Here is a 127,971-nt window from a genome sequence, read left to right on the forward strand (position 1 = left end):
TCAAACCAAGATTATTCAGCAGCCAGACCGTGGCAATGGACACACGTGGACCATACTGCAGGTTCCTTAAAATCAAATGCAAAATGCAGAACTCCAGCTGAATTTAATGTACAAATGTTTGAAAAACACAACTAAACATGGAATACCTGTAGAGGTACAGAGACCTTATTGCTGAAGCAATGTTGTCTGAAGCAACCAAAGTGTGTGGAGGAGACAGTCAGGCATAGCTCAAAAGTGCACAAGGAAAGGATGGGAAGGGATGGGCACTCAGTTTGGAACATGGGAAATTCCAAAGGGATAAAAGGAAAGGCAAAATTACCATGAAGTTAGTCAGCACAGGGACACAGATGCAGGTAGATTGTGGAATTTTCATTTCTTGGAGTTAGTCAAAACTCAACTGTAGGAGTGTACCTCCTCAGGGGAGCTACAAACAGAGCAGAAATGAAAGTTCTTGAAATGAAAATTCTCATGTTCCTGTTAGGACAAGCTGATGTATTGTGTGTGTTCAATTGTGAGTGAATGGAGAGTGCTGACAGCACTGAGGTACAGAATGTTCCTATAGGACTCTCTGTCCCTATTACATTGGCAGGTTTGGAGACAGAGACCACAGTACTCTTAGAAATCCATATGACAAAAGCTCTTTTTATTGTTACTGTTCTGTGGGTTTGAATGTCCTGGATATACAACAGGTGACTGGTTGGGGTCTTAACACACCCATTTCCCTGGCCAACAATACATCTTCACTTAGGGTTCAATGAATTGGCAGGGATACTTTGGATATGTTCAAATCCATCCTAACATCACTCACCTTGTTTACTTCTAGGCTGGCTGGGTTTGGGCTGCAGTTTCAGACTAGCCTCAATGGGACATGTCCCCTGAAGAAATAAACTCTCAATCTGCCCCTGCATGTGCTTCCTGGGAGAAGCATGCTAAATGAAGCACACCAGAGAGTTTTTCATTTACCACTAAGCTTTTGGACTCCTTCACAAGTGCTCTAGCATCTACCTCATAAATGAGCAGAATTAATTGAGAATTGCTCTCAGCACGCAGAGCCTGACACTGGGGGAGCATTGTCTCTGTGTTACAGTGATTTGATTGGGGCTGCTGTCACATGTTATATATGTTATGTTCAGCTCAGCTCTGGAAAACAGCCTTTGCCATTTGCCCTGTTCTCACAGACAGGGAAGCTCCAACCATTGTTCCTGGTTTGTTTTCAGTTGTTGCAGTCTTCTTGCTGATAATTTAGCAGCCTATAACTTAGATGGGGATAAAAAGAATATATCTTTGAAGTAATACAATGCAAAGGCACATGAAAGGATAATTAATTCTGGTTTCCCAGTGCTGTGTGTACCCTGACTTATCCTTTGCCACAGCCATTTACTCTGCAAAGTTCAGTAGTAATTTTGCAGTACATATGGGCTTGCTCCATTGCCCCATAAATTAAAGATATCTTTTTGGGCTTCAGAGGACCTTGGATGCAGTTTTAGCACACTTCTCATTTCAGGATCTCAGAGTGTTTTGTAATTATACCTAAATAAATCTTCACCTCCTGTAAGGTGAAGATTCTCCAGAGGGGAGGGTAGAATTTGGAGATGGAGAATCAGAAAGGAAGGCAAAGCTGACTGTAGTCTTCTATGGTGGGTGCATGTGCTAAATCTCATTTGTGTTTGTTTTGCTTTTGTTCTCAGACTGAGGAGGAGGAGGGATATTCCAGACATCTGAAATTCACTTTTCTCACCTCCATCAAGCAACAGAAATACACCCCCCAAGTTTCAAGTGCCAGGAAAAAATCAGTCACAAATCTGCAACATTTTCTTCAGATCCCAGAAATCTGCAACACTGTGGCTTTACAAATCTTTGAAATATGCTCCTGTTAGATCAGGTAGGCTACCAATGCCTGCTGTGAACATTCCTGGCATGTGTCACTGTCTTATAGTTGGGAATCTGAAAGCTCTTCAGTCATCCCAGGGAATTCTCCAGATTATCTCTTTTGTTATTTCCAGTAACTCTTAGTTTATTTATTTTACTTGGGGATTAACTCAATTCCTTCTCTTCCTTCTTATAGCTCAGAAATAGCTGCATTATGAGTATGTTCCCAGTCCTTAGCTCGTTCATTCTGGGGTTAACTCATCCCTGTCATTCTGTGAGAGTTCAGTCCTCCTCAGTTTTCCCTTTGTCTCCATCCAGCTGCACCAGCCACAAGCATCGCCTGATCGAGAGCATTCAACCCCCTTTTTTAAATTCAACAGCAGTCTGGCTGCTCTTTGGAGTGGTGAATTCTGCTGGCTGACACCACTCCAGAGGAAGAAGAAATTCTTCTCTTGGCCAAGTACTGGCTTATTCTTTTAGCATAGGCTCATGTAAAGAGGAATGACTGACATTATTTTTGCTGGTTTTGCCTGATTTGGTAGGACACAGAGACTTTTCTCAGCACAGAGCCCTGGCTGTGCTAGGCACTGGATACCTATATATGTCTGAGGACAAGCCCTAGCCTGGGAAATCTCACCCTTATTAAAACTGAATCCAGAAGAAAATGTGGGAAAATGTTTCTGTAAACAAACAGGGTGACTCTCATTGTGTGCAAGCTCAATTTCTTCCTTCAGCTCATTGAAAAGCACCCCTGGCAGGGGTCAGGAGGGGAGGGCAGCTCAGGTTTCTCCAGTTTTCCGTGGTGCTTGGGTGCAGAGTGATGGAGCAGGATGCAGGAGATGCTTTGTGGGACCCTTTCTGCTGATCTGCCTGGAGCCTGCAGTGTGCATGGTGGCTTTTCTCCACCTGTGCCCCTTCCCCTCATCACCCCCTTGTGTCTGGGGTCGTGGAGGGAAGGAGAGGTGCTGCTGCTCCTTGGATTCATGGGGGAGAAGAGGGGAGCTGAGCTCTGTGAGTCTCACATGCACAGTGTGCCAGTGATGGGCATATCGAGGCCAGGGGCTGTGTCTTTCAGAGCACACCTCTGATTTTTGGGCTTCTGGCAGAGAGGGGAAAAATGGCTGGCATCCTCCTGCCCCTAGAGAGGACAAAAATTATTTGGGCCCATCACTGTGTCAGTGAGTGCACTTATAAAGGAGTGGGAAAAGTTTAGGGGCATCACAATATAAAGGGAAGGAAGAACATGAAGCATTGATGGAGAGAGTTTTATGTGCAAAATCTTGTTATTGTAGAAGGAGGAACACACAAGCCAAGTTTTTTTTTTTTAGTCTAATTAAAATCTTAACGTTTACTAATATACAACACAGAGTTAATTAGTTGTAGTACAGTGACAGTACACAAATATTCACACTCCAAATTGTCTAATTAATATAAAATAAGCTCTGCCTGGCTCCTTTACTGGGTGATTGGTTTATCACCCTGAAATCTTTAGTATCATCCTGTGCCTGTACTTCACTGGATTGCATTTCATGTTCCCACCCTGGAGGTTACTGCTGTCCTCCTGCATCATTACACCAGGGTTATAAATATGACAGAATACACAGAGTATCAGCTTGTTGCTGCTGTCTGTATAAAAATTACTATGCCATATGGCTGTAACATATGATTCTGCCATGGGGCTTTGCTCAGCTCTAGAATTAAGGGAAAATTAAGTCCAGCTAAACAAGCTGATGGTAGGATAGCCCTTAAAGCATAGTGCTCTCAAAGACCTCTCAATTATCCAGCTCTGGTAAAAGGCAGTGACTCCAGACAGGAGTTTTCCCTGGGTTTTTTCCATTTCTGTTCAAGAAAGCAGAAGGTGTGCTGTTGTAGGCAACTTCTTCCCTCAGAATTTCTGAGCTAATAGTTGTGATTGCCTCAGTATGAAAACCATCACTGGCTAACTAATGATCATAGCATCCATAGAGTTTAATCTCCCTTTTGATTATTGCTGGCTGTTTCTTACTTGTAACAAGCTCAGGGAAGGCCCTCTTTGATTTGCTAAGTATTTGTGTTTCAAATGCTGATATTATCACTGGGACTGGGCTGCCTTAAGGCAAAGTCAGGCAATGCAGCTGTAGACCTGCCACATCTGTCACAGACTGAAGCAATGATGAACTTGGACATTGCATATTTTTATCTGAAAACTGGATGGAAATTAATCTATCTCATGGGCACCTTCTGTAGGAAAGAAGCAGCTTGTTGAGTATGATTGAGTTTGTGAGGCAGTTCTGAGGTCTGTGGCAAGAACTATGTAGCCAAAAAATTGATAGTAGCATTATTAATTAGCTCCCTCAGCTAATGAAATAATTATTCAATCAGAACTAAGTATGTGCAAGTGAATGCAGAATTTCAGGACCAGCACATTCTCTTATCAGTTTGGAGAGCTGAACAAGGCCCTTCTGTCTTTAAAAATGAAAACCAGGATGTCTGTTTTAAAAATAAACATTCAGCACAATTAACAATTTAAAAAAAAACCAGTTTGCTAAGTAATTCTTTTCCATCTAATGATTTTTTTATTGTGGTAATAATATTGGATATGTTTCTCAGAAGCTTAACCTCATCTTGTGAATGCCTCAGATCCTTGTCATTTGTTACAAGAAGAAAGCCTCTCCCTCTAAGATTTCTGCTAGGAAACATGAAATCTATAAACCCCAAATCCAAGTAAAAATGGCAGTATCTTTTTTCATCAACACCTCTTGACTATTAAAGAAATGTATTGATCTTAAATGCTTGACTAAAGAACTCTGAAGGCTTTGAGATGAGCCACATGGTTGAGGCTGTTCCCTCTCCAACACAGAAGTAGAGTTCAAAACCCTAGAAGAGAAATGAAAAACCAAAAAACTTCTATGAATTCTGGCAAAACAAATGGTTTTGTTTCTAGTAGTTACATACAAATTTTTGTGCCCACTCTCCTTCTTTTCTTATGAATATGAGACACAAGGAAAAAGAAATATCTGAGGTTTAATGCTCTCTCTATCAATAAACATCCAATTGTAATAAAACACACCTGTCATGCTTCCCTATAAAAGCAGAGTGTGGATATAAAATGACTGATTTCTATGTCTTGTTTCTTTTTTGTCTCTGTAAGACAGGAACATGGAAGCATCAAAATGTGTAAGAATGTTTCAGTTTGCTCTGTAACCTCTGATTTATCTGCTTGAATTAAATTAGAGTCTCATTCATCAAACACAGTGCAGCTCTTGAGCAGTGACAGATCAAACTCTAGCAATCACAAACGTGCTGAGCTTTGCCCAAATCATGGCAAAGGTTTCTTGCACCTCAGGTTTCTCTCAGGAGAGTCTTTGAGCTCCAAATCCAAGTGTCAGCCAACCAGCTCTCAGTACAGAGATTAAGTAATGCACAAATTAAGGGTTTGGAGCTGATTCTGTTCCTTCTGAAATAAATGGCAGCACTCCCCATGGCTCCAGAGGGAGAAAGATTCCCTGCAATACTTCACTGGCTGATTGCAATCCACCCAGGATGGTGCAGAGAGAGCTGCCAGATAATTCATAACGTCACAGAGCCCTTGTCTTACTGCAAGGCTTTTTATCATCTCACATTCAGCTTCAGCCCCAGCCATAAATTACATGGTTTGTAATTGATGCATTGGTAGTCAGAACAGCTGGATGGCAAGTTTTTAGCTCATCAGTGGAGGCAGCTTCAGGCTGGAGAGTTTTGTGCTCAGGATGAAGAGTTGGTTCATTTATCTCAGTCAGCTCAGTCCAATAATCTCTCTCATGGCTGTAACAATAATTAGGAACAAGGAATACAAAATCTGTCAACCCCTAGCAGCTAGACTGAGGGACAAATAGGGAAAGTGCACATTTACTGATGCAAGCTCCAAGTAACTTAAAACAGAGAGCAGAACACCCTGACTTGGGCATGCAGGCACCATAAGGACCATGAGCAAACAGCTGGGTGTTTTCTTTATTAACAGCACCAAACTTTTCTGCTGTACAGAGAGGTCCCCTCATTATAACTTGGGCAAAGTGACTCAGGACATCACTCTGAGACAGGTTTATCTGTCACAGTCACTGGGAGCCTCCGTGGAGTTCCATGCCATGTCTGCACTGACAGACACCTCACTCACCTGATACATTCTCTGCTAAACCTCTGAGCCCTTCCAACACTCATTTTTTGCATGGAAATGAGATTTCTGGGAATTCTTTGTGCTGCTTTGGCTCTGTACCTGGGATAGAGTGTATGAGTCAGCCAGGAGCAGTCCAGACATTTTCCCTCTAGTTCAGAGCTGAGTCTGGAGTTGAGCTTCTGTGAGGATTTCAGACACACTGAGTTCCTCCTTTTTCACATTTGGATTGTGGGTAACTCTCTGGTCTGTTTTACTTTGTTTGCCTAAAACAACCTTCCTTAGAAAGGTGGTTCAATACAGGAATCAACTAATGAGGAGAGAGGAATTCTTTTAATGATCTTTCTATACTCCTTCCTTTTTTCTTCTGGGCAGGGGAATCCAACCCAAACATATCAGAAGGCTTGTCCAAAGGTTATTTTTAGGGTAGAAGACCCCAGCTTCTTAATTAATATCGATTAATTAATTAATTATAATCTTAATAATGTAGAAGTGTGTAGAATTCCTGAACGTGTTTAGACCTCACAAATTTTGATGTCATTATGTTTTTCTTGGATTTGCTGCTCAAATAGTAAATCTGAATTTAGAACAACTCATCACATTCACTTAGTGTCTTCTAAAAATGGTCTAAATATATGTACACATATATTTATGACACAAAGGATGACATAATTAAGCAGAATACTTTAAAACCAGACACACCCAAAAGAATCTTCAAGTAAAAATAAAAATGACTTTGGGACTAGAAGAACCTCTATGGCTGTTCTTCAAATCCTCTTACCTGCATAGTTTTATAGATAGTACCATGTTTAGCACTTGCAATCTTTATTTTGTTTTGTTTTTCATAGCATAAAGAATGGAGTAGCAGGACTAAAAGCCAGTCTTTTGTTTCTCTCACTTGCTGTGGATTCCTCTGGGTTTATCTTGCATTTTTATGACCTAAATCAGGAACAATTCTGTTTCTCACTGAGCTGCACGTGCCTTAAAATCAATAGACGACTCAGGCTCGCTTTGTATATTTTTCTTCTGAAAACTCTATGGATACAGCAGTGTCTGTTTTCAATGAGAGTGGAAATTCCAGTATCAGCAGCTCCTCTTGAATCTCGGGGCTTGCTGCAGCTAATGCTCTGCAAACTGAGCCCTTGCCCGTGTGTTTCCAGCAGGGGCTGAACAGAGGAGCTCCTCAGGAAGCTGCAGGTCTGTTCCCCACTGCCTTCCATGGTGTGTGCACCTGCACAGGAGATTTTGGCAGGCTGGGGCCACAGCATGGCTGCATTCCAGGCAGGAAAGGGGGCTCTGATGGATCTGCCAGACCCCTGGCTGAGTTCTTTGTGGTGTGTAAACCAACTGCAGGTCCCCAGCCCAGAAAGTCTCTTCAGGCTGATCTCCAACAGAAGAGAATTATTGGGTGTATTTAGTCTTTTCCCCAAGCAGAGAAAGATTGGTAAAATGCCTTCTTTGTCCCCTGTGCTACAGTGTTCTGGCTTCTTTTCTGCAGCAATATTAACTTCATGCTCATGTAAAACAATTCTATCCATGTCCACACCTACTGTACATATCTGGAAGAAAAGACATAGAGAACAATAATAGAATTTATTCTTCCCCAAATCTTTCTCCCATTTATCCTTCTGGTTACCCTTCTCTGATTCTCACATCCCACTTTCTCTCCTTTTTATTGTGTCTGTTCCTTTAAAATGTGTTTTTTGGTTGGTTTTTTTTTCCCCCAAGTGAAACCAAACAAAATGATCAGCCCACAGTGGTCTTCTGCATTTGTGTTGTCCTTTGTTAAGAGGAATTAGAGCAGGGGGTGGGCTCGGGCTTCTATCCAGGAAAAAGGGGGAAGAGAGGCACTGTTTACTGCTGCCAAGGACTGGAGCAGTCCCCAGCCTTTTCTATAAGAGAATCTCTCGTATTTCTTTCTACCTCTCATGGGGTAAGCGCTTTTAAGTGTCAATTACTGTTATTATTTACCTAGGGAGTGTGTGTATGGCATCTGGCATAGTTTGGAAATGTCAGTGTTCCTGTAAGTTTCATTCACAGGAATTGCCTAGGCAGCCTCTCCATAATCTGATCCCTCAAGATTTGAAAGTTTGTTGGAAACAAACTGGGGAAATGTAGGTATCTGCACATTTCAATGCTTGTTTGGGTACATACATTTAATTCACTTTTTTTTTTTTTTGAGCTTTCCTGTTTTGTGGAGGACAAAAGACAGAACTCATAGAAGATGCAGCACAACAAGGGGGCTCTGCAAGCTCCGAGCCAGGAAGGGGAAGTTGGATGAACTGCTTTTCTTTCTCTCTCTCTCCCTCTTTTTTTTTTTTTTTTTTTTTTTTTTTTTTTTTTTTTTTTTTTTTTTTTTCCCTCCTAAGCAGGGTTAAGGTGAACTCCTAAGCAATTGTGGAGTGAGGCCCCACCTCTCCCAGCCTCAGCTGCAGGCTCGGGTTACTCTCTCCTGCCTGGTTCTCAGGAGTCCACAGTGAGTTTCACGCCTGCCTGCTGCTCCTGCCTGCGGCCAGAACCTGGCAAAATACCTGGCAAAATTCCCTTTGTAGAATTCAGACTTTATTTTAGGAAGATTCGCTGGCAAACACCAGGTCAAGGATGGAATAACACCGCTTGAGAAGAGTTTCATCAACCAAACTGCTGCAAACAGTAGCTGAGCAATATCATCCTGTTAATTTTATTTATTTTATTTTATTTTTTTTTTTCCAAAATCGGGAAGATCCGTGTCCTTCCTGGTGAAGCCGTCAGGGGCAGGACTCTGGCAGTGATGGCTCTGACTTCACCTGCTTCTGCGAATGAGTCACGGAGTGTTATAAAAAGCAAGGACCTGCCAAGTCTCGTTTCTTGGAACTGAGTGGAAATTTCAGCGAGCAGCTGCTCTTTCGTTAGTTTATACTTTTCCTCCGCAGGTTTCTTGGAGAGGGAATCGCAGAAACTTTGTACCACAGAGGACCTGTTGCTCCGTGTGGATAACCGCGGCTCGGTGGAAATAGCTGCCTGCTCCAGATATGATTCTGCTCTTCCTAAGGGATCTTGGTCAAGCCTGGAAGGAGCCTCGGGAAGCTAATTAAGCAGGTGTGTAAATTTTTTTAGATTGGCAATTGAATCCTATCGAAAATCAGTAGTAGAACCTCAAAAAATCAGACTAGCTCTCCTATACATACCCCGAATAGAGGTTCTTTTCATATGCCAAAAAGATTTGTGCTTTCTAGCTGTCCTCTGGAGCCACATAAGGCAAAAACTTATTTGAAAGAGAGATCAGTGAAAACAGATTCTGGTGGAACAGCCCTGTTTAGGGGGTGGGAAGTGTCTCATTATAGCAATCGCAGCTGTGCTAGCAGTGCGGGGTGAGGACTTTGGCTACCTGCGAGCTCCATAGGGACCATTCCCCTGCGCCCAGCCAAAGCCACCTGTGACTTGTCAGAGCGGGGGGAACGCGGTGCCAGATGGAAACAACACCAAACAGCTGGGAGATTTCACCCGGCCTTTCAAGCAGAGACGGGAGACTTTTGTTCCCGTAGACCAGTCATTCCAAAGGTGGTTTAGCTACACCTACTTCTTCGGGGGAAGGATGTTCCTTTGGAGTCGTGGTAGGTTTTTCTGTGTGGCCTTGTATTTTTTTATTATAATTATTATTATTTTGGCAAGCGTTTGCGTTGACTTTAAACTCCCACGTTTCAGCCACCTTTGCACGGTGAGGGAGCGGGAGGAGGGATGGAGGGATGGAGGCGGCTCCGCGGTGCGCAGAGCCCCGGGGCGCCGGGCGGGAGCTCCGCGGGCTGGGGCTGCTGGAGCTGGGGCTGGGGCTCCTAGAGCTGGGGCTGGGGCTGGGGTTCCTTGAGCTGGAGCCGGGAGGGTGCCCGGCAGAGGGAGCTCGGCCCCGCTCCGCTCCGCTCGCCGCTCCGCCGCCCGCCCCGCTCCCGCACTTTGTTGGCGGCGCGGAGCGGAGCGGAGCCCCCGCGCCCGCCCCGAGCCCCGCGGGCCGGGAGGAGGGAGGACCCGGGCCAAGGTAAGGGGCTGCTGGGCTGGGATGGGATGGGGTTTCCCCCTGGCGTCGAACCCCCGTCTTGTTCCGCCACCCCAAAACCCGCCAGGGCGGATTGCGGGGCGCTGCCCCCGCTCCATCCCCGCCGCCCTGCGCTCGGACAGGCGGGTCAGAACTCCCTCCGGGGCTTCCCCGGGCACGGTGGTGGCTGCTGCAGCTTTCCCCGGCTGGCTGTACCCCCGGGAAGCCCTGGGTGTGTGTGAATATCGTGTCGGTGTCCGTGTAGGTGTGCGTGTGCTCGCCACACCTGCTCGCACCTTGCCCGCCGGGCTGGGCATCCCTGGAGCCCGCGGGGGCACCGTCCGTGCGGCTGCCTTCCTCCTCCTCCTTCTCCTCCTCCTGCTGCTGCTGCTGCCTCACCTTCCACCAGGTGACTCGTCTTCCAGTCCTTAGCTGGGAGTATTTTTCCCTCCTGGTTCATCCGGCTTGTCCATCTCTGTCGCTGGTAGCGGGCAAAGAGCAGCTTTGGGGTGGGATAATCCTGTTGAATGCGGGTTGGTTTGGTGCTGTCTTTGGTCTCCCCCCGCTGTTCAGCCCTTTCATTCTCTCCGGTAACTTTCCCTGTCGTCTTTGCTCATTCTGCCCCTCTCATCGCCATGGCTCCCTTACTCATTGCCGCTGTGCGAGCGACCTGGGCACGCCTTGGAAAACAGGTTTTCTTGGCATTTTGAGGAATAATTTAAAGTGGTCCTTGTCGCCGTGACCTCAGTATCCCCGAATAGCGAGATGTTGCAGCTTCCACTAAAGCATAGCTTCAAGCCAGGCAGTAGAAGAAAAGGTGTAACAGGTTTTTCTCAAGGATATTGTTTGAGAACAAATCCTCCCACTCAGAAATTGTGTTTTGCCTTGGCTGGTGAATCTTGTACCCTCCAGAGTGGCGTGACCTTTTGTGGAGTCTGCTTTGTTTACTTGAGGTGAAGTACTGAAGGTAAAAGTCTTGCTCCTCTGCATTGTGCCTGCTGAAATATTAACCAAATGATGGCTCTCGCATGCCTTGGCAGCATAGATCATGTTTAAATTACTCGTCTCCTTCATCATAAAACGAGGTCCTCCTCCCTTCCTATTGACTGTCTTTCTTCTCGTTTGTCATTGTGCAACGTCTATATGCGAGCTACAAAAGTTGCTTACATGGGAGAACATAAAAAGGACCATTTTTGTTGTTAGCAACTGGAAATACTTGCTCAGCATTGCGTGGCCGTTCTCCTTTCCCTGGAATACCCCTGGAAACGCTGCCCTCCGAGGAGATTAAACCTGTCCTGGGTCAGGCTTGCAGGGAGTTTTGGTGGTTTCCTCTCAGCCAGTGGGTGGTTGGGACAGCAAAGAGCTTGCAGAGTTTCCAAGGTGTGAGGAGACGCCCCACATCTCTCCTGATTCACAGTTCCTAGGGAGTGCAGCATTATTAGTGTCCAGGTAACCAGATATTGTGCTCTAGGCTCCACGGGATCAGCCTGGGGCTGCTGCTTGTACTGGAGAGCCCAAGGAAATGCAAGTGGCTTTGGGCTTGAGTTTCCAGCTGGCTTGTGCTGTCACACACTCTTGGAGGCTGTGGTGTTGAGTTGTGCCTTCTCAGAGCTCTGAGTGCATGCACTGAGTGATTCTGTAATTTTGAAAGGAGGCAAAGTGTCCCATTAGGTTTATCTGGAAGGAGGTGACACCCCACGAGCAGCAACACCCAGTTATGATTAGGTGCTAGTTATATACAGCAGTAATAGAGAGGGTGAGATGAATCTGGAGTTACTTCTGCTGTGAAATGGACAGATGGAAAAAAGTACTGAAGTTTTCCACTTGGTGACAACTAAATTCTTGAAATATGGTTCATTTTTTTTTTTTCCTGTCTATAGTCCAGCTGTAAATGGCAAATCAGTCACATAACTACTGCATTTTTTCCCTGTGGGTGACAGCTTATTAAAATCTAACATCTGAAGTCAAATAATTGAAGCCCCAAAAGTCAAAATAGATTAAATATATAAGAACTCTTCTGTTACTGTGGGGATATAAGAGAAGACTTGGAGTCCACATGACAAAGATTGCACTAATAAAGCCCTTGCTAACTTTGGTTTCAGTGTCGACCACTTGTTGCTCATATATTCCTGGTTACAATTCCTTCATCTCTTTTCATGCAGTGAATCAGTGCACAGGATTTTTTCAAAGACAGCTTTTGGCTATGCCAGACAGAAAAAGGAAGCCCTTTGGGTGTGACCTCTCCAGACTCCCCTCTCTGCTGTGGGGCTGATGGCCAGAAAGAAAAATTTAACACCTTGGATCTGGGTTGCTTACAGTGCAGAATGCATGACCTGATCCTTGTATCTCCATTCAAAGTATACTTTTCAGTGTGAAAATTTGGTGTATAAGAGGCTGATTTGTTTTCAGTGCTAGTTCTCTAGTTTTTCTATTAAATGCTTCAAAATAGATGAAACTATGTTTCCTGCTTTTTGGGAGGGGCTGTAACTGGTGCCATTTTATCTTAACTCCTGAGTTGGACTCTGATTCATCCTCTAATTTATTCATCCAAAACAATGACATTCTGCTTTGTGCAGATTTTGATTTAACTCTGATGCTCTGGAATTTCACTTTTCTACCCTGAATTCCGAGTTAGATGATGGCTGCCATCTGAACTTTGTTTTGCCATGAACTTCAGCTGTTAGTGCAGTCCTGAGCAGCCACAGCAGCTCTCCCTGTTGTGCTATAGAGGAATTTAGTCACTGAAAGTTTCACCTAAGTCAGTGGCACTGTTTTGGGTGTATGTAGAAAACATCTGCAAAGCTGTTTATAAAACAGAATGCTCTGCAGTCACTCAACCTGAATTTTAAGACGAGGTGTCTTTTACAGCTATTGACACTGGACAGTCACATCCTTCTTGGAAAGACCATCATGGTGTGGGAAGAACAACCTCCACATCTGTTCTGTTTTCTTCTTTCTTTTTTTTAACCCCTCCTAATTTTGTGTCATTGGCACTGGGGGATAAAAAATGAATCAGAAATGGAAATGTTGCTAGCATTAGCTTGTTAATATCTGTTTCACTTTGGGCTGTGGCAAACACTAACACATGCCTTGGATTGTAATGTCATTTTAGCAACATTTTGAAATACTAGCCAGCTCAGGGCCTTGAATTGCTACTAGCTGGATGCTTGCAGCCCTTTCTTCCCTTCCCTCTCCATGCCACTGTCTGGTAATTAAACTTAGGCATGCTGTGAATCTCCACAGGGTTAAGATCAGACATGGAAGTAGCAAATTACAAATTACTTGCTTTGCATTTATTGCCTTTGTCTTTTGATGAATGGACTTCAGCCACCTTGTGCATCCTGAATAGACAAAGTCTCTAGCCTCAAAGGTGTAGAGTTAGTATTTTCCATGGATTTATCCATTTCTGTGAGATTTTCTGCTGTGTAGTTTTCTGATGCATGGCAGGCGTCTTCATTACTGTGGTGATGTGACAGAGAATTCTTTTTGCCTTTGTTCTTAGAGCCTCACTCATGTTCCAACCATGGAAATTGTCAGGTTCTCTATAAAGCTACAGAGGAAAAAAACAATAGCAAAAAACCCATAACTAACACAAAAATGTTTAAACTATTCTCCTCTCCTGGAATATTGTGAAAATGTTGAGTATTTCAACAGAATATTTAGTAAAAATGAATAATTTTGAGAACAGGATTTGTTGAGTGAAGGCAGGTATTATCAATGTCCAGTAACTTAAAAAAATGTTTCATACAGATCAAGGGGTTTTTTGGCCTTTTTGCTGTTCTGTTTCATTATCAATTTCATTTTGTTTTGGGTTTTTTGTTTGTTTTTCTTTTAAATAATGCATTGCTTTAAATGAGAGAGAGAGAGGACGTGTCTTTTAATAATCCAAAATGTTACAGTTGATGGATTTTCTGGATTTTAGAGATGACCCCTGCAGGTAAGGGAACACCTGATTCCTTTCAAGCTCTCCATGAGTGCAGGGGAGTTGTATTCAGCTGAGTTAATTGTGCAACTGCCAGAGATGGTTCTTGGGGCTGGAGTTTGCTGTAGCTGCTGGGAACTTCTGACTAAAGACAATAAGAGTTTCTCTTATTGTCTGTAGCTCAGGAATGTTTGTAACTGGAAAATAAAGAAGGAACTCCTGGTGGATTTGTATTTATTACTTTGATTTCTGCTCCTGCATGTAAAAGCATTTTTCAAATTTGACCAAGTAGAAAATCAGGCACTAGGATTGCTGTTTCTCCCATCAGTGCTCCCTTCTCCTCACCCTCCAGAAATTGTCTCAAGTGCAGAGAGGAGCTGGAAGTGAGTTGTTAGCAGCACCTGCTTGTTGTCCATTAGATAAGCCCACACCCTTTAGGAAATGGTTTTTAACACCCCCTCCTCAAAACAGCTGCATCAAACCTGTTCTAAAATACATGAGAAATACAGGAGCTCACACAAGTTCATTTGCTCCTCAGTACTTGCAGATACCTGGTGAGGTACAAGATTATCCCAATGTTGTCCATGTTTTGCCTTTAGGTAGACTTGGATGTTGCTGTGTCTTGTTCTGCTAAAGGTCATAGTGAACTGTCTTTCACCTGAAATGTGAACTTTGGTTAATGGGCATGTTCTTTCATTGTGGGGCGTTGAGAGGGATTAATTCATCCTTCTGAATGCTCCTTTCATGAAAACTGAGCACTTTGCTCTTCCTTCCAATGTGTTCTTCCTTCTTCCGAGGCCACTGATCTTTTTATTTGTTTCCACAGTATGTCTGAGGTGTTGTCTTCTCTATTTCCTGAGACAAAGATCTCTTTGTTTCCAGTGTAAAATATAATTTGAAGTAATTGGGCTGAAGAAAACTTTTTTTTTTTTTTTTCCCCTGCTCCATAAGAGATTAGAAAGACACTTGGTGTTTTCTGGATCTTAGATATCTGGTTAATGCAGGGATTTGCTTAAATGTTCAAAGCCTGTGAGCATCCCAGTGTATATCATAAAAATATTTTTGAATGAGCTGTTCTGTTACTCAGCATGTAAATGTGAGACCTTTATCCATTTGTCTTGTACATTGTCTTATGCACTCAGACACATGGAGAGCTCAATGATCTGGCAAGGATAATGCAAGGAAATGGAGTTGCATCATGAGGAGTTTGTGATATCATGTGGCAATAAAATTTTGCTTGATGATCTTGTGTGCCATTTAAAAAGTGACGTGGAAAAGTCAACCTTTTATACTTGTGCCTCTCAAGTAATCTTCAGCTTTGCACAACATGTCTTGAGAAGGCACTGAGTGCACTGTAGTGCCTTCAGATGGAGATGAAAGTTTACATCTGTGTTTCACATTCAGAATTGGGTGGAGGGTTGTATATTAAATACATGTGTTTTTTTTTCTTTCCCTTCAATCTTAGACTTGCTTTTCCCAAGGTGGAATTATTTATTCTATGCTCCACTTCCAGCATTATTTATTGCTTTGCAATTCCTCCTGTGCTCTCACAGCCCTTAGTGTGATGTTTTCTCTTTCTGTTTCCTTCTCTTCCTGTGTTCAGGGGTAAAGTCTTGTCCAGGGCAGAGAGCTGGGAGGCAGAGGATGGGATCTGTTGGTTTTAGCAGCAAACTTGGTTAAGGCTAATAAATCTGGGCTAACCTGTAATTGTCCTGTTGGTGCTATCTCACACGGAGAGGGCAGGACAGCAGGAGCAATCTGGACTTTGTTACCTCCGTGTCTCTTGGGTAAGCCACCCCTGGGTGACAAGCACCCTGCCTCTGCCAGGAACCAGGCACAACTAATCCAGTGCAGGCACTGCAGTGCTTGCCCTCAGCTTTGGGCTCACCTCTCCCTGCTCAGACTGGCCCTGGGGCAGCTCTTGAGGTTTCCCTTCCCTCTCTTGCTGCCTCAGCCATTTCTCCACCATCTTCCATACTCTGGCCCATCCTACTGTTGGTATAACTTTAGTCTCTTGTTGTTTTTATTTTTTTTTCCCTCTTCTGTTTCTTTATTTAACTGTCCTTTTTGTTTTACATCACTGTTTAATTGCACATAGTGCTCCATGTTCAGCTTCATGGCACTTCTTGTAGTAAAGCTATTGCATACTCAAACTTCTGTTCTTTTTCTCCTTTTCTGTCCTTTATTGCAATGACTTCTCTAAAGCATTTCAGATCCACCATTCTCAGTGGGAAATCTTGTGTGTGAAATTATATGGACAGTCACATTTTTGTGTGTTAAGTCATGTCTTCCCTATAATGCTGTGACAAGGCAATAATTTTAATCTCTCATCATGCAGCTCCAGACCTCACTGGGAGGTGTTAGAGTGTGTGTAGGTATTTATTTTCCCTGTGTGAGGGAGGTGTCTAACACACATTAAAAAGTCTCTTCAATAAATAGTCTTACTGAATATGAATGTTAAATATTCTCAGAAGTGCCTTATGTACATGGTGGAACAAGTATTTTCTACTTAGAATTTACATTTTCCCTCAGTTTTATATGAAAGCTGAATGCTGACATGCAAGTGGCCCAGGGCAGCTGGGAGCTGTGTCTTCCCAGGCCCAGCACTCTTTGTTTTTGGGTTTTGTTTTTTTTTTTTTGGAGGTGGATGTTTAGAGCATGACAGTTTATGTCCCATTGGGTTCTTTGAGTATTTTAAGCTGTCCTTTAATAACTCTGAAAGTCCAGACATCTCCATTCCCCTTTTTAAAAATAATCTAAAAAACTCAATTTTGGGAACAGCTGTTTTGTCTCCGTCTCAGTTTGCCTATTTATAAACAAAGAAACTCTCAGGAGTTTTGTGAGGCTTAATTAACAAATATTTATACAGGCTTTTGAAGATATAAAGCAGCATATAAATGCTAAGTAGTGTTATTATTACTGCCAGCTGCTTTGTTGTAATTGAAGTAATAAAAGTTTCAGTGCCAGTGGTTGTGTTGCTGTTGTCTAAATACAGTTTTTGTCAACTCAGAAGACACTGAGGATGGTGGCAAAGTGATGTGTAGACCACACTGAAATATAGTGTGTGGGATGCTATGAAATCTTTGGGAAGGGCTTAAAAATGAATTATAATAATAATATATATAATAAAATATTAAGTTATATATAATAAAATTATAATGAAAAAGTCAAAGTTCATAACTGGAAAAGAATAAACCTTCCTCTGCAGTGTGCCAGTGTTCAGAGGTCCCAGGACTAACAGGGGTTTGTCTGTGCTGTGCAGTGTCTCCCTGATCAGAAATGAGCTGGCAGCATTTCATTCATGACTCTGGCATACAAAAGGAGGGATCTTTTAGAGATGATTGATAATTTGTAGTATAAGAAAAGTAACATGGTATAAATCACAATTCACCTTTACAATTTTTTTTTTTTTTAAGATCTACTTTTGTAAAATGTTGATGCCTTAAAGCTGAGCTATTTTTATTAATGCTCTTGTGCTTATCTCACAAAACCAGCTTGTTAAAAGAGGATATGAACACTTTTTAAGCCTCTGGCTTATAAATTGTGAGAGAGAGAAAAGAAGATTGATTCCAACAGGCTTGAAGGTAGATTCATTTCTCTTCCAGTTGGCAAAATGAGAGGGAGGAAGAATTAAACTGCAGACTTAGTGAGCCAATCAGTTTCAGCCAGGTTGAAAATCATTAGATTTAGCTCTAATGTACAATTTAATTGCAAAAGTATAACTTAAAGGAAAATAAATTCAGGGGAATTCTGTTTTGGTAAATTGATGATAGTATCTCCAAGTTATTTCTGCCTGAAGTAATAAGAGTGTGGAAAAAAAAGTAATGACAAAAGAGCAGGGAGGAGAAAGTTGTTTTGCAATATTGTGCTGCTTGAATGTTGGAGAGGATTGATAAAAACTGTGGTTTGAAGAAAACATCTCTGTTCTTTTTACTGTAAACATTTGAGATAAGATGGAAAAGTTTGGAAGAATGCAGCATCTTCTGTGTGTCCTCTCAGCATTCTTAATTGTTCGTTATGAGATTTTGTTTTGAACATTGGCAGATATTTCTGGTGGGTTTTAAGGGGTTCTAATTTATTAGGTTGGACTGTCAAACTATATATAGCAAGTAATCTGTCTCTGATCACATTTTCATATTTATTAAAATGCTGGTTTTGGTTGTAAGGGATGTTTCCTTACAGCTTCTGGGTCAGTTGTACTTATGAAGACTTGTGTTAATTAAGACATTAGAGAGATCACACAGATCTGCATCTTGGGTGTCATGATTTCATAGTGGCTGTATTGCAAGGACTTTGAGAACATAGAGGATGCAAAGCAGGGAACTGACTCAGTCCTTTTTTATTACAAATAAGCAAATTTTCAGACAACTTCATTAAACATCAAGAAGAAATTCCCCAGCCTTTTTTTTTTCCAATTTTAGGCAAATCTTACTTTAAAAACTGCCATTAAATGAACAACCACAAAGTTTTTCTGCATAGAAATAGAAGCACTTTAAACACACAGAGGCAAGCAATATAGCCCTGAGGCACATATGGAGGCAGCCCAAATGCTGAATGGCAGGTTCAGAAAAGGTTACTGCTCAAAATATTTTCAGTAGCCAAGTGGAAGACAATTCACAGCATTATATTAGAGCTGTTTTCCCTTTGTGTGATACTGGTGGCACCTCACTGTGAATAAAACTCTGGGGGTTTTTGACAGCTGTGGGAAAGAGCAACTGTTTTATGCTCCCTGTATACAGTGGTAGAGCAATTAGATGGGAATTTGTTTTTCTGTTATCCCAGGCTGCAACACAGAGTAAGCAGTATGATAACTATCTTTTGAAGTACCAAACAATCTGCCTTGGGGGCTATCATTTTAAAGCATCATATGAAATGCTGATTTAATAAGGCTTGCTCCTGGCTCATTTTAAGTGCAAGGAAATGTGTGTGTTGAGACCTTGCTAATCCTTCATTTGCACAAAATCTTTGGCTTTTCCTGAACTGTCAAGGAATTAATGGTGTGCTTCAACAAGATCCTGCATTACTAGGCTGTAATTATTTTCACAGGAGATTCTGCACTGCATTTGCTGGTGCTTTATGAATTATCATAATAAATAGAATGAAATTGCTGTTGTCAAAACATATGAGCAGAGTAATCTGATTCCCATTGTTCGTGTACTCGGTGGCTCATGGAATTAAGTGATACCCAGTGGATTTCCAGGCAGTTCATGTAAGTCAGTGAGGTTTGCTCAGTTGGGTTGTGCTTGTGGCAAGTTCAACAGGGGTGTAGCTGGCAAGGAGCAACTCCCCTGAGCCAGAAACAGGCTCCAGTTTCATGGGACACCATGGATTTTGTGCCTCTTGGCTGAGCATGGAGCTCCTTGCTGCTGTGGCATTTCCCAAACCTGGGAATGGTTCTGCCCTAGACACAGCCTGCATCCATGCTTTGATGGAAATGTGCAGCTAGCTAAAGCAGCTCTACAGAAGAGAGCATATATCACTTGCTTTTCAGGTGGAGAGAGTCAGTAGAATGCAATTGTGGAATATCTACCCAGGATTTCCCCTTTGGTTTATTACAAATCTTTGTATGGTCATAGTCCCTCCAGATCTTAGCCAGTGACTGGAGCCTTGTTGTACCAGGCACTCAATTTTAGGAGAATATTATTATTTAAACATTTTGTCTATTTTTAAGTCAGATAATTTATAAAACCAGTTTAAAACCACAAGAGATCATTACATCATCTAGTTTGACCTCCAGAGTGTTCAAAGGAGGAGAGTTTCTGGTAGAAAAATATTAATCAAGTTTCCTTGACTTTCTTCTCAGAGGAAGATAGAAATAGTAATTTAAACTACCTGCCCCTGGCAAACACTGGCATTTTTCCCATTAGTGAGTTTTTAGTGGTTCTTTGTGTGTGAATCATGTGGATACCAGAACGTGGTGCAATCCTCTAGTTGCTGTTGTTTGTGTGTGTGTGTGTATGTATATGTATGTATATGTATATATATATAAATATTTATGTATACACTGGCACACAGCAGATGCAATCCACGTTTCTTTCTCTAGATACACAACATTCCCCCAAAAGCTTCATAGGCTAAAAGCAGGTGATCCTGGAGTTTCTATTTCTGTCCTTCATGCTTCACTGGATAAATTGTGTAAACTCACATCACTTTCTGCACTGTGTACTTGTCTGTGTAATCATTTTTTGCTCACATGGCAGAGCGAGGCACTTGTGTGCAAAGCAGTTTTTAAGAGTTAAAGGACATGTTACCTTGTGTGGGGAATCCATGGGAGTGTTGGAGTATAGGTTCTTTGATTTTTGAAGGATTTGTGTCCTTCCTGCCTCCTAGAGCATGGAATTGGTGTTGTACATGCTCTGGCATGTCCAGATGCATGCTGTGAGTGTTTCCAGTAATGCCAGCAGTAACATTTTTTTCAATATTGTCACGTCTTCCTTATGACTTCTATCAGACAAGATGTACAGATGTCACTACAGGCAATTTAGTAAATTAAGTCCAAGAATTGGGTTTCTGTGGAAATGTGTCACTAGCTATGTAAGTCCTGCTTGGCTTTAAAACCTTCCTCATGGAGTTTTAGTACAGGACTTCTTTAGGGTGTAAAGAAAAATCCGTGGTGATTTTACAGATGACCTTGCACTTTATGCTGTCTCTCCCTGCATGGGACTCTTGCTTCCAGTAATGAGGAAATGTTCTGAGGCAGTGTTCTTGCCACAGTGACATAAAATAACAGAGACTTCCAGTCATTCCCTTGTTCTTGCCCTGTAATAGACACATGCCTTCAGGGACCAGCTGACCTTAAAAATGATGCATATCTGGAGCTTGGGGTCATTTCTGTTTTACAGATTTATTTTTTTTTTTTTAATAGGCCTTGGGATGGTGATAGTGCACTCAGTGATTAGAGCTCTATGTGATGAATATTCTTGATCCAAGTGTGCACTCTCCACTCTGGACACACATTTCCCCTAGAGCTCCTAGAAATGCACTCAGTTGTTGCTCTGACAGAAAGAAAAAAGCAGGAAAACTAACCATCAATTGCCTAAAATTTACCTTTATGAGTTTGAAGGCATTTTTCAGCCCAGGGGTGAAGATTGGTAGTGATGGTCATGAGTTGTTCAGCTGTGGGTGAGAGGGTTTCTGCAGCATCAGAACCTTGATCTCTAAGTATTTGTTCCCCTGATATTTATAGAACAAATTGTCTGTCTGCCTGTTTAATGATTTTGAGGTTGAAGCTCAAAAAATCTCAAATTAAAAAAAACATCAACCCACGACAAAAAAACCTCCAAAACAAACCCAAAGCAAACCTCAATATAATGTGTGCTCATTTTGTTAAAGGAAATGTAGATTATTTGGGAACAATTTAAAATAATTTATCACCATTCTTGTTTTTTTTTTTTTTTCTGTCTTCATCTTACTATGAGACACATCTTTTATTTGAAGTGTGTACTATTTTAAACAGTCATTATGTTTTCATGAAAACTCTGCTGGGCAATGTCTTACTCCAGACATAAAAGCAAATAAACTAAGAAAAATCTTCTGTTTATATGAGATGAGAAGACTTTTTTTTTAAGGAAAGGAGAGAGAGGATCTAAACCAGCTTAATGGTCTCTTTTGTCTCTTTATGTTCCTTTATGTTTTTCTGCAGTCCTCAGGAATTGCATAATTTCATTGGTATGTCACTGGGGCAGTACTACAAAGAAATCTCAAAATGCTGCTGTCTTTGGCCTGTACAGTGAAGGGAGGCAGAGAGTGCTGCAATGCACTGTTTGATCTAGGCTGATTCTGATTTTACTCTGCTTGCAGGTTTCAGATGAGAGGGAGAAATTCAGAATTAATGTGAGTGTGTAATGATGGATAACATCTTTTGGATGCTTCCTGCACCTCAGGGAAGCAAACCTGAGGACTTACATCTTTCTTTTGGGGCTGTTCATTTTACATATAGCTGAGATCTCTTGTGTGCAAGGTTGGCTGTTTGGTATTTCTAATTAATTAAATTTGACAGCTCATCCTCAGTTTTACTACTTGGTATTGCCTCAAACAAAGCTGAGCAAGCTCAGTGTAAACTTGCCCGAGCTCTTCTCTAGTGAAATGTGTCACAATTTCCTGTCACTTGCCAGGCTGTTGAGCGAGCTGTCACACAGCTGAGTGCTGGAATTGTAGAGGTGGGTGTATCAGCAGGGCTGGGGGAAGTGGAGATGGAGAAGTGGGGGCTGCTGACTGGGAAATGAGCAGGGTGGTGTTGTGGGGAGCTCACTTCATCTCCACTCAAATCTTCAGGATGTGTCTGTTGAGAGCTGGGGTGGTTTCCAGGGCTCCTGGCCACGAGGCTCTTTGGTTTGTTTGCACTCAATTCTTCAGCAACTTATGCCTAAAAAATTAAATCAATATCTTTAATTTTCTTCCTTATGACCACTGTGTTTTTCAGAGCATCCACTGTGTGGATGGAGGACTTTCCACAGTTTTTTACAGTCTCTAGATCTTTTTACAGACCTCACTGCCAGGTGCTAGACAGTGAAAGCCACAACTGCTGATAATAACCCTGATAATTCAATCCCCAGTGATGATACCTGGTGAGCCTATGACAGTGGTTCCAAACTAAAGGTCTGGAGTGGGGAATATCAGTGCTGCCACTCAGGAAATCAGAGCCTGCAGCTTTTATCCCCCTTTTGCAAAGCCCTGGGATTCTTCTTTTATCTTGGTTCAGTCTGCTAAGTCTTGTGAAAACAATAAACTGGCTCACCTCCAGTACTGTGATTTCTATCTTGAATTAATAACAAGTTGTCTTTTCTCACAAGGATAAGTACTTTTCTTTGAAACAAAAATTGCTTTATCTTCTTGAGGATTCTACCATGTTAGCTAACACATTAAATATGGTAGGTTGTTTTTCTTTTTTTTCTAATAATCCTTGTGCTATCAGGACCTTTGGTTTGCCTTGGATTTTAATGAGTCATTTAAAAGCAGAGGTCTATTTGGGCAATTTGACTGCAATATTCCCTCTCAAATCAGTTAGCATTTTGAGAATGACATCTGAGTCTGCCTATGTTTCTGCATGACTGGAAGCTGTCACTACTCATTGAAACTTATTAGTGCTGGAAATGGATATGCTGGTTCATCTGCTGGGGATGAAACATGAGGCACCAGCATCTGAATTTCAATGTTGTTCCCATGAGGAAAGGAGGAGGTGACTGAAGCAAGGACAGCTTGGACAGTGAGAGCCTGAAGCTTTGGGAACTTTGCCTACAGGTTGCTAAAAGCAGATTTGTGGCATTTTCTGATGATTCAAGAAAATACTGTGCTTTAAGGTCAAAGTTTAATGGGAGTATACAGTGCTTTAGCTGAAGATTATGCTGTGGAAGACACTTTAAGAGGAACCAAGTTGGAAATCCTTTTGGGGAGGGGGAACACTTGAAAAATTAGACTTTTAAGAGGTCAGGTGTGAAGTTTGACTCCAAGCCAAGCTTCTGTGATGGCTCTTGAGAGTCCATAGGAACACCAGAGATATGCAAAATAAATCTTAAAAATACAGACCTGGGAATGAAGGCCATGATCTTCCATGTATCTTTAAAGGACCTGAAGCCTTGAGGATACCTGAGCACTGCTGACACCTTGTCACTTTTCTCATCTGCAAGGGCTGTGAGCCAAAAGAGCAGAAAGACAATGATGTGTGGCCCCCAACTCATCACTGATGCTGCTTGTTTTACAAGGCTGTAGAGGGTGATCCTGTATTGAGAGTGCTTAAGTTTTGTTTGTTGTTTTTTTTTTTTTTTTTTTTAATCTTTACTAGAGGCAGGATTGAATACTCAAGGGATGGATTTCTTGTTTGGATTTGGTTGTTTATTAAATTTAAAGTGCAGAGAGTTTTTCAGTACTTGTAGCTCTTGAGCCAAAAGTGAGAAGATGGAGGTGAATTTAGTCAGAAGATCTTATAAAGCTTAACTATTTAATTAAGATCTAAGATTTATGTTGATGATACTTTTGAGCTAATGACTAAACACTTGTGACCCACACTGTGGTACTATTTAATCTAAAAACTACTACTTGAAGTTATGAAAAAGGAACAAGAAGGAAGAAAGAGACAATGCCTAAGAACTTTCATTTTATCCCATACTTATTAATATTCTAAAACTTCAGATTCAAAACCCTTTACTAAGTGCAATTACACTTTTATTCTAACTACACACCAGTGATTCTAACTCTTAAATAAATTAAATTTGGAAGCTTTCTTCAAGGCCTCAAGTCAAAAGCAGTGCTCTTTTGAGGTCAGAGTCAGAAAGCAGAGCAAGTTTAAAACTTCTAGGCTTCAGGGTTCCAACACTGAATACTGTAATTTCTTCATTGTTTTTTCACTTCATTATATCTAAGTATTCCCAGTACAGAGATTATTTTTCCCTACCTCTTCTCCCCCTCCCATGCCCAAAGACAAGCCCAGAGCTTGCTTATGATAGGAGTGTTTGACTGACAGTGCCTTCACCATTTGAGACTAGTGGTGTTCTAAAATGTACAACTGCCATCTCAGAAACTGTAAAACTGACCTGACAACGTGTGATTCTCAATTTTTTTCTCCTTTTTTTTCAACTTTCTCTTTCTCTCAGGAAATTGTAGATGTGCCTTCGTTCTGATCTGTCACATGTCACTGGTTAAGATTTCTGCAACCTGTAGAGAACTGTAGAACACTGAAATTGTTACACTCTGAAATTCGTAAATATAAGTGAAACAGCATGATTACAAATTAATCTTGATTAAGCTTTTTTCTTTTTACTTAGAGTTCAGTCTGCAGCAGAAATTCAGCTGTCTGAAGCTGACAGAGTGCAGAGATGGGAATGGTTAGGACATGGACTAATCCATTGACTAATGGATTTGTGACTTCCATACTGCCTCTCAATAACTCATTTTTTTTTTGAAGCAAACTAAGGGTTGTTGCTCTTTGCCTAAAGGCAAGCATTTTTAAAGCAAACTTACAGTTCTCTCAACCTCCCATGCAGCAGCTTGGAGCCTTTTCCTTGACAGATAATAATATTGTGAGGAAAAGGAAGTTTTGCAACCCTTTAACTTCCTGAAGAAAAAAGTGCTGCTAAGATTTCTTGAAAAAAAAAATTAAAAGCACAACGAAATATTCAATGAGTCATAATTTACAGGAACATCAGTTTTCTGTGAGGATAACAAGATACAATTTTTTCCATTTATCCCAAAGGAAGGCAAATTTTGCCAGCTTTTTTGTTGGTCTTACATTTCAGTATAGCAATCATTTTTAAAGTAGCATCCAATTTCATGCAGCAGCAAAATGAGGATGCTTCTGAATTATTAATAGAAACTTCACATCAGGTTTGAACATTGAATAAAAGGAAATGAGGAATCAGTTGAATAAAAGAATGCGAAATTTCTAAAAGACATGGCCTAAACAATGAAATTGGACATTTGCAGAAATGCTTGTAAGGGAAAGCCATTCCCATTGTAACAATTAGTCTGCAGTTTGTGTTGGTGCAAGAGAATGCTGCTTCAATTAACAGAACTGATTTCACAGCACAGTGGTGAGGCTGGCTCAGGCTGAAACTGAAACATTCTCTTATTAAAGTACTAAAGCTAGTTAGTGAATGACAGATCTCTTCCAAGTTTCCTGTATGAACTAATGACCCAATTTCAAAGAAGGTTCTTACCCAATCAACCTTTGAGGTGTTGCACTAGGTATTACAGTTTTACAACCCTTATGTTAAATAGGATGTGCTTTGATATAATGAAGCTGTGCTAAATGTCCAGTTTTAAGCTCATGGGGACTTTTTCTCCTTGATGACTTTTTTCCCCCTCGCATCTCATTGTGTTCTTGCTTCTGAATGTCTGTTGTGCACAAGGTTTTCTTCTTGACCTTCTAGAGAAAAATATTGGGTTTATGATCCCAAGTGAAATATTTATGCTTATTTTTTGGGGGTATTTAAAATAGCAATGTATCAATAGTGGTCTTTGTCCATGTTGTTCTCTTTTCTAAAAGCACCAAGCATCTCTTTTCATTGCCCCCTTCCTAAGATTATAGCAGGAGTTTCATATGGACTTAAAGGAAAGAAGGAAGTCTTCATGGGGATGAAATGTAAGGAACCACTGTGTAATTTTTTTTTTTACATTTCATAGTGAGAATTTATACCCTCCTCTTTGATTTTTAGGTGGGTTTTTTTGGGGTTTTTTGGGTTTTTTTTGGTTTTTTTGGTTTTTTAAATTTTTTTTTCCAAACTCTAATCTAAAGACATTTTTTAGGAAGCCAGCATCTCTCACATGCAAGAATGTGATGCCTCCTCTTTTTCTGCTTCTGTGTAAGACATTCTCTCTTATTTTGGGTGATATTTTACCACTCATTCTGTGGTAGGAGCCTGAGCCCACCCTGCTGGTGCCCCCACACATTCAGTGGAGCAGAGCACAGGCAGAGTGCAGCTGGATTGGATTATGTTTGGGTTTCTTTTCAATCTTTGGCAGCATCTGGGAGCTGTTTGTAGAGCAGCAGGCCTCATGTACATTTGGGTGGGAGAGAAGAGGGGCAGGGAGGGGTGGCACCCCTGGTTTTGGTGTACTTTGTGTGCATGTGTGGTTGAGAGGTGCCTGCACTGACTGCCAAAAAAATCTTCAAAGGATTTTTCTCACCATGGTCAAATCCTGCTAGCTTGCTGCACTCAACTTGTGTAGGCTTTTTGGTACTTTTGGCACCTGTATTTTTAATTTTTTATTTGCTGCTTTTGCAGTTCCAGCCATTGGCTTCCTGTTCCTTCTCATCATCAGCTGGTTTGTGGCATTGAGTGATGGCTCTGCTGCCTTTGGGGTACAAAAGAGAGACCTGATGGTTCTTTCTTTGTTCTCTGATCATGATGGTGTTTCCTGGACTAAGTAGAAATCCATTTTTCTGATTCAGGAGGTAGAAAATTCCATTATCTTCCATTTGCCAGGGTATTGTCAGGTGGGGATTCTCCCTCCCTCCCAGAGAATCTAGTTCTCAAAAAATCCTGCCAATTCTTTTTTGCCCTCAGAGAAAAACCTATAGATTTTGTGTTTTGTGGGTTATTTTTGGTTTGTTTTGTTGTGGATTTGGTGGGGGTTTTTTGAGCCAGTTTTGATAAACAAGTTGAACTTGCTCAAGGCAAGAGATACAAAGAAATTTCGGGTGGTGACCTGAACCCTTGTGCTGAGACATTTTTGCAGATGAGCTCTGTTATCAGCCTGCAAGTTGTAGGTAATTTGTTTCCTCTGTAAATCTCCCTGAAGAGGAGGCAAATGTGAAATATCTAAAAAAACCCCAAAGGTTGTAGTCAACTTTCTGCCTTTGCTGAAGGTGGAGGAAAGAGCTATTATGCATGACAACAGTTTGTTTTTTTTTTTCTTTCATGATGTTTGATACTTGGGAGTGGGGTGATATTTTGCATAGTTATAATTAGAAAACTGTTGTTGATGCTTTGCATCCCAGTCCTGGCTGGAATGCAAATACCCATCCAGTTTGGTAGAACAGGTATATTTTATACCCCCAGGACACTGGCTGAGGATAACTCTGCAAAGTCACAGATATTTGCCTTCCCTCCTGCAAATATAGAGGGAAAACATTTGCCCAAACTCCTTCCTTGTCCTGCTCTTTTGATTAAGCTGGAACATACTGCAGTGAAACTCGTGGAAAAATAAGTGCAGAAACTTTAATATCTTTTCTTTGTTTTTGGGCACAAGTTAAACAGAGAGCTCCTGCATCTGCTGCTGTGTCCCAGTGCTCAGCTGGAGCAAAAAGTTCTCCCTTAGGTTGTGATACAGGAATATAATTTTCAGCACTGGTTTTTCCTAGGAAATTCAGTGTGAAAATAGTACTGGAAGTTGTCAAAATGCAAAGGATTTGCAGATATCTGAAAAAAACCCCAGAAAACAGAAACAATATGCCAAGCTGAAGTTAGGGTTTTAGGACCTGTCTAAGCATTGGTATATGTGGAAATAATTATTTCCTTGGCTGGCTAGAGGACTGCCAGCTTTCATGCTGTCAAGAAGAATGCACATGAAACCTGAATAAGACATAATCATGTCTCACTGGAACCTAAAGATATGATTTACAGGACTGACAGGCTCTTTGTTGGATCAGCTTTGAGTGGTTGCAGTGCAAAGAAAAATGCACTTCAGGTACCTAGAAAGTATTGAGACTGAAAAATACATCATGTTTTTAGTTCTGTGAATTGTTATGTCTCTGAGTAAGCCTTGTATGCAAAACATTTTTACTTCTCTCAGGACCATTAAACATAATATTCTCATTTTCCTGTTACTGCAGCATTTTTGCTGTTTAGTATTAGTTTTTTTTTTTTTTTTCTAATCCATCTGTGCCCACTGTGTTTGGTTTTGCCCACTGCATGCAGCCTTCATTTCTGGCAGTTTCATGAAAATCTGCAGCATTCTGGGGATAAAGCTTTGCCCCTGTATTGCAGCTCACTGCAGGAGGAGGTATTTAAATTCCAGTTTCATGTTGACAGCCCTGTGGTGACAACTTTCTTTCTTGGTCCCTTCTGCAGCCATCCCATGATTACCAGTATCAGTGTAAATAATGAGTGGCTAAAAAAAACCCCAAAAAAACAAACCAAAAAACTTTAACTCCCCTTTCTATAAATACAGCATCTTCCTGCCTAATTTTCCCAGGGGAATTTGTTCCTATGTTGTTTGTTCTACAGTCTGGGGAGTCTCATCTCCTGCTTTCACAAGGGTGTTTCAGGGGGCTCTTGTGAAGTCACTGGCCCAGCATCACTAATAAGCAAATATTAACGAGTTAATTTATAGATGCTATAGGTGATAAAAGTTAGAGCTGCTGCAGACAAGTTTTTCCATTGTAAGTGGGATTTTTCCTCTCTCAGGGGAGGGCTCAGCCTCCAGCAGAAGGTGACAGGGACAAACTGAATTCTTTACCTTCGTTCAGCAGCTGTACTCAAAGTCATCCTGCATCTACATTAATTTCCTACAAGGAAAGGTTCAGAACTCTGAGATCCTGTGTCAATTCAATAAACTGGCACAGAGCCCTTGCCATGTCACGGTTCATTGAGGTCCTGGGGCAATATTTAGTGTCACAGAATAAGCAGTGCTCCAGTTAACACAGCCATCTCTTATGCAGGGAGATGCATTTATGCCTCTCAAGACAAAGAACCTTTTCACTATATGTCCAACTATTATTCTGTTGGTTCTTTGTGGGGAATTACCACATCTTTGTTTTCCTTTGTGCAGGGAAAGAATTTTGCATGTTCTCATTGAAAAGCCCAGTGTTTGAAGACACAACACTTACATGAGGATTAACTTTTTAAAAGACTTGAGAGTCCCCGTGGAGTTGGCTGAGTCCATGAATAAAAGTTTGAATTTTCAGCCTAATGTATTAATTATGTTTGTCCAATTCCTAGAGGACCAGTAGATCAAATTAATCTTAATTAAATTTAAGCCTATGATAGGAGGGAAAAATAAGAAAAGGTAATATTGTAGAGTTTAAAGCTTAAAGGAGTCATTAGACAAGCAGACTGTTACTTTTTCTGGTTAAAATGTAAATAAATTTTAAATTTAGGTTCCTGTTAATACATTTTAACTTACTCATTTTTAGCCTGGAGTCAGACATCCAATAATATGGTGACTACTGTGCTTTTGTTTACATGGAGACTTTTTTTTTTCAGACCAATACATTGAAAGCTCTTTTGATAAAGCCCATCTTGTCATGCTAAGCCTGTAAATTATTTTGATGAAATTTGCAACTCTAATAGGAATATTAAAACTAGAAACAATTTTTTTTATGGTGGATGTTTCCATATACTTGAAAGAGAAAAAGCTTAAAGTGAAAAAGATGGAAGCCACTTATATTTATGTTCTCAAGTTGATTTAAATCTTCCATTCAAATCCTGTTTAGGAGTCCTTAGATGTGTGATACCATGCAGAATTACTTAGTCTCCCAGGGATCTCTGCATTTTAATACAACAGATGTCAGTTTTGCATCTTGAGGTCTATTTCTTATTTCTGAGGAAATTTTTTTTTTTATTTTATCTAAATCTAACAGAAAGGTTTTTTTTTTTTAAATACTTGTCTTTATCAGGCTAATATCACCTTCTTGTAAGCAACAAAACACCTCTCCATTTCTTATTCTCAGGAGTGTATTTAGTGCTCTTTCTCATCTCTTCTCTCATAACAGAATTTGTGCACAAATGCCATCAGGAGGATTTTTTTTTTCCCCATTATATTTGTTTTAGGGCTGTGAAAGAATGGAAACATTCTTGTTAAGAGGCCTGGTTTTACATCCACCTTGTTTTACAGCAATTCCTAGAAGCTTGCAGGAAGTTTAGCACAGGATGTTCTTGGTGTAATCCACTTACATAATTGGTATATTTTATATGTTTATGTCCTAGGTGAGCAACATGAAGTGTCTGGTTTATGTTTGGGGGTGTTATTAGCAAGGCAAGACACTCACAGCAGTGTTTGGAGCCTCCTGGGAAGTGAAAATATTTCAATATTTCCTCTGGAGTATGATTTTGATGCATCAAAATTTTTCTCTCCTCTTTTTCCTATGTGTCTGTCATGTGTGTCCTTCCTTTATTTTAGCAGCCTTTATCTCACCCTAGCAAGCAGAGGGGAAACTGTAGATTTATTATTAAACTCTAATGAGGGTGCACAAATTGTTCTGAAGTTCAGGACAAATGACACTGCTTGGGCAATGTAAATAATGCAGGGAGTGACCTGGCAGACTGGAGGCACTTCTAGAGTTTCTCACCTCATCACATCTCCTGCAAACAATTGGAAAAAGTCAGCTTCCAGTTAGGCTGGGAACTGTTGCTTTCTTCATTAGTCTTGAAAATATTGTCCCCAGTTTCTTCTTTCTCCTTTTTCTCCTAAGCATCACAATACACACGCATAAGATGTATTTTGCTTTTCCATTATAATTTTGTATTTTATGTTTTGTGATTTGACCCCATTTTATTCCTCCATAGCCTCTTTCAGCTTGCAAGGAACAGTGTTTTATTCACATTTTTCTTGAATTTGTTTACCAATTTGAGGTTTTTATCTTTTCATTCATCACGATGAATGGATATTTTATGGCCAGAATTGCAAGTCTGAAAGTAGCTTTGAGTGCATAAAATAACAATGTAATTAATGTTGTTTTAAATGGTTAGAGCAGATTTCTGATTTTATTTACTTTCCCCAGAAAAATTCTGGTGGCATGATTAAAATGATGAAACATTGGATTAGGAATTGTTTGCTCAGCAGGGTTTTATGTTTGAGTGTGTTCAGTATTGGTAATGACTCTGTGCAGTGAACAAAATCAAACACAATTTAAATACTTTGTTGACAGTAGCAAGGCATAATTATAGACATTCTTGGGAAACTTCAAGGCTTTTGCTTTTTTTTTTTCCTTCTGGATGGGATACACAAAAGTCCCTTTTTGTCACAAAGATTTTGAATGTCCTCACTTTGTTGTCCAGCAATTCTCATTTAGAGTTACTCTGTTTTGATCATAATTGCCAGGCAAAAATAGTCTGGAAATATGAGAGAGATGCAGAGCCAAGAAAAATTTTCTGTACAACTATGGTGGGGTTTTTGTTTTGATTTTTTTTTTTTTTTTTTTCTAGTTTGCAGGGAGGTTGAGCATTTTGTGTTTGTTTTTTTGTATGATCTGTTAGCTCAGGATTAGGCTCTTTTGTTTGTGATATAAATCCTGTTTTGGCCTACAAAAAATATTAATTAACTTCTGTACTCCTGTGTGCCATGTTGTAGAATCAACTCGTTATTATTAAGGCAAATAAAAGCATAAATGAGATGATACAAGGAAGTCCAAGAGAATCTGGGTTCAGATCAAGGGCAAACACCCTTGTTCCAAAATTATAAAACAAAGGAAAAGAGATAATTAGAGAAGTTGGAAGGTATTTAAGCATGAGGATTTCCTTTTAATACACCCTTAACCTTTAGAAGGGCATTACTGTGAGACATTATTGAAATCATTACTTTTTAATAGGCTTCAATAAAAGAAACATTAGCAAGTCAACTTTTATAGAGGTAAGTGGTGGTTTTTGTCATTCTGGGGTTTTTAAAGAAGTGGAACCTTTTTAGAAAGCTGATTCCTAGCTCAGGTTGATGAAATTATTATTATTTGGTAGTTGACCTTTGCAGGGCTCCTGGTGAGTGCTTGGCCATCACTGGAACCTTTCACCACTTAGAGGAAACTGAGGGAGGGACCTTGTCCTTCAGCAGAGGAGCTGTCATGTTTGATATGTTTGTTATCTTCATGCAGGATCTGAGGAGAATATCTAGAAATCATTGCCTTTCACTGTCCTGAGCTCTGTCCTGGCCCACTTTTTAAAGCCCAATCAACCAAAGGGAAAAAACAACCAAAAAAGCCCAAGCCTCCCTGCTAAAACCCCACATTTAAACAATAAACCCCATTTTTATAGTTCTTATCACTGCCACTTTTAATATGATTTATTCCCATTGCAATAGGAATTAGAGGTTGTGCTTTGTTTGGGAGAATTGAAGATTTTTTAGAAGGAACAAAGCAGCTCTATGGAAACTGACACCTTGTCCTTGCTGTAAACTATTAGATTCTTGGTTCATCTTTTGAAAATAATGTTCCATTTTTTTTTTGTTAGACCTTCTAGTTGGCCTGAAAACAGGTTTGTTCTTTTTCTTCTTTTTTTCCCCACATGCATTACTAGACCATTTAAGGCTATTACAAACATTGCTTCTCATAGCTGCATTGATTTTTTTTCTTTTTTAGGTAGATTTAACTTGGCATGTGATTTAATGTGCCTCATTGTCTTGTAATAAACCATTAATTTGTGCAGTAGATGTCAACAATGAGGGGTTCAAGGGCTGTGCTCAGTACCAGTGATGGAGGAGAAGAAAAAAGGTCAGAGTGGCTGAATTGTGAGAGGTTGAGTCAGAGTTTCTGATTTTGGTGGGCAATATCAGAAGATAAAACATCACCAGGAGTGCAGTGCTTTGATCCCAGTGGATTAGATCAGCTAGTCAGTGATTCTAACTGGGGATGGGTGTAAAGGTAAAGGTAAGAAATGACATTTGGGAAAATCAGGAGATGGACTGAAAATTCTGGCATCCAGATATCCCCACATTGTGATTCCTTTGTGATTCCCAGGTAAAAGATAGCATGAACTGCTGAAAACTATCTGGTTTTATAATTATAAACAATGGGATTTGATGTGCATGAGTATAGGAAAGCTTTATATAGAAGCTTTAGGTGTTTCTGAGGCCATGTCCATGGTGTGCTCTGTCTTGGGATAAAAATTGAATTAATTCAAATTTTGATACAGCTTCAAAGTAACTTCTAGTTGCACCATGATGGGGAAACTTGCCCCTCCTCCTCAGCTACAAAGAGAAAATTATTGGCACAAAAACTAATTTATGACTACAGATAGTGCTTAAAATAACTTTTATGAGCACATGGTAATGTGGTGGATGTCTGTAGGTGTATTGATGTGAAAACCCCTCTGCTGTCCTTTGAGGAAGTGATTTCAAAGGGCTGCCTGAATTTGTGCTTTCCTTAATAAACAGAAAATATTCAAGCTCTTCCTGATGATACAGTTCTCAGTGCTAGGAAGGGCCAGGTTCCTAAGCTGTGCACTAATAAGTGCACAATATTAAATTTATACCAGTCTGAACCAAATGTTCTGTCATTCACCTCTTGGCCCTGAATTTTTCTTAACTATGGAGTTACTGATTGTTCCTTTGTGCTGCCTCCTCATCCTTCTTCTCAAGGGATTTCTGTTTTCTGGCTTCTTTCTTCCAAAACTTGAGAAGTCATGTACAATGAATGAACTATAATAAATTTACATAAGGCAATATTAACATATTTTTTTTTAAACAAGCTTCTTGATTTGTTAAATTTTTACATTAATGCTGGGAACTTTTTTTATGGTGTGCTTTGCCCTCTTGAAAAAGTAAGAGAGCCTGACTTTTCAGGCTGCAGCAGGACAGTTGCCTGGATTATTTCAGCTCTCATTTTACAACAGGGCCAGCAAAGGAAGCACTTGATAGCAGGCAGCTGGGAAATGAAGTTACTTTGCTACTGAGCACAGTGGACATTTTGGTAATCTCTAGTGCTGAGATATGCCAAGAATGGATGTTTTACTCTGTCCATGTTCTCTGTTCTGCTGTTTCTGTGGAATATCACATGTTTTTTGTTGATTTTTTTCCCCCCCTCCTTTGCTGAACAGGAAAATTAAACCAAAAAGAACAACTAACATGGTTACTTTTCACAGCTTAGTTTGTACTGCTCTGAGCACCTGTGGCCAAAAAACCTCCCCTTCCAAGCCAGTGGTAGGATGGAAAAAAACCCTTTGAAATAAATGCAGTGTCTTTGGGTGGTGCAGAGGGAGTGCAAAGGGTGAACAGGGATATGATGGGTGTTTTTGCCATAAGAAAATTGGTATTTAGAATGTTCCTCAAGTCCCACCAAATGTGCCAAGCCTGAGAATCAAGGGCTGAGCATTTCTGCTCACATTTCAGAGTGACTAGTAAGAAACCAACCCCTTCTTGCACTTCGTGCTCCTTTCCAAAACCCAAATTATTTTTTTTTGCTGCTTTTTCTGAAACCACACGTGATGCTTCCCACACATCTCTTGAGCTACACCAGTCCCTGTCAAAGCCATGGGAATGATGTGGTTTTCAAGAGCATTCCCAATCTGATGATGTCCCTGTGTGGGAGAGGGTGGTGAATTTAATCACACCCTGTCTGTTTCCCATTGCAATGCTCTCCATGCTCATCCTTTCAATCTGTAGAGCTGTTTGAATGCAATAATCTAATCTTCCTAAATAATAATCCTGTTCTCAGTTTTGTCTGCTTTATCCCATGTGAGTATCTAAAGAGACAGGTTTGTGTTTTGCAGTGCTAGCAGGAAATCCCAGGTCTGTGAAATGCAAGGCCAACTGTGTATTGACTTCAGGAAAGCAGAAACTTAGCCTCTGGAGGATTTTTTTATTATTAATCTCTCTTTTCTTCAATTGGAAAAATAATAATTGTGGAGTTTCTTCCAAGATGTGCCTCTAGCAGGTAGAATAAGGGTTTACATATTAATATATTTGACTGTGTAAATTTAATGAGTTTCAGAAGTGGATCCAAGCTGAATATATGAAAGGAATTTTTATACTGCCTGAAACTAATATAATTTGTCTCCTATTTCAAGATGAAAATAGTCCTGATTGACTTATTAAACCTGATCCTTGCAGAGTTTGAAAACCAAACATTATGGCAGAAGGAATCTAAAAGTAAGAACAGGTTTCACTGTCTACCCTGTAAGAAGCTGAAAAAAAAAGATAAGTAAACAAGGAAACAGCTTGTGACAATAGCCACTGAAATCTAATATCTGGCTGTGAATAAACCAAGTCTGACATTGATGTACAGAACCCAGGAAAGTATAAACACTCAAAAGGTTGCAATAATAATAAATATCTATAATAATTTGCAACTCCTGTGGCAATGGAGGTGGACAACTTTTAGACATCAGAGTGGATTTACAAAGCTTTGCATCAGCATAAATAACATGAAATACATTTTGCAGTTCTATTGTCTTCCCCTCAGATTTCTGTCTCTCTTGATATCCATCCCACTCTTGGGAGGTATTCTATTAATCATTTCAGGATAACTATTCTATAGTGGAATTATAGGGCAGCATTTTGAAGTTATGTTGTAGAATATAATCTTTTAAGTGTCTGGCTTATACAAGAGTGGTGTGGAGGATTCCTTTTCTTTTGGCATCTGACAAAATGATGCAGCATCTTTGCCCATCAGAGAGAAGAGATGGGAATTTGTGTGGCAAATGTGACAAATGTGTGGTACATTGGGAAAAACTACTTGTAGAGAGGTTGGAAGTAGTCTTGCATTGTGTATCTGGTGAAATAAGCATTTTTGTTAGTCAAGAAACTTTCCCAAATGTAGATGTGAACAGACCTGCTGCACAGCTAGACATTGATATGGTTTTTGGGGTTCTCAGTATCTCCCTGTAGGGTAGAGGGTGTGTACTATGTCTTTTAAATTCATTAATACTTCTAAAACAGGGATTAAAAATGCATCACACTAAAGTTGTGTTGTCTCTTTTGACCTTGCCAGTAATGCTTTTATCTTTGCCTTGCAAAGAGGCTTTTCCCTGTGCACTTACCTGTCAGCTCCTGAAAGGCCAAAAGATGTAAAAGCTGAACTTGGAGGAGGTTTTTTGTTGGCTCTTTAATTTTGAGGTTTTTGGGTTTTTTTTTTTTTTTTAGATTACATATATGACTGATTTAGGAGCAAGATATTATGTTAAATAAACTGGTGTGTGATAATTTCAAGTGCTTTTTCCTGTGTGCTGCATTGCTATCTCAACACACTGCCTCTCTATTTTCCACACCCTCAAACTCTGCTGGTGTGCATCAAGAGACTGTCATTAAAAACAAAACAGAAGAGAGTTAATTACAGCTGCTTATAATGCTGTGGAAGAAATGTTTTTTAAAATAGTCCAAAATTCCCTTCCCCACCACTATTACTAATTTCAGAGAAGCAGTGGTTCTAGATCTGTTCAGGTGACCACTTCCACTCACTTGTACTTTTTCAAGACAAGGTTATTCCAAGCTAATTAATTTTTTTCCCCCCCTTCTTATTAAATAAGTTTGGCTGGGCCACATTTACTTGGATTAAATACAAGTGAAAAGAAAACTCACTTTGGTTCAGGAAGTTTGTTTTGTGGCTTTTTGGAAAAGAACATTCTGTCCACTCTCTGCAAAACCAACACAAACTGTCTCTTGGCACAGACTCTATTCTTTGTAGATACCTCACTTTAGTTTATCTCTGTTATTTTGCAGGATTAGGTATCACAGTCCATGTTTCCTGGATAAATCCTGCCTTGTGTAATTGTGCTTTTGCTTTGTAAGTCACATCTGCAGTGGTAGTGATGATTAAATCTTCTAAACTCTATTTGAGATCTGCTGATGAAAGATAGTGAATGATGGAAATAGTGATTATTCATTTTAGGATAGTAAATGTGGTTTATGTAATATGCTTTTTTAGAAGTGGTTATATTTCATTGTAGAAATGATGGTGTCAATATGATGTTAAGGAAAAAGAGCTGTAGAGGCACAGAGTGAAACTGCAACAGTTTTTATGTATTTTGTAATTGAGGAATTGTGTGTGAGTTTCGTGGTGAAATCATTTCTCTTTTAGCTTTTTAAAGGGTATAATTAAGCTACTCTGTGCTACTAAATGGGATAATGCATTTCATGTGCTTGTGGCAGGCATTTCTCACATGTGAGGATCTGGCAGGAGCTGCTGGAATTGGGAATAACAGCAGAGAAGGAAATGTACACTGGCAACCATCAAACAGGGAGCAATCTCTGGTGCCCTCTTTTGATAATATATTCAGTGGAGCAAGTTAGGGGAGGATCTTAAGGGATATTAATGAGTTATTGGACTGATTCTTTAAGTCTATAACTTACATTGGCTTGGGCTCTTACTAGAAAAGAAAACAAAAATATCTTGCACCTTGTAGGAGGCAGTCCTATATGCAGTCAGCAATAATCCCATGGAGTAATAAAAGCAAATCAGATCTGTCCTGTAACAGCTTTGAATTGAGCTGAAGGTTTGCACACACATTTGGGATGTAAATTTTGAGGGCTTTGTTTTTTAGCATAAAAGGAAAACACAATGAAGAGCCCCAACCTTCTGAACTTTCTATTTCCATACATTTAAATCCAAAGACTAAAGCATTTTGAATGTCATGCCCACCTTATCTTTCCAGCAAAGCCTTTTCCTATAATTAAAAGGGCACCAATTTTTCTAATTGTTGCCAAATCCAATCCAAGCCTCCCACACAATCATTTCACCCTTCCCTCCCCCTCCCATCATTGTCTGATATTTTGTTTGCACAGTCACTATTCATTAACTGTGTTCAGGTCCAGGGCAGCAAACAGAGGAATCACATTAGCAAGGAGGAGCTCAGAAACTCACCAGTGAAATCTGGTTTCTTTCCTTTTCTGTTTTACATTTGCTTTCAGATGAGAATCCCAAAACCTGTAACAAATTTCAGAGATAAGGAGCCTGGAAACAAGGAGTGTGTTACTGTTTGCTACTTCCTTTTCTTAGCAGAATTCTTTAATCTTCCATTCTACTGAGAAGAACTAATTCTGTTTTCAACAGAAATAGGTGATTGACAGATAAACCACCAGTAGAATCTGGTCATATTAGTAAGCAGATTGATAAGGTTTGATACAAAAATTAGCTCACTGTATTGCTTTTTACATTATTGTACAACCATTGGATCAATTCAGTTTGACTGAATTGACCTATTGCCACTTGCCCTATCAATGTGTTCACTTGCTTCTTCCTAGTTCTGTTGTTCTATCAAATTGATCTGTATGTTTTAATTAATTTTAATTGGATTTATTGTAAATGGCCCTGTGAGGGACAGGAAATGGAACCTCTCATAGGAGTCTCAGATCGGAATAATGCCAAAATCAAAGCCTAAAGAGAGTAAATCATAAGAAAAATTCTGCTATAAATTGGTCAGATTTGATAAAATTTGAAGAACTGTTCAGTGCCTGGAACAGGGCAGCTGTGAAGCTGGAAGTGGCTTGTATTAAAAGTTTCAATCAAGTGCTGGATATGAATAAATAAATGAAATAGAAAAGGATTAAATCTTGAATGTCAGATTCAAAATTTGAAGGGTTTTAGGGTGGAGGCTGTTCAGTTGTCTGGACCATGAGGTTCCTGTTAGCTGTAGAGAGGAGTTGTTCTTGGTATTACTGCTATTTAGGAAATCCACTCTGACAGTAGTGGATGAACTCTAACCAGAACTGTGTTTCTGCCTGTCATGCACTGAGGGAAATCACATTTTAAGAAGTCAGGGATTAGCAAGTTGAACCCATTGTATAATGTGCAGTGGAATTGCAAAGCTGAACTTGTTTTTTTTTTTCTGTTTTTCAGTGATTTGTCCTGTTGGGCAGCTGCCTTCTGAGTGCCTCTGGAGAGATGCCAGCCAGCTGAACTAAGCAGGAGCAGGGACAGCATCTACCAGGGCTGAAGTTTTAATCCCAGGCACGTGACATTTGCACAAGTGATCTCTGGTGAGTTGGACATAAGCACAGCTTCTCTCTTTTCTCTCTAACAATTGGCAAATGTTGCAAACTCTGAGTTTCTGGAGGCACAGATTGGCCTGCCTTGCTTGTTTTTCCCAGAGTGTGACTGATGGGTTTAGAGAAAATGAAAGTGATCCAGGTTACCAGCCCATCTTAGGAAATCCTTACTATTTGTGTATATGTTTATGGATTATTTTCCCCTCTCCCTCCACTGAATGAGTAATGTCCTGGTGAGGCCAAACTCCAGTTCTGTAGCATTGGTGTGTTATGCTAGATGATATCACTGTGTTTTTTTGTAACCAGAGGAGATTTTATACCCTCTTCCTTAGTGCTTCATAGCCTGGAAATCCAAGCTGTGGGATTCTGATAACAGGAGTGACTGGCTGCTGTCAGCACAGGGGTGATTAAAAATGTGTGTGTGCATGCTGCTTCACTCCCTTTCCAGCTGAATAGAAAATGAAACTACCCAAAGCCTTTTATGTAAGTGCATGGATTTGGGTTTTTTTCCTCTTTCAATCTCTATGTGGCTGTGTGCAGGCAAACTTCATCCCCTGCTTCCTCTTGAAGATGCTGTGTAAAGAAAAGAGTGAGCTTGTTTTGACCTCTGAGGTGTGATCCTCTTTCCAGTTCAATACCAGACATAACCTCTCTACAAAAGGCAATATCTAACAATGTTTTTAGGGGAAGGTGGTTTCTAGTCAGTTTTTCCAATCTGTGGTTTTCCTTGATAAAACAATGGCAATCTGCTTCTTCCAGAAGCTGAAATGCTGTGATTGTTTGACAGCAAATGTGTGGAGAGCTGCCTTACACCTTGTAACACCCTGCTTCATTTGAGACTCTGTCATGCTGGGCTGACTGCTGTTTTCCTGGGAAGTGTGGCACCAAAGAATTATTGATGACATGGAGCCTGGTCTGCAAAACACACATTTGCTATCAAAAACAGCATATGTGTCCCTAGCTATGGCTAACCATCTAAAAATCTCTGGAATTTGGGGGAGGTAACCCCTCAATACATGGAAAGGATCCCATTAAAGCATGAGCATGACTCAGCTCAACATCAGGTGCTGAATTATCCTATGAATTCCTGTTGATAGGAATGTTGATATCAATCCTATTGATATTGAGCAGGGGCTTTGTGCTTTAGGCAGAACTGCCTGGAGGTCTCTTCTGGAGCAGGTAGGAGGAGAGCCCTGTCAGGGTGGGTGCAGGAAGGGCAAAAGGCACCCAGGGCACTTGTCTGGCTCTTTCAGGCTCTTGCCATATTGTTAAAAAGGCTGGTTGGAACACACTGAAGGTCAGTGCTGTCCTGAGCTACACCTTGTTAGCAACAGAGTTGGAAGATTATCCTGGGCTGAAAAATTATGAGGGTAATTCTGGTGGAAGCAAAGGCAGAGCAAGGAATGCAAGTACATTATTTCAAAGTCCTGTAGCCTTTTAAGCCAGACTAAAGTAAGTAGGCTTTAATTAATGGAAAGTTTAGGAAAACAAACTTGGTGCTATTGTCACATAACCAATGCAAGTTGGAGCACACCTGTCCTTAAGTTCCTTTCCTTTTTATTGCTGCTGCTCTTCCTGCTTCAGTTCAAGCATAACAGCTGCTGTCTGGGGAGCCACTGAAGGTAGATGCAATTCCTTTCTGCTTCTGGAGAACTCTGAACCCCAGCACTTAAATAATACAGCAACTTTAGTGCTAACAGCAGCAGCTTTGGAGGAAAAAGGCTTTCAGATGTTGCAATTGATTTTCAGGATGTGTAGAAATAGAGAAAGCAAGGTAGTTATTGAAGCAGTGGTTTTTTATTTAAAATCACTGTCACTTGGGTAGATGCACTTTTTTTCACCTGGAAATCCTTTCAATCATTAAAATTTGGAGACCACAGATTTTTTCTAGAAGTCAGATAATTACAGTGGAAGCACATCTGTGCCTTGATCAGGGAGGACACCAGTTTAGGACAAATGTCTGTGGTGTCTGAATCCTGAATGCCATCAAGAAGGAAGAAACCTTTGCTCCCTTGTAACTTGAGTGGGAAACCAGCTCCTTGAGAAGATCATCAGGAAGGGACATTGAAAATCCAGTGCACAAATAAAGAGTGAGTCAAGGCAGTGCCTCCCTGGCAGGTCAGGAGCTGATTGTGCTGTGACATAAATCACTGTGTGCTCTGGGTACATCCAGTCTCAAGGGTTTGCCTATGGCTGCACTTAAGAAATGCGTGTGAACTCACAGGCAGGTTTTTAGTTTGCTGGTTTTTTGTTTTTTGTTGTACTCCCCCTTATTTCTGAGAGCACTATAGAGCACAGAACTTCAAGTGCAGGGTATCTGGGGAGTGTCCTGCCCTTGGGCTTGAGTGGTGTTTTGCACTTTGCTTACAATTCCACTCAGTTGCTCTTGTCTACACTGAACTTGCAGGTAGCATTTTGAAACTACAGTTTAACCCTTCATTTGGAAGCTGGATTTTCTTACACTTTTAAAAAAATGTTTTAAAATTTTCTAGTTGTTCTTAATTATAGCATCAGAACAATATTATCACAGAATCATAAAGTATTTGACATTGGGGGGGATCTTTAAGGACCATCTAGTAGAACTCCCCTGCAATGGGAAGGGACATGTTCAATTAGAGCAGATTTCTCAGAGCCCCATCCAAACTGACCATCAATGTTTCCTGGGATGGTGCACCCACCACCCCTCTGGGAAACCTCTTTTACCACCTTCATCGTAAAACAATCTTTATATCCATTCTAATTCAACCTCCTTTAACTATAAAATCATAATCTCTTGTCCTATTGCTGTGGGCCCTGATAAAAAGTCTGTCCTCATCTTTCCTTGAAGTACCAAATCACTGAAGTGATTGGCTAATAGAAATATTGCAGAATCAGGTAAAGGAACCTCCTGCCTCAGGTGGAAATTTACATTGACAGACATTGTAAGCCATCATAAGCCTGCAAAAGATTATTGGTTAGCTACCAATGACTCTTTTGAAAATCAAGAAAAATGATGGCTTAAGCCATTGGTATAAAACAAACCACCCTCTTCTTGACATAAATTTTGCTAAGATGCAAAACCACTGAAGCTGGATGGGTATTTCTGATGATTTTACTACAGCAAAATTTAACTTATTTATTGACAGGAGTAAAAATTTCTAGGAACCATTTTTGTTGTTTTAAAAATCCTGTAATTCAAAACAAATGTATCTTTTAAATCCTGAGACCTGGCTGCTCAGGTGGGGGATGTGCTTTAGGCCAGCTAGGGAAGTCTGGCCATTTCCAGGGTTGTCATTGCATGTGGTGCTGGCTGCTGGTGCCCACGTGCCCTGCTCTGCAGGGGAAAGCTCAGTGTCACAAATGCTGCTCACCAAGTGTTGACAGCTTGTCATGACAGACAGTGTCCTGGCTGGTACTTGAAAAGGTTTGGAAATGATCATAATCTCTTTCCTGAGGGACTCTGGAAGCACTGGGGTTTGTTCTTTCCAGGTTTAGGTAATAAAAAGACGTTCTGCCTTTCATTTGTGCTGAGTTCACAATTATTTTATTGTCTCGGTTGGGTTTTCACAGCAAATCCAAAATCATTAATCTCCCGTGGAGTGAGAGGATGTGAAGAAAAGTGTTGAAGGGAGAGGAGGGACAGAATGGCAGCTGAACAGACTGGGGTTTTCTGTGGTGTTTGGTTTACAGCAGCTATTCCTGTACCTAGGGGAGCCCGTGGGGTGACAGTGGTGTGTCCTGGAACATGGCACTCACCCACCATGTGGCAAGAAGGAATTGTGTATCTTCTCTCTCCTTTTACCTGGGGCTGTAGAATAATTTTATTGTTTATTGCATCCATGTGTCCATTCTCTGCTGAGGTGCTAAAGTGGAATTGTGAGATCCAATGACATAAACACAAACTCAGGTAATTAAGTCCCTGTAGGGTGCAAGCAGAGAGCACCTTTGCTCTGTCATCAGAGGCACAGGGCTGGGTGAAGCCAGCTGCTTTGACTTGGCTCCCACCTTTGTTTGGGGGTTGCTGTGGTGATGAATAACCTTTGCAGAGGGTGTGTGAGCCCATAGGTGAGGGCAGGTAGAGCAAGAGACTGGCAAAGGAACTTTGTAGGAAAGAGGGAAATATTATTATCCAGAAGGGCTGTCTTTTTTCTTTTTTTCTTTCTTTCCCCATCATTGCAAAGATTACATCTTCTATAATGAGGAAGCTTTTGTTTCTTTTTGCTCCCCCTTTATCCATAAGTGTTACAACAAATTATTGTTAAATTATCTGCAGATCAAAATAGAAGCGTGTTTTTCATAGTGAGATGCAAAAAAACTGATTTAACAACTGCATGGTGATACAAAAGTGTGTGAAATTTGGAATTATACACAAGCATTGCATGCTTTCCTCATAAATTCATACAAGTACAAGGATACAGGTCTGAAGATGATATAAATATAACTTCTCGATAAGAATTGCCCTCAAAAAGGTCATGGAAACTTGTTTTCCCCCCTCCTAGAAAACCTTAGCAGGAATTGGCAAGAATGAAGGAGAATTCTCATGGAGAATTTTCCTGCCTGCATGCCACCCTTCTTCTCAACATCTGTGAAGCTGCCCTGTGCACAACTCACAGGAAGAGCTGTGTGAAAAATTGAGTCACTCAGAGATGATCCAGTTGGCCATGACAAGCACTGATGCTTAGAATGTCTATTTTGGCTGCATAATTCCCGACACTTAGGAAAAAATTTCAAAAATAATGTGAATTACTCAGCTGTGTGTCAGCTCTCCATCTCTTTTTCACAGCTTCAGAATGGGTGTTTCCATGTGTCAGGCTGTGCCTTGTTCTTGGCTGCAGCCACCCTGAAGGAGCAAAGAGGAAGATGAAAGCTTTGTGAAAGCAGTGGGGCCTCTCACAGTATTTAATGTGAAGGTAGCAAAGGCAGGTCCATGGCCCTGCACTGCATGACTGATGGATCTTCTTTCTGAGTTAGAGCACTTGGGGGAAAAAAAACCTCCTCTGCTTTCAGCAGTTGTTCCAGGCTTGTCACCTTGAAGTTTTCCCCAGCACCATTTAAAAATCTGTCAGCTCCTTTTAGTGACTTACTAAGTTAAAATCACCTTCAGTAAGGAGTATTTAATTACAACTAATAATTCCTTATTCAAGCTGCCCTCCTGGACTTTTGAGAATCTGGAGAATGCTGCTAATACATCAGAGCCAGCATTTACAAGAATAAATTAATGTCAGTCCCATAACTGTGCTTTTTACATCTGACACATTCTCCAAGGCTAGCACAGTACCTCCCATACTCCTTCAGACTCATTTGTTCCATTTCAGCTCAGCCTTTTGAGATGTTTTGTGATGAATGAGTGTGCTGTACAAGCTGGTGATCAGTAACAGCTGTTCACAGTCCTGCCTTAAATTGAATCCATCTGTCAGTGGGCTCTTCAAAGTGTGAGCTTCACATTGTCAGGAGACCCGATGGCACCAGAGCAGTTATCTGGGTGCTGTTTGCCAAAAAGGAAAGGATAAATCTGAGTGAAGAGTGCTTGGCAGGGCTCTGGGATAGCCCTGTGTCCTCACCTGCAGAGCTGTGATTTGGCCTGCTGAGATGAGAGCCAAGTGGTTGCAAGCAGCACTTGTGCACTGGCATGCAGAGAGCTGCTCAGATCTGCACTGAAATTAGGAGCTGACTTGCACTGAGCTTTGTACAACTCATGTGTGGTTGTTGCTGCTTGGTTTTAATCCTGATCCTTTGACCTCATCACCAGTTCTATAGATTTTTTGACTGTAGAGTTTTTCTCCAGAGGATGAGCTGAAGAGGTGAAGAAGTGTTTTATTCCAATCAGGAAAAGGAGACATCACTGCTTTTTTGTTTGTTTCCTCCCCCAGTATGCATGCATCATTTCTTATATTCATTTACAAGTACAGATGAGCAAAATGCATCTCCTGAAGCTCTTTTGCAAACTCCATTTAAGGCAGCATTTCTGCCCAACAAGTGGTTGTTTCCTGACTGCAATAATTGTTCTCATAATTTTAAGTGAAAGCTTCAGTCTGTAATATTCTCTGTAAATGACACACTGGATATGGAAGGCAGCTGAATCATGGCCTGAAATATGTTGATCTCATCCAGGGGCAACTTCTTTTGGTTTCCTTCTCTCCAAGACTTTTGTGGTGAGGACTGTGTTCATGCAGGGCTCTGTGTACAGCTCTAGGGAAAAGATTCCTTGTTGCCAGAAGCTTATTTAACCCAATCTTCATTAAATCATTTCACTGTAAGACAGGCAGCTTTTCTTGGAGGAGCAGAGCTTCCTTTGCCACTGTAAAACTTTTATTTAAGTTGTTGCATGGCCATATTTTTTTGCTGGTGCTCAGATCTGTCACCTGCAGCAGGGTTCCTGGTGCAGTGGGGGATGCCCACCTGTGTTTTCTTGTAATAAGTTTCTCCATCTCAGTTTTGCTGTGGCAGCCTGCAAGCACTGCAGCTCAACAGTGCAGCTGCACTGCTGCATTCCTGGTGCAGGCTGAGCCAGCTCTTTTTAATTAACACTAAATTCAGGGCTGGCAGAAGCACAGAGAGGGTAAAAAACAAAAGGTAACACACCAAAACAGAACACCCACACTGTCTTTGTGGGCCTGTATTTTGTCTGGTATCCTATGGCAAGGGAAGAACTCTCAGCTTTTCCTTAACACAGATAAAGCAGCACTGAAGCCTGTTATTTCTGTGTACCTGGTAAATAGAGATGATTTTTTTTTTTTTAGTGGAAACTCATTAATGTGTTCCACATGGAGAGGTGAGATTAGTGCTTTGAGTGAAGAGATTGATTGATTGATGTTGGCTTGTATTAAGAAAATATGGCTAACAGAAGGAGTCAATACATGCTCTTTTAAATTTTTTTTCCTGACTACATTGTTTTTCCTGTATGTATTTAATGAGGGAACTTAGTGGGGGAATGCTATTGCTTAATTGATGACAGTACCTTGTTATCTTCCTTTAAAATACTTGAGAGTGTTAAAATACAGTTATTAACATCTGACACTCATTTGAGCACCCACTTGTGACTTTTTGAATTATAACCATGCATCATGTGTAGATGAGCTGCAGATGCAGAGTGAGCATTCAGCCATCCACCATGTAACCTTACCAGCAGAAAAAGCTGAGCACTAGTGCAGTGTGTGCAAACCTGGGAATGCTCACACCTCTGAAAACTGCTTGGTTCTCATCCCTCACAAGCCAAAAATTCAAGTGGAATGTCCCATGTTCCAGCTCAGTATGGACAGACAGGGCATGCCAAACCCACTACTGCAACACTGATATGTCAGAGAATTCTGAATTAAATTCTTGATACCTTCCCTAGGCTGTGCTGATCATTAAGGATGAAATTATGTGGTTTTAAGTCCAAGTTCTTTCCCTTTGGCTTTTTCTACCTGTTTTGAAAAATGAGGAGTTTTGGCACCATTATGTGCTGTAAGCAGAAAAGCTGATGATTTTGGGCAAAGAGGAGGCTGCTGTGCTGATTTCTTGGTAGACTTAATTGCTGATAAACAGGGATGTGATTCAGCCTAGACTGTTCTGATGTGAATTTGTGTTGGGTGGGGTGGTGTGCTCCCTAAGGAGTTTCAGGAAACCAGGAGCCTTAGCATCTGCCTGTTTGGAGGAAGGTTGCAGCTAATAATTTCTATAATAAAGGTGAAATGCAGGAAAATGCACTGCATAGCAAAGAAGGAAGTGCACATTCCTTCTGTGAAAAGGGAGAGTAAATTTCAGGACACTGGCAAGGCATTCATACACCTCTCCAGTTTTATAACATTGAAATGCAAGCACCAGTTCAAGGTTTCAAAGAGGAATGGTATTTTAACCCTATGGTTATGATTATTATTATTAATTTATTATTATTATTATTATTCCCTATTTGGAAAAGCAAGTTATTTTAAAAAGGGAGGTATTACTTTGGTTTTCATGCTGATCCCCCTTCAGCACAAGGAACAGACTTTATCTGTGTAAAATTCTAAGCAAAGATCACAAAGATCATCTGCTTTATGTTGTGGTTGACCATGGAGCATTGGCTGTTAGCAAATGCAAAATAATAAAGCAAAAGGATCAAACATGAGTCATTATGGTTATGTATTGCAAAGATGGACTTATTTTTCCTTGTTTCCCATACTTATTCTCATTCAAATTAAACTGGCTTCTTCTTCTTGCATAAGTGATTTATTCTTATAGGTCTTGCAAATCTTTTCTGGATACTTAAGAAAAATAAAGTAGAATAGTACTTCTACAGGCTCATGTTTCTCATGCTTCTTGCTCTTGGAGGAGTGAATTCAGGCCAGAACTCTTTCTATATCTTTATTATTACATCTCTTAAAAAAACCTAAAACAAAGCAAACACAAAAAACCACAAAGCAAACAAAAAAAACCCCAAACTCCCCTCAAAATCTTTCTACCATGTGACCATTTAGCAAAGCAGTGTCTCACCTCAATATTTAGAGTTAGGCATGCTTATAAAATTCGTTAACAATATGCAAAATACAATTAGTCATGCAGCTGTAAGCCACAGCCCTCTGTCCCCAATCATTTCCTACTTTCTGTACTTCCTGGTGTTTCTTGTGCCCATGTGAGTGGGAATTGCTTTCTCTGCTCTCTTTTTACTGGATTTATGTCCATTCCTTACTATTAAACAAATCCTTGCTATTCAAACAGCAATTTCAGGTGCTGTTTATAATTTACTTTAGTGATGAGGTGATTAAGTGGGGGCAATTCCTGAGACCTATTGCAATTCTAAGATTCCAGCTTTGGTTTGAGCACTTGTGGTCTGTTCTGGGCTTTTCCTCAAAACTACTCAGGTAAGCTCAATTCCTATTTTTAACCTTTGGTCTCATGCCTTGGTAGCTCAGACTGGGGTGAGCTGGCAAAGCAAAGCTTTGGGAAGGTTGTGTCCTGTCTGTAATTGTGCTACACCCAGAATACACCCAACTTGTCACCTGGGGTTCTAAATTGCTCCATGCTCAGGTGTCAGGTGCTGCATTTGCTGTTGAAATAACAGAGAGTGAATTATATGTCCTGCAAATTATATCTCCTGTATTTTTTTTTATTTTTTATATGACATTATTATGTGATAATAGATTTATTTATGACATTATATCTACTGTAGATCTCCATGCCTTTTGATAAGTTTGGTGGGGATTGTACAGGTGCAATTGAAATGTTAGGAGGTTCCTGCCAATGGATGTGATAGTGATTTTGTAAAGTGTTTCAAAATATATTCAGGGAGTTTTGAATTGGAAAGTGTAACACTTCAAGTAGGATTTTTGTTGCTGAAGATTTTCACTGTTTCTGTCCTGCCTTGTCAATTTAGAATTTTTTTTTTTCAAGTTAACATGCTTTAAAAAAGACCATAACCAGACAATTATTCCGTTGAAAAGTCCTTATCTCCTGTGCTATCACAGCACAATAAAATTGACCTTGGTCCTGGGGGCTTTGAAAAGAGTGCAGTAAAAGTGTAGATGTTTACCTTGCAAAACTGCCTTCTCTGCTTTGAAATATGCAGTGATTTAGTGCTTTGGTGATAGTGAACTCATGATGCCTTCAGTTAAACCACTCTGGCAAATCAATCTGCTTTAATTATCTGTTCTCTTTTACAATGGTACCCACCCCTGTAAAATGCTAACGAAACAGATAGGTGTTCTACAGAAACAAAGCCACCATTGACTTTATAAAGGAAAGAAATCTTGTTTAACACCCTTGGAAAACTCAACAAGGAATGTCTGACAATACTTTACTCCCAAAGATGGCATCTCTTGGCTGATATGCAAAGTTATTTGTCCTTTAGGGAGAAGGTAAAGCAGCATCTCCAGTAATGCCTGGCTGTGTCTTAGAGCTTTTTTTGGTTTTTTTTTTTTTTTTTAGGTGGAGGTTTGAAAGAATGTATTATTAACTATGAGAGAATGTATTCTTTGCTGTTTGATGATTTTAATTATTTTAATTGTCATTTGTCAAAGTATGCACTGAAGTTAGTGCAGGATAAACTTTCTGAATCTGCTAGTTCTGGGATGATAAAAGTCTGATTATCACAACAGCCCTGGGCCTCACTTGAAGTTATTTTACTGATACTGAGCCACAAATTTTACACACTTGTGTTGTAATTTGTTAATTGTCACTGCCAGTGAGGAAGCAAAATCAAGACCAGTCCAGCAGGAGAGATGCATGGCAAAAATAGAAGGATGAGAACTATGCAAGAAAACAAAGGAATTGAATAATGGTTAAAATTAAAACAAAAGAGCTGTGTGCAGTACAGGGGATTGCTTCTGGAGGACTCCAGAACCAGGAAATCACAACAATCTGTGGGGTGGGGGGGAAGCAGAGCTGTCTATGAAAAGGGCAGTCAGGCAACCATGTATCAAACTAAGAACATCACCTTATTGTAACAGACTGATTAACATATCAGCTCCCATGAGGCAACTCTTCTTTCTCTTCTCACCCTAACATCAGAGATGTTCTCTCTCCTAGCAAGGTGCTTCCAGGGCCACAGGTGCTCTCTGCATCTGCAGGTGAAACCATTCCCCTGTCCATCCCAACCAGACCACTGCTACATTAATATACTGGAGTCCAGGTTGATTTTACATGTGAGAACACAATCCCAAGGATTACCTTCCTAAATGTTAGGATTTTGTGGCAGAAGTTATAAGAGGTGTTGGTTCTAACTACCTTTAGCATTTGGTTAAGGCTTGGGGTAGTGTAAACTTGTAAGCAGATGCTGTAGTAGAACAACTAAATTTTGTATTGAAGTAAAAATTACTTGGCTTAAATATGACCCAGTTTTATTAGTCATTGTTTTTTGTTTTTGTTTTTTTGTTTTGTTTTGATTTGGTTTTTTTCTCTTTTTGCTGGTGATATGTGATTTGTGATCAAACTGAAATTGTTTTCAAGTTTTTTTGTTTTGTTTTGATTTGGTTTTTTTCTCTTTTTGCTGGTGATATGTGATTTGTGATCAAACTGAAATTGTTTTCAAATAGTGAAGAATCACTTGTTTTGAGTGCTGTTCAAAAATAAAATGATGTTTCCATACTAACTTCACTCTGAAGTGTCCTAACCATTGAGAGAGGATATGATGATGTCAGGCAAGCTTGTTCCTAGCAGTAGGACATGTTTTAAAATTACAGATTTTGCTTTCCACTGAAGGTTACAATAAGTTTTCTAAGATTTAACCTCAAGTTTCTCTTAAAATTTGTAAGTTGTCCTGAATGTCCTCCCAATTTTTGGTGAGAAATCTGTTCATAGTCGCCTTACCCTGATATTGTTACTTTTGATTTATTTTGCACAGTTCAATACGTTTAATGTTGATACCTTATTACTTTTTTACATCTTTTGTGCTAAATGGACTGTTAATATTTTCTCATCAAAAAATGGTGAAATTGCAAACAACACTACTTGATGTGCATTAGAGGATTTTGAGACTTTTTCTATGTATTTTTAAATGCCCTGAATTTGTGCTGTGCAGACTGAGGATTCCCTGGTGCAACTTCCCTGGGTCTGAGTGCCTTTGAATATGATTTATTTGATATTATAGAGTGCACAGGTTCCAGCAGCCTGGTGGGCAGTGATGGATACTCCAGTAGCAGCTCTGATGGCTGCCCTACTTTTGGATTTGTTCTGTCCCTCAATTGCCTTCTCCACAGCACCCAGCCTCCCTCTCCTCCTGAAAAAGACACTGTCAGCTCCTCTATGTTTGAAAAAAAAACATTGTATATATTTCTTTAGTGCCAAGGAATAATAGTGCTTAGAGCTCCTCGGGCTTTTTACAGCAATGTTTGTAATTATTTTGCTTTAGAAAGAGAACTTTCATTCACTTTCATTTGGGTGTTTATTTACTGTGCCCTGCTAAAGCTCTTGCTGAGTTTCTGAAGACAAGTTCTGAATATGAGCTAAGTGGAAGCTTTCAAGTAGCTGAATAATAATTGAGGACCTCAACATGTGGGAATACTGGACCCTTTTCTCTTTTTTTTTTTTTCTCTTCACCCTCCCCCTCCCTTTTCTGAGGGTTATTTTTTTTTTCCCCTTCTTGTTTCAATTCTTTATGTGCTGGGCTTTACATTGATATTTGCCACTTGCATCAGACTCATCCAGTCTGAATTCCTTTCAATATGGATTTAAAGGGAGCGAAACAGAAAAGGCTAGATTTAAAAATTTCATCTCTTTGAGTTTTATTTTTCTTTTTCAGTCCTGATGGATGCAAAGCCATGAAATGAGTCTCTGCCTCTTGCCCAGGAGCCAGCACTCCCAGCTGGGGCCAGGCTGGGCTCTGTCCTTCAGTGTTCACAAACTCTCCTCTATTGTCCTTCAGTTTCTCATAATTTAAGGAGAAATGGCTGCAGGAATGAAGCCATGAGGAAGAGCACTGAGGAAATCTGAGTTGTAGCAGCCTCTGTAGGAGTAGAATTGGGTAGACATTCTATCAATAAAATTTTGACTTTTTTATTTTCTTTTTTTTGTATTTCACAGTGGTTTTCCAGTCACTCCTTCTCTTCTCAGGAAAAGTCAAATTTAAGTTACTATGAAAGAGGCCTGCAGAAGCAATACTGAAAACACCCTTTCTCCTCCCACCCCCTTTTCCTTGATTTTTTTTTTTTTCCCTTTGCTTGTAAAAAGAAACAGAAGGTCTGTCTTTGCTTTGGAGGGAGAGATCTTTCAGCACTGTATCAAAGTGCAGGGGGCTGTTAATCACTTACACATTTTCAGCTGGAAATAGAAAATCAGCCTGGTTGTTCACTTCTGTGATCAGCCAGGGGGATCACTCTGGGAACTGCAAGGCACTACTTTGTTCCTGCTTTTTTCTGGATCAGGAGGGAGGGAAAAGCACTGTAAGTTGGGGACAGTTTAAATGCAAGATGTGAATACTTGGGTAACCATCATGTCACCTGAATCTCAGACAACTGTCCAAGCATCAGGGTTAGCCTAGAAAAAAAAATTGCTATTTATTTTGCTTCCTGAGTTGTTAGTGTCTACTAAAATCTCTGTTTACAGCTGAGCTTAAATCTTGTTCAATTCTGCTTGTAGTAAAAAATGCTTGAAAAATCCAAAGCTATCACACTGCTTATGAATTAGAACACACAGTTTTTAAAACAGAAATACAGAATGAGAGCACTGTAGCATTTCAGTGGGTGTGATAAATGGAGAAGCTGCTTTTCCAGAGCCAAAGCTCCTTGAGGATCTGTTTGCAGTGGTGTGGGATGAGGGGGCTGGTGTATATTCAGCAATCACTTCTCCAAAACAGCACCCACTAAATTTACTAAAGGATTGTGTAGAGCAGCAGAGGACAAAGCTTCACAAGCTTTTTAACAAACACAGAGCCCTGCAGAGCTTTGTGGAATTATTTCAGAAAGCAAAAATCAGCTGAGGATTAGAAATGCAGGTGACAGAATGACTTGTAAAGTCCAGAGAGGTGGCATGGAAAGGATAATTACTGCATGTGTAATGCCTTTCTTGGTCTCCTGATTGCCCAGGGCAAGTGGAGAAAAAGGTGATGGCAGAGGGAGCTGCTTGGGGGTTGGTACAGAAGATGCTGGCCAGGAGATGGGAGAGAGTATGGGAACAGAAGTGTTCATGTCCTTAATGTTTTTAACAAGCTGGATCAGCTGGCTGCTAGGTTTTATCCAACAATTTGATTTCTTGGTCTGTGTTTTCTGTGTAAGCTCTTTGTAAAAAGAGGTTTGACACCAATGCCCTCTGGAGAGCACCTGTCCAGTGAGAACCCATCTGCTCCTGCAGGGTGTGGTGTTTGTTTGCAGAGTTGAAGGCAGGGCCCTTCCCAAGGGGATTCTCTGTTGGATTTGCCAAAGCAATGTGTGCAGCTACAGGGTGAGAGCTCTCACCAGCACAAGCAGCAATACAGCAATGCCCAGGCATTGCTGCTTTTGGGAGTGGACTAAAAAACCTCCCTGTGCTGCTGTGTGGATGGACAGGCTCATGAGAGGGGGTTTTGATGTATTTATCTATTATATCATGTGTGTGTGATCCAAATGAGTGTGCACAAACACAAGAGCTGATTGTAGAGCAGGTTGGGTGAGCAGGTGAAAGAAATGCCAGCACTAACCAGGTTTTGCTCCTCAAGCCCAAGCAAGGGAGTAGTTCACGAATTTGAGGGAACATCTGATAAACTCTAAGCTTTCCCCTCTTTTCCCCCTGGGTCATAAGAACTGGCACAGAAATATACGTTTTGGTGATTGCTTGTGAAACAAGAGAGCACAGTGTGCTACCCTTGGGCTAGCAGGGACACAAAGGAACATTTTCCTGAGACCAGCCTGGTCCTTGCCTGCTGGCTGGGAGCACGTGCTTGCCAAGCCTTGTGTGAGAGAAGGTCAAGGATGGAGAGAAATCATCTGTCTCCTGTGGTGAAAGATGTGCTGCACTTCCTGACTGGGGAGGTGTAGAAGAAGCCAGATGTGAAATGTTTTAGAAGGGTGGATGTGGCAGCCCAGATTAACAAAGATGCATTTGGTGTGAGGCCACAGAGGAGCAGGGATAACCCCAAGCCTGCCTTGGGAGGGTAGCTAGAAATGGTTTTGTCACCTTTGAAATCACAGAATAATGATTGATACATTTTGCTTCCATGGCAGTTTCTCACCAAAATGTACATTTATTTTTAAACCAAGCATCGCATGGAAACACATGGAAATAAGTTGCTATAACTGTTTGGAACATATGTAAGCAAATATTCCACAAAACCCCAGAATTTCTCCTGTGTGTATCCCAGGGCTGTGATAGAATCAAGATGCTTTGCAAGCCTTGCAGTCCTTTTGTGCCTCTTTGTGCCTCCCTGGGGCACAGCCTCACACTGCACATCCCTGAGCAGCTCAAACAGCTCAGGGTGTAAAGAAGAGCACAGCACTAAATAAATTAGTGATAAATTAGTGCAGGAAGCTGAACCAGTGGGAGAGGCCCTCCCTCTGCTCCCCAGAGCTACCTTGGCTTGCAGGTGAGCACTGGCAGGGCTCAGCCCTGGCCCAGAGACATCTCCTGGGATCCTCAGGCAGTGGAGCTCCTGAGCTGACACCTCTGCTGATGTTCACCTGATAAGGACTCAGCCTTTCATGCCCAGTTAATTTGAGCATTTAATTCTTGCAGAAGCCTGGCATAGTTAAAAGGCTTGGCAGCTTGAGTTATAAACCGCCAGGAATTTGAGAGAAGTTGATTTGGTTTATTTTATGGCATGCCAAAAACTCTATTTAAAGTGGCTGACCTCAAGATGCAACCCAAAAAAAAGTTCCTCTGATCTTCTTTGGCACCGTTTTCAGACTCTTTCAATGTAAGGAAAATATTTTGTTGATGTCTACCATCCTCTTAAAGCTGAAATATGCAAGGAATGAAAGGCTCTGGTTATCAGTAGCAACATGAAATTTTAGTGGATTTGTTTCTGTTCCCTGACCTGAGTTCTTGACTTGTTCCTTCATGTCTTCAAATGAAATGTCTCTGACATATCAGCAGCACGTACTGGAGTTACTGGCACAAGTGGAGTGGTTTTAATAATGCTTCTTTAGAAGAGACATTGTCTATTAATTCAATCTCTGTATCTGTTCATTAAAACAAGCAACTTATTAAAGCCTTTACTACTTAATTGAGGCAGAACTCCTTAGCTAGAAGAGAAAAATACTGCTTGGCTTCTTTATTAGAATTTTCAGGCTTGCAATAATGATTTTTGTGTGGGCTTGGTGAAAAAACAGCCAGAGTGACATGAAATAGCATCTTGCATCATGATGACTGAGATGCTAAGATGCAAACACTTCCAGATGGAAATGCAATGTATGCTGTACTTGATTGAACAGAATTAGTTAATTTTCAGGAGCTTTAAGTCAGATAATGATAAAAACATTGTGTGATTTATTTTTCTCTGAGTCCTGGGCAGCTCTGAGAGCAGGTATTTTCCTATTTCTTCTTCCAGAAGCAGCCTTATCTCTATGACTTTGAAGTTCTAAAGAGCAGACACTATTACTGTTTATTTTAAGTATTATGAAAACATACTCCAAAATGTTTTAAACCCTTGCTTTCAAGCATATCTTTCCTCACAGTTTCTAAAAGGTTTGCAGGTTTGAATGCTGAGAATTTGCTTCTTTTCTGTTACTTACCAACCACACCTATAAATTAAAATGTAGCCCATATTATGGTGGTGTCATAAATTCAAATAGGTTTTTCTGGCCCATGTTCTTCCTTGAAATGATGAGCTGGTGTTCATGCATATTTACAAAATTTGTTTATTTTATGTACTTTATTTGCAGCCTACACACCTGACATTGAATGCTGGGAGTGAAAATTGCTTGATAAAAATTTTACACCAACTCACAGACTTTTTTTTTTTTTTTTTGTTTGATTTCATCGCAGCATTCAACAAAGAGAAACTGCAGCTCTTGAAAGTGGAGAGTGCTTGTTCAGAAGTAGCTTTATGAGGCAGAGATTTCTGTTTGGCTCTTGATGAAGCATTTCCCAATCTCACAGAGCCATCTCCCTTCCTGAGCATTTTCACATCATAAACTCTGTGCAGAGCAAGGTGTGCTCTGATATTGTCCCTGTATCCCAGTCCCTCTCACTGAGAGGTGCAGCAAGAAGTGTCCAGGTATCTAACTGAAAATTAATGAACAATTTAGCTTTTTATGGAAGACACCAGCACTCAGTTTGCTGCACAGCAATAGCTCTGATATCCTGTCTCAAACAAGCATGAAAGCAGTAGAGCCTTTTTTATCTCACTAGTCAGCAGCAATCACTCCTGACTGCACACCAGAGACACTTTGCTGAGTGCAAAGGTGCCATTTTTATGTTGCTATTTGCCAGACCAGAACTACTGACTTCACTCTCAAACATTTGCTTTATTTATTTTAGAGATTGGTACTCTTCCAGGAGAAAAGTAGAAACCTATTTGAGGAGAATCAGCATCTGGGAAAAGTGCTTTGAGTCTGCTTTTAGAAGTTACTTCCTTTATTTCCTCCATTATTTCAGTATTTGTCACACAGCTTCAAAGAAACTTTATTTAAGTCACCTTTATTCCACCCTAGAGCTGCTGATAAAGTTGTTTTTTTTTTTTTACCTGTGGTAAAATACCCATCAGCCTGCTTAGAAGTGCAGCAAGCTGGAGCTTAGCACAAGACCAGCAGAAAGTTTTCAGACACTTCATTTATTCCTAGCTTTGCTATTTTCTGTACAGGCTAATTTTCTTGGCTTTATTTTTATCATTAACCAGTGGCCAGAGGTACAAGAAGGCTGTTGTGGTATTCTGGCAAGCACAGGAGAAGATTCAACTGAGCTGTAAACAGGCAGTGAGTTATGATGGAAAGAGGAAATAGAGGGAATTAATTACATTAGAGTAATATTTTGTCTGGATGCTGTAAGAGGTCCTGGATTTGAGGTTGCTTGTTGGAAAGAATAATTGCTACCAGTTTCTAAATACACGTTTTAACACAAGGATAGCTGTGGGGGCAGAGAGAGGGAGAAACAGGTTCAAGAGCAATGAGGGGAGCTGAGATGGATGTGGGTTGATGCAGAGGTTTTCCTGGGAGGCTGCTGCAGCCATTGGGATTGAAGTGTCAGGGGCAACTATTCCTTTATTTAATGTATATTCTGTGGCTTCTGGCCCTGCTTCTCATTTTGGGACACTCCAAGTCTAGATGGCACAGAGCGAACTTTTGCTTAAAATTAATTTGAGATTGTTTCTCTTAATGGTAAAGCAGTCAATGTGAAGGTCTGTTAAAACAGAAAATAATGCTGAGCCCTGACTGGGCAGAAGTTGGTTAGACACCTCTCCAGGGTATGGAGAAGCTGTCTGAACTCACTTCCATACTATTGACAATTTTTGTTTCTTGGAGAACAAGAATCAAAAAGAGACTGGGAAAGGACAAAAATACAAATAAAGCAAATCCTAGAGTGATCTGCAAAATCTTGAAGTTGCTTATGGCAGTGTGAAATATACAGGATAAAGTGAGGGTTATGTGAATTTAGAAGCAATCTCCTCATCCCATTCCTTCCCCCTTTCCTTTTGTGCTTTGGTTGGTTGGTTTGCTTTTTGTTTCAGTAGTTTGATGTTTTTGAGGTTGTTCATGCTGTTGCTTCCTTGACTTGCAGGAAGGGATTGTTGGGGGGCCAGGGAGCCTCAAATAGTTGTTCTTGGAACTATTGCAACTTCTTTTAAGTTACAAGATTTAAATGTTTTTAATTAAGTTGGCTTTGTCTTCAAAATGTGAATTTAGTACTTAAAAACACTATTTGGTTTTAAAGACTCTTTTCTCATCTGCTCTGACCTCCTCCCACCACCAAGGTCACTCAGCTGTACTGCAGAGAGGAAGCGTGGAAGGAAAAATGTTTTGAGTTTGCCAGGAACCACTGCAAGCTCAAGGGGGTTTGAGCAGTGGGTCATTTGAAGAGCTGTGTTTTGTTAAATCACAGTTAAACCTGGAATTTGTTCAGAACATTCTTGTTGGTGCTGTTGCTGGTAGAGAAGCAGTTATTCAATTTTCCAGTCATGTCAAAGTGTGAACAGCAGAATTTGTTCCTCTCTTTTGGACACATCTTGTAACACAGACAACTTATCTAGAGTGGCCTTTTTCAAGCTTGTTAACTTAAGAGGGCTTGTTTCTGCATGACAAACTATACTGGTGGATGGTCAAACCATTAAATAATGCACAGCCTGTCACACTTGGCACAGCTCCTTATTGAAGCCTGGATGTGTATGGCAAATCCAGAGAGACAAAATCAGACTCATTGGGTCCCACAGAGGTGCTACAGCTCTTATGTAAATCTGTATGTATGAATGATGCTAATGCCAAGCAATTCTATCAATCCACAGCTTGACAGGGTAGGAAATGTTAATTCTCTGCATTAGAGGACAGAGGCTGCTGTAACTCAGTCCCTCTTCTCCCCCTCAGTGAGGCCCCTGTGCAGGGGAATGTACAAACAGCTGCAGCAAGGCTGCTCCAGTGCAGATGTGCCTCCCTGCAGTGGGATCCCCGGGTCACCAGGTGTCCTGGTTTCAGCTGGGATGGAGCTCACTGCACTCCTAGCAGAGGGCAGAGCTGTGTTTGGAGCTGGGCTGAGAACAATGTTGATAACTCTCCGATGTTTTGGCTGTTGCTAAGCACTGCTCACCCCGAGTCAAGGACTTTGCAGTGTCTCATGCTCTGCTCTGCCTGCAAGGAGAGGCACCAGAGGCTGGGAGGGAGCGTGGCCAGGGCTGGCCAAAGGGATCTTCCATCCACAGCACGTCATGGCCACTATATAAACTGGGAGAGCTGGCTGGGAGGTGCCCGTGGCAGCTGGGGACAGGCTGAGCATCTGGCACCACTGGGTGAGCAACTGCAACTCTCGTCTTGCCTGAGTTTTATTTCTTTGCCTCTGAACTTCTCATTACAAAAAATAATATTATTATCATTATCATTGTTATATTAATTATTATTATTACTACTACTATTGTTTCAGTTATTAAACTCCATCTATGTATTTTACCCTTTTTTCTGGTTGTCCCTCCAGAGGAAGGGAGGGAATAAGTAGCTCTGTGGTTCATGGTTGTTTTCTGGAGCTAACCCACAACCATGCAAGCCATACTGAAAGGGTTTCAGGAATCTCTCCATGTGTTTGAGCTGTTCTTCTTTCCTCCAGAGAAAAGCTCTGCTGCTTTCCACCCACCCAGCTGTCCTTGCTCCTCTGGGTTATGGCTTTCTGTCCTTGACATGCTGCCTCCTCCTTAGCCTGGTTGTCTCAACACCTTGCTCTTAAAATGTTGCTAAGCTGCATTTGAGTCACAGGTTGGTTGCTGTGCTCCTGCCAAGACCTTTACTTGTGTTCTTGATCCCATTCAGATGTAACAGGTCATAAGCATGGGACCAAAAAGGGAGAATTTGTTTTACCTGTGGTCAGGAGCTGTTTGTTGCTGTTTGAGGAGTCGTTGTGACTGTTGTACACGATTGTAGATTCTATCTCAGTCTAACTTCCAAGTTGTTTTGATCAGATGACCTCCACAGTTCATTCCCCACCTAAATTATTCTGCAGTTTATACTGCTATTTAAACATAATACAGATAAGGAGCAGATGGTACAGTAAAAGAAGTGGTGAGTATAGCTCAGAATTCAGAAACAAAAGGTGATTTGTGGGCTAAAAGATAGAGAGGAGTCAAGTGTGGGTCTCTCTTTTGCAACTCAGCATATTTGCATAGGCTGGTATTCAAATATTGGCTGGTCTTGATAATCCACTATCTAGTTGATAGGTCACAGAAATAAAGGTCTGGCATGTATCTTTTTAGAATGTTGTTTAAAATTCTTAAACTCTCCTTAAAAGAGAGCTAGACATGAAATGTTTACTACTAAGGCTACACAAGTGGCAGGGGAACCAGCTTATAAAAGAAGGATTAACTTGTGCATTTTTCCACCTCTGAAAGGTTATTAACACACTTTTATTCATTTACACCCATTTGAAACCAGCTCATTAACAGCAGGGCGATCCCAGTTGTTCACCAAAATAAAACGTTCTCCAACAATAGGTTTTATTAGTGATGCATTTATATATATCCATTTTGCAGATGACTTGTTACATTACTGAATCACTGCATTTTCACTCCTCATCTAACTAAGCATTTGTTTTGCTCCTGCAAGCATTGACACAAGTATAAACACCATTGCTCAGCTATAATATGAGCCCTCCCAAAATGTTTATTCTACAGTTGGTGAATTGTGCTCCAATGTACTTCAACTCTTAGTGCATAGTGTAGCATTTTTGGGCTTAAAATGGGATTAAGTGGTAGCAATACCTGTTTCCAAGTCAGATCAGCACAGGAATTAGTGCATGTTTTATATCTTGCCATCTTCAATCTTAGTTACCTGAAGCTGCCTCTATTTTAGAAGGCAGCTACTGAAAATTTTTCTCTTTTGTTTTGTATGATCAATAACTGTATTGCAAAGTAACAGCCTCCCATATCACTGGGTTGTTTTTATTTCCAGGATAACTTTTTGCAGATTTTTTCAGCCTCCATCAGTCTGTGAGAGTGCTGGCCCCATGCCATGCCTCCTATTCCCTTTAGGGCCATTGCAGGTGTGGAGGCACCTGGGATGACATCTAGCCCAAACTGTAGAGCATAACCATCATTTTTTAGTGTCTGTGGCACAGAGGTTCTTCTGCACTACTGGGTGCACCAGTGGCCAAGACCCCTCCCAGTTTTGGGGTTGTTTTGTTGGTCTAAAAGCTGCTGCCAGCCCATATTGCTGTGCCTGCTCCCAGCTGTTTGTTTCTGAAACCCTTCTATTTCCTTGCCTTGTAGGGTGTGTGCTCTTCCTGTTCTTCCCTTCTTCTTGAGCAGATATATTGACCCTCTGTCAAGTTTTTTACTCATAAAGGGTCATCTCCCATAGGGTTATTTAAGGGTGGATGTATCCTCTTACCTTTTAGCCTTTACTGAGTGCTGGTGATTGTGCTACAAAAATAGAAACCAGTGATTTATGTTCATTCTTGGTAATAAATGACCTTGGGACCTGGTCTCTTAGGACCTAAACTGTAAATAATTAAGCTTTACCTCTGTGGAACCCTCACTCAGGCTGGTTTTAGCTGTAATTTTAGAACAGTTAACTTTTTAATTTCTTTCCCAGACACTGTCTTCATATGTAGCATTGTCAAAACAAAACCCCCAAAATTAAAAGCTATGTACACCTATTTTTTTTCTTTTTTTTTTTTTTTTCTTTTTTTTTCTGTGCATCAGACAATAAAAGCTGTGCAGTCAAAAACCCAAATGCTGATGTAACTGCAGAGCAGCCATGTGTAAATTCCACCTGGGCCTAGCAATTCCAAACAGGAGCAGGCTCTCAAGCTCATTGATTCCCTGGTTTTTGAGTTGTTTTTTTATTTTTTTCAAGTTTATCAAACTATGATCTTTGGGCATCTGACTTTTGTTTATATCTAACAAAATGTTGGCAATTGAGATTTTTTTACTTCATATCCAAATAAAAGGGAGTGTGAAGAAAACAGGGAAGGATACAACTTTTCAATAGTAGCTGATGAAGTGGATGATTGTAAATTTCTGGGAAGATGAAATACCCTTTCTCTTTTGTTTTTTTTGTTTCTTTGTTTTATAGTTTGGGCAATTCAAAAAGTGCCTGTCATCTGTCATGGTTTAGGGTTTTTAGCCAGGAAAGGCTAATTTATATTCTAGGCATTCTGAGTAGACTGATCTGCAAACAGCAATGCTTAAATTCAAGTGTGAGATTTAGTCCTATGGGCTTATTTTGGTGAAATGAATTATTGAATGGGGCATTTGGAAGTGAGTGTTAAAGATGACAAAAATATCCAGCTGAGTGCACTACTGCACACCCAAATATTATTGTTTCTTCTGAGAATCACCTTGGTGCATGGGAGAACTTTGATTTTTCAGGATGCAGCATTTTTCAAAATCAGTACTTAGAAGAGACAAATGGAAACTGGGAAATTGGCTGCTCTGTGGTTCCTTCCATGCCTCCTCCTGAAAATGTCTGAAACAAAGGAAGAAAAATAAGAAAAAATGCATCTCATGGTGCACTTTTAGAGGTTTCTTTCCTTTCTAATCCATGCTGTGTGTTAGCCTATCTCATTTGTGCTGAGTAACTTGTTCAGTGTCCAGGCAGCTCCATACTCAATACACTGTTGTGACTTTATCCCTTCCACTCTTCTCCAAAATAGTTCTTAAAAGTTGTTTCCATCTTGTGACAGGGTTCTGTTACTCCTGCAAATCCTATGCACTTCTTTTACTGCTTTTGTAATTTGATTTTAAATGTAGATCTGTTGATTCAAATACTTCTCGTATTTCTATGTGCAACAAGATGGGGAAAGGTCATCAGGGATCAAAAAAAAAGCACAAATGAAGAATGAAGTGGAAGCAAAGTTTTCTTCCTATCCTTATTTGTGAGAGAACAACACAGCTGGCTCAAACTCTGTGGGATGTGGACAGTAGGCAAAATATATTGTGGAGATATAGTTCCCTACTGGATAATTCAAAAATGCACAAAAAAATCATTATGCTGCTCACAATTTCCTTTGTTACTCTTGTGGCTTGAAATGCATCCCAGATTCCTCAAGTTTTGTGCAATCTTTTTTTCTTCTGTGGATGATTCCTCCCTCCTCTGCTGTATTTTACTCCTGGGTAGGGGGAGGAGGGTCTCAAAATGCCATTTCTGAGTAACAAACCCTCTCATGTTCAGGCCAAAAGTGTGAGTCAGGAGTGAGAGAGTTCTTGCCTCTACTCAGGTTTGGAAATCTCTGGAAAAGCATTTGTGGTCAGTTTGTCATTAATTTTTTCTATTGCATGTGGCTAGTCTTCTGCATCTTGTGTATTTTCCTCTTGGATAACATCCCCCTGGAGTGCACTAGAGCATGAGAAGGAGAGGAACACTAAGGATAAGAATAACCTACTATTAGGGAAATGCAAATTACATGACATCACAGTTTACATATTTCCATTCCAGGAGCAATCCAAGAGGGTATAATCTCCATCATTAGAGATGTTTTACTGCTTTATGTGCTCAGGACAATTTGCAGGGTTCAAGCCTTGTTTGTTAACCATTGAAAGCAAGTGCCACCAGCTGCAGTTCTTTGTGTTGAGGCTTCTGTACTGGGGGTGAGGGTGCTATAAAATGCCCCAAATTTGGAAGGACAACTATCACTGCCTTTGGTTTAATGTTGTCACCTGCCAGAGTTGTCTGCTCTCTGTGCTAGGGTTGCAATGCCTCACAATTCAAGGGAAAGGGGATGCTGAGCATCTCTTGAGCTTCCACACTGCAGCAAGAGAGGGAGACCACGCTGCCTCTGTGCAGGAATGAAGGTGGTGAAGCCTGGAAAAGCAGCACCTTTGCTTCTGATGTGAAACCACCCTGTGCCAGGCAGGGGAAAGCCCTGAGCACAGTGAGAAGCAGCCATCTGCCAAGTCATGCTAAAATTTGGCAGGAGTGAGCTGCACAGGAGCCCCTGGTGTTTGCCAATTGATCTGGTCAGCTGGAAGAAATGTCAGGGATTTCCCTGATTGTAGAATAATGGTTCCCCTTCCTCACAAAAATCTTTGGTTTTCTAATATGTTTCAAGCAGAAGCATTCAAATAATCAGGGAACTTTTAGAAAAGGAGCTATACATGGCCCTCTCTGGGGAAAGAGTCAATGAGGATGATGGGGGCAAACAGGGCTTGACCTTTCAGAAACAATAAGGGTGTTTGAGACTATTGACCACAAGTGTCCTTTTTGGAACCTAGAGCTGTGTGAGTTTTCTCCCCATCCCAAGATAATAAGCCTTCAGTATATTCCAAATAAGCATGGGTTGTGGCAAGTCTCAAAACTGTCAGCCAAAAGCTGTCTGTGGTTAAGCTGGGTGTGAGAATCCAGGTGTGAGGGCTTTTTCTCATTCCCAATTTCTGTGAATCTTGACCCACCAATTAGAGCTGTGATCTTATTTCGTATTTCCTTCAGAGAAAACAGATGTGAATATCTCCTGTTAGAGATATTGGCACTGGCTGAGATGTTCCTTTAAAGAACTGAGTCACAAAGCTGGATAATGGCAAAAGCAGCACATTTTTTCAGTGTGTGGTTTGCCCAAATGTCACCTTCAGTGCTCTGGACCACAGCTGTGCTGTTTTCCCTTCAACACAGGGCATGAAGGTGGCTTGGCCAGCCTGACTAGATATTAATTGTGCAGATGCCTTTGGGGGAGAAGTATTGACCTTGTGCACAGGCAGGGAATGATGTGGTGACTGTTCTGTTCCCACCACACAATGCCAGGTCCCAGTTTGTGAGGTGGCTGCTGAAATACCTTATCTTTGAGCTGGATCTTATTTGAGTCACAGCCTGCTCCCCTTCCCTGGATTTCACACTGGCACCACAAAGAAGTTGAGATTTCTACATCAATGTTTTTGTATCCATGGAAAGGCAGGAGGAGGTCACAGCCAATTAGAGCAGTAATTGCTTCTGCCATTTCACCTACACCTGCCTGTGAATGAGTTTTCAGAAAGCTTAATTCAGTAGCTGAGAAACATAAATTACTACCAAAAAAAAAAAAAAAAATCCTCCCTCTAATTCTGTTGGTGTCTCTGTTGGGAAAGGCAATATTTGTAATTGTCAGAGTTAATTTTCTCAGTGATCAACCCAATCAGACAGGAGATGAAGGATAGTCATAGGGTGGATGGCAAGCTGAGTCCCAGTCAAAAAGGCTTTGGACAATGTCAGGATCTAATTTTGAGTCTACACTTTAATTATTTTTTTCTTGAATAACGATTTTTTTTAACCCCCAGAAAGTCTGCTGTAGATGTGCATGAAAAAAAGGAAAAGGAGAAAAGCATAAGGCTGAATTAAACAATATGAGGAAAGAGTAGAGGTTATGCAAAGTTCAAGAAGCAAAGGGATATGGTTTAGAAAAACACTGAGATAATGAAAGATAATATATAGATGAAGTAACTGCAATATTGTTCCCCCTGAAACTTGCCTCGTGGGCTCCTGGGGGAAAATAGAAGTTGACATCTGCTTACTTTGGATTGCCTAGCTGGAAAAACATATGACATGATACCCATGGGACAACATCCTCGTGGGCCATTGCTGATATGAGTGATAGGTCCTAGAAGGGAGAGGAGGTAGCAGCAAGCCAAATATTCTTGATCAAACAGGAGAGAGGAATAGGATGTTTTTATAAGCCAGGCTTAAAACTGATTGGATGCACGTTGTTGCCTCTTTTCTTTTTCTAAAATTAAGAATCCAGTGTATTTTTTGGATGTGTTGCGGATAGAAGCACTGCTTAAAGTGGGTTTAAACTGTAACACAGATTTAGATTATTTATTGAGAAGAACTTTTTCAGAACAAGGCTAATGAGACCCTGGGTTTCCCCAGGCCTGGTTCATAGCCTCCCTTACTAGAGGCCCAAGGAAGAGGTTGGGAAGTACTGCTTTTTGGGAATTACCTTGGCAAGGCTGTGAGATGACTTCCTTCCTTTTCAGCCCCTTTTCTCTGATTGTTTTGGAAAGTGTTTCAAAAACACTGAGTTTTGGGGAAGCACATATAAACAGGCAATTGCTTTGCTCTGACTAACTTCCCAATAATTTGGTCCAAGCTCTTTTTTACCCTGGGTCTGTCACAGACATGCTTTAGTTGAGCAACAGGTTTCTTGGCTAGGTTCCTTCATGAAAACATAGAAATCCAAGTATTTATGTCAGCATGATCCTTAATTCTTTATATGTTTTGTGTCTAAAATGTGAATATACTTCAGCCTCTTTTATTATTTTTAAGTATCATGGAGTTCAAAACAGTACATGCTTAACATTTGAAACATTGTGTGAAGATATCTGAAAGCTCTTTTTCATACAAGGGCTTCTTTAAAAGCTTTGGGTTTATTGTTTAGTTTTATTTTTTTCCTTCAGTCCCTTTTCACAGTAACATAAAGGCAAATGTAATGGAAACAAGTTCTAAGTTCTGGGAATGGCAAATAGTACAAGGATAAGTAGAGAAAAAAAAAGTTCTGCTTTTCATAGAACTTCAGAAGTCTTTGGGAGCTTGCTGGAAGTGCTGGCTCTAGTCCAATGTGCTTTTATTGGCACACATGAACAAATTACCCAGGGCACAGCTATTTTTCTTACTGTAGTAAAAACAGGGACACTGAATAGAGGCTTTGTGTAGGACAAATATTTTTCCTTTGAAATTGGCTATGAGTTTAAAGTTTATCTAGTGTGCCTTCTGGAAAAGGGAAAAATACACTTCTTAATCTCACAGAATAGAAAATGTCTTCTAGTTTTGGCAACTCAGAGCTTTATAAGCAAAATTTACTCATTGGTGAGGAGCTGGTATAATTTTATAATAAACAGCACAATTTCTTATTGCCTAAAACATGGGAGGAAACTTTGTTTATATTGTGACTGTGTCCCTCAAAAATTTCCTATGGATCCCTCCCCTCTAGCATCTCTTGCAGGGCTCTGAAGTTTTCTTGCCACATGGGTGTAGCCAGGAGGATAAGGGTGTTGTGGAAAATAGCTTTTAAGATAACATTCATTGCTCTAAGGACTGTTTCTATGGGTAATTCTTTTAATTCTAGTTGGAGCTGCAGCTCACTTTGTGGTGTTGTTGCTTTTCTACCCTGGAGCAGAGTCTCCATTGAGGGTCATTTATACAAGATCTCCATAAATTGACTGAACTTGAAACATAAAAACCTAATTATTTAACTTTCTGAGGTCCATAGAAAGGTAACCTGAAGCAAGATTTTGGATGAGTGCTGCTTAAATAATGTGTAAGATCACAACAATCCTGTCTAGAACAATTCTTAGAGAGGTTGGAAGTGAATGGCAGAGCCCAATTTCCCCAGCCTCACCTGTCATTCCTCTATCCAGGAAAGGACCAAAAAGCAGCACCTAATTTGGCTTTTTGGCTCCTTCCCTTTCTCCTTTCCACCTTCCCACCCACACTCATTTCACCCCATTTATTTCTAATAAAAGCACCAGTCAAAGAACAATAAATTCACGTTCTGAAAGAGTTTTGAAAATTATCTTCCTTCAAAATCTGTGGGAGTTTTCCAAAAAGTATAGCTTAACTGGGGCCAAAGTATCTTGGGCTTCTGTCCCACACTATCTGACATTAGTTTTAAGAAAATTTGACATTAAAAATGCCTCAGCAAATGTTTTCACTTGAATGAATGGGCAAATTGCAATTACATACCTGCTGTAACATTTCAAAATCCCTTTCTAGTGATAACTTGTTAAATTTGGCTTGGTAATAATCAATGCCAAATTCCTGGGGAAAATTTTCTTGTGAAATTCAAACTCATTTGAAGAAATTACAGCAAAAAGCATTTTGTGATGATTATAATTGATCTTTTATAATGGTATCTAATTTTGTCATCTTTAATCCCTGGATGTTTACTGGAAACCAAATATGTGATTGTAAAGGGATTTAAATTTTTTAAAGTATATAATTTTACTTCTGAAAGTCAAGTCTGTAAACTTGACAAGCCTGGGCATTCACAGCAGAAACTGCTTTTGAAAATGTCAGTCTGTGAATTGAGTTGGAAAAGAACCAAATTTATGCATTTGATTCAGGTAATTTGAAACAAAACCTCAAAAATGTGACATTTGCCAAATATATGGCAATAGAATGGAAATACACATAAAAGGGCTTGGCCCAGATTAATGGATGAGAAAATTTTATCTGTGCAGTGAAACAGAAATGGTTGCAACTAGAAAACTGGAGGCACGGAACACCAGAAGTTTAAATCTATTTTCTTCCCACAGATTGTGGAATCTGCTATTGTTCAGCCTCTTTTCTTCCAGGAAACAACTGCTGAGTGCACTGTAAATACAGTGGCAGGGTGTGACTTTGGTCAGCTGTGACCTCAGCTCACTGAGCTCTTTTACACTTGACTCACTTTGTGCTGAATAATTGCAGCCCTGGCTGACTGCTGCTGCTGCTCAGATGTTTCAGATAGAGCCTTTGGTTTACCTGCTGAATTGCAATATATTCCTCTTGTGGGCTATGTGCCCATTCATCTGAACAAAAAAAACTGATGAGAAGTTTTCTGGTGAGCCCAACAAACCCCTCCAGCTGATGCTGGGATGCAGGTGAGTTATTGTGTGTCTGAAAGTGCTGAGAGCTGCATGACCCTGGTGCACAGTCAAATACACTGACAATATTAAGGGAATATTTCAAATTACTCCTGAGAATATGGGTACTCTGCTGACTTTTCTGGCATTAAAAACTCTAATCCTCCAAATCTTTTATCAGTGAACTTTGGTTTAGGTTGTGTTACCTCAAGTCATGATGTTTTGCATATCAGTCTTGTGAAACCTTGTTTGCACGTTATTTGAGTTAGGGAAGTTTGAAGAGTTAGTCAGCATCATTAGAATATTATGTGTTTATTTATTAAGTTTTAAAATTAAACTTTTAGATTTGCTGTTGAGCTCCACTCTAAGCTTACCCTTATGCTCAGCATTGCTGATTTGTTGTGGTCTGATCAAAACCTTCCCAATTGTACCTATTTGTTCACCTTTGTTAAATAGAGCATTTTCTGTTTTCACTGAACTGCATGGAAGTTGCCTTTTTTTTTTTTTTTTTTTTTTTGGGTGCCATATAGAAAATCTCAATCTCACAGAAAAACACAGAGCATGAAACCTTACCATAGCAAAGTTTGAGTCCTTCCAGATACATGTTAGTTTGCATTCAGAGCACTTCACTGGTGAAAGAGCTGAAGATTCAATAAACAAAACTAAATCATCAAGGAATGCCATCAGTGGGTGGCCCACAATGGTTTGGAATGTTTAAGATCATCAGCAAGCCAGTGGATGTTGCTCCTATTCAACTTTGCCTTGTTTAATTCAAAGTTGTAACCTACTACAGACAGAAATTAGTTCTCTATGTGAGCTGCTGACAGACTTTATTAATTTCACCAAAACTGAAGAAAGCAAATTTGTGAAAATAAAAACTAAATCTTACCACATTTCTACTAAACCAAATTAGAGAGGTATTGAAGTCTCCCTGTCTTTTTTCTGCTTCTCATGTTAATTTTTACAGTCTGGTTGGAGTATGTCATTATGATGGTTCCAGTTCAGCTTTTGTTGTGATCTGCACCACGCCAGTTTTAATATTGTCCCTGTGTCATGACACAGTTATTAACTGGCTAATAGGTGTGGATAGATGGCTAAACCAGTTTCATTTGGGCAACCTGCAGCAGGTTTTTAACTATGTTGGAAGTTCTTTCATTTTTTTGGCCAGAATGGGAAGAAAACTTTATCTAAAGCAACACCTAAAACCATTACCTTACAAACTTTTATATACTTCAGAAGTTTTTCAAAGCTTCCATTTCTAAAGTGATGGCTTTAAAGTTGGCTGTATACTGCAAGCTGACTTTCAATTTAGAGTCTGGAGTGCCCTCTTTTGAAATCTAATCATCTCATTTGAAGCATGATGTATCAAAGGATAAAATGAAATAAGGAAAAAAAAACCAGGGAGTATGAGGAAGGAAGTACAGCTGTGGTTTCTGTGCTGGGTCAGCAGAATTCATCAGTCAGCTTTTTCAAGACAATTAAAAAAACTAGAAAGAGAAGAAAAAACCCCAAAAACCTAAACAAAAACAAACAAACAAAAAAAAACCCAACCCAAAAACCCTGCAAACAGCAAACCCACCAAAACCCCAAACCAGGACAAAATTTATACATCTCTCTTTAAGTGAAGATACTGAGTGTGGTGTTGTAGCCATGTTGGAATTGGGATTTATGAGTATAAATTGTATCTTTTTCCAGCTCACTACTGTACTTTACATAGAATTACCAAAAATACTGGTTTTTATGGTACATTTTCATCCTTTTTTCGACTTTACTCTATGAATTCCTTCAAATGCCACAGACTCCTTCCTCTTTAGTCTGCTCTGTATGTGTGGAAGGGTTTTTTTTGTGTGGATTTTTGGGTTGGTTTTTTCTCTTTTCTTTTTTCTTTCATACAAGATATTCCAGCTGTGGTGATACATTCTGCAAGGGTTGCATAATAATCTTGATCTTGGTAATTAATACTCATGTTGCTTTAGATGAGGTGGTTAATTCTCTAATTAAAAATAGCAGTGAGTGGTGGCTTCAGTGCTTGGCATATTTATTAACATTCCTTTGTTGCAATGGGGATTTTAAGTCTTTGAAGCTTTTGTATCTGTAAAGCTGTTTTATTTTCTTTCAATATGGTTAATTATAAATCCTGGGCCAGACCTGAGTGAAAGGGATGGAAATAGGTTGCCATGCCAGAAAAAGAACCTGTTTTCAAGCACTTTATTAGTGTGGCAATAATAAGGAAGTCCATGAACATGATCTGTCTGAAGTTTATTCATTCAATTCTTCGTGTTGCTCTTCATATTTCTCCCCTTTCTCAAAATAAAAGATAGCTATCATAATTGTGATGTTAGAATATTTTTTAACAGTGAATCACTGGAAAGATATCATAGTAGGAAAAAGACAACTTCCAGTCCATTTTTTATCTTAGTTTTTCCAATGGAAATCTTCTCTCTTTCATTAACATATTAAGTCTTCTGCTTTGGTTGGTAATTATGACAACAAATTTTCTCAATAAATTTATCATATCCCTCCTGCTGAAAGGAATTCTGGTAATGAATTTAGCAAACTCCTTCTTAGTGAAGGACTCAGAGAAGAGTATTAGATTTCAGAAAGTGTCAGTGAAAACCAAAACACTTACTGAAACTGGCAAAACCAGCAGAATCCATTTACAAACCCCCATGGCACTCTGTGTGCTGGACAGAGTTGTTATTTTGTCTGTCACTGTCTTGAGTTACTTGAAATGATTCCACCCCTGTGACCCCTTATATGAACAGGTAAATAATATTCTGGGCTGAAGTTCACCTTTCTATAAGGAGTAAAATTCAGGAGGAGAGGGAGACACTTCCAGTCCTTTCCTCCCCACCCCCATGTTTTTTTTAGCAGGAGCTCCACTTGGTTTAGTAACACTGAATCCAACAATAAAACCTAAAAGCAGGATGCAGAAGTGTAGATTTGCATAAACTAAAATGCAGTGTAATTAGTGCTAAGGGCTGTGCTGGACAACTGCTCTGAATACAGAGAAATCCTGAAGGGAATAGCATTTTCAAAATTATTTTATTGTGGCTATTCTGCTGACATGTTTGCTGGTGTTTGGGCATAGGGGTGAATACTGGAGTACACACAGCTCAGAAAGGTTCAAACTCCCCCTCAAAAATACAAAATAGCTTGAGAGAAGCAGAGGGGACACCAGCCCCAGTGGTGGAGAGTCAAGTTTATCTGTCTTGTATTCAAACTGCAGCATTTGCAGGGCCTGGCTTTCAATTTTTTTCCATTTATTTTTGCCATCATCTTTTCTAGCAGCTTTTGGATGCTCCAACCTGCCTAACAGGAAACTGAAAACATTACAGAGCAAAGCTGCTGCCAGCTCAACCCATGGCAGCTTTTCTCAGAGAAATTCTGATATCAGTGCACTGAGGATGGAAAATCCCCAGGGATCATTTCAGAAGTATTACTTACTTATGCATTCATGTGCATTTTGGTGTTTATCTCCAGGCAAGATGTTGAACAAGCAGCAGAACTCGTGTTTGCTCTGAAGCAAGTCCCAAAGCAAAGGGCAGCAGAAACATTTCATCTGGCTCCACAGGATGTATTTCTGCCAGGATTTTCCCATTTGTAAAATCTGTGGCTGGAGTGAAGACACAAATAAGAGAGCAATGGCTCAGAAGGGCAAGGTAGAGGAGATAGTGTTTAAACATTTAGCTGAGTAGGGAAAGGTGTGTGGGTGAATGGGATGAGGATTGAGAATAAACAGATGGAAAATGGCAAGTTAAACAGTTTTTGTACATTCTGTAGGTCAGCAGAGCTGAAGGATGTGGGATACAGTGAGAGGCATTTTTGCTGCATGCACAATGAGCTATGAGTACATGGATTTTTTTTCCACCTGTTGTTTTGTTCTTCCATAATACTTTTCAAAGGGGAAGGGTGGAGAGAGAATGTCCTTATCTGACATTGCTGCAGTGGCTAGGGAATAGTGTTACCTTAATAGCTAATAATAATTAATTGATAAATGTTAATAATGGAAAAGTCCACTGCTTTTTGTGTATTTACAGCCTGTGCTCTGGCTGGGGGAGAATTTGGGGGTATTGAGGGGATGCTTGATAACAATGACATTTTCTTAATCAGTAGACAATAACAATTCCAGCCATTATTGGCTTTCCTGTTCCTTCCTGTGCATCCTTTTCTCCTTAGCCCTTCCTCCTCCAAAATTTCTAAAATATCCACATCATTAAGTTGTTGTGTCTCATAAATGGTTTCTCTGTCATAAAGGTTGGACCCTTGCCAAATACAGAGCTGCTGACTATCAACATCCCTTCAAAAATAAAGCTTAAAAAATGGCAGCAGGGAAGTCCTAGGTGGAATTTGTTGTTGTTGAGACAATTTGTGGATTTTTTTTGTTTGTTTTTCAAAATATTATATTTATAACTATTTTAACTATATATTATTTTAAGGATATAATGGTACAAATACCATGGTATTTGTCTTATTATTAATTATTATTGTATCTATTTTCTTATTATTCTTTTCTTCTTGAAATCTTACTTAGTTTTCCTGGTTTAAAATATTTCTTTTTGAGAGCAGGCATGGTTGTATTTTATATTTTTTTTTTGCAGGGTGCTGAGATGTGACCATTTTTGGTCATATTCACAAGTAAACTGTTGATACTTCAGGCCTAATTGAAGAGGGATTGTACAGTTAATTGTGAAGGATGTTTATTTTAAAGTCTAGGAGACCAGTGTGGGTTGCTGTGGACTGCTGGGCTGAGGTGAAAGGGAAGATTAAAGAGGAAGTGGAGTTTATTAATAGACTCCTGGTTGACAATGGCTTTGCAGTGTTTCAGGGAGTGACTTTTGCTACAGGACTGACTGGTTGTAAGAGATGAAAGAGCATTTGAGATGAGAAACACAGCACAGAAAGCTGTACCAGGGAAAAATAAACCCCTGCCCATACTGTTAACCTTAGGTGGTTTTTCACTTTTCTTCATCATGCACTTAATTAAAAAAAAAAAAATAAGTTTTCCTGATTTTTTTTTTTCTGAAACTCTTAGGTAGAACGAGATCAAATTGTCTGATAATTTTGAGGAGTCACGAGTGGCTTTTTGATGCTGTTGTAAATATTTGAACTAATGATAAATAATTATGGTAAAGGGTTTCTTTGTACTCACATTCAGGAGGTTTCCTGAACCAAGTGACAGAAGCAGTGCATGGAATTGCAATAGCATTGAAATTGCCATGTCAGGGTACTTGTCCTGGCACTTCAAAAGCACTGGAAAATTGTGTGAGGAATAGGAAATATTGTTGTCTTTACTCAACTATCCAATAGCAAGAGTGTTTTGTTTGCATATCAGCTAAAGCTGGCTAAAACTTTTGTGTTTGCTTGGCAGAACAAGCTACTTGCTTTTTTTAAAATAGTCAAAATTTTTTACTTCAGATTTTCAATATCTCTTCATTCAAAAGACAATTCTGAAGTTTTTTGTATTTAAGTGGTGTTGTGCCTTACAGTGTGCAAGGATTTAGTCATGAGAGATGCTTTCTTTCCCCAATGTCAAAATCTGCTGCTCAGCTTTCTTGCTGCTTTTAAATTCAGTGTGTCATGCTGACTTCAAAGGCTGAAGCTTGAAATTCTAATATATTACATTCTAATATATTACATTCCTACTACCCAAAATATCTGTTTCACCACCTCCATAAAATTGAGTGAATACAAATACAAACCAAGTATTTGTCAGATTAAGATGTCAGAGCAGTGGAATTATTCTGAAAGAGTTTTAAACCAAGCGGGGATTTTTTTTCCCCCAGATCTCACTTCAAGGCAGACAGTTGCAGAATTTGTTATAAACAGTCATATGAAAAAGACTAAAAATCACATAAGATGATGACAAACAGAATTATTAAATGAGTGCTATCTTAATGTGTGAAGGAAAGTAAAGTGGGGATAACAAACAGCAGCAGAGATAATTTGTGTGTTTTGGATGTGGTGACCTTTTGGAAGCTGATCTCAGTTTAAACTGTTAAGCAGGGCAGCAAATTGAGGATGGTTGCAGATGATGATGAGAATTAAGAGCTGATGGAAAGTGTTGAAGAGCTCAGAGGCAGCCTGAGCTGGAGAGGAGCACTCTGAGTGCTCTGGTCACTGAAACAGAACAGGGAGTGCCCAGTGAGCTGGCAAATTCTGCTGAGAAAATGAATAGTTGTATCCTTTCCAGTCATGGGACCATTTCAGGATGCTTCCCAAAGGTTGTAATTGCTAATGAATATAGCAGCACTCAGCATGGGTAATAATTTATTGGAGACAGCTGCTATGGACTGCACTCCCTAAAAAGAGTCTTGGAGCAGCCAAACAGGCTACCAGCGTGGATATGTGATATATTTGTGGGGCAAAATGTGTTTATGACACTAAAGAGGTACTGCAAGGAGCAAAGATTTCAAAGAAAATTAAAGAAACTAAAATAAAAAAGCCAAATTACAAGTATGTACCCACTGTAAACAAAACCACCCTTCCACATGATTTCACTTGGCATATCAAATACACCTCTGTTCTTGTTAGTTTTACTAATATATTTTGCATTTTTTGAACATTTTGCTAATTGCATCCCAGGCAGGAGGTGCCAGGTGTTCCTCAGACAGGTTACAAAACTTCTCATCACAGAAAACCAGCAGCTTGTCTGTCTCTAGACCTGGCTGATGAATTTAGGGCTTAGCACAGATATAGATTGTCTTTTTGCATGGAAGAAGGAAGCAGCAGAATACATGTGGGCACTCAGTGGATACTGGCAGGTCAAAGGAGAGAGAGAAGAATTAATTGGGGCAGGGAGCTGATTTAGGGGCTCAGAAGATGAGCTGGCTGCAAGGCAGCTCTAGAGCAAACAAAGCAGCTTGCTCTCACTTTGGAAACACCTTTTATAGGTTCAAATGTGATCTGATATACTTCTGTCTGTTCAGCAGTGTGACTGAAATGTAGGGAAATATTCAAATTTATATTATTAATGTATATATGTAAATGGAAGAATATTTGCCCATGGTAAATTTGAATATGAAAGGGTTATGAAAATCACTTTCCAGAGTTAGTTTTGACTTCAATGGACATGCTATTAAAGGGAGAATTTTTAAAACTGTTTCATCATGTGCCTTTCAGCACTGCTTTTAGAGGAAAGGTTTCATTTGGCATGCCAAACTTTCAGGATGTCAAGCACTGCTTAACATACACACACACACACAAAAAAGTTTTTCTTAAGTACCAAAATAGCCAACCAAGTTTCCCTTTGTGCTAGCAATTGTGTTTCAATTTGATAATGCATCTTTCTAACAATTCAGCTGATATGTTTCATAGAATATGTATCCAAAGGTCGTTTCAAAAGTGGCATTTGAAAGAAATGAATTGGGGGTTGAAATCAAGTGTGCTTGAGTAATAAAGTTGCCATTTGGAACAACTTGTCCACTTTTGCAGTAGATGTTGTTCTTTGTTTATTTCTACAGCTATTCCTAAAGACCATTGTATCAAAAATAGTAGCTTTGCTCACTAAATTATAAATTATTTGAAGCAATAACTATCCAATTGCTGCTGAGGGAAGTTCCATAGTGGGTCTTTGAGGCATCACCGGGATGCAGTTAATAACAATTGAGCTTGTTGATGCAATTTCCTTCCTGTTCCAACCCTAATTTTCTCATTAGATTTGTATCTCATCTGTGTTAAACCTTCATCTTTTAGGAGCCTTCAGTTCATGTGCTGTTGTTTCTTTCCCCAGGTGCTTTCTCCCAGGGAGTGGTGGTGAGAATGAATGGACACATATCAAACACCCCTCCCGGTGGATATGGAAATTACTTCCCTCAAATGAAGTAAGGTTACACCTTTGGCTTGCCCTTTATGGACAGAATAATGTTGTGCTTCCTTCTTCAGGTTTTCATTTCAGGTAGAGCTATAATTAGTAGGTCCCACTGGAATTATGAAATTTTCTATTGAAGAGTGAGGGGTTTGCAAACTGTGGAATCCAAGTGACAGATATCACCTGACTGCTTTTTGTGTTAGTGTAAGGGAAAACTGCTGCTGCAGGGACTCATCTGAAACAGCAACATAAATTGCTGCAGCCATAACATCCTTATTATGTTACTCAGAGAGGTCTTTGTGTGCCTGAGATGTTTAAGGTTAGCTCTGAGTGAATGCATTTTTATGCATAAAAGATGAGGCTGCCTCTCCCAGCTGTGAGAACAGACTGTTTCCCAGTCAGCAGAACTGAGCAGCTGCTACCTGAAGGTGTTACCTTGCCTGAGATAAGAGGATGATCCCTCTATCAGGAGCATGGCACTGGACTTACAACATTAATGGGAATTTACCTACCTGATGCCAAGGAACACACACTCCTCTATGGAGCAGGATATCTGTGGTGTCTTTTGCTTTTTTTATCCCCTTAAGGTGAACTCAGTATTACTCATTCTTGAAACACTTGTAGTCATATTCCATTTCATTTGTAAGCCATTTATACTTTTTCATTCAAAGCAGTTAAAAGAGTTAAAAACAATCAGCACTTGTGTACACAGGGGAAAAAACCCCAAATCCTACCCAAATCTTTGGCATAGTCATCATTATTATTATTGTCATTATTACCATCATTATTATAATTGTGCAGTGAGTTTGCTACTTGAGTTAAGGTGGTATTTATTTGTACACCACACCCCAGCTGTGCATGATGCTGTATTAAATGCAATAAAAGAGAGCTCAGAAAGGCCTACAGCCCAAGTGAAACAATCTCCCTCATATTTATGGTGTGGAGCAAATATCCAGTATCATTCCCTCTGTTACTTATGTTGTAGGTATGTGTAGTCCTATGGAAGGGGAGAGTTTTTTTTCAGTGCCTGCCAAATACAGAAAATAATCAGAAATGTTTTTTTTTTCCAGTGGCTATGGGTCCCCAACGTTTGCTCAGGCAGAGAGGGAGCAGAATTCAAGAACAAGTGCAAAAGCTCTTTATGGTAAGGTGGCAAAAGCTCTCTAAACTTCTGTGCTAAATTGCTGTTTAAATGACGACTGTGATGTCGTGGTGGAAATATTTTACACATATCAATCTGGAAGTGCATGTACATACACATGGGTGTGTCTGTCAACTAAACTGAAAAACAAAGTGGTTTCATTCCTACTAAAGCTAACTAGAAAGTGCTCAGTTTACTGAGCAGAGTGCTCCCACCTGCTCATTTTTCAGGCAGCAATGTACAAAGCATTCATCAGGAAGCTCAGAGTGATCCTGCAGCTAAGGCATGCACCAGGGAGAAGGCATTTAGCTGTGCTCTGGGTTTTATTTCTCCTGTACCCCCCTCTGCCTCCCCAGCTTCATTCCCTGCTAGCAGAAAAGCCACTTATAATATTCTTCTTCTTTGACACCAGGATTTAATGGAAATTAGAGTTGGTGAGACAGATTTGGAGTGCCCCTTGGTGTGCTGCTTCCAGCAGGCTCTGTGGCTGTCAGATGTGATGTTATGAATGCCTGGACATGGTTGCACTCACCAACTACAAATGCTAGTGTTTGTCTTGGCTGTACACTCTACACTCTCCAGCCTAACTCCAAATCACTCTGGAGGAGAAATGCAGTTGTGCTGCTTGCCAGGCAAATTGCAGCATTTCCAGGTCACCCTCCTCCACTGTGAACACATCCCACTGATAGCTGTTCTGGTAGTGGAAACAGAAGCAGCCCTGAGGCTGTGAGTAGTTGTGCTTTGTTCATCTGTGCCTGTTGCTAAATGCTCTTTTGGAGGCTGATGAGGATTCCCCTGAGAGCCTGGTGCTGTGCTGGACCCCTCAGACAGCAGCCAGCCCTTCCTCTGTGCACCTTCTTAACCTTCTGGAAAGCCCAAAGAGCAGTGGCTAAGAACTGCAACATCCCTAGCAGTGATCTTTTCTCCCTGGAGTGGTACCTGGCAGTGAGCTCAGAGCTTAGGGGAGTGATGCTTTAGAATCTTAGAACCATTTTAGATTGCAAAAAACCTTTAAGTCCAACTGTTCACCCAGTGCAGCCAAGCCCACCACTGAACCATGTCCTTAAATGCCTCACAAACACATCTTCTAAACACCTCCAGGGATCAAGATCCAACCATTTCCCTGGGCAGCCTCTTCCAGTGCTTGACAACTCTTTTGGTGAAAACATTCTTCTTGATATCCAACCTAAACATTGTATGTGAATCATCCTAAGTTCCAATTGACTCATTTAGTGCTCTGCTATGTAAGTCAGTTTCTTGACATAGTGCTGAAGGCAGGAACTGAAACTGAAGAAAATTCTGAGCTGATCACTTTAAAGAGAGATTTCTTCACTCAAACTGATTGCAGGGAAATTCTGAGCTGATCACTTTAAAGTGTGATTTCTGCATCCCCTATGTGTTCACTCAACAAACTGACTGCAAGTGCTGACAGAAATAGGAGGTGGCAACAGAAACCAGCAAGAGACACTCTTAGCAGATTTCTTTATGAGCTGCTAGAAGAGTGTTGTGATTCCTTTTTCGTTTTATTTCATCATCATAATTTTTCAGGAGTGCATTTTTTGAACAGTCTTGCATATCAATGTCTTAACTATGTCCATTAATCTTTGTGGACTTGTAAAATCTCTCTGAGCTTTTTGATATCAAACATGATGGGATGGTCATGTGTCAGGAGAAGATGGAGACAAATGAGTAAATTTGATGTACATAATGGCATTTTTTTACTTCCAAAGTACTTCACTGAATTCAGGTACTAATTGAAAATGCTTGCCATTAAACTGCTGTGTGGTGGCTCCTGTAAAAGTGAATTTTTGTCCTTGGTTCCCTTCTGTTGCTGGTGGATATATCAGAAAACTGGAGCTGCAGTTGCCAGGAACTGGATGAAATGGAAGGATCAGTTATTCTGGAGCTCCAGGTGGATATGCATTGGCACAGCTTCTAGGGTGGAGTTTGCACATTTTGCTACTTCTGCTTGTTTCATACACATGAAGAACCAGCCTGTTGCTATCACCACATACAGAAACTGGAGAGAACAAGGAAAACAACTAAAATCTTCCTCAGATTCAGGGCAATTTTCCTAATTTTTTAGCAACAAAGTTACTATTCTGCTGCATCCCATGTGCCTCTTCTTCCTTGTGATGTTAAATTTTTTGTGCATACTCTCCCAAATGGGGTGGAAAGCAGCTGAGTGATACTGGAATTGTTAAAGTGTGTGGAAAATGGCAAGTACTATATTTATATTTAGTAACCAACTAAATTATTTTGAGATTCATGAGATTGAAATCCTATAATGCAGGATGAAGTTGTCTTAGCTTTCTTTTTATATTTTGCTGGGTACATATGTTTTAAATCTATGTATATTATTTAGGTAAATACAGAAATGTCATGTATTTAATAGATTCACTTATACTGGGAAAAATAGATGTAATTTTACTGTAAAAGTAAAACACACTGTGGTTTTTTTGTTTTACTAAAATGTGACAATGTGGCATTAGCAGCAGACTTTGCCCACGAAAATATTCTTTTTGCTGGAAAACTTGAGAGTCAATTGGAATAAGCCACCTATTGCTGACTATCAACAAGTTAAAATAACACCTGGGCTCCTAAGTGACCACTTGATCTTGAACTCCATTTCTTCCAAGCACTGTAAAGACTATAATAATAACTATAATAATAATTATTATTACTATTATTATTATGTCACCACTCATATTGTTATTTATATTATTTTTAATTATTATTTTAATTACTGTAATAATAATAGAAACTTATTATTTCTTGTTGTTATATGTGTGCATGTTTATGTATATACAGACATGTTTATGTCCTGGCATGGAGTTTATGTCTTAGATCCCATTGCTGAGGTGATTCATGGTAATTCAGCCCTTCAGCCATCAGGCAGAATGTTGTTCACAGCTCTGTGGGAAAGGAGGTTGGAATATCATTGGTGTTACCAAGAGTCCAGCTGAAAACCAGACTGGAGCCATCACTATCTCTAGTGTGTTGTCTGATAGCAAAAACTTCCCTGCAATTGCTTTTTTTCCTGTAGGAAATAAGATGGATCCCTTCCATAAATGATGATAAAAATCAAATAATCCCTTTGTTTTCATTCATTTCCTTCCTGAAGTGAGCTGGTTTCTATTTGCACGACGGATCTCTCTCAGAGCCATGAGGGGAGGTGCTCTCTGCACATTTTTATGGGGTTTATTTCATCGTTTTCTTCCTGATCTCCCCATCCCAGAGGGGTTTTGGCTGCTGCTGCCATCTGTTGTTCTTGCATTGGCCCCTCCATCTGCCTTGGGTCGTGCCTGGGGGCTGTGCCAGCCCCTGCACAGCGTGGAGCAGCCTCATTCCTCAGGAGGAAGGAGCAGGAGCTCACTCCACACTGCCAGGTTGCTGTGCAGCACAGCTCAGGGATGCTGCTAAAATTGTCCTGCATTAGGGGAGTCTCTGTGCTGTGCACTGGGTTTGTACTCGTGCCTGTGATGGGCTGGAAGTGAAATTTGTGTGGTTTGGGATTGCTCACATGGCTCATTCAGAGCAAGAACTGCAGTGTAGCAAATTCAGGGAAACCTCAGGAAGGTAAAGAAGCAATCCACCTAATACACTTGTAGTGTTTTGATCCTCAAATTAATTTGACAATTGACTTGTAAACAAGACACTTCCTCTGACAGCATTGCACACAGCATCAGAGAGAAACTTCTGGCCTCAGTCTCTGAAAGTGACAGTGTCTGCTGCTCTGCAGAGGAAACTGGTTTGGAGCTCAGGTTCTGACCTTTGTCCCTGGATGTTTAGGTCACCTCTCCTGCACTTTGCCTCAAGATGATTTTTTTCCAGCTGCTTTGCAATTTATTCTCAAAGGGGATCAGCAATCAGTCCAATATAGATGTATGGTAGTGAATCAAGTATGGGCCTTTTCTGCTTGATGATGTGTGGAAATATTTTGTCCTTTCACTCCAGGATTCTTAGGACAGATTTTGGGGGCAACTCTCAATCCATGTCCGTGTGGATTGCCATCAAATTTCAGAACAATCTACAGTCCTGTCTCTTGTACTGCCTGGTAGAGTTTTTGACTTTGGTTAAGAGGCTGAATTTTTTTGTTTTCTGGTGTTTTGGATGCTTTAAGAAATGAAAATAAAATCAAGAGCTTCCAACATCTGTTTGAAAACAGAAATATGGTCTGTTCCTGATCATTGCTGAACTCAATAATTTCACAAAACATGAGTTGCAGTGATATCTGCCCATATCAGACATCAGGAAGAGTACTGGTTTCTGTGGATCAGTGTTCCTGTTCCTCTGGAAGCTTTGGTAGCTAGTAGATCTTAGATGCAGGACCTATAAGAGAAATACTCTGCTGTTTTTCACTTTATTGCCTTTGCCTTGTGAGAGATTTTATTTTAATCAAATTCTTCTGGTTTGCATTTGCTACAGATTTTGGTTAAGAATTGAACTTAAGTGTCTTCTGCCATGATTCTGTCTTTTTTATGTCCTTTATGTAAATGGTGTTCAATATATCATCAGGGTTTGAGCTAACCTGCTATTAAGACTGCACTATACTTAAGTGGTGGATGTAAGAGGTGAAGTGAGTAGATTATATAGGAAAAAAAATTCAATAATTTTGCAAGTTTTATTAATCTTTTGATAGTTTTATGCATCATATCTCTAAGTCTCTATTGTAGTATTTCACTTCAGCTTCAATAACCTCTTCATGCATGAGGGGATCTGTGAGAGGCTGAGATTGATTGGGAGGATTAGGAGAGTGAAACAGAGCATACAAAACATTATTTTGTTGTCAGTGTCAGGGGTTGACCCCAGACAGCAACTGAGGACCTCCCCACTTGCTTGCTGATTCCCCCTCTCTCCTCTCTGCAGCAGAATGGGGGGAGAATTGGAAGAGAAACAATAAAAAACCAGATAAAGATGGCTTAATAGGTGAAGGAAAGAACAGGGAGGAGAAAAGGACTGAATAACACAAAGGGGTTTACTCACAACCTTCCATGAGCAGAGAAATGCCCAGACTCTTTGGGAAAGGAGTCTTTGGAAAGACTACCTGCCAGTTTTATTGCTGAGCAAGGATATTAAAGAGGATGGAATATCCTTTGGGTCAGCTGTGTCCCCCCTCCATCTCTTGTGCACCCCCAGCCTCTCACTGGGGAGCAGAATAAGAAATAGAGAAGACTCTGACACCATTCAGCAACAGTTAAAATATCCCAGTGTTATCAGACCCAAAATTCCCTCCTTATCATGGGGGGACTATTCTTCCTTTGGTGTGATTGATGCCAGGCAGTCAAGAAAATCATTCTCAGGGAGATGTAAGGGAAAGGAAACCCACTTAAGAACCATTGGATTGTAATTGATTGGATTTCCACCATGGGAGAATTTAGCCTAGTGCCAGGATTTGTATTAGAAGATATATTTTGAAGGATGAATAATTTCAGGGTGCAGCTGTATAGAATTGGTAAATATAAATTGTTCTCAGTGTGGACTCTCTGTTGTGACCATAATACTTTTTGTTTATTAATACAATATATTATTAATTAATACAATATTTTGTTAATGTAAATTTTATCAAATTTCTTGTTAATTACAACATAATAGTAACAAGAACTTTATTGAAATTTGCATTGAATCTCACCATGACAGTGTGAGTTGAACACTTTTCCACCCTGTGCTGCTCTGTGGAAGAGGATCTGCTCATGTGTGCTGCAAATGGTTTTGAAATTCCTGCCTTAACACAGGACAAAATTTATGTGAAGCAGAATAAGGAACCTCCTGCAAAATTTACTCTCTGCTTTCTAATTCCTCTGGAACCTCTACATATGCCAGACTTTCTTTATTGTATATTGTTACTGTTTGCAGCATTTATAAATTTTACAGTGCTTGTAAGGTTTCTTATGCTTGTGTAATTCAATAGCATAAAACTTACATTTTTGTTCACCTGTAACAAGATAACACTCAAAACTGAGTATTTGATGCATTGTTAATTGAAACAAGTAATTTTTTTTTGTTCTCTTTTGTTTGAAGCATATATTCTTTCTTGCTGAACAGTATTTAAGTATCATTTACAGTCCACAGCAGAAGAATGGTGACTGATCCCTTTAGAGATGCAAATAATTCTATGGGATTAAACCAGATACTGCTTTTTAATCCCCTTGTTTTATTAGGAACAGATGGACTTTACTTCTTCAGATCATCATCTAAACAAAAAAAGAAAGGTAGCAAATCAGACAATACTGCTTTACTGACTTGGGGTGTGCATGTGTGTGTGCTGTGGTTACAAAAACAACCAACTGGAAAAATAATGTCAGTGACAAGCTGCAAAAGCAGAAATAGTAGATACAGATGGAATCATCAAGGTTGATCCTCTACCCTGGGATTTCAGAATAATGCATCGTGGAATTAAAGACATCTATTTTGAAATATTCACACACCTGGCTGAAAATTCTGATAATTTGTGATGTTTATGAATTTGACAGTTTGCTCTGCAGACTTTCCTTGCTGAAGCAAACTGAGCAGCTGCTGCCCAGGATTAGGATGTCCCTGTGTCCTGAGTGGCATTTGTCACCCTGGGAGGGGGCTTGAAGCCACTGCTCTATTTTAGAAACGTGATTTTTGTGAAAATGGTGTGTTGATAAAATGTGACACATGCTTCCACAAGCAGCATCTGGAAATGAGGGCACTGCTGGCTTTGCACCTGCAACTCCTGTGTGAAGGAGCCCTGGCCACAGGAGGGACCTTTGGAGGGGATATTTTATGCACTGCTCACTGCAGATGTCTCTATGTCACACATTCATATGTTTTTGTAGAATTTAGAATTTGGTATTTTTTGTATTTTGCAAAAAGTAACTTAACCTTCCTGTTTTATTTTAATTCCAACTACTCCAAGTGTGATGAAATTAATGTAATTTGTATATTAATTTTGTATTTTCATCATATAAAAAAAATCAAGCCACCTATTTTACTTAGAGAACAGAAATCAGGATTTTGAATGAAATATAGAAAAAAAATCACCTACTTTCAGAGTTTTTTTAGACCTCTCTCAGTCTTGTCACCTACTGATTTTTGCACAACCAAGCCCCTGGTGCTCCAGATCAGGGGCTTAAGTGGTTGCAGTGAAAAATCCCCCAAACTTCCAAATGTTGCATTCAGTTTTTTTCCACTAGAGTTGAAAAGTGTTCTTCAGTATTCATTAAATTCACATTTTGTGGTGTGGGTGTGTGTTGTGCCTTTGTCTTGCTCTTCCCCTTCCTTCCTCTCCTGGTTTAACATGAATCTGTTGCACAGAGTAAAAGGCCCATGATGTTTCTGGTTTTGCAGCATTGTGTTTTGTGAGCTGAAAAATATTCCTGTTTAGAGATGTTTTGGTGTGTGCATATTTCCATGCCTATCTCTACATTAGCAATTCAGAGAATTGAATACTTTACCAAGAAATAAAGGATGAGTCAGGTCTTTTTTTTTTTTTTTTTGTGCCATTTTGCAGATTTAACATGAGAATTATTTATGTATGTCAGAAAATACTTTTGCTTTTATCATACAGCTACAACAGTGGCAAGCCCAATATTTTAATAATCAGGCTTCCCAAGGCATTGTTTGCAGTCAGAGCCCTGCTCCCCTCTGGTGTCCTGACCCACTGGATGAGTGGCTTTTGTGGGCACCACCAGCTCTCTGCTAACATTGCTGATGTAAAATTGGTCCTTGTGCTGGACCATGTGGGGGTGGAGGTATTTTCTGCTGAAATACAGAAATTAACTACAGCTTATCTCCTCTTCTCATGTATACAACTTGTCCAAAGTGTCTCTGAGAAACAGTCAAGACACCAGGATAAGGCATTGAATGAGTAATAATAATAATTCTTTGTTTTCCTCCCCTCTCCAGAACAAAGAAAGAATTATGCACGAGACAGTGTCAGCAGCATATCTGAAACGTCACAGTACCATGTGGAGGTGAGATGAGGGTGATACACCAACTACAGCTCATGTTACATGTGCTTGTTTTTGTCTGCATGTTTTTTTGAGCATATATAAGCTTGAAGGCACAGGCATCTTCCAAAATATCATCCCAGCCTGGGGTCACTTCAGAACAGATTACACTGAAATGTCTCAAATTCTATAGCTTTGCCATAATGAGCTGAAATCTGGATGTAGAAGGATGTGAGCAAAGTTTTGTGCAGTTTGGCAAACAGGAGTTCTCAACAGGGCATGAATTCAACATCTTGTGCTGCCCTGTCTCCAAACCTGGCTCCCTGCAAGGATGAGGCAGAGCTGAATGATGCTGTGCTGCTGGCAAGGCACACTGGCTGATATTTAAAACTAATACCCTGATCAGATCTAATCAGCAGAGGTATTAGAATATTCATAAAGCTCTGAGCATTAACCCTCCAAGCCCCAGTGGGTGGAATATGTGTTGTTAAATACATAAATACATTCTGCCTGCACAGATTCTTCCCCAGTGTGAAGAGCAAAGTGTGGCACTTGCTGTCTTAAGCTGCTTTGCAGAATTACTGCATGCTGCTCTCATATTTTAAATATTCAGCAGGGTGAGCCTGAGTGTCTCTGTGTAGCCTGTTAATCATGTTGGAGTGCAGTGCCTCCTTTTGTAGCCTTACTTTGGCTCAAACTTTTTCCTGGTGCCATCAGACCACTGTCATGGGTTAAGCCAAATTTTACAAACACCACAGATTCTCATTCCTTCTTGCTGGGTTTTAAATCTCCTGAGAATTACGAGATCATATGCAGAAAACTCCTAATTTCAAGTTCTTCAGTCCTATGATCAGCTTGGAAATGAATACATGTGTTGGTTCTAATTGCCTGTCTATTTTTGTGTGATTTCTTCATAACAGTTTTTGGTCCTGTACTGGCATAGCAATTAGTACTTGCATTTGGAATCTAAGCATTCCTGGGTAAGCAGCCAGTACAGAGTTTGTTTCACTTTACTTCTTTTAAATACTTTGATTATATGCAGCTTACACCTACTTTCTATTCTGTAATTACCATGTGCAGTTATCCTGGAACAGAAGAAAGCACAGTTAATTCTTTTTTATTATTTTTAGTTTTTAAAGTTATTTAGAAGACAGATATGCAGGCATACATTAAATGTGGTTCAGCTTGAATGAGTGTCACCAAATCCTCTATTAGAAAGTCAAGGTGCATTTATGCTTGAACAAAATGAAATAATTTTGTGGGTTTTCTTGCACAGTTAGCACACTGAGGGAGAAATTACCACAGCCATAATGACAGGGAAGCTAGCTGAGGTGATGTTTGTGAGGTACTATTTAGTTTCCAGGCCATTAATTGAGACTGGAGAATATTCCAAGCTGATGGTGAGCAAAAGCAGTTACTATTTTCTACAGTGCTGCACATAAGAGTGACCAGCCCATCCATAAGGTATCCCAGTCAGATGCAAGCCCATCCTGGTTGCCCCCAGCAGGCTGCTGGCAGCTCTGGAAGAGCTGAGGACAGTCCAGGTCAGGGTGGTGGTGGAGCTACATTGGCAGGGAGCTTCTGGAAAGCTTCTGAATTCAGCTTGCCAAGAGAAAGACAGGTTTTCACTCCCCAAGAAAGCTAATTAAACCTCCTGGTTTAATTCTAGCTTTGATACCTGGAGGATGTCAGAATGTGCCTTCAAGTCTAACAGCTTACAGTAGTGAGGAATGACAGTGGGTGTCAAAAAGCAAGCTACAAAAACAAGTTGACTTCAAGTGACATTGTGGACTAAACAGCCTCCCTCATGTCTTAGAGGTGGGCTCTGTCATGCACAAAGGCACTTTTACCCATGAATAATTTGCATTGCTACTTGCTGCCAATTTAAATACTGACACTCCTGAACAATAGGGCAAATTGCAATCATAATTTCATTTAAATGTACCTCTTGCTCACCAGCACTTGACCACCTTTGTTCTGGACCGAAAAGAGGCAATGATTACAGTGGATGATGGGATAAGGAAGCTGAAATTGTTGGATGCCAAAGGCAAAGTGTGGACTCAAGACATGATTCTTCAAGTGGATGACAAAGCTGTCAGTTTGGTGGACTTGGAATCAAAGGTAAGGGCTGTGAGTGACAGGCTCATTTTCAGAGAGAGAGAGAAAGGGAGAGAGCTGAAAAACCATGTGTGTGAGATTGAGGGTTTTAATTAGCTGATTATCACTTTCCCTTTTTAGCTCCTGCAGTTTTTCTGAGATCAGGACACTGTATAGTAAGGTGATATTTTGTGTTTTCTTTTTTTCTCTCTTCTGACAGAATGAACTGGAGAATTTTCCTTTAAGCACAATTCAGCATTGCCAAGCTGTGATGAATGCATGTAACTACAATTCAATTCTTGCATTAATATGTAAAGAACCAACCCAAAACAAGCCTGATTTGCATCTTTTCCAGTGTGATGAAGTTAAGGTAAGATAATAGTGGAGATCTGCTATGACCTATTTGAATAGAGGAGATTGTATGAATTGACCAGCACAGTGCATAAAGACAAATGAGCTGATTCATAGAAACTAATTCTGTAGTTTTATTCTTATAAAAATGGTATAAATTTAATGCACTTAGGATATCAGCACTACTTATAGTATGTTAGTAAATGTAGTGTAGTGTGTATTGCAATGGAGTAATCTAATATTTAAGATGAATCTTTAGTGTATATTCAAATATGTTTTTGGACTCTATAGCTGCTAATTTAGGTTTGCAAATGTATAAAGCTCTGGAAAATGTCTATGGTTTGTCTTCACACTTCTGAAAAAACTGATGTAAAATAATTTGATTTATCTCAAATTTATTTTATAATCTGCAAAGAGCTCATCAGAGCTCTGAGTCTTTTACCTACTCTTTCTGCTCATTTTGTCACTGAACAATTAAACATTCTCTACATTCTCACCTCTCTGCATCCCTGCTCTGCTGGAGAGATCTTGAAAGGGAAAATATTCCTGGCAGGAGGGGCAAAACAAGGAAAGAGATTGCTTGTCTCTGATGAAAATATTACCTTCAAGTGTAAATTATTTTTAATAATATTTATTTATTTCTAACCTTATAAATTTTAATTCTGTTAGTTATTCTCTGTAATTCCAATTGATAATTTCATGGGGATTCCTTAATTCCTATAAAGATGTAGAGTACATAAGCTTGATTTGGAAGTCCAGTGTCTCCCTTTGTTCTCAAGTATTGTTTGATTCTGTGCCCATGCCCTAGGTTTTTTTTCCTTACCCATGAAACTTTTCTGGTGTTGAAAGTTTAGTTCTTTCTCTGTTGGCTTTTTGCTGCTTTTGTTAGAAGTGACAAGCAACTCCAGGAGACTCTGCAATAAAAAAAAAAAAGTTAAAATCAATACTATTTGGGGCATTCCAACATTTTATAAACACACACAAAAAAATTAAATAGTAAATAGTAAGAGTATTGGAATTATTCTGGGTTTAAGTTCCTCTGGTGTCCTAAATTTTTTTTCCTATTAGTTCTGTAAACAGAAAGTATCACAACTATTCTGTAGTGCAATCCATTATAACCTGAAAAATCCCATAATCCCCTTGAATCCTAAATTCAACAACATCTTCTGATCCTATCAGAAGATACATATTCCTCCCAAAAAGGTGCACACTTCTGCATGATGAGGGTGCTAGGAAAGACATGATCCTTGCAGAGTGAGCCAGACACTGACAGATTTGTGCTTTGACAGCCCTTGTAGGAAATTAATTTGTCAGCTGAAGATACATAACAGCATTCTAAATCCTGTGAGAAGCTGTGACCCATTTAATGCAGGATCTATTAAAACAATGCTTTAGATGTGCATCAAAATTTCACTTGTGGGGCCACTGGTGGAGGCACAGTGCAGTTGTGGAGTGCCAGGAATGTACAGAGCAGGGAATCTTCTGAAAAATTCATCTTCTGTTACAAAGAGAAATTGTCATTATTTCTGAAAGGAAATTGTATCATTGGCATCTACAAGTTAGTTTCTTAATGTTTATGCTGCTGCCATTTATAGTAGTTTTGCTGCTTCTATTTTTAGTACATTTTCTTTTTATAGTCTGAGACAAAATACTCAAGACAACCAAAATTTACATATGTAGAGGGAAAAATTAGCTCATGCAATAGTGGTTGACTTGAGGTAATTACAGCTGTTCAGACAAATTTGATGTCTAGATTATGTACTTGTGTGATGATAATGCTTGAGCCTGGAGTAGTGACAAAAATACCAATTCACAGATTTTGTTCCTTTTTTTTTTTTTTTGTTTTTGTTTATGTGTAAAATAATTTGTCCCAGTGCTTTTAAATAAATAGGGCTTGATAAGGTATTCTCTATCTAAAGGTGAGATATTTATTTCAAAGATTTGGATATTATTGCATATAGATATATAGTATAGATAGTAGCTGAGTCCTGATGTTTTCTGCTCCTCTCTCCTTAGGCTACCCTTATTCATGAAGATATTGAAAGTGCAATCAGTGACAGTAAAAGTGGGAAACAAAAGAAGAGGCTTGAAACACTGAGGTAAAAATCCAACTTCTTGGCATCAAATAGTGTGACAGCTTTCAGAAGCTCTCCAGGTCAGCCTGCTGTCTTTTGGGGTTTTTTGGGGAGACATAACTCTTTTCCTTCTAGCTAATAATATATTTCCCAAGCCATGTGTATTAAAACCATATCTTGCTTTAATAATTTTCTCATGGTCTTACCTTTCCCGATTCTGCCTTTGTGATGGGAACAACTGAGATCAATTCCACTTAGAGAATGGCATTGCATGTCTCAGTTCTGCATATGGCTCAAGTAGTTCAGAATTTAAATTAAAAAACTCAAATTCCCCATAACTCCATGTAAATAAGATTATGCTAAAAGCTTTTGGGATCTGAAGATGCTAAATAAAACAGCAACTGAGGATTTAATAATCTTCCTGCCTGCCTGTTTAACTATGCTGAAGACTTCTTGTTTCCCTGGTAGCAAAATTTTCTCTGCCACTTCAAAAATGTGGGGGAAAGAATCTGTTGGGTTCAGAAATGAGATGTAGTAAACAGAGGCATAAAAGCAAAGGCACAAATATATTAGATACTGAATGGTGATGGTAGTAGCTTGTAAGAAATTCAGTATGTAACTGCATGCTGATAGTATCAATAATTGTGATCAGATAGAGAAGTCTCTGCTGGACAAAAAATAGAATGAGTGTATAACAGTTCTGGGTACCTGATGTGCAAGTTATGAAGATTTCCTAGAAAAACAAAAGAGAACCTGAACTGTGTCTAACTCTATTGCAGGTTTAAAATGAAATAAATAGACTTGACCATTTGTGGGACTGTTGCAAACCAGGTATAAGCACTGGGAGGCAATCCAGAGGGACTCAAACACACTGGATGTGCTGGGAAACTAATGAGGTTTAATTGGGGAAAGAATGTAGGTCAATACATCTGCTGGGACAAATAATCTGAGATATCAGTCTCCAAGGGCTGTGAGGCCCAGGGGTCAAACGTGGGTGACAGCTGAGCTCTGGTTCCCCCCTCTTGGCTCCTGTGCCTGCTGGCTTTGGGTCACAGGGAGACACCCTCCTGCCCCTCTCAGGCTCTGGGGCATTGTTGAGGTGCTGGGAGGTTGTTGATGGAGAAAGGAAAGGCAAAGCAATTTTTTTTGTTGTTATTGTTATAAGCTGTTCAAAGCCCAAACAATATTTGATGTTTTGTGGTCTTGTTGAATGCTGTGAATGAAATGGGTTTATAATAAATGAATTTAAGGTGAAGATCTGGTTTTTAAATAGAGCTCTGGGGAAGGAATGGGGGATATGTATGACAGGAGCTACTGGGTTTTATTTTGCTTTTTTAATCTGTTGGTATCAAGCTGCAGAATGAATCTAAAGACCTTTCCTTACAGAACTGGAAAATTGCAGGTGGGAACAATGATATGTTTGTATCAAGGCAGGATGAAAAGACCCCTGTTACAAAAGAGATCAACCAGTGAACTTGGTTTTGTTGGTAGGGTTTTGAGCAAAAGGTGGGTCACAACTGGCCAGACTTAGGGGACTAGACACTTGATTTGTGATGGCTGAAATGTAGGTTCAGATCTTCTAATTTTATCTCACACAAAAGAAAAGTCCCACCCTTACAACTGCATGCGGTGGTAAAAATGCCACCTAATAAGCCCAAGCCACTGAATTTTTATGTGTAAACTGGTCTGGTCATGCCCTTGGGGATTTCCCAAGTGACAAAGATGTGCTGATTCCCACATGGAGTGGATTTCCTGCTCTGTTCAACATATTTACACACCATGGTCTTGAGGGCTGCTTACACAGCAGGGTCTGCAGTTGAGGAGGTCCTTGTGAAGCCTCCTGATTCCCTCTGATCAAACACTCAAGAGCAGAACCTTTTTCCTTCCAGTGGCACTTGTCAGGATTGTTAAGAGTTTAGGTTTTCAAAGAGCAGAGCAATTGTTGGCTGCTGTCAAGTTGTTTGTTGTGAAGGCACATCAGTCTCAAAAGACAAAGAGTCCCAAGTGTTTAAGTGTTAAAGCTTTGGGAATAGAGTCCCAAATAGAAGTGAAGTCCTGGGCAGAGGCAGGAGAGCAGTTCTCTGGTACAGAACCCTGGGCAGAGGCTGCAGCCTGGTACAGAGTCTCGAGAGGCTGATGCTCCCTGGCCTTTCTCCTGTTCTTTTCCTCTTGCTCTTCTTTCATGTGCTGGTAGTGATGATGATGATGGTGGAGGAAGAGGGAGCGAGAGAGCTCTCACTCCAATATATGGACTCTTATTTACAAATTACCCAATGACCTAAAGAATCTGAAGCATTTCTTCTAAATCTGTTAGAATTCTAGCTTATAATACCGAACTTTATGCATAACTTGTTCATATAGCTTATCTGTTCTATGTGAAGAATGTAAGCAATATTCTTACTGTATTTTTATTATGTCTAGAACTGTATTTTTGAGCTCTTAGTTTTGAAACATCTTTTACATTAGATTTTAAGGCACTTAAACCATCTTCTTAAAACTAAGATTTATGCTTTTACTTCACATATATGCAACTCAATAATGTTTCTTAGTTCAAACTAAAGCTTGCACCTCTGTTTCACGTCGGTGTCGATATACTTTGATGGATCAACATAAATAATTCATTTTAATGTCTCTAAAGCCTAATTCAAGGCCCCACCACGCCGTGGGGCGTCTCTCCCTGCAGGATGATCTCCCAAGCTGACAGTGCCATCCCTCCTCCCCCCCGGGCTCCTGCCCCCGTGCCCCCCGGGACCCTGGCGCAGGTGGACGTGCGGAGCCGCGTGGCCGCCTGGTCGGCGTGGGCGTCCGAGCAGGGCGACTGTGAGTGCTCTGGGCTGACAGCTCTGCCCTCTCTGGCCTCTGGGCTGACACCACTGGGGCTGTGTGTTCCTGGGCTGCCACCACTGGGGTTTGTGCTGCTTGCCAGCAGCATTTGGGGATGAATTTCTGGCTGGATGCAGGAGCTGTTGCGCCAGGTCAGCCCCGCGCCCTCGCTGGAGCAGAATTCTCATTCTGCTTTGGAATGCCCCAAGTCTCTGCTGCCTGATCTGGGGAGAAAGAACTGCCTGTCATATCTGAATTGTCATTTACCATCTCCTGGGTTCCTGCTCAGAGCTGATTTTCTTGTGCTTAGCTGGGCGTGGGTTCCAGGTTTTGATTTTTTGTGAAGGCGATACCAGTAGCACAATAATGGTGATGCTTCCCAGATATTTTGGACAATTCAAAACTACAATAATGAATTGAAAAGTGACTTGAGATCAGCATTACTTATTTATATTGAATTTATCTTTATAATGGCTGCTTTGGCTATTTAAGTTTGTTTGTGTCTTTGTTTGAAAGACTTGACTAGGAAATGCTGTCACTTTAACATTACTAACAGGTTTCTGTTTGAGGTTGTTTGTGGGTCTTTTATATCTAACATTTTGATCAGATTTCTCTAAAAATAAAAGTTCTTTACAAAGAGTCTGTTTCTATAAAACAGACTAAAAAGGTTAAGATGAAGCCTCTTTTAGTTTGCTTGCTTGGGGCTCTCTTAATAATAAATATTAAGACTGAACCATTAAAAAACCATGGATTCCTTATAGTTTTTGTTTTATCAAACTATATCTGTATCACTTAACTAAGTACACAACTACACAAAGAAAACAAATACAAATATTCAGGGAAATCTGAAATGTTAACAATTATTTAATCTATGTACCTACAGTATTACATCTGTTTGGAGTAAAGGCTGTTTTGTTCTTCTGCTTGGGTTCTCACATCAGAAAACTTTAATTGGATTAGTGTCTTGTCAGATCAGCTGTGGATCTGAGTTCCTCCAGTTCCTTTTATTCCACTTAGGTGGATCTTTTCTAAAGTGTGTTTGCTGAAATCCCACCTGTTCACTAATGCAGTGCAGTACTTACTGCAGATTAAAAATGCAAGACTTCTAATTCCTCAAAAAATTCATTGTTATTTTCAGAAGAGTCACTGAATCTGGGTGTTATTTGGAAATATCAGTTCTATTACTTCATTTGCTCTTCTTTCTGTGTTTCCACATTTGCTAGTAACTTTTTACATAAAAATTGTCTTCAAAGCCACTGCACTCTTTCTTCCTGCTTCTACTGGAGTAGCTTTCAGCATATTTTACAAAATGGGATGATTCCTAATTAGGTTGCATTTATAATCTGCTACTTTGTGTTGAATTTTTTTTCTTTTTAATTTAAAGCCTGGTACCATACTCCTGCAATTAACTTCATGTATGCAGTTAAGTAGACTGAAAGCACTTAACTTTTTTTTTTTTTTTGTGAGTCCTGATAGGATCAGTCATTAAGGTGCAAAATTTTCAGCTTGTTTGGAGTCCTTGCAAAGGGAATGGTTGAGTTCATCTTTTTCTTACAGTAGTATACTTCAAGCCATAAACTGTATAGAAATTGCTATATAATATATACTAATATATATAGTATATGTACTAATATACTACATACTAATATACTAATCCCACAAATATGCATGATTTATTGTCTTCACTCTTTGCAGATGAAAAGCACAGGCAATACCCTGAGCAGGAAGAAACAGCAGAGATGATAGCAGCCAGGATTGACAGAGATGTTGTAAGTGAGAATCCACAAATAATACTGCTTCATATCTGTGAAATTTTGCTACTCTCCTTTGTGGGAAGACTTTTCTCCACATGGCAAATTCAGTTCTGGAGAAAATCTTTCCAAGCAGCCTCTGCTGGTTGTGGTAGATCTGAAATGAACAGGTGGCAGTTTCTTTTCTTAATTTTCTTTTTTAAAAGGAAAGAAAAACACACTGCATGTTGATGACAAGTTTTCTGCTGTGAAAAGCTGGAAATATGAATTGCAATTTTTTAAGTAGACTGATTTCAGCAAACTAAATAAGGATAAAAAAGATTCTATCAGTGTAGCAGGACTTGGATGTATGTAATACCTGGAAAATACACATGATCATTTCTGAAGATAGGTGGACCATGTTCATTTGTAACTTAAACCATCCCTGCAAATAAGCAACAATATTTGGGCATGTTCTATGGAATATGCAAGATCAAATATTGCCCCATGTGTCATTTGGAACTCTCCACTTGTCCACTCTGCCATTGCCTTCAGCAACATCAGAGGGTCTTTTGAGAAAAGCACATTGGGACTGCTGGATTGGTGTCTTTGTGTTTTCCCTCAGGGTTCATTCATTCTTCTCCAGTTGCTCTTTGAAATCAATTCTTCAAAGAGCTCTTCTGCACAAACAACTTAATTTGTAGAGAGCTTCACCAAATAGCTCAGTACTTAGTACTAAAGGAGATTATGAAGTCATACTCTTTATAAAAATGCTGTCCATTCAAATAATTGCTTTTTTTTGTGTGTGCTCTCAGCAAAAATGTAATGTGGAAGTAAATTGTGTAATTGCAATCTGAGCTTCACTATCTTGTTACACATATTTTGAAAACTTCCAGCAGGCCTATGTTTAAAAATACAAATTAAATAAAATACTTTACAGGTATGTAAATTTAAAAACACAATATGGAATGTTTAATTCCAGCATATGGAATTTGTTGTCTGAGGGTCTGGACATTTCAATTTCTGGAGTATTTCTGCTATAGATTCTGAAGAGAAAACAAATACTTTTTTTTTTTTTCTCCCACAGCAAATTCTGAACCATATTTTGGATGACATAGAGTATTTTGTTACCAAACTGCAAAAAGCTGCTGAAGCATTTGCTGAACTTTCAAAGAGGAAGAAAACTAAAAAAAGTAAAAAGAAAGGACCTGGAGGTAAGAATTCATAGTGCACACAATTCTGTTTCTCTCAGGATCATTGGAGGAGCTAGGAAATGTCTTTTTGTGTGGTTTTTCTTAATCAGTGTAGCAGTTTTCTCTCCATTTGAGCTCAAAGGTTCCTACACAGTATATGCTTAGAGGGGAACCTATGAAAATAATTTGCTTGAAGTCAGTGGGAAATGTCAAATGAGAGATGTGACTACAGAATGCATTTCTATATTTACAAAATTCTGTAAGATGGTAAATTTAATGTGTGCCTTGTTGTTTACTCTATCTGCAATGTTTCTGGAATCTATATAGATATAACCAGGTGTATAAAAATCTCCTTTTGTTCACCAGAGGGTGTTCTCACTCTCCGTGCAAAGCCGCCACCTCCAGATGAATTTGTTGACTGTTTCCAAAAATTCAAGCATGGCTTCAATCTTCTGGTAAGTGACAATTATTGGTCTGAGATGAGAGCCAGGCCAGGGCTGGCCAGCTCTGGGCTACCTTGGCCTCTGAGCTTGGGGTGCTGCTGCTCAGTTCTCTGCACAGTGGCTAGATGAGCATATTTGGTGTTCAGCACCATTGTGTTTCTTCCTTTCCTGGTTCTTTAAAGCCTTTTACTTGGGAAATTTGCTTTTTGAATCATAGAAGAACTTCTAGGAAGGTCTGTGGGGCTCTCAGTTCTGTTTAGTTTGCCAACATCACCAGCTGTGGCCTGAATTTGATTTTATTCAGCCATGCCCATCAGACTCCCTGTGCTTGTTGCCATCATTACCCAGGACCTTCAGGCCTCAGAATGCTCCATCCAAAAAATTGCTGTCTCTTTATAGCTTCTCAAAAAGCAGAGATGATAATTCAAGAGCCTTCTGCTGGCATCTCCTCTTCTGCAAGTGGGAGTCTCCTCTTCAAGGGAGGCAGCACAAAACATTTGCTGTCAGACACTGACTGTCCCTTCCAACTGCTGGGGAGGCTGTGCCAGTGGGGGAATCTGCTCTTGGATTCACTGAGTCAAATCAGCTTCTTTCTTCCTCCTGGGAAATGAGTTCTGATTGCAGGAAATATTTAGACATGTTAAAAATATCTTTAAAAAAAAAAAAGAGACAAGCTGCATCAAGTATTGTGGTTCTGACCTTAAGGGATTGTTGTTTTGAGGGAGCATGAACATCTTGGAATGTGTTTATCCTTCTCAGTAAAAGATGGAATGTTCAATGGTTTTTTCCATTCTTTCTACTACATTCCGCATTCAAACTATTTTATTTTTTTTTTTTTTTACCCAAAAACATGCTGTGCATCTTTGAGTTTTTCTCTTCTGCGCAGGAGAAGTCACAGCTCTTGTTTTTATGCTCAGCAGAATCTGGGACCTGGTTCTGGTGTTGCTTTTGGGAAGCTGTGCTGTGACAGTGCTTTAACAATGCTTTGCTTCAGCATCTTTGCAGGGGCAGGGGCAACAAAAGCCTGAAATTTGTGCTTCATGTCAGGCAAGGAGAACAGTATAAAATGAAGAAAAGGTTTAAAAAGAAAAGGAGTAGCTAGAAGAACAGAATCTTCAAGTAGAATGGAAATAGTTTTGAAACCTCATGCTGGAAGTTTCTAGAAATGGCTACCATCTGTCAAAAAGCTCTAGATAGACTGGGACTGGGTTGTTATGATTGAGGAACAATGCAGAGGAAGTCATTAGAAGCAAAAACACATCCTCCTCCTCCTTTCTTCATTTGGAGGGACAGTTGGATGTAAAAGCAGAGCAAGGGCAGCCAGAAGCAGTTTGAGGAACAGATGGCAAAATGCAATAGAAACTACTCTAACTCTTTACAGCACATTTGGGTTTCTTATTTCTGGAGCCTCAAAGCCAATGGGTGATCAGTAGATAAAATAAATTCTCCAAGGAGCTCTGTCAGTGAATTTTAATGATTTGGGGTTTTTAGAATTTTTTTTTTTATGGTGGGGTTTGGTTGTAGGTTGAACTTGATGATCTCAGAGGTTTTTTGTAGAAATATGTTATTATAACAGATAAAGTAATAGATGAAATTCACTATTGATGGCATAGTCATGGACTGGTGAGGAAAAATCACATATGCAGAACAAATCAGAATAAAATGTTGATGTAATAGAGGTTCTTGGGAGGAAGAAATCTGTGTTCAGTGTGACCAACCAAGCAAATGGTAAAAACCATGAGGGAAAAAAAAGACAACAGAACATTAAAAAAGAGCCTCAATTCACCATTATGTTACCTGGCCTGATTGTTTTTGCCAGTGTAGCCAAATTGAAGAAGGAATTGCTTGAAGGAATTACTTCAACTTAGAAAAGACCAGATTCAGGAAGGCCATAATAAGTCTGTAAATGGTTATGAGAATTGCTGGAAAAAGTGAGTCGAGAAGGACAATTTAGTTTTATTCAGACAGTTTGCAGAATACTCATGGAAGTAAGAGCTGTCAGATTTCCAAAGGAGATGTTTCTTCACAAAGCATGAAATTTGGGTGTGGAACTTCTTGTTTTTCACAATAAGTGCTAAAATGTGCATGGAGTCAAGAGCACTGGGATGGATGAGCACTTACACTTAATGGGTGTTGCAGGCTAGGCAGGGAGGGCCATTCTTATGTGAAATATTTATTGTCTCAATAATTAAATATTTCATAAAATGCACCCTTTGTGTTTTCCCTTCAGGCCAAGTTGAAGTTCCATATCCAAAATCCTAGTGCAGCTGATCTGGTTCATTTTCTCTTCACCCCACTACATATGGTAAGGTTTTACAGTTTTCTAAGTGTTTACCTTCAGAACTCTTGTATTTATATACTCTGTAACCTTTTTAATTATTACAAGACTGAAATGTTGTGTCCCTGGACAGTAAGTAAGGAGAAATGTTTGTATCTCAGGATGAGGTTTTCTTTGAAAAATAATTTATATCCTTTTCTGTGTATTTTCCCTTCCATTAAATGTATTCATTTAAATCATCTTCAGCCTTGTGTTACACTTTGCCATTATAACTTTTAACTAGCAATAAAAAAATTTAGGCTCTCTACATAATGCAGGAGGAGAGTTGAAAGCATATTTAATGGAAGTGTGTGTAGCTTTGATCAGTAAAGCATAAACACTGCCTAAATAAAAAATGGTTGGTGACCAGAAAAACATTTCTCCAGCAATAAATACTTTAGTTCATTTATAGGACATCAAGACACACTGTTGGGTTCTCAGAGGGGTTTTTACTTCTGGGGGGTGTTTTTGTGAGCAATGACTGTTTCCTAGCTGCACTGTAGATACCATAAATTCACAGTCACTTCCTTACTGACACCCTGTATGTTCCTGGCATTGTTTTAACCCTTGGATTTAGGTGGTGCAGACAACAGGAGGTCCAGAGCTTGCTAGCACAGTGCTGAGCCCCCTCCTGACCAAGGACACCATAGACTTCCTGAGATACACTGTCACCAGCGAGGAGGGACAGCTCTGGATGTCCCTGGGAGACTCATGGACCAAAGCCAGGTGAGAGAAAACCCTCAGGTTCTACAGAACATTCTCTAAATAAAATTTATTGACATGGTGATCCAGCCCCCAGTATATTCAATATTGTTTTGTTAGGATTTGGGCTCTTGAGAACAGTTCTTTGAAGGTTTTGCAAAGGAAATCTTTAGCTTCACTGGGATTTGAGATCTCAAGGAGAGACAAAATGCAGACAGATTTAATATTTTTTTTTGTCAGTGATATCCAGAACCTCTTGACATAATCTTCTGCAGTATCTTTTTGTGAACTGTCCCATTTTTTTTCCAGCCCATCTATCTGGAGTTCATTAAACATTTTGAAGGTGCAATAAAGAGAGACAAAATATTAATTAATAGCTATAAATGTCTGTTTTCAATTTCCAATAATTCTTAAAAGCTAAAAATTTGGATTAGTTTCAAATTAGGTGAATTTAACATGCTCAAGAAAATAGCCAATTGCATTTCAACTCTATAATCTGTGCCACATAAGTACATTTGACGATGATGAAGTTGTGCAATCACTCGGGCTGGAAATGCAGCAGGTTTTTTGTGTTTATTCATCCTTGCTCTTAAATTTCAGATTGGAGCACAAATGTCTACCAGATGGATTTTGTTTTTATTAATGATTTTATTAATTATTTGACTGATTAAAAACTGTAGAGTGTAAGGAAACTGCATGGAAGGAGTGGAAATGGCTTTGAAGTCCCTGTGCAGGGAAAATGGATCACTGGGCAAAATGATGGGCTCTTTGTCTTGGGAACTACTTAATTTGTTTAGTTTATCCTGAAAAAGGGTAATGGAAAGAGAAATAGCTCATGTTTGGTAGTGAAGAATAAAGCACTTAAAATGGAGTTGGCTGATCTGTGCAGATTAGAATTGATAGTGAGATTGATCTCAGTGTCCAGAGGCACCCTGGAGTGGGATGCAGCAGGACAGGGCAATGATAAAATCAGGGATTACAGGCCAAGCCCTGTAATTCCCATTGCTGACATTGCTGCCCATGCCACTGGCAGCATTTGTCCCCTGATTCTGAGCAGTGTCAGCAAGGAGCCTGTTCAAAGACTGCAATGTGCATTCCTGATTCTGCTTCCACTGTGAAGCACAGTAATTTATACTGGGGACAGAGTGTTATGTGTAATGCACAGGCATAGCAGAAAAGCATTAATTTTGGTGTTTGGTATTACAATAGAAAATGCTAATGGAACTTTGAAGAGTAGTACAGTATTTTATAAAGATCTATGTACTATAAAACAGCCAATGTGATGATAATATTGCTCCTGGAGCATGTAGAGTTGGGTGGGGTTTATGTCTGTGAAAGATATTGTTTGGGTTTTTTTGGTTTTGGTGTAGCTAAGCCTCCTAAGCTTCCATGCTTCATACTTCCTTTCAGGTGTTCTTACAAAGCTGGCTGTTTGTCTGAAGTCTTTTGTTGGTAGTTTTATACAAATAGATCATTTTCCCCCACATCTCACCATAAAACAATTCCCAGATTGGCCTTGACTGATTCTCCAATTACCCATCCTTTGCTATAAGGCAGAAGTTTGTGTTTTAGCAGTTTAGCAGCAAACTCCTTCTGCAGGGCACTGCAGGGAGGATAGTTGAGGTTAATAAATGTGTTCTGCTGATTCTCTCTGTTCTGGCATGATTCTGCCTGTATACTAATAAAACTACTATACTAAATAAATAAATCAATTCTGCCTGTATGCTAATAAAACTACTATACTCTCCTCTATGCTACTAAAAATACTAAAGCATTTTAGTTTATGGCAACCCCATTGAACCAGCATTCCTGTACCTTTGACACAGATCTCTAATTTGCTTTTCACACAGAGCTGAATGGCCAAAAGACCATTTCATCCCCCCCTATGTGCCCCGTTTCCGAAATGGTTGGGAGCCCCCCTTGCTGAATTTCATGGGAGCTCCAAAGGAGCAGGAGCTCAACCATTTGGCTGAGTCTGTGGCCAACGTGGCAGAGCAGCAGAGGAAGCAAGAGATGAAGAGACTGTCAAGTGAGGTAAGCTACTGCAAAACTGATAATTAGCTCATTAATACCAACCCCTGCCTTCCTGAGGGAATATTCTGGGGCATTCCTGGGGAAATCATGCCCTGGCACCTCTTCTGTCAGTGGAAGTTCTTTACACTTCAGTGGGAGTTATAGGAAACCAAATACCTGCTCAGCCACCAAAAATGCAATTAGGAAAATATAAGCATTTTTTTTCCTGCTGTCCTTGAACTTGTGCATTTCCCTGCCTCAGCTGGAAGCCCTAAAATTCAGTTTGATTGATCTCTGCTATCAGATCAGATTTTGAGAATAAATACCTTGGGCAATGTTTGAACCCAAGTGGTGTCTATTTGTATGAAGAGTTCTGTGGGGTTTAATTGCTTTTCACAAACCCTCAGTCCCCTAAATGAGTGTCTCTGGGTGCCACATTAGACTGGAGGCTGAGATTAGGTAAAAAACTTTTCTGTGGCCACATCAACAGAGATAAGAAAAAGAATAAGACAAAAGCAAAAACAAAGCCGGAGAAAACTAAAAAAAAAAACCCCAAAAAACCAACAACAACAACAAAACCCACAACCCACAACAGGCTTAAAGATTTGACAAATTTTGGTGATTCTCAGCCAGTCCAATTTGTGCACCTGGATGGTATAAGGAAAGGATATAAAATGAGCTATTTCAATATCATAGTACCTTCAAATGAGCTCTTAGGCTTGGTCTTGTTTTTAGAAATGGTGATTAAGATCATTCTTGCCTAGAAGGAGAGTGTCAATGCTGAATTTAAGATGGGGTTTTTTTTGGTTTAAAAAAAAATAAAAATTTCTAAAGCCTTGTGTGTTCTTACATATGCGCTTGTGATAGAGTATGATTATTTTCCCTAATTAAAATCCATAATTATACCAACTACCATACTCCTTTCTGCATTTCTTCATGAGCTATTGCTATATTCAGTGAGGGTGTGACATGAAAGAGCTCTTTCATATCATGATCTTGCAATAGAGTGATAAATTTACTTCATTTCTTACACAGGCTCAGTGTTGGTTGGGCTAAAGTTTTGTGACTTCAAGTGTTGTGTCCAGAACAGAAGCTCAGAGCAGTTTTACTGTGCAGTTTAAGTCCAGAACAGAAGCCCAGAGCAGTTTTACTGTGCAGGTTAAATCCAGAACAGAAACTCAGAGCAGTTTTACTGTGCAGTTTAAGTCCAGAACAGAAGCTCAGAGCAGTTTTACTGTGCAGGTTAAATCCAGAACAGAAACTCAGAGCAGTTTTACTGTGCAGTTTAAGTCCAGAACAGAAGCCCAGAGCAGTTTTACCGTGCAGTTTATTTTAAAGCAGTTCAGCCATTGTTTATAAGCTGTGTTGCTGCAGTGATATCTCAGAGATGACACAGCCCTTGCCCCAGAGAACTGTTTTCCTCAAGAACATCCTCTGCCATATTAATGCAGCAGGATAACTCGGGATGGAAATTCCTTTATTCTCATGCCTTTGATCTCCGTCCTTACGCTCTTGAATCGCACAAGTTATTAACTTTTCATGGCATAAACCCTGGGCACCTGAGGCTGGGGGGATGCTGGCAGGACCCCTGGGGTGCAGGATGAAGAGCAGGGGGGATGCCACTGCTGCACTGGTGCCTTTGTTCCCTTTTTGTCTTGCAGCCTCCCGGCGTTCCCGACTACCCCCCGGCGGATGGGTATGCATTCAGTAACACGGTGTACAAGAGAGGGCCTCTGCTGGACCAGGGGGCAGCTGTGGCTGCCTTTAAGCAAACTGTTAGCCGACATGTAGATAGGTAACCCTGCCCTGCCAGCAGCCCTGGGGCTGTGGAAAACTGTCCCCACTTCTTGCTCCTGGGGTGGTGGGCTCTGAGACTGCCTCTGGTTGTGTCATTGTCTCTGCTGGGGAAGGGGTTCTGTTTGTTCTGCTTTTCTTATCTAAAGTGTATCATTAAGACTCTTTTTGTGTGATTTCTATGAGATATCCTGTTTATCTGTGATGTCAAATTGCTGCTTTTTGTCAGAAATGGTATGGTGGAGTTCCAGTCCAATTGCAAGCACAGGATCCACCCACTTCGGTTCAAATTTTAGTTCTGATTTGTTTCATGCTTAAATACACTCTTTGCTCTTTTCAAAGTTACAAAGAATGACAAATCTGCTCTGAGATTCACCTGTCCTCCTTTTGACTGATTGTTTGATTTCCTTAGCTGCTCACTTAGTGCTCTGACATCTCCTGCTTTTTGTTTTCTGGCCTGGTGTATAAATACCCAGAACAGTGCCACTGTCTCTTCCATCCTCTTTCAAGTGTTACAGAAAATGCTCTGAAATGTTTGCATAGCAAACAGTGTCTTTTTGCACATCCTCTTTCAACCCCTTCATTTTATCCTAAAGCTGAATAACTTGACAAGATGACATGCAGTGATCCTTGGCCTTGTCTTTGGGGAGAATTTGTACCAGCACAGACTGTGGAAGCAGATCAGTAAAGAAGCACTGGAATTGCTCTCCTGTACCCAACCATATTCCAAATATGCTATATAAAAAGTATTCTGTCTTATAAGCCATGGAAGATGTTTAAGCTAAGTTTTGGGGATCAGCCTGGTGATTAAAGCAACTTCCATATAACTCTTGATAAAAACCTTTTCAGAATTCCTAATTTTGAGCCATGTGCTAAAAGATCCTGTTGTTAATCTGCATGCAAACCAATTCCCATGTGGTGTGCAGGCTGAAGACACAATTATTTTCCTGAACTTTGAATGTATTCTTCATAGCAACAGCAGCAGATCACTCATTTCTTAATTGTTTCCTCAGACTTGATTGCCTGTTGCATTCTTGTCTTGGGACTATTTATCTTGAAATCTAGATGATCTGCACTCTAAATTCCTTTCCCTGACCTGTAATGTGGTAAGGCCTGTTTTGTCCTTTCAGACTGAGAGTATTCCATGCAAAGAGGAAGAATCACATCATTGAAGTGTTGATGATATCAGGGGTTCTGTCTAGAACTGAGGGAGTTTTCCAAGCCTCCTTTGTGGCTGGTGAAGAGCAATGGGTGTTTCTAGAAAGCAGCTCATGAAAGGTGAAATTAGTCTTTGGAAAGCTCTGGAAGGAGACCTGCTGTAGTGGTGCCTGTTTCTCACCACTGATGTAAGACATGCTTCCCTTGGGTGATGCAAATAAAGAATCTTAGATATGTGGTATTTCAGGAACTCTGGTGCCACAAGAGCACTGCATAATTCTCAGCAAGTTTTGTGCTGTTTCCAAGTGGCTGTTTTGTGCTGTATAGTTTGGTTTTCACTGTCATTTGAAGGAAATCTCTCTGAAAATCTGTGCAGCACTCTAGGCTCTCATTAGTGTACAGTGAAGAGCTGAGGCCTGAAATTATGGTATATCTGATGTAGGCAGTAAGAAACAGTGGAGGATGGATGGAGGGAAATGATCAGAGTATTTGTGCCCAGAGTAAACTGGCTCATTAGGATGGGCTTGAAGAATAGGGTCTCTTCAGAAGCATACATCCATTGTCTGTTCCATGTTCTGGGCTAAGTCAAGTAAAACTAAAATGTAGACATTTAAAAAAATTCTTCCCGAGTTATATTTTTTGAAGGAATCAGGATAGTTAGGTGCAGACAAAATAAGAACACACAGTTATTGAAATGATTTTGGAAAGGCTGCTTACAAGTAAAAGTACTGTCAGAGCTACATTAGTGATATCTCTGACATAGTAAGAAAGAAAATCAAAATTATATGAATTTTAGGGGGGTAGCAGGAAATATTTTTATTACACATTGTTCAGCCTTGTATCAGCTCTTCTGCAGGCTGGGGGTCATCCCCTGCTTTTCACTTTCTCCTTAAATAATCTTTGTCCTCCTTTCAAAATAATCTTCCAATCTAAATTTGATTTTCCTTGGTTCTGCTCTCCAAGCCAAGTGAGACAGTTCTCCACAGCCATGCAATGGCCAGGTAGCTGCTGGATTGCTCAGGCACACCTGGAGCCAGAGTTACACAGCAGCAGCAGTGTTCATATCCCAGGGCTGTCACCTTCTACCCTGCATTGCAAACCATGGATTGCTTCATGTTTTAATTAGCTGCTTGGATTTATTTATTATTTATTTGATTATTTATTTATTTATGTTCATGTTTCATAGTTATTTATTTATGTTCATTCATTTATTTGTTCATGTGGTTTTTGTTGGTTTTGTTTGTTTGCTTGCTTTACTGTCCAGTATGGGTTTATATTGTTGGGTGTAATTTGCAGCAGGAATATAAAGTTACTTTTAGAGGGGAGGAGGGACTTGTGATTTGGAAAAGTGTTATGTCAAAGAAAGTAGTAGCTCTTTAACCAACTGGAAAGAAGTTATTTCTCATTCTTAATTGATAAAGTAACTTGAAGTTGTTAAAGTTGATGGCATTTTATGGTCAATTAAGAAAACTGATCTACAATAATTGAAAATTTTTTAGAGTTTAACTCCATTAATATTGATGGCAAAAATTTATTTCATATATTATGTATTTGAAACAATTTTATACAAAAACCAAGATATCAGTTATATCCCAAGTACAGCCCTTTTTTTATATGGCAAATGACTTTTTAACTTTCTGCAGGAAAACTAACTACATATAGAGTACATGTTTATTTTGAAACAATAGCACCTGCTAATCTAGGTTGTTATAATGCATCTTGCAAGCAGCAAGATGAAAAAGATTAGCAGTACTTGAGGTCTGTGCATTTCAGCCACCTCTTTATTTTATTTGTACTTTATTTTTTTGGCACTTAAATCAGTGTATTATGAACAGGTAGTTCTATAGCAGCATCATATTATGGTTGAGAGGTTTTTGCTTTAAAAAAATGTTTTGCAGGTTATTCTAAGAGGACACTTTGTGGTTTTAGTTGCTTGACTGTCTCACTGAACAATAGTCTGGTCTTTGCTTTGCAGAAACTATGAAGCACACAATAAAACACAGGGCAAGAAATATGCCAAATGCAAGTACGAATTCGTGGCAAGGAACAACAGTGAGCTTTCTGTCATGAAAGAAGAGATTGTGGAGGTAATTTTGTTTGCAAAGACAACACAAAAATTGCTGGTGCTACTCAAAGCTGAGGGTACATTTCCTGTGGAAATGTGGCTTTCCTTAATGTTTGCTTCAATGTGTTTGACTTGTCTGCCTTGGTATGGAAAGTTCACTTAATTTGTTTTGCATCAGTTTTGCTGACTTAGGAAGGGTGCTGCAGAGATCCGTGCTCAAAATACATTTGTGTGTTCCTTCCACCTTCTCCAGTGCTGCTTTTAAATATTAAGTAGTGTTTAAGTTGCTATCTGTGTACACACAGGGTATAGTGAAGGACTGTTCCTTCCAAGAGGATGTGGCACCATAAAAGTGAGATAGATTTGGAAGGGAAGGAGCAACAAAGTGAGAAAATGCTGAGTCTGAGAATGTTGGGCAGGCAGTCTGGTTTCTGACTGCTCCTGCCCATCCTGCTCCCATTCCCTGTTTACTAAGAAGTGTTGTGTCTCCAAATCTGTGCTCCCCCAGAGCTGCCTTTACTTGGTTTATTAGTAATTATTTATTCCTTTTGTCAACAGCATGTGGGTTGTAGAGATGGCAGCATCTCTGTGCAATTATTTGATTTTTGTTACACTGTCTGATGCAGCACATCACTGGGTTTTACAGAACTTCATTGCACACTTATGTATTCTTTCTTGAGAGACCCATTTTGAAAAGTGCAGTAGAACCATGTGGAATTAATGATGGTAAGGATCAGGGAAGATGCAGGGGTTTCTCAGGGACACATCTGTGCAAGAGCTGTTGGCAGACACAGAACCTGTCAAAGTTGTGGTTTTGCTTTGAAAGTCAGGAAAGATCTGTAATTAATTTACCCAATTATTTCAGATTCTGGATGACAGAAAGCAGTGGTGGAAGGTTCAGAACAGAAGTGGCAGCACAGGCTTTGTGCCAAACAACATTTTGGACCCTCTGAGGAGCACAGAAGGCAGCCAGGGATGGGCAGAGCCTGCCTACACCCGCACCATCCAGGTACTGTCCATCCTGGAGAGAAACCTCCCTGGGGAGGGGCAGGGTGAGCATGGAGCAGGGAGAGAGCACAGCAAGGCTGAGATAACCCTGTGTTCCACTGGCACCTCACAAATCATCTACATTTCCTGTATTCCTGTATCATCTACATTTTCTGTATTTTACAGAGAATACAGTTGATAGAGACACAGCAAAATGTTTTACCTCAGTTTTTTTTTTTACCTGCTTATTTGCTTAGAGGTGGTAACTTCAGTCTCCTAATGGATGTGTATGCATTTATTTTAATTGCAAAAATCCTTTGTGAATTGATAGCTGTTGATGCCAAAGAAGGAGTTTGAATTATTTAAGGTAGGGTCATCTTTATTTTTCCTAGAAGTGTGAACTCTAGCTTTTCCTTTTATTTTCTGTCTTTGTGTCTCTCTATTCCAGTCTCAAATTTATTTAATTATTGTATTTTTGGAGTCATAAAAAGGAGGTATGTTTTCTTTTGAATGCACAAAGCAGGTATTTTTCAATTACTATGTCTGTGCATCAATAGCACTCTATTATCCTGACCTACTTTTAATTTTCTTTCTTTTATGTAGTGGTGTGGAACTAATATTTTTGTTGTTGTTACTTCTTTTATATGTTGAACAGAATTACAGGGTAAATTACTTTAAAAAATTTCTTACATCAGCATAATTATGGTATATACAGTTTATATAGTGTATGTATCTCCAAGTAAGGATATACAGAATAAGGTTGTTATATGCATTTTTAGACAAAATTTAAGTGGATTAGAGGCTGCTAAAAGAAGAGGTTATATTTTCTAAGATCTCTTGCTTTTTATTTTATTTTTCCCTAATGTTCTTGAAAGTTTGGGCAAACAAGTTTGGATTAAGCAGAAATTCCAGGTCTGCCTCTAATTCAGACTTTTAAACCAAACTTTTGTTGAAGCTTGAAGTTTAATAATTTAATCTAATCTAATATTCATTTGTTGTGTCTCCACCTTCCAGCTGATGACTACAAAACCAAAAAATGCACAATGTTTAGCCAAATAATGTAGTAGAACTGCCTTGGTGGGCTTCACTCAGACCATTTCTGGGCTTTCTTGTCCCAAATTGTTTGCCTGTAACATCTTGGCTCATTCTGCATTGGTTGTGGATTTGCCTGTCTGTGAAGTGCAGCATGCATCTAGAGTGCTTTTCAAATTCCAATTTAAAGATCTGGCTTGGTTTTACCCTTCCTGTGCATGTTGTTCTGTGTGTTTGAAATTTGCCACTGAGTCCTGAGCAGGCTGAGCCCCTCCTTCAGCAGAGGTTCTCACCCCATCCTTCTGTAACCCACTGCAGGGTTTGAAGTTTTCTGTTTGAAATAATGACAGGGCATGGCATATAATAAAATAATCATTTCCACAAAGCATTTTCCATGGACCTATGGAAATTAGGGTCAGGGGACACCATTTAAGATAAGTTTGTTACTTTGCCCTCTGGCAGGTTATTCTGCAGCTTGATCATGTTCAAATGAAATTATTTATGAATATAATGAATTGCACAGGATAAATGAAGTCTTCACCCAGACATGTCAGTAATGGTGTTTTAACTTTATGGTGATTATTATAATTTTAGTACTCCTGAGCATTCCCATTTCTCTGCTTTCATGTGATGGACTTCATTTGGGAAGTGTTTGCATAACTCCATTTATTTTCACAACAGCATTGAGACATTGCTGTTATTTCAGAGAAAACTGGGGCTTGAAGGGAGGAATGTCTTGCCCAAAGTCAGACAGGAGAACTTGTGGTTAGAGCAGTGCTGTATCCCAGAAATCTGTTTTTTTAACTTTCTGTGCTTTCTGGCTTTGACCCCCTGGTTGCTCTCACTCTGTTCCCCTGTCTATTGACCTCTAAGTCCACACATTACTTTCAATCCTGATTTTTCACTCAGTTGTTTTCAGGATCCAGGTCCCAAATGGTCACTTGAAAGCACTGAGGTGATACTTGCAGGACATTGCAGCAGCCCAGATTTAATTATCTTTGTGAGTCAGGCTGTAACATTGTTTGTCTTCTGGTTAGTTGAATTAGACCCAGGAAACAGCATTTTTGCTTGTTTGGTTCTCTTGTACTTTTAGGAGAGCATTTTGCTGAATTCTCCTATTGTTTATCAAAGTTTTCTGGGGTGTTGGTAATTTAAGCTGTTTTTTTGGGGTTTTGTTGGTTTTTTTTTTTTGTTTTGTTTTGGTTTTTTTTGTTGTTGTTGTTTTTGTTATTTTTTTGTTGTGAGCCAGCACTGGTATTTCACCATCCTATTATATATGAACATAAAGAAGTTCCCAAGAACTCTGGTTTCTTAATTTGTAAAAGTATTGCTGGTGAACCTGTGAAACAATTCATCATAGCATTTCCTATTGTCTGTGCCTTTTATTATCTTTGTTTTAATGCTCTTGAGAATGAAATTTTAAGAACTTAATTAGGAAAGACCTGCGTATCTTGGTGGGCATGTTAATTAATCTCCTGACACCCTTTTTGAGGTGAGACAGTTACATTATCAGTGATGTGAACAAAATCCTTAGGCAGAGAGTAAATGTTTAATAAACACAGTTTGCCCCTATTTTTTATTTTCTTTTTTTTTTTTTAAGAAATGGGGACTAATCCTAGCTAATAAAATATGAATAAACAAATTGTGCCTAAATTTCTTGTAACTTCAGTAAAACCACAAGGAGCTGCTTGGGTGGTTTTAAATGAGACTTTAGTAGGCAGCTGTTTGCATAATAACTGAACCCACCAAAGCAAACTCTGACAAAAGACCCTGTTGGAAATTTTCTCTTCCAACCTTGGGTACCTCCTTGGCCCTTTTGGCTGAGGATGAGTGGCTGGTTCTCTCTTGTCCCTTCAATGGAGTCCCAGGAAAAGCTCCAAATCACAGTTCCATTGACAAAACTGAGGCTGAATGCTCTGGTGTCCTCTGTGCAAACAGGAATGTGGCACTGAAACACTCAGAAAGAGACTAAACTAAAGCTCTGTGTCTGTGTTAACTTAATGAGAACATTTCCCAGCACTAACACTGGCTCTGGTTCTATCCAATGCCTCTTCATCTGTTTTCCCCATAGTTTGAATATCTATATTCCCTTTTTTAAATGCCAAAATATATGTGAAAATATATTGTTCCCAGCCTTTTACACTGATCAAGAGTTAGGGTTGATACCACTGGGATTTTTGCTCAAACTCATTATTTTACTCCCATTAAAAATAGGTTGAATCATACTGAATCTTGTTTTTTCACCAGATGCAGCCTGTAGTGTGTTGAAAACAGCTTTGGGACTCATTTTTTTTACTGTAAAAACAGTGATTTTTCTGGCAAGAAATAAGTAAACAGAATTTAGTCCCAGTAAGCTTTTATGATATATCCAGATTTTTAATGAGTGTGTGTGCATCATCACCATTCCAAACAATTTAAAGCATTTGTTCCAGTTTATGCAAATTGGGGAGTGCAAGCTGATTCCTAAAAGAAATAAAAAAGTGAGGAAGAAGGAAAAATAAACCCCAGAATTGTTCATGTGATGAAATCATTGAATAGCTGGTCAGCAGGTTGTGCAGGAAGAGGGAATTTTATAAGGGCACAGAGTGACAGAGCAGGGGGTAATGGATTTACTCTTAGAGAGGCCAGGTTTAAATAGGATATTAGGGATAAATTCTTCCCTGTGAGGGTGGTGAGGTCCTGGCACAGGTTGCCCAGAGCATCTCTTGAGCTAGAGCAAACCAGCACTTTTTAATATCTGCTGTGATTTCACTCTTACTGTCCTACAGCTGCAAGTGCTTTTTACATTCACCTGATGATCTTTAATCCTTTGGTAATCTTTTCCTTGGGTTTTGTTTTCTATTAAACCTGTTTCTAAGTTTCTGTCTGGGTAGGTGCTCTGATTGCTTATATGGCATCACATGTGTATGTTTTGCTGCCAGCACACTTTTCCCTATTCAAAATAAGACTATTAGAATAAATCACTATTAGTTTCCTAGTCAGTAAGAAGAGGTAATTACTAAGACTGGTATTCCTTTAGTTTAAATTGCAAATGGGTATGGCATTTCAGGACTGATGTGTGAGACAGTTACTTTTTACCTTTCTAACAATACTATTTGATGTGATTTACTCCATTTTCCTCACAGCAATTACTGGGAGAGCTTTCAGAGGTAACTGAATTACTCTTCTGATATTGAATCTCAGAAATTCCTCTTTTGGACTATGTAGTCACCAAATTCCATAGTGCATGCTTGGTTCTTTTTATAGCAATGAATAGGAGTGATGGGATGATTGTGTGGATGTCCTCAAAAGATCTGGAGTTAAAAAAAAAAGCATTAAAAAAAGAAATGTTAAATGGGATTCAAATATATAATTGGTTTTTGGGCACTGTTCAGCAAAATGCAAAGTGTATTTTAATGTGGTTGCCTTGGTAAATTTAGAGTTTGAGTGACACTTCCAGTTTAATTTTTGTTTGCACTGCAGCAAGTTGTTTTGATGAGGCTCATGATTGCAGTACAACATGTTTTTGCAGCTCCTGCAGTAACATCCATTCAAAGTTGCATGTAATTTTTAACTTTCTCTTTTCCTGGGTTATAATTGTGGCAGTGTGCAGTGGATGCCTTAGTTTGTAACAAATTCTCTCTATCATAAACAAGTTCTACTTTTTCTTTGTGTTTTTTAAGAAGGTCAAAACACACATGAAGGAAGGACATTTTGGGGAGAACAGTCTGGTAATTGGAATCTGTGAACAAGATAAAAGGGTGTGAATATCATTGGAACCTTTTAGTACTGTGAAATTTCAAAACTCTTCAACAAGATTTTGAGTTCTATCACAGGACATCTAGATATAATAAATTATGGTATATTTGCTATACACCTAGTGAGGGCACTCTCTTTCCACTAAAGAGCAAGTTTCATAAATTTATTTATTCTGCTTTTGCACAAAGCCATTAAGATGCCTTTGGACAACAAAATGTTGAGATAAAAGCAAAGAAACTATCAAGCAAAAATGTTTAATGGGAAATGTTTTGCAGGGATATATGTTTGATTTAGTAACTGACTATTATGGTTTAATTAAAAAATCATCCAAGGGAAGTAAGAGTCATTTCTCAGGTTTAATTGATTGGCCAGAGAAGCTAAGGGGATACATTTTCTGCTGTTTTAAATCACTGTTGCTGTAATGGTTTGCACTCACTGCTAAATGCCTTTGTCCACCAGCTGGACTTGGCTGGGCTGGGGATTCCTGTACAAAGGGAGCTGCTGACATTTAAGGAAAGTTTCATTGTTGTCAGGGCAGTGATTTGCTGCTCAAATTCTAACATATGGCTCCTACAAATATTTCCCTACTTGATCTTCTGTAAAACCCTCAGCCCCCAAGGAAATAGGGAAAGGTATTTCAGGAAGGAGCAATGAATTTGGGGAATGCATTCATCTCTCTTCATACCAAAGTAAGCAGACTTGTCATAACTACAAGATGAGGCATCCCTGTTGAGCAAACAAACTTTAATATTGAACCTTCAAGCTGTGTTAGACCAAAATTGTGGAGAGGGAGCACTGTTAAACAGAGATATGGACTCTGAACTGCTTGAAAGAAAGGGGTAGCACAGGTGCCTTATGGATTTGTCTGTCTTTATGATTGCTCTGGGAAAACACAGGTGTTCTTCTGTAACTGGGACCATTCTTAAAGGCAAAGAACAAATTCCTTCCCAAAATTATTCTTGAGACACCTGCAAGTTAGTTATTAGCAGCAAGGTAACTTACATGTTGTTAAAACATTGGATGAAGTGGGGGAGAAAGAAATAACAGCCTTATTCCAAGAATTGTGAAAGCTTGTTTTTAAATCAGATTATGGCCTTTAGATGGCTTGCAGTAGTCAGTAGCTGAAAAGGCACAGATGGATGGATATGAGGAACAGGAACCTCTTAGTATTATCCTATCCTCAGTGCCATTTAGAAGTTAAAACACTAGTTGAGTTTAGGTGTGGCTGGATGTGTACATTTTCTGGATTTTTTTTTAAATAATATCTCCAAACTATAATTTTTTACACTGATAAAGTTCAAGAAACCAAAAATTTTGAAAGCTGCCGACAAATATGAGGTAATGGAAGTTAAGGATTTAAAAACAATCTCATGTATAGAATTCATCTTCTTGAAAGAAATGAATGAGTTGGGTCGGGCAGAGAAGGAAATTGATGCCGAACGTTGACGCCGGCTCAACTTTTGGCAAATTTTGGAGCTGTGTCTGGCGAGTGAGATGTCCTAGTGGAAGAAATGACACCGTTTGGTGCAAAGCCTGGTTTGCCTGATGTGTTACCTGAGTTTGTCTCCTGACCAAGCCTCTCGTGCCGTTGCAGAAACAGCGGTCGGAGTTCGTGGCCAAGCCGCCGGAGCCCGTTCCCGCCACGCCCTCGCCGCCCCCCGCGCCCGCCCCGGTGCCCGTGGCCGTGCCCCTGCCCCCCTGTGCCCCTGCCCCTGTCCCTGTGCCCGTCCCTGTCCCTGTCCCCGTGCCCAAGGCCCCCGTCAGCCGCCAGAGCAGCACCTCCAGCGACGGCGGCGGCGCCGCCCGCGACTCACAGCGCCACAAGCAGATTCCTGTGGATCGTAAGTTTGCCCTGAGACAAAAAGCTTTCAGCACCTTGCTGTGGGTTTGGTGTAATCCTCAAGTTCCTTGAAGCTGTGTTTTGGGTGAATCTTCATGGGGAGGTTTGGGTTTAAATCCATTTGCTATGGATGTGCGTTCTGAGCCTTGGTATAATTACCGTAAAGGTAATTAGGGAAAAACACTTTGCACTCGTCCCATCTTAATTCACAGTTTTGGAAGAGGCCACTCATCCAAAATCACTGGGCTGGAAGAGACCTTTAAGATCATCCAGTCCAACCCATGCCCCAACACCTCAACCAAACCACGGCACCAAATGCCACATCCAGTTGTTTTTTAAACACATCCAGGGATGGTGACTCCACCACTCCCCAGGCAGACCATTCCAGCACTTTGTCACTCTTCCTGTAAAAAAACTCTTTTTTAACATCTAGCCTAAATTTCCCATGTCTAGAATCTCTAGTCAGTGTTTTTTAACACTGGAAATGCCTGTGCTGATATGCTAATACACATTTTCCACCTGAAACTGCCCCATTACAACCTAAATTGCTTTTAAAATCAGTTGTGTTGTATTCACACTTCAATTCACGATCATCCATGTTTCTAGGTCACCTGCACCATTCTGAAACACATCTTCAAGAGCACACCCAGGTCTGGCTGATGCACAGAATCCCTGTTGCAATAATTTTGTAGAGTTACTTTACTCAGAGCTCCCTGGCTTGATGAAAGCAGCAGCAGCTGCCAGACCAAGGAGCAGATTTGGTGTCCTTGTCCCAGGAGGACACAGGAACATATTCCATACCTCTGTAGCTAGAAAAACTTGGTAATGTGCATCCAACAGTGTGTGGCTGTCAAAAAGTTCTGATTAAGACCACCTTGTTAATATGGCAATTGAGGCATGCTGAGGCTGCTACTCTGCATTGGCTGAAAAGCAGGCAGGGTTGGAAAACCTTGTTTAGTCAGTAATTTCTGTCCTAAATGCACTTTAGGCAATGTGATTGCTGGGCTTAGAAATAACTGAAACATGCAGGCAAGCATTTTCTGCTGCTTTTAAAGTAATAGCTGTAAAAATAACGAGCTTTTTGTAGTTCAAGAGTTGACAGCTTTTCATATCCTCTGCCTCACTGCCTTACCAGCAAATCCTGCTTCCACCTCAGGTCAGAAAATGGGAATGAGCATAATCCTTTCTGGGAAAGGGCTTCTTTCCCCCTGTCCCCAGGGGATGGGATGTGTGCCTGTGTGGATAATCCTGTTGGTGGAGTCTGTGGTGACATTGCCTAATGGAGGACAAGCTCCTGCCTAAGCTCTGAACTCAGGAAGGCTCTGGGGGCTTTTCACCTAATGGACTGTCTGTCTGGAAATGAAATAGAATATAGAAGCAGACAAATAAACAGTTACAAAAGGTGTGGGAAGTGAGAGTGAATTTCCTGCACACATGTACACCAAAATGATAATTTTATTTCTGTGGAAGGACTTTGCTATAGCATGTCCCAGTATCCACAATGGATTCTAGATGGAAAATGAGAAGACCATCCTGGCTTCAGGCACAGGGTGTGTGTGAGGTGTGGAGAGTTGCTGTAGAGGAACAGGAGATGCTGTTCCCTCCTGGAGCTCTCACTCACTGGTTCAGGAGCTCCAGGCACCACAAAACCCTCACAGAATGGGTTCTTCTGCAAAGGGGATGGGAAAGCTGCTGGCCAAGCACCCACCTGAGCCCTGCAGAGAACACTGCAGAACCTGGCCCATGCCCAGGACATCCTGCTTATTTCTGATAATGCATCTTACAATGAAGAATATCTTATCTAACAGCTACATATTTGTCTCTTGATACAGTCTTGGTCTAGATTAAGCATAAGTCTTTCAAAATCTATGTAAATAGAAGGAAGATAGCAATGTTCTGTGTCCCTGCTTGGGAAAATAGCTGGTGCAAGCTTTGATAACACTGCCTGCAGGTTTTCCTCGTGTAACCCCTGTGAGATCTGCACAAATCACTGAGCTCGTGTCACTGGGCTCCTGATTCACCCTCAGGGTGGGGGAGAGGAAAAAACCCTGCACAGCAGGGCCTGAATGCCTCAAATATTATAGGAGATAGTTTTTCCACTTTCAACCTGAGGCTGTTTTGGAAAAGAAGAAAAGGAAATGGTTAAACCAACAGTTTTATTCTCTTTGCTCTGGTGATTAAAGAAATCATCCTAGAGGCCTATATAAAGCTTGTTGTTATTAGTTTAACTGGTTAGAGATCCTGATCCCTGGAGAGATTTTGAGAGAATGTAAAAGGAAAGTAGAGAAAGCAAGAATGTTTCTATCTTGCACAGTTTTCTTCATATTGAAGTTGTGTTGTTTTCATCTGTTCCTATCAGTGTAATGGGAGAAAAGGAACAGGTTTTGCCATCTGAGTGCATTGAGAGGGTGGTGTTGTTGCTGTTTGTGTATCAAAGTGAGAAGGTTGAATAAAGATCACTAAAAATATCTTGGCAAGGAAATCCTGAGAATTTTTGAGATAATTTGTTTGTCAGAGGATTTTTATAGTTGTTCCAATGTTATGGCAGAGGGTTTAACTGTGCAGAATCAGTATTTCTCTGAGCCCAAAAGGTTATTTACACCTTATTGAATTCTGCCTGTTTTTGTGAAGTTATCCATATAAATTTTTATAGCAATTTTAAACAATTCTCACTGTCATTATAATTGATCTTGTTGAAATGACTGAAAAGCATTTCAGTTTGTTGCCTGCAAATGAACAGCAACTGAACTAAATGTTTCAGGCAAATGGGTTCTGGGGAATAATGCATTCTTACAGTTTTGTTTAAAATGAATAAATAAACAAATCTTGCCCTATTTTTGAGCCTCTAGTAAGAGCAGCTACCAGTTCCTTTAATGCCTTTTTTAATGCAAAGTGTGACAATGATTCTGCTAAGCAGCCACTCCAGGCTTGGAGTGAATTCAAATTTCTCAAAGCCCTGTCAAAAATGCAATTGCTACAATAGCTCATCAGATGTAAGTTGGTATGTGTCAGCAGCTGTGAAATTTTTGTGCCCATGTTGATTTGCACAAAAAAGTTTAACTTTGAACTAAAAACTCCTTGTGGAAAGTACTACCTTCCCACAGTGTGAGCAATCTTGCAACCTTCTTCATCTTTTTCTTGGTTTCATTTTTAAACCCTCAGTTCTATTTGAACAAAAGGCAGGCTGTGGCAATTGAATAATTCTCCATTTCCTTTTTATTCTACACCTTGGGTGCTGTCACACTGCTCTGTGCCTCTCTGTGACATCCAGCTCATCTCTCCTTTCTGGGGTCTTAGTTCAATTCTAAGTCTGGGGCTTTTTTGTTGGTTTTTGCTTGTTTTACAAAGAGAGGATTTGAAATATTGAACTATTCCCTGGGGGAAAAAAAAAGAGTAGTAATTCAATGAGATCGAATTAATTAATCTTTAAAGAAAAAAAAATAAAAATGTTTGTGAGTTAAAGTGGTGTACAAGAATTGACTGAGCAACCTTGAGGGTAACTCCAGTGCCATCTCTCTCTCTGTCCAGGCAGGAAATCCCAGATGGAGGAGGTGCAGGATGAGCTGGTGCACAGGCTCACCATCGGCCGGAGCGCTGCCCAGAGGAAATTCCACGTGCCACGGCCCAACATCCCCGTGGTGAACATCACCTACGACTCCTCTCCTGAGGATGTGAAAGCCTGGCTGCAGTCCAAGGGATTCAACCCTGTGTGAGTCCCAGGGCAAATGCAGCAAAACTCCTAAACATTGTTTTCAAGTCAGGAAGTAGGATGAGGTCCGACCACTTTTTTAATTCTGGCAGCCTCCTGAAAATTGAGAGATGTCAGCTGCACTCTTAAAAAAATTAATTCATTTATATATATATATATATACTTGTGTCTTGTATGAATATTTACAGTTATAGTTATATAGTTATATATATTTTATTTATTTATTTATAAGTGTACCTAATACGCATATAAAAATGTATGTCAGTGTGGGCTTATAGATCTGCACAATTTATACATGTTATATTTTTTATATATATAGTTTATATAGCATATAGATATAATGTGTGTATATATATATTTTAGCCTCTTCCTCTACCCACTTGACTTTAGTAGTCCTGCTGCATAAAGTTTGTTCTGAATTTATCAGCTTTGCCCAGGGCCAGGTGGGATGAATGCAGCCCATTTGTCTCCCCTGGGCAGAGTGGTTTTGCTCATTTCCTGTTTGTTCCCTTGCTGTGTCCCCAGGACTGTGAACAGCCTCGGTGTGCTGACAGGGGCTCAGCTTTTCTCCCTCAATAAAGAGGAACTCAGGACTGTTTGCCCAGAAGGGTCAAGAGTCTACATCCAAATTACGGTACAGAAATCTGCCTTGGAGGTAAGGACAGCTCTTCTCACTCACCTCATTCTGAACCTGTAGAATTAAATAACTCCTGTGAGGAGTGTTTTCTCACTGCCCATCACACTGGTAAACATTATTTTTATTTGGTATTAATTCATTGGAACAGCATTCATCAAAACACCAGGTGAAATCTTCCCCACTTCTAAAGGTGTTCAAAATCATTAGAAATAGCACTCAAGTTTAAAATGTTTTGTGGTGTAACCAGGCTGCAAGGAGACAAAACCAGCCCAAAAGAGCTTTTGGGAAAACAATGGGAGAGTAAAAGATTTTATTTATAGGACATATACATTGATTTATAGGATAGAATAAGCACACAGGTGACCTTTCAGGTCAAGCACCAGGGTACCTGCACTGAAGGGAAAGCACTGGACCCTGTGCTAGCAGAGTTTCTGAGCCAAGGATCAAGTACAGAGTCTCTGTATTTATTGCTCTGCAGCAGTTTGCTTTAATTAAAGAAGTTATTATCTCTTAAACACCTTAAGCTTATATCCAGAGCTGTGCTAAGGACAATTCTTGCCAAATTTAAACAAGTAAAATTGGAGATGCAACTACCTTTCTATTTTTTTTTTATTTTTAAACTTGCTGTGGCAAGTGGAAAAATTATCTAGATGTGAGATCAACCCAACTGAGAAGTTATATTATCCACATCCTATTTAGAAGAAAATCTTGAAGAAGTTTAAAATATTTTTCTATCCTCTCCTTAAGTTGAGACTGTCTCACTTAAATGATTTTAAGCATTAAGTACCAGGCATATTTTTAAAGTCAAGCTTATGATGATGCATACTTTACACTTTACATGATCAGTGTGGATCAGAGAGCATCAATTTCTAACACTGTCAAAATTGCTTTATTCTCTTCCTCAAGGGAATTTTGACATTGGATTTCAGAATTTATGCAATTCCTGATGGCTTTAGCCTGTTGTTTGCTGAATTATGTCATCAAAGGAAGTTTCATCATCCTTTCTCTCTTATAATAGTATAATATAATGCATTTCAAACTCATCAGTCATGTTGTCAGGGAGGCAAATTCTTTCAGCTTGAGCTGCACAGTTATTCTCAGAAAAATACTTGTCTGTGACCTCTGATAAAATATGTTGTTGGGTATCTGCTGGTGGTTTTTTTTTATGCATGATTCAGCAATGGGTGCTGCAATTGCTCTGCATCTGAAACCAAGAGGGCAAGGACAAGATGAATCAAGAGAAGTAAAGCTGTTCCCTCACTTTCAGAGTCATTTCTAGGCCCCCTGCTTTGCCCTTCCACTCTGGGAGAGGAGAGCAATGGTATTTTAAGTAGGAGGAGCACTGTAGTTAATTTAGAAATTTTCTAAATTTCTGCATTTTAATAGATATAATGGGGTAAATCTATATTAAATGTTAGAAAATTTATGGGATGCATTTTTCCTCTTAACACTCCTGAAATTTTATTATAAATGTCAAAATAAGTTTCTGCTTCCTTATTCCTGATTTTGAAGTTTTGAAGGTGTTGTCATGTGCAGAAAGTACAGCAGCAGATGTTCTTTATAATCCCCTAGTTTGTTCAAAGTCATGCACACTTTGGGAAGTTCTGCTCTGGTTAACAGGTGTCCTGGTCTTGCTAATAATTTCATTTATGTTGGAAAAGCAGTGTTTGCAGCTGGTTCAGCAGACCTGGTTTTCACTCCTAAAAGGTGAAATAAAGCTTTGTCCTCACAATAATTCACTGTTGCTAACACTGTAATAAGGACCAATTTCTATGGCTCTGCTCTAAATTTGGAACCTCTGAGCTGCAAATGCCTCGTGGAGAATTGTGAGAGAGCCTGAGGCTGAATCCTTACTCAGGTCTTGGCTATGCAATCCCATGTGCATGTGTGAATTTTGTGTTTGCATAAATCCAAACCCATCAAGGACTTATTTTCAGATTTTTACTTTCTAAATATTATTGCCTTGATTTTTAAGTGTGGAGTCCTAACAAACTCTTTGAGCTTTAAGTCTGCTTTTTCTGAAGCCATATTTTATTAACCCCCTAAATATCCAAACTTCCAGGGGGAGTTAAATATGGGAATTAAAGCTGCTCAGCAGGGCCGAAAGGCAAGTTTATGCTTTTAATAGTCTGCAGATTTATTTCTGGTATATATTTAAGGATAGTGTAAATACTTTCCTGTTGGAGCTGCAAGGTGAGTTTGTTCAAACAACTGTCTTAACAAAATGCTGGCAGAGGAATTTCAGTACCTGTCAAAGCCACAATAAACTCTTCTCTTCTCTTTATAGGCTAGCAGTGGTAGTTCAGAACTGCAAGAAATTATGAGAAGACGGCAAGAAAAAATCAGTGCAGCTGCCACAGATTCAGGTGTGGAGTCCTTTGATGAAGGAAGCAGCCACTAAATGTGTTTTCTCTTTTCTTTCATTCCATTGTCCATAGCATTAAACCATCCAGCTTTGCTTTAGGGAGCAGTGAGGGGGAATGTCCTATTGTATTGTATTAGCCAACATAAGGAAAATTGACTGTAGCACCCACAGAAGTACCTGCTGCTGGCTCCTCATCATGAAAAATGGGCAGATGAGAAATGCAGTGGAGATTCCTGGCAGGTGAAAATATTGGCACATGATTCATTTGCACCCTGAGATGAGTCTTGGCTTTGTGGAATTAACTTGATGGATAAATTGGAGCATGTCTTTGGTGATTCATCTGAGGGAAGCTGAGCCAGCAATAAAAAAACATTTGAACTCTTCAGTAAAAATAAGATTTTGGATCCCATCTCTTGCTCTAGTGTGCAGTTATGTCTTTTTTGGCTCAGTCTTTCTTGTCAGGCATTTGGCTGCAGGATGTTTACTTAAGTTGTCGACTCCAGCAAATGTAGAGGAAATATTTAGGGAATGAACAGCAACCCAACATAGACTGAATCTTTCCTGCATCACCCCAAGATGTTTTATTACTAATGATGCTGTTTATAGCAAAATAATATTCTGTACATTGATTTTATCCCTATTTCACCTGTGATGAACTATAATATTGCACAAGAAGGAGTAACTAGAAAATAGTAACACAGCCCAGCTCAAAGAGGTGATGAGATCTGCTGTAGCCATGCAACAACTCACAGTACATTTTTAAAAAATATATAATTGCATTTTTTTGTCTGTAACTTAACCCATCAAAAAGAACAGTGTATAACCTTGATTTCTCTGTGTGTTGGTCCCAGACATCAGTTTTCCTCATGCAAAAAGCCTTTGTAATTTCCTTTATAAATGTAATCTTTTGGAGAAGTGGATTCCTGAAAAAGGGGGGAAAAAGAAAAGACAAATATCCCTTCCAGAAAATGTTATTTTTGGAAATGCAATGATTTTTGTCAGAAAATGCTCTGTTTCACATGGTCATGTGATTTTATATATAATATATGTATTATATATAATATATAATATCACTTAATTTAGATAAATTTAATCATCTAGTTTGATTAAGTTTCATAGTGCCTTTATCACATGAATCAGCTTAAAGTCTGCAATAAACAGTATTTCTTGTCTGTTAAATTGTTGTATCTTTGTGGCTACAAAGACAGTATTGAAATAAGAAAGTAATCTTGATTTTTGCCATTAGTTTGCTTTTCCTCTGCATACAAGGGAAAAAAAGAATCTATTCATTTTTCACAAATGAAAAATTAAAATCTTAATAAAGGTGTTAGTGCCATTTATTGTAAATGTCCTTGCAAATACTACTTCTGTGTGGTTGGTTGTGTGTCCATATATGTTTTTGCATTTAATATACATTATTTATGCCTGTCTGCATAAACGTGGCCTTGTTCATAAATGGGTGATAAATCCCATAACCTGAAGGGATAAGCAGAATTGTCTTGGGCTTTGGTTGGTTGATTTGTGTCCTTTTCACAGTTTTAAACTACTCATGAATTAACAACCAAGTACTCCTTGAGTTGTGTTTACCCTTTAACCTTTGCTGAACTTACAATTATGATTGTGATTTCTTTCTATGATTTCTGTGTTACACTCTGTGAAATCTCAGTGGTGTTGAGAAATATTTCCCTGTTTGCTGGAATTCCCTTGGTGGTTTAAAGCACTGCAGGGAGCTTCACCCTCATTCTGCTGTGGAGTTTTTGAATTTCCTTTTTGTTGGCAGTGGTAACAAATCAAAAGGAGATCTCACTTGGGGTTCCTCAAATGAAAAGAAAATGTTTTCTTTAAAATATTCCATGGTTTTAACGAAAAACAGTGGTGAAATGCAGTGTTTCATTCAAAGTGTTTTCTCTAGGATTTGAACAGTAAGGCTCATTTTTTTCAATGCTAATATTTAATATTTTGTTTTGCTGCTGTGAATCTGCCTTTTTGAAAGGGTGGAGGGAGGGTGTTTAGCAGCCAGCAGCTCTAAGATTCCAAAGCACAAACCTGCTAACATCAGCAGGGAAATTCTTCCCCTTCTTTAGGGAAGAATGCTTGGGGGACTCCATGGGAAGAGCAAAGCACTGTGAAACCTCACATTTAGTTCAGGGAGAGCATTTCTAGGCAATAGTGATAGGTGGAGCTGTTTACTCACCATCTAGCAATTCAAATGTTAAACAGGGCTTTGCTCAGAAAAACGGGGATCTGGGAGATTTTATACCAACTTTTTTTGCTCCAAAGCACTGAATTATTTAATAATTGGTTGGTTTTTTTGTGTTGAGTGGGTTTGGGAAATAAGTGCATATATGTATGACTGATGTGTGCAGAAATGAATGGTTTATAAAGGAGTAGAGATATAATATCCAAAATGATAATGATAAGCTGAAATGTGCAGAGCTCTCAGTGTGTTTGTAATGTCATCTCTTGTAATGTCAGAATGTTGATAATTTAAGGGAATAAACAAAAGAATCCATGAATAATAGTAAGCTGATAGTAAATAAATTGTAAGGTATAAATTATTTCTAATTAGGAAACCTGTGAAGTGAGGCATTTTGAGTTTTCAGGTCATGGACAGAAGCAAGCTATAGCATAAATACCCTGTTCAAGCAGGGTAAAGAAAATATGTTTATAAATAAGAACACAAAATTCTGGCCAATATTACCCTTTTGTAGGTTTTCTGCTATGTTGAGTCTGGTGTCTACACCAGCTCTGTTTAAGGATTGGTTCTGATCCATCAGAAGTATTTGAGGAGATCAATCTCCCACCTCTACATATAAGCACCAACATTATATATGAGAAATGCAAATGAGAGGGAATCTGAGTGGGTTCTGTGTTTAAATATTTCACAGGCTTTAAATTTCTGCTGCAGCTCTATCAACATTTTGCTAATTAGTGCCTTTGGCTTGCCCTTATCTTTTTGCAGTTTCTGAGAGGCCACACTTCAGCTCCCTCATGTTTGCATGAGCAATAGGAGTAGTTACAATTCCTCCAGCATGGATTGTGTTCCCTGGTGCCAGAGGAAGCTCCTCCACTCCCCTTGAGTGTCTCTGAGCAGTTTGAAACATGCAGAAACTGCTGCTTAGACTCTCATTTCTCTCCCTTTCTTCCACAGCTGAGATCCTGCCACAAGTTCTTCTTGTTAATTTTTCTGCTGGTGAAAGGTTAGTAGTATAACAGCATCAGGAGAAAAAGAGAATAAAATAGACAATTCTTGTCTTTTTCATTCAATTTTCTGATATCTGATGTTTTTCTCCAGCTTGTAGAATCTGTTTGTAAATAATTAGCTGAAAGAAACACAAGTCCTCTTAGTAATGGAGACCAAAGGCATAAACAAAATCAACATTGAGGCTAAATATTTAACTAAAATTGCAGGGCAAACTTTAGAAAAAGTCAGTGGTTTCAAGCATCAATTAAGATATATTGTGGTTGGTGTCAGACACCCCAGTGAGGTGAAGGAGCTGAAGATTTCTCACCTCCTTATCTCATGATTCAAGTGTCCCTCAGTTGTCCTTTGTAGGTGTCCTGATTTCCAAAGTGCTCAGAAGATCAGACCTGTAAGGGCTGCCAGGGTTTGGTTTTGGTGTCCAGCACACGTGGGGAAGCAGAGAAGATGAAGCAGGGGGACATCAATCCCTGTCCAGCAGTGCTGTGCATCCAGAAAGGTGAGTCTTAGAACAGGAGTTTCACAAAATCAAAAGTATGGAAGAGCACTTGGCAGGACTTTAACCTTTTTTTATCATTATAGAATATTGTAGTGTGTTGTATTTCCACCCATGGTGCAAAGACAAATGTCCTTTTAGCAAGTGTTGGGATCATTTCCTCTTTTTCCAAAGTATTTGTTCATCCACCAATTTCAAATACAGTTACTGATATTTTAAGTTGCCTTGTTTTCTAACAACATGAAGTTAAAAAAAAAAAAAAAGTGACTGAATGCATAATTCCTGAGAATATTTTAAACTGAGATGGTTTGGCTTCTGGGATGAAATCAGCTCATTCCAAATCTTATTTAGAAGCTGAAGAAGTTGTGTGAGAAACAGGATTCTGTAACAGCTTTATGGTGAGGTGATGTTCTCTTGGAAAGCTTTGGTGCTCTTAGAGCAAACCCCCAGTGCTCAGGCAGCCTCAGCTAAACTTTAAACTGGATCATTTACACATAGCTAACATAAAAAAAACCAAAAACAAACTGTATGATTCACATAATTTCTATTCCGTGATATGCTATTTATTTTATCTTGTTCCCACATTTCCTGGTACTTAAAATACTTTGGAATAATTGTCACCACAAAATTACATAGTTGTGTTTGTCAAGAAATGCAGCTGTGGATTTTAGGAGTTTGGGAGTTGGGATACCACCAGAGAATGCTTGGATTGCAAAAATGCTGAATAATAGATAATGAATATTTGTCTATAAATAATGTCACTAGAATTCACTTCAGAATTCCACAGGGGTGAGGTAAGTAAGGCAACAGCCTTCTTTGCCTTGGGTCTGTCCCAAGTGTTCAGAAAATTATTCTGGCACATAGAAACCTGAATTTTCAATGTACTCTTAGGACCTGAAGCAAATTTTTGGCTGTGCCCCTCTGAGAGTGGGAGTTGCCAATTAAAAGAAAGGTGAGGAGAGGGGGAATGTCACCATTTGATAATTCTGGGAGCTGCACACACACGTGTGGATTGCTGTAGTTGTGTGTCTGCTTGTGGATGGTCACCCCAAAGTCTATTAAAATGCACATTTTCACTGAGTTTCTTGTTAAAAACACAGGATTTTGTTTTAACTTTGCTGCTGCTGCCAGAAGCCCCTGCAAGGCTGAAAGCTGATTTTTCCCTCAGTGGAACATGCTGGGTTTTTGTGCTGCCCTGCCACAGGTGCCTCCCCATCCATCTGCAGAGGAGAGTGGTGTGATTACACTGAATTGACATTACTGAGTGAAATGTACTTCACTGTAACCAGGCCAGTGCTGTGCAGAGTGAAAATTGATGTGTTTCTACAGCATTGAGCATCTCTGGGAGCAGCTGAACTGTGGCACAGCTAGAGGGAGCCTGTGGGGTGTGCATCCTTTGGAAGCAAAGGAATCCTCTGCTGTGTCAAAAAAGGCAGGGCCAGTGGAGGAGTGGAGCCAGTAACAGCTGGAGTGGCAGTAATGACATCTGGAAACTGCCCCACCAGAGCAGGGGAGCTTTCCAGAGGGAAATGTGCTTTTCTGGCACCTGCAGGCAGCAGATCCTCCTTTGGTTCACAAACTCTGGTCACTATTCCAAAGCTTTATCTCACAGCTAACATGTACAGCACAGCAGAGGTGGAGTTTAAATTTCAAATGCTACAGAATGGGTTACAAACCTGCCCAGTGCATGGAAATGCTTCTCATGCAGGTCTAAGGATGCTAATTTGATAATTTATCTCCTAATGTAAACCAGTGAGGTTTCCCTCCAAACCCCACCACTACCACCATGTGTTTTTCAGTCATGGATATCAGTTTACCTCTGTTTTGAGGGCACAAGGAATTAGCAAGTAATGAAATTTGTGATATGTTCATTGGGGCAAATGGCTCAGGGTAGTCTGAGCCAGTTGTTACAGATATGAATACATTTGTTGTGAATGTAAAACTGATGTTTGACATCCTCAGCATGCCACACAAACTCAGATTTTACCTTTGCTGAACCCTATTAACCTTCCTAATCACATCAGTCCCTGAGGCTGGGACTGTGTTTTTTCCTCTTACAAGTGATAAAAATGAAAAAGTAAAGTAGAAATGAGAGAGCCAGACAAGGAGAAGGTCCCTCAGAATTATTTCCAAACCAGTACTTGGTACCCCAACCCTTTACAGGTGTCACAGGGAAGCATCTTAAGTGCCCTGGAATATATTTTATTTTGGGGAATATACTTAGGATTCCAAGAAAGGCATTTGCACTTTTTTTTACTCTTCTAAGCAAAAGCATGAATTAGATGTACTGCCAAAAATAAACCTGAGAAAACCAAAACAAAACCAAACCAAAAACCCAAACAAAAAAATCCCAGCCTAACAAGAAAACTTGGTCTCAAAAAATGGATTTTGGTGGTTATTTCTATACAATGAACTCCACAATTAAATATCAGGTTAGGGATGGATTTCAGATGCAAAATGTAATACTAGAGTAGTTAGAGCCTTTCTCTTGGAAAAAACAGCAGACAAACAAGGTGAAATTTCAGTTTGATACTCCCACAAAAATCTTACCTGGTGTTTAGAAGTCTTTATGTTTTTTACCCACAGTGATCTATGTATGCACCTGTTGCTCATGTAAATGCTGTGGGATGTCTTTTCCAGGATGCTCTGATCAGCTTTCTGATTTATTATTGTTGCATTTTGCAGCAATGACAGCACTGCTCACAAGTGTCTCAGTTTAGCACAGTTTTAAACATTTTGGCATTAGAGAGGAAGGGGTGAGGGAAGGGAACTGCTGGTTCAACAGAGGCACAACTCAGCAAATTTCTAATCTGATAATCTATAAAGCCATTAACAGTTCTTCCTTTTCATAGGAAGGTCACATGAGTTTGATTTTTGTGAAATCTATGAAGCCAAATTCCTCTATCCAACCTTATTTAAATTGATTTACTTAATTCCCTTTGGCCATTAAAATATGTGGGCTTTTTTTTTTTAGTCATCTTTTAAAAAAACAAAATTACTAAAACCACACTCAACACAAATAGTTCCTCACACTGCATAGAGCCCATGATGTGTAGCAGGTGCTCCTGGCTGATGGCTCTTTGTTGTGACTATGAGGAAGATTATCTGTGCTTTATTTTTTCACACCTGCCACAGATCAACTTTGTTTCCCAGACCCAGAGGGATCCTGAGAAAATACAAAGATGGAACTTTATTTTTATCTATTCTGTAAGATAATTCTTCATCCACATCATTCAGAGACCTAAATTTGACTGTTTTTTCCAGGGTTGTATTGTTGTCCAGCGCATTCTCCCCTTTTTAAATTTCAAACTTTTGTACCACTTTTAACCTTTCTTTTATTTTCCAGCTCCTTTTGTACCCACTCTGTGTGTTGCCAGTTCTGCTTTGAAGTCCTTTGCTGTTCTGTCAGAAGAGAGATTTATTTTGCATGACTTCTTTTAGCACTCTTGCCTCTGTGGAGAAGTGGCAGTGTACACCTCTGGCAATCCCTTCTTGGATTTTACTTTTATTTTTTTTGCCTCTCATACTTCATAAATAAGTATCTGGTCACTGCTGTTTTCTCTGGAATCCCTTCAGCTGGGTCATTTCTGCCTGGGAGTTGGGGCTGTTGGAATTAGATGCTTTTGCACAGAGGGTGGCTGTGACAAAAACTGTGTCTGCAAGAGCTGCCTCTTACAATGAGGTCTGTGGGGTCAGCCTGTGCCTGATCCCACTGATCCAGCAGGATTCCCCACAGAGCATCTGCCTGGAATTACTTGGAGAACAGTGCCCAAGGAGTGAGGTGTGACCCCTGCTGCTCCCCCCACTCTGAATCTGCTTTGACATTCCCATGTTTCACCATCCCTTTGTGTTTTACAGGCATTTTCTCAGACTGATAGCTGTTTAATCTCCCCCTGGTGTTTGCTGCATGCTGGAGACAAAGAGCCATGAAGAGTTAACACTCAAAAGTTCTTGTGTCATCCATCTTGCCTTATTCTTCAAATCTGACTAGCATGTAAGGAAAATGCAGAGAAGAAAAATCTGGCATCCATAGGGGATACACTGAAAAGGTCATTTTTTGTGTTTGCCCATCCTTCTGTTCTGAAAAAGCACTGTTCACCTCACTTATATTTGGAAAACTTTTACTTCTATATTCAGTTTTCCTTTGTGTCTTGCTACAGCTCAGAAAAAAATTAATCTCTGACTGAAGCTAATGGAAGCCTGGGGCTCGTGCCTACAAAATGCTTCTGTTCCCCTCAGACCCACCTGGGAATGCTGCAGATTCATGGATTTATTCATTTTACCTGTAACTTTTCATACTGCCATTTGTTTGAAATCCACCCAGCAAAGTAACACTAAGCAATGGTCATGGATTGTTTATTGAGGAACCTGATGTGGCAAATAATTAAAATATTTGTGATGTGTGAAGAGAAACATGTTTTAAATGAGTTAAGGAGCTCCACAGGGGGAAATACATAGTAAATAGTATCACAAAAAGATGAAAGCAGGTGAGAGGAGTAAAAATAGAAATAAGTCTTTATAAGCCTTGTTTACTCTATATTTTAACTAAGGGCTGTAAGTATTTCTAAAATTCTCCTGTCCCAGGCTGCTTCTGTAATCTGGGATGGATACAGACCTCCATGGTCTCCATGCCTTGACAAAATAATTTCTAACCAATCACTCAAAGTACAGATAGCTTAAATTTTCCAACAGGTAGAAAAAGCCCCAAAACCCTTTCCTTTTTTAAAAAATTTTAAATTTAAGTAAGGCATTAAGATAACTTTACACAATAAAATACTACAATAACTTCATGTAAATTAATGATATTGAAACATTTCCTTTTATTCTCTAATTGTCATGTAA

The 127,971-nt window shown here is 39.7% G+C and overlaps 1 protein-coding gene across 5 annotated transcripts; it reads left to right on the forward strand.

The window, feature by feature from the left end:
- Window positions 1–8,470: 8,470 nt before the first annotated feature.
- Window positions 8,471–120,778, forward strand: EPS8 (EGFR pathway substrate 8, signaling adaptor). Of its 5 annotated transcripts, none has more exons than XM_079304053.1 (22): window positions 8,471–9,076; window positions 38,846–38,985; window positions 75,228–75,318; window positions 76,376–76,449; window positions 84,319–84,386; window positions 86,322–86,483; window positions 86,680–86,829; window positions 88,827–88,909; window positions 91,569–91,705; window positions 93,404–93,477; window positions 94,526–94,652; window positions 94,998–95,086; window positions 97,305–97,379; window positions 97,969–98,117; window positions 99,944–100,127; window positions 101,768–101,901; window positions 105,034–105,145; window positions 105,989–106,132; window positions 112,475–112,721; window positions 116,249–116,429; window positions 116,955–117,084; window positions 119,354–120,778. In XM_079304053.1, exons 3-22 carry the CDS (start codon window positions 75,257–75,259, stop codon window positions 119,465–119,467), a joined length of 2,496 nt encoding a protein of 831 aa, XP_079160179.1. In that variant the 5' UTR covers window positions 8,471–9,076; window positions 38,846–38,985; window positions 75,228–75,256; the 3' UTR covers window positions 119,468–120,778. The 5 variants fall into 5 exon arrangements, with proteins under 5 accessions (XP_079160179.1, XP_079160183.1, XP_079160180.1 ...); XM_079304057.1 differs by having other exon boundaries at window positions 101,768–101,802; XM_079304054.1 differs by lacking the exon at window positions 8,471–9,076 and adding an exon at window positions 9,319–9,591.
- The last annotated feature ends 7,193 nt before the right edge of the window (window positions 120,779–127,971 follow it).

The sequence above is a fragment of the Erithacus rubecula genome, assembly GCF_903797595.1.
Source record: "Erithacus rubecula genome assembly, chromosome: 4".
NCBI lineage: Eukaryota > Metazoa > Chordata > Aves > Passeriformes > Muscicapidae > Erithacus > Erithacus rubecula.

Excerpts from the sequence above, each read along its gene's own strand:
- EPS8 (XM_079304053.1), top strand. The coding sequence starts at position 75,257 with ATGAATGGACACATATCAAACACCCCTCCCGGTGGATATGGAAATTAC. Across the intron at positions 75,319-76,375 it reads AATTACTTCCCTCAAATGAA|TGGCTATGGGTCCCCAACGT; the intron begins GTAAGGTTACAC and ends TTTTTTTTCCAG. Across the intron at positions 105,146-105,988 it reads TGAAAGAAGAGATTGTGGAG|ATTCTGGATGACAGAAAGCA; the intron begins GTAATTTTGTTT and ends CAATTATTTCAG.